General features: G+C 36.6%; 2 protein-coding genes across 7 annotated transcripts; both read right to left on the bottom strand.

The window, feature by feature from the left end:
• Window positions 1–1,850: 1,850 nt before the first annotated feature.
• Window positions 1,851–16,887, bottom strand: cdca2 (cell division cycle associated 2). 4 transcript variants are annotated; one of them, XM_042753363.1, is made up of 13 exons: window positions 16,643–16,887; window positions 16,174–16,331; window positions 15,881–16,011; window positions 14,683–14,842; window positions 13,716–13,870; window positions 13,391–13,502; window positions 8,888–9,192; window positions 8,665–8,725; window positions 8,448–8,570; window positions 6,006–6,100; window positions 5,536–5,610; window positions 5,099–5,261; window positions 1,851–3,061 (listed from the first exon to the last, which is right to left on the bottom strand). In XM_042753363.1, exons 2-13 carry the CDS (start codon window positions 16,328–16,330, stop codon window positions 2,124–2,126), a joined length of 2,475 nt encoding a protein of 824 aa, XP_042609297.1. In that variant the 5' UTR covers window position 16,331; window positions 16,643–16,887; the 3' UTR covers window positions 1,851–2,123. The 4 variants fall into 4 exon arrangements, with proteins under 4 accessions (XP_042609297.1, XP_042609294.1, XP_018923201.1 ...); XM_042753360.1 differs by having other exon boundaries at window positions 6,006–6,101; window positions 8,425–8,570; XM_019067656.2 differs by having other exon boundaries at window positions 6,006–6,104; window positions 8,425–8,570.
• Window positions 16,888–23,437: 6,550 nt separating this feature from the next.
• On the bottom strand, window positions 23,438–79,794 carry sema4c (sema domain, immunoglobulin domain (Ig), transmembrane domain (TM) and short cytoplasmic domain, (semaphorin) 4C). Of its 3 annotated transcripts, none has more exons than XM_042753370.1 (17): window positions 79,340–79,794; window positions 48,695–48,757; window positions 47,766–47,984; window positions 36,571–36,725; window positions 36,249–36,311; window positions 36,017–36,115; window positions 34,414–34,510; window positions 34,066–34,185; window positions 32,185–32,336; window positions 31,873–32,048; window positions 31,448–31,592; window positions 29,997–30,210; window positions 28,649–28,764; window positions 28,313–28,485; window positions 27,940–28,031; window positions 25,325–27,364; window positions 23,438–24,557 (listed from the first exon to the last, which is right to left on the bottom strand). In XM_042753370.1, the coding sequence occupies exons 2-16, from the start codon at window positions 48,741–48,743 to the stop codon at window positions 26,457–26,459; spliced, it is 2,778 nt and encodes a 925-aa protein (XP_042609304.1). In that variant the 5' UTR covers window positions 48,744–48,757; window positions 79,340–79,794; the 3' UTR covers window positions 23,438–24,557; window positions 25,325–26,456. The 3 variants fall into 3 exon arrangements, with proteins under 3 accessions (XP_042609304.1, XP_042609313.1, XP_042609320.1); XM_042753379.1 differs by having other exon boundaries at window positions 28,313–28,467; window positions 79,340–79,793; XM_042753386.1 differs by lacking the exon at window positions 48,695–48,757 and having other exon boundaries at window positions 79,340–79,793.
• Between the last annotated feature and the right edge of the window lie 64,385 nt (window positions 79,795–144,179).

Genomic DNA, 144,179 nt, shown 5'->3' on the forward strand with positions numbered 1-144,179 from the left:
AGGCGCTCAACACTCAGCACGGGTGTGGGCGAGAAAATAATGGGGCAGAACAAAGTGGAGAGTTCTGAAGCTCAATGGGACAGACTCCATTTTTGTTAGCCTCTCTCTCCAGCTGTCAGCTCCTACGTTGTCTCGTGGGGTGGGGGGTGGGGGGTGGGAGTTGCCACGGTGACAGGAGGCCACATGTCTTAAGGGCCTCAATTTTGTCAAAGGACCCCATTGTTCTGGTGCTAAGCTGCCTTCACTGGGACTGTAGGATGGGGGAGAGGGGCTTCCCTCCTTCACACGCCACAGAAAAAACACTTAGCACAATCATTTTAACCCCAACAGTGGCACACACGCAAACAACACTACATCATACGTGCTTAACGGCAGGAATTCAAGAGATCATGTCAACTAACAGGGTCAAAATGAGCACGTAATAATGCATTATTTGTTTAATAACTAAAATTCTGTCATTATTTACTCACCCTCATGTTGTTCCAAAAGCTGTATGGCTTTGTTTCTTCTGTGGAACATTAAAAAAAATATATTTTGAAGAATGTTGGTAACCAAACAGTTGCTGGTAGCCACTTCCAAAGTATGGAAAAAAATACAATTGAAGTCAATGGCTACCACCAACTGTTTGCTTGCCAACATTCTTCAAAATATCTTATTTTCTGTTCAACAGAAGAAAGAAAGTCATACAGTTTTGGAACAACATGAGGGTGAGTAAATGATGACAGATTGGGTGAACTATTGGGTGGTGATGAATCAAACTCATGGTGTTATCACTACACAGTCAGATAAAGTGAATCTCGTTATTTGCAAACTTGGGGAAAAATAATATTCAGTGATTAAATCATGGATCCTGACAAGTTAATTTTTTCCCCCTAGTACATTAATGAAGGCAGAAAGTGTGAATGGGCTGTATGAGCTTGTGAAGGCCTAACGTATTACCTCCACTAGATGGCAGTGTAATTACTACAATAAAACTAAAGAAAACTGCCAATCCAAAACAAAAATAAAATTCAACCACATCCAAATAAAAACAAATAACAATAAAAAAAAAAAAAAAAAAAAAAAAAATTAAGCAGAATAACGAGAATAACCCTTTGGTCATAAGCCACTGACCAGGTTCAGCACAAGTGTAAGTCAATGTTGAAATAATGCCTCTGGATCTCTGAAACTGAAACTGGAGACTGACTACAGGACATAAATATTTAAACGCTGTTGCAGTGCTATTTCTCCCATGGATACACCACAGCAACACTGCTGAAGATTGATTCACATAAAACATAATGTGCGTGCTAGTAAACAAACACAGCTGAATGGAGACTGGTGCAGATGGCTCGAGTAATTATTTCCAGGTTGTTTATAAGTATTGACAGTTTTGTGGAACACTGAAATCATAGAGTTAAAAAAATTGTAAATAAGTATTTCTTTTGAACTCCTATTGTGCTCCATTCACTCAAGACATTTCCCCTTTGAATTTTCTGTTAGCTTTAAACACAGTCGGCTCTTTTGCAGCATGAACTGCAATTACAGGTGAAACTGTGAAGAGCGGCAGATTAAACTACATTACGTTTTTTTTTTTAATGTATTAATTGCTTTAAAAAGTATTTTCTATGCAAAATATATATTTTATCCTGATGGGTTGAAATATGATCCAGGCATGTTTTCACCACATTCATCCATGTAATATTTAAAGCAGGTCCTATAACTTCTCACCTAAATGCTGTATTACACCTGTGAATGACAAATAACGCCAATGGAAAACACGATTGAAGGTTTGGATGCAAATATTGTTTTGCACTATTGAATTGCGAAGTAGGCAAATTTGAAATAAAACAAAAACCACAGTCCAAACAAACTGGGATTGCCATTTATGTAAAAGAATATGAAGTTACCACAGGAAAATCACCTTCAAACATCAATTCATTCACCCAATAGAAGATTTAATGAGTAGAAGTAATCTAACAATAATGTAATCTTCTTAATAAGAGCAGGTTTCATCCATAGCCACTAAAATAGTATTAAAAAAAGAAATGTAAAATATTACATAAGAGAAAAGAATAGTATTTTGTCAAAAGTTCACTTTGACAGTAATTAAACTGTTAATTGACACTAATGATTGAGGTTAGTTACTCTCCCAGGTTTGGTGTTAGTTCCACAGAGGCCTGAGGGACGAATGGTTCAGACACTCCACTGAGTCTGCCGCGCGTCCTCCTCCGACCCACTTTACTCAGCTCCGGAGAGGTGTGATCCACCCAGGCCAGGCCCGCAGCCTGGAGGTCCACGCTCCTCCGGTTCCTCAGGCTGCGTCGCACAGAACCTCGACTCTTTGCCACAGGTTTCAGGATGTCGTCGATGTTGAAGTCAGCCTGCTGCCAGGGGGCCAAACTAGGCTCTGTAGGTCCAGCGTTGCTCTCTGATGTGTCATCAGTAAATCGCTCTGACTGACCACTCTCAACTACTTGCTCTACCACAACATTAAGCTTCCCAGGAGGACTTTTCAATGCCTTTTGGACCAGTCCACGTTTTTTATTACTTGGTGTCTTCTGCTCTAAGCTCTCAGTGTTCATAGAGTCTTCATTTGGTACCACACAGCTTATTACAGCCTCAATTTCTTTGTTCTCAGAGCACTCAGCCACATCACGCACAGGTCTGTCAGGACTGTCTTGGTACACTGGGTTCAAACCTGCAGATTCAGTTGGCTTTTGGCTCTCAGTATCTTGTTTCCCAGTTTCTCCGCCTGATTCAGTAGAAGAGCTAATAGCTGGACTGCCAAGCTCCTTTCTTTTGGCTGCACCTGAGCTACGACGTCGGTGCACAGGCCTCCCAGAATCACGACTGGCTTTGGAAGTCTTTGACCCCGAGCTTCTTCTTCCTGTAGGACCCCGAGCGCCGACTGAGGGTTCCAGACAAGTCACACCCATATCTGATTGATTGTCAGTGGTGTCTGACACATTGGAGCTCAACGTCTGCTCGTTTTCATTGGTCCATGTACAGGCAGTTTCCATGGGACGAACTGTCTTGCTCTGGGGAACGTTCAGAGTCTGAATGCAGTCTTGCTCTCCATCTGCATCGGAAGAGAGTAAAACTTTTATATCAGATTTTCAAAACACCATCATAATATAGTTCTGTGCTACCAAGTCTAGATTGTAAAATGCATTCAGAATCTCAGTTTCAGAGACCTTAAAGGCTTAGCTCATTGAACAAAATTTTCATTCTGTTATCATTTATTTTACCCTCATGTCATTCCAAATCCATGACCTGTTCTTCCATGCAACACAAATGGAGATATTCAAAAAAATACTTTGCCATTTTCCATACAATGAAAGCATATAACACTGCTTTCAAGCTTCGAAAAGGACAGAAAGCACAATAAAATACCAATGCAACGTGCTATACTCTAAGACGTCTGAGGCCACACGATAGCCTTGTAGGAGGAATGGTCAGAAATGTAACTTGTTATTCACTGAAAACATTGCTATTTCCACTACTGTTCAAATAATCGGGGTAAGATATTATCTTTTTGAAAGAAATCTCTTATGCTCACTAAAGCTGCATTTATTTGACCAAAAAGACAGTAAAAATTGTAATATTGTGAAATATTATTATTTACAACAGTTATAACCATTTTCTATTTTAATATACATTTTAAATGCAATTGATTTCTGTGATGCAAAGCTGAACTTTCAGCAGCCATTAGTCCAGTCTTCAGTGACATGATTCTTTAGATAGCATTGTAATATGCTGATTTGTTGCTCAACAAACATTTATTATTATCAGTGTTGAAAACTATTGTGCTGCTTAATATTTTTCTGAAAACTGTGATTCTTTCTTCAGGATACTTTAATGAATAGAATAGTTTAATGAACAGCATTCATTTAAATTAGAAATCTTTTGTAAAAACGTAAAAGTCTTTACTGTTACTTTTGATCAATTTGATGCATCCTTGCTGAATAAGAGTAATAATTTCAAAAAAAAAAAAGACTGACACGCAGAACAGGGTATCTGCAGAATTTTTAAGCTCAAATTTAAGACTTTTTAAGACCTTTTTTAAGACTGGCACAAATAAAATTAATACCATGTAAATGGGGTAGGGCAATTTCTATGGTTACGTATTAAACTGTATAATGACTGTAAAAAGCATGATTTACAGTTCAGATACAGGTTATCACAAAAACAAAAAGTTTTATAAAAATACAAACTTCACATTTCAGGCTTTAAGCCATTTTTAAGAAAATGGATGAGTCAGAAGTATAAATTATATTAATTTAAATAATTATCATCAACCAATTAATATATTAATTAACATATAGGCTAAATATATTTTACTGTCTTTGTTTAGATTTTTTTTTTAATGCATTTATAATCTTCTTGTTGATCCACCCGTTCATATTTACAACTCTGCGTTTTTGCAGTGTAAAAACATGGTTTGATTTTCACACTGGTCTAAACAATAACACCAGACTGGCTAACTGTAATTATAATAAAGACTTTCTTGTACCATTTAAGACTTCTTATGGTGTTAAAATTGATAACTAAATTTAAGACTTTTTAAGGACCCGCGGAAACCCTGTAAAAACAAAAGTGGTAAGCATCAATATTAACCTGGCACAAGGCATCCTCATGGAGTAAAATATGCACATGAGATTTAAGAGCTATAGCAAAGGAGATGACTTTTTAGCAAATAATAGCTTGGAATATAGGATACTTCTTTTTCATTGTATGACAAAGACCCGTCTGAAACTGTTAAAAATACCCGTGTTCAACAGAAAAAAATCATACCAAAGACATTAAGGTGAAAAGAGGATACATTTTTTATTTTTTTTTTAAAGGCCTTTTCTGAACTTGAACCTGCAACAGTTTAAAACTGAATTTGTATGCTTCTACCACTACATCTGATTTAGCTTAATCAGTCCATTCAGACTGGTTATCATGGCGGGCAGGTCTTTATTAAAATAAATACTTCATAAGAAAGCGTGTTATAAGCAAAATTTGAGCTTCAACCGTTTTTGATTTGGCGGCCTTCAAGACCTTTTTCAAAACGCTTGATATAAATTAATCACCAAGTGGGGGAGTCATAAATGAAAGAATTGGACAATTGTACCTATTTGTTTTCCTGATTGGGCAGGTGTTGGTGTGCTGTTGAGACTGGTAGATGCTGTCTCAAATATGGGGCTGAGAAGAGGGTTTTTTGAGGCATAGTCTCTTTTCCCATACAGAGAACGATCCACCTCTTTATTGCCAAATCGTCTTTTTACTCCTGTGTTCTGGAAGCGAGAAAACAAACTGCAGTGAGGAACATGGACAGAGTTTACACACAAATGTGCTCAAAAGCTCTTTAGATGGATGAAATCACACATCATGCTATTAATATACCAAATGATAAGTCCAAGTCACATTAGTGTTATTATTTCAGGCTCAGTGTCAGTTTGATGCCAGCGTTAATAATCAGAGCTTAAAAAGCCCTCGTTCACCAAAAAACTCATCACATGTCAGACTTATAAAAGTATAAAGTATAAATCCACATCTTAGGCTTCACACCTTCATCTTTCCTGAAGCAGAAGCTGCTGCTGTACGTGAGCTTCTCCTCTTCTCAGGCTCATTCTCCCCTGGTTGCTGAAACAGAAAAACAGAACAGATCTGAATGACTGAAATTATATCTTTGACAGCCTTTTGATGCGATTCAATATAAATCCTGAAAGCACACTGGAATCTGAGATTTCTAACCTAGAAATAAAGTTTTAGGACTGTGTAAAATGTAAAAGATAAAAGTAAAATAAAGATGAAATATTAGACTCATAATACAATTTGTAAAAAAAAATAAAAAAAAAGGTACATAAGGAAGAAGGATTACATATGCATCAATATATGTATATATTTTTTGTACTAAATATTTTGAAACGTCACACAGGGTCTTTCACAGACTCCTCTGAGAGATAAAAACGATAATAGCGGAATTTGCAGTTCGATCTAATCCATCAAAACAGTGATTTGCAGATATGAGACCTCACCTTTCTTTTCCTACTGCGAGAGTGAGTTGATTCAGTGCTGGGTTTGGATGAAAGTGTCTGTTCAGAGCTGACAGAAGACTCCTGGTCAACCTTTACTGCTTACAAGGAAACATTAAGTCCGACATTATAAACTAACACATATATTTATTAACTAAATATTGACACACATTTATGTTCTGATATATATATATATATATATATATATATATATATATATATATATATATATATATATATATATATATATATACATATATATACACACACACACACACACATATTACACAAACCGCTAACAGCGTCTAACAGCTAAAGTAAAATCAGTTCAACAATACAGTTATGCTTATGAGTTTACATTCTCCATGCAGAATCTATAAGAAATTTATAATGATGATCATAAAAGTTGCATTTTGCTTTTTTAATTTAGCACTGCCTTGAGGAAGCTATTAGACTTTATGCACATTTACTTGCACTCCACAAGACAAAATAACTGAAATTACACATTTATACACTTTCTGCAAAAATTATATTTTCATAATCAACTAGAAGGTGGGTTGTCTGACTAGTTGCTCTGCTGAAGTCTTGAATACCTGGTTTCTGCAGGTTTTATAAAGGTAAATTTGAGACTTTTTAAGAGTAAAGAAAACTAAAGTAAACAAACAACAAATTGAACACAATACGACAATTTGTTCTCCAAATGAAAATGTCCAGGGAGCACGCAATGAGTTGTTGCAAAGAAATGCTGTTGTTTTAAGCATAAAATTGCTTGACTTTGGTGAATAGTTCAGAAAACAAGTCTTCTTATCTTAATTTTGCATCTTAAGTAAATGTATCTTCTTGATTTAAGGACGTTTAGATATTTGTATTGGAAAACAAGATAAAAATACTGAGGAAGTCATTTTTTCATATTTTGTAGCAATGCATGCAATATTTAATAGTGGTCAACCGATATCGGTTTTTGGACAGCTGAAGCCGATATCTTGGAAAGCAGGGTGGCCGATAGCCAATATAAAGCTGATATAATTATTATTTTTTTTTTTTATTAATATTTAAGAAATTTGAAATCTTTCGACAATGGATTAAAAAATAAATATATAAAATAAACATAATTTAGATGACAAAGTATTTTTCACAAAAAAATATTTAATAAAAATATAATTAAAAAAGGAAGTAAACACTGCAACCTACAGGGCACTCAGTATTCTGGGACGCTTGTGTGCATTGGGAATCATATTTTTCAATTAAAGCAAGGGTAACACTCATTTTACATATAGCACACAGTGAAAATTACGTGAATATGACAGTAATCAAATGCATAAAGCGCAGCATAATTTGAAATCATGAGTTTAAAGTTTAAAGCATTCAATTCAGATGGACTGACCGTCACACAGAGAACACGCGATCATGCTGGGTACACACTTCACAAGATCTCACAGCTGGATTCAACTAAGTTTGCAATGTTTGTGATATTAATTGTTCATTAGTGATTCAAAGATTTGTTTAAAACATATAAATGCGTATTTGCTTAATGCTGACGGCAAACGAGAAAGTATTATAATGTTTGCCTTTCTATTACTAATAATATAAAAGCAATCGTTATAATTCTTTTTGCATACATTAATTCTATCAAAATAAAAGCCTCAAACACATCGGCCAAGCAGAAAAACTAATCAGCCGATGCTGATATATCGGCCTTGGCGATATATAGGTCGACCACTAATATTTAATGTCATGACTTTATGAATAATGAAGACTTTCTGGTCTGATTTAAGACCCTTTCAAGGCATTGATTGGAGAAAGGGCTAATTAAGACTTTTTAAGACCCACTGAAACTTGATTTTCCATGTCCATGAAACGAAATACTGATCAGACACATTTCATGGCCTTTAAATAAAAGCAAAAAAGTATCCAACAGAATGCTATATATTTTTTTTTTAATAGGGCAAATATCTAATTGCACAAAACTATCAAAATTCACACACAGGAGCTGGCTGATTTTTGTTTAACAAAAGTAGTGTTTTGATGCCTGTAGGGAATGAATTTATCAAATTGACTTTAAATACAGTTTACCTTGTTAACAGTACGCTACAATCCTCTGAGGAGTTGAGTCTTTAAGTTCAGTTTTTGTAAAGCACCATCACTAAAAATATTAAAGAAACTGGAGAATATAGGCATAAATAAAAAATAGATAAACTTAGCTCACTAATTGACTGTTTAGTCAGTGGACAACTAGTTGACTATCCAGACTCAGTCCTCCCATTTTACAGGTCCTTGGTGCTTAAAATGTATTTTTGGAAATTTAGAAGAACACCATTGATCTCTCGTAATCTCATTTTGCTTAAAACTTTCAGCACTGAGAAATAAAATCTGATACAAATGTACTGAGGGCAAGAAAGAGTGGAAGAAAATTTAATGCATAGGAGAAAGCCAGTGGCTGATCACCATTGGGACATGGTAGTTTTTCCTCTGTCTGTGAATCTGATGGTACATCCTCTTGAAAGGCAACGTTCATAACTTCAGTGTCTTCAGCCTGGGGCTGCCCTTGGTCCTCAGCAGAGAGTACATCTACAGTTTTAGATACACAATTAGAATACAGACCGAAGAGAAACTTTTTCCTTGAAAAACCTTTCCTTGTCTTAAAAAACATTTCATAACTCACCTTTGCAGTTCTCAGATTGTTTGTATGAAGGAGGCTCGTCCTCCATATTGGGAAAACTGATCTGAGAAGATGGATAGGAGAAAGCCACAAAAACTCACCATCAATACAAAACTTTACAGAGTAATAAGCCAGTCTGTAATAATAGAATAAAACCACAAGACACGGATACATGCTTCATCTACAATCAGATAAGTTAGTTTGGAGCAGCTGGTAAGTGTCACACCTTCTCGATCTCTTCAAATACTTCATCACTGTACACTAGTCCAGCACTGCATCTGTCAATAACCAGGACAGGTGAGGCTCCATTGCTTTGAGGACTACTGAAGTCAGGTTGGGGAAGAGGATCAGACCGTTGAGGGGTCTTCAGCAGTGAGAGTTTAGGACCTGTAGATGATGGAGGACACTTTGGAGTGCCTCCTTTCTGTAGTGGGGTACTGGGAGGGAGAGTTTTGTCAAAGAACTCTGGAGAGAGCGGGGCCCCAAAACGAACACGCTTCTTCTTGCTTACAGAAGAGACCACATTCTCAACTAAAAGAAGAAAAAAAAGATTTGATGAGTTCAGGATTTGAAACAAAATGAACCATAAATAAACAAATGGTTAAAAGGGCCATATTATGTTTTTATCATCACATTTTTCTTGATAGTTTAAGGAAGAATCAAATGTACTATGAAAGAACACCAAATTTCAGAACCCAAAATTTCCAAAAAAATTTACTGGAACTAAAAAGCAACCACAGCTCATTATGAGTTAAGAATCAGGGCTCGACAATAAGGACTGACCGATGGCCTGTACGGGCAACTGCTGCGTGCGTTGTCACAAAAAGTTCATCATTTGCATCTATTTTTGTGTGTTGCTAATTAAAAATATCAAGAAATTTAAAAGCATTCGAGCAAGGCACTAAAGACAACTCCATTACTCAAGACAACTCGCGCGCTGTGTTCTGTTTGTACAGTGCAGTGTGCAGACAGACAGCTTCGTATTTGATGCCAGAGCCCCAAGTTGAGTTTCTTTCCACGTCTTTCTTGCGCTTGAATGGACAAATACAAAAATGTGTACCCGTCTTGGCGAGTAACTTTGAAGCTTTAACAATGATTAATCTATATTTAATTTATACAGTGGAGTAGGGATGCAACGATTGAAAGGGCATTTTTTTTTATTTCTGACTATCTCTGTTCTGTGCTTGCACACAAACTGCCTCGCAATTTTTTTTTCAAAATGTCATTTGTGTGAAAATATTACATTATTATATTTAGTCTGTAAATGGCCATTAACAGTGGCCAGCGAAGCTGAAGACAGACACAAAGGAGAAAATACTGTAGCACAATGAGCTAAATATACAGTCGTGGCCAAAAGTTTTGAGAATTACATAAATATTGGAAATTGGAAAAGTTGCTGCTTAAGTTTTTATAATAGCAATTTGCATATAATCCAGAATGTTATGAAGAGTGATCAGATGAATTGCATAGTCCTGCTTTGCCATGAAAATTAACTTAATCCCAAAAAAACCTTTCCACTGCATTTCATTGCTGTCATTAAAGGACCTGCTGAGATCATTTCAGTAATCATCTTGTTAACTCAGGTGAGAATGTTGACGAGCACAAGGCTGGAGATCATTATGTCAGGCTGATTGGGTTAGAATGGCAGACTTGACATGTTAAAAGGAGGGTGATGCTTGAAAACATTGTTCTTCCATTGTTAACCATGGTGACCTGCAAAGAAACGCGTGCAGCCATCATTGCGTTGCATAAAAATGGCTTCACAGGCAAGGATATTGTGGCTACTAAGATTGCACCAAAATCAACAATTTATAGGTTCATCAACAACTTCAAGGAAAGAGGTTCAATTCTTGTAAAGAAGGCTTCAGGGCGTCCAAGAAAGTCCAGCAAGCGCCAGGATCATCTCCTAAGAGGATTCAGCTGCGGGATCGGAGTGCCACCAGTGCAGAGCTTGCTCAGGAATGGCAGCAGGCAGGTGTGAGCGCATCTGCACGCACAGTGAGGCGAATGACTTTTGGAAGATGGCCTGGTGTCAAGAAGGGCAGCAAAGAAGCCACTTCTCTCCAAAAAAAACATCAGGGACAGATTGATCTTCTGCAGAAAGTATAGTGAATGGACTGCTGAGGACTGGGGCAAAGTCATATTCTCCGATGAAGCCCCTTTCCGATTGTTTGGGACATCTGGAAAAAGGCTTGTCCGGAGAAGAAAAGGTGGAGCGCTACCATCAGTCCTGTGTCATGCCAACAGTTAAAGCATCCTGACACCATTCATGTGTGGGGTTGCTTCTCATCCAAGGGAGTGGGCTCACTCACAATTCTGCCCAAAAAACACAGCCATGAATAAAGAATGGTACCAAAACACCCTCCAACAGCAACTTCTTCCAACAACCCAACAACAGTTTGGTGAAGAACAATGCATTTCCCAGCACGATGGAGCACCGTGCCATAAGGCAAAAGTGATAACTAAGTGGCTCGGGGACCAGAATGTTGAAATTTTGGGTCCATGGCCTGGAAACTCCCCAGATCTTAATCCCATTGAGAACTTGTGGTCAATCCTCAAGAGGCGGGTGGACAAACAAAAAAACCCACTAATTCTGACAAACTCCAAGAAGTTATTATGAAAGAATGGGTTGCTATCAGTCAGGATTTGGCCCAGAAGTTGATTGAGAGCATACCCAGTCGAATTGCAGAGGTCCTGAAAAAGAAGGGCCAACACTGCAAATACTGACTCTTTGCAAAAATGTCATGTAATTGTCGATAAAAGCCTTTGAAACATATGAAGTGCTTGTAATTATATTTCAGTACATCACAGAAACAACTGAAACAAAGATCTAAAAGCAGTTTAGCAGCAAACTTTTTGAAAACTAATATTTATGTAATTCTCAAAACTTTTGGCCACGACTGTAGGAAGAAAATTCTAAATATTGAATTTTATATGGATGTGTTTTGGAGGGAAACTGACTGTTTTCAGAAAAGTTTACATGTCGTTTTCTTTTCATCTTGGCTTGGTATATTGCATTTAAAGTAGTGCTAATATGACAGTGTTGCTTTGTGTACAGCAGCAACCAAGTAAACTCTGCTGCAGAGTCTTGCACGGGTCCATTTTTGGAGACCCGTCCCTGCCCGTACCCGCAAAGTTCAGCACCAGATCCGACCCGTCACCCGTGATAATATCAAAATTATATCCGCACCCGCCTAGACCCGTTAATATTTGGCCCGTTACCCGATCCGTGCCCGCGATAAATCTCACACACTAAAATCATTCTAGTCAAATCGCTTTATTTTTTTATCTCGCACCTCTCTTAACATCACAACAGCGTCATGAATGAGCTAATGAAACAGGCTAAAGTGCGCTTTATTTTGTGCCATTCAAGTTGCCTACCATCGGCACCTAAATAGGCTATGGAACCTGATAACTATATGCAAATAGACCTATTAATGAAAAAGAAAAGGACAAGAAAAACAACCTGAGCCTCTCGCTCACAAACAATAGCCTTACTAGGCTACAAGAAGCATCAACAAAAGTCGCACTGTCGCAATGGTGGTGACGTGATGGGTCAAATGTCATATCATTGTTGCGTATGTGTAATGGTAATTTAGACATACAAATATTGCACATATTTTTAATCCGCGCTACTATCCGCCCACAAAGAGTTAATTATCCGCCCGCATCCACGCCCGTGAATTTTAGGAATGTCCCAATCCACCCGTTTTAGCCACTTTTATGCGGTACCCAACCTGTTGCAGGACTCTACTCTGCTGTTCCATAAGTGCCACCTGCTGGCAGAGGATGAAATTGTTTCTCATTCAGCCCATCTGCTGTTTCGGTTTCATGCAGATGTTCTATGTAGCATAATTTCACAAAGCTAAAGTCAGACCATTCTGTTTTTGCTTCAAATTTTAAAATTAAACAGTCTACTTGAAATAAAAACATTTTTGGATCGATTCATGATTAAAAAGCAGTGGTTACCACTAATTTCAAATGGCTATGAAAAATCAAGGTGCAACATAGTGAAGAATATGGAAATGTTAATTTATATGTGATTATTCAATTTCTGTACCTGAACACCTGCAAACATAAAATCCTCAATCATTTCATTTGTATCTTTGTTCTGCATATTCAGTGGTGTTATTGTTTGTAATTTGTTCATTTGTTCTCATTTACTGACTGTTCACTTGTCTTTAATAATGATTTAACTTTTTATTTGTCAGGCTAGTAGTTTTGGCTGTTGTATCGAAATTTAAATCGAGAACTGTAAAATATAACTCATATCTAAAATATTGATGACATATAAGCTTATTTATTAGAATACAAGATAACACAAATCAAAAATAATGATAAGGGCAACTATTTATTCTTTTGTGGCAGGGCCAGTGAAAATGTTGGCAGGGCCAGTAGAAAAAATCCTTAGCGTTGAGCCCTGAGAATAGAATGATTTCTTACGGATCATGTGACACTGAAGACTGGAGTAATAGTGAAAATTGAAAATTCAGATTTGCATCACAGGAATAAATTATATTTTAAAATATAATAAAATAGAAACATTTTTTTCTTCTATTAATAAATCAAACAAATGCAGCCTTGGTGAGCATAAGTTTCTTTCAAAAACATAAAATCTTACCAACACCAAACTTTTGAATGATCATTTTTATGAGTAATATAGCCTATGTAAAAGTACAATATGGCCTTTTAAAATTTCAAAACATTTTCAAGAACTCAGTTCCCTTACCTGCTAGTTTAATTTCTGGTTTTGACAGCATGGGTAAAGACAGAAGCTCATTCTTTGCATCCGAATCCAAGTCTGAATGAGGCCTCTGGCTTTGAGACTCAAAGCATTTCAACTATAACCATAGAAAAACAAAAGAACAAAATGTTGACTACAGGAACACCACCAGGCAACTTATGTGGATCACAAAGTCTGATAGATTTACTGCAGCATCCATTGGTTGCGTTGTAAGCAATTTACCTATCTGCTACTGGCAGTTAAACAGCTGATAAACTTCAGAACCATATCAAATATCAAACATGATACCATTAAATGCTGATTTGTTTACCCCTTGCTCCTGTTGTGACGTGAAGGTGGGGTAGGGGAGTAGAGTCTCAGTTTTCTTGTCCTCGCACTCCCCCTGTGGGGCCCAGCAGCGTTTCTTAGAGGGTGGAGGCGTCATCGAAGTGGGTGGGCTTTGCATAGTCAGCGTGTTCTCATTTCCTGCAGGACAGACAGTAGCAGAAAGAGATGATGTCCCACGATGGCATTGAGAAAACATGGGTCATGCCACATAAGGATATCACGTAATTCATCTGTGCTCATTTTGAAATTGCAGTGAATCAGCAAAAGCTAATTGTTCTCAACAGTAGCTGACTAAAATGCATGAAAGCCATGCAGAGAAAACTCAAATTGCTTCTAATGATTCGAGTCCATCATTGATCATAATTAAAGCACAGCATGAAAGACAGAACCCCACAACTAACATATAAATCTAAAGAAAAACAGTTGCTTATAAGTTTAAATAAATGTTCATATTTCAGAGGGGTTTCAATGTTATTAAAAAAAGCATCCAGTCTTCCAGGTTGACATCATCAATTTTAAAAAATTAGATGTGATGTATTGAAATAACTATGCTGTTATCCCTCAAATGTCTTGTTTACACTTGAATAAATGTCAAAGCTTGAAATGATCACGGGTTATTTAGACTGGATATGCTTTTTCAATCTTTTTTATTAACACTGAATGCTCTCTGAAATGTGAACAAGTTTATTTTAAGACTCATAATCATCAGTTGATTTATTCTGCACATCATCCTGCTGCGCTATAACTAAGATCAATGGAAGAAATCAAACTGCGTCAAATTTATTATGGCGCCTGCTTATTCTGAATAAGTTCTATTAACTGGAAATGGCAAGCTATGACAGTATGACATTCTCTAAATTACTTCAATTTCATCTGGTCCTACAAGACTGCATCTAGAAGACATTCTTTTTTTGTGTTGGCAGCAGTCAACATTTCGAGGAGAGACTGACCGTTCTTAGAATCTTTAGCCAAAATGCTTTTAGCACTCTCACTCTCCTCATTTTTCTTCTGTCCATCCTTCTCTTCGTCTTCCTCCATCAGACACTGGAAAGCAGCCATCTTCTTCTTCAGAGAGTCACAGCATGAAAGAAATGGACTCCCCTGGAAAAGCTTCATGAGGACAGGGCACAAAGTTAAAACTGATTAAGAAAAATTTAAACAACCTTCATCATTATCACCACCATAATGACGATATACAATGCGTTCCACCACTTTGTATAGTTGGGTCTAGTTCATGTTAATAATAAACAAATAGCTCACCCAAAAATGACCCTCAGGCCACCCAAGATGTAAATGAGTTTTTTTTCTTCATCAGAACAGATTTGGAGTAATTTAGCATTACATCACTTACTCACCAATGGATTCCCTGCAGTGAATGGGTGCCATCAGAATGAGAGTCCAAACAGCTGATAAAAACATCACAATAAACCACAAGTAATCCACATGACTCCAGTCCATCAGTTAATGTTGTGAGTGGATGTTTATAAGAAACAAACCATCAAGACATTTTTAACTTCGAACTTTGGCTAAATAAGTCTGAAATAAATCCTCTATCCATAATATTGCTTGCTCCAGTGAAAAGTTGTCTTGTCTTAATTGGGGAGAAATATTATGCACAGATCAAGCACCTTCACAAGCAAAAATAGTCCAAAACAGTGTCAACCAAATATGATGATTATGATGTGTAAGGACAACAGGGGATGGAGTTTTTTTTAATTATTATTGATTATGAACTCCATTTAAAGTTAAAATGCCTTAATGATGGATTTGTTGTTGTTGTTTTTTAACAAACACACAGTTTTTCACTTCACAAGACATTAATTAATGAACTGGAGTTCTGTGGATTACTTGTGGATTATTGTGATTTTTTTATCAGCTGTTTGGACTCTCATTCAGATTATAAATCTATTCACTAAATGTCTCCATGTTCTGATAATGAAACAAAGTCATCTTCACCTTGGATAGGCTCAGGGTAAGGAAATGTTCTGAGAATTTTCGTTTTTGTGTGAACTTTTCCTTTCATTTTCAAATGCATCATGGTTACTTTTGTTTGACAGACACTCTGGTACTGTGTTGGGTCACCACTCGATGTCCAGTGTAAAATCTGGGTCCTGAAGCAGATACAGCTGTGTTACACCATCCATCTACCTGTGGTGTTCGTGGAGGTGTTTTCGCAGCTTGTTTGGCCCTGAAGCAGATGAGAGAGTTCGTTTCTGGAGATCCCCGGACCCCAATCGTGGATCTCCTCCTGCCCTTCAGTTGAGCAACTCTGGATTTATCTGAGAAGAAAACTCAGTATTGACAGTGCTCCTTCAGTAATAAAAAACTAACAACAAGTAAATAAAAAGTGCTTATTTACACACTGCAAGAACTCTACATGACTCGATTAATCAGTGATACATGAGGAAGAGCATTATTAAATCCAGTTTATTGTAGTTAACCTTTAATCTTGGAGGACGGTAAGAAGCTGTCTGTTGATATGCCAAACTGTGAAGGAGTGAGTTTGGAGAAATCCACATCTCCAGCTTCAGTGTTCTGTTGAGAAGGAGACAGGGCTGCCAGTGGTGTTCTGCTGTCCATGGCTTCAGTAACCTCCATTCTTGAGTACAGTACATGAGATATGAGATACAAGTAAACAAATAAACTGAAGATGAGAGACTGTCATGCTATATATATACCAGAGAGAGTAAGAACACAAGATCTTTCACTCCTTTATGCACGTCTGTTAACATCTAAAACATCAGGCCAGCGATGTGTAACATCTACTTTAAGAAAGGTTACACATCTGCATTGTTTTAACCAGCAGTGTAACTAATAACATAACTCCAACTTTGTTTAGATATAGAAATGTTTCGTTAAATATGTAAAAACAAATGTATAGCAGTGAAATGTTCAAAGTTGGCTCCTTACCGCACGTTAAAACGGCGCAAATATCCTTCCGCTGTTAAGGAACCCCAAAGCACTTGGATTATACTTAAAATAAACGACTTATTTTTACAGCCACTAATCTTGAAGACATTTAAATATATATTTACATATATGTTACTGTATATTAAATGTGTTTTGTATGTGTATATTCAGGGTATTAATGTTAAAGCACTACTGCTCCTAACGCATCTAGCTCTCCATCTGGCAACAACCCTCTGTTAATATGAATCAGCCAATCAGATTAAAGGAAATGCGTCATGTGCTTCAAAACAGCCAATCATATTCAGGCTCACCGAACCGGCCTGTTTCACTTTGTCACGTTATGTGTAGTTCTGATGAAGATGTCTTACAAGTTATTTATATCGCAAAAGGGATTTTTAGAAACATTTTCTAAATAAAATATAAATGTCCTAGACGTCATATGTAGGATGTGGCTGTAAGAACAAAATTAATACGTTAAATAAATAATCCATAAAACTCTACATTATAAAAATGTAGAATATTAAGTAGTCTAAGTTAAATACAGTCTAAACGTATTTTAGGTATTTAAAAAAAGATATTTCACCCCAAAATGAAAATCCTTTTATCATTTGATATTTTTCGAGTTGTCATTTCCTGTCTAAATAGTTTCACAGTAAGCACTAAGCAGCAATTTTCTCTGCATGCTGTCTTATTGTGCCAGTCACAGAGTGCAGTTAACTACAAAACATCTTTTAAACTGAAAAACACATTTCAACCTCTGCCATGCAACCAGAAAAGGTTTAACTCTTGGTTTCTGCTGGCACACTGCAGGTCGTGAGCTTCATCTGCGGCTGGTAGATGTCATTACTAAATTATTATGCAGGACACAAAGCATGTTCCTCCATGGATGGACATTGAAAAGTAGCCTGGCGTTCTGAAAATATAACATTTATTACTTGCAATCTAATGGCAAAACAACAACAAAAACGAACAGTACTGTTTGGTCCAATTCTTTAGAGCTCAAGACTACAGGTAGACAGCGGCCTACAACACCATTCAAGAGACTGGAGTCAGTAAGATTTGCTTTTGAAAGAAATTAATACTTCTGATGCAGCAAGGATGGTTTAAATAAATTGATTGACAGTAAAGGCATTTATATTCTGAAGGAAGATTTAGAGCTTTGCCATCAAATTATTTAAAACATGAAAAAGAAAACCACCATTTTAAATTGTAGTTATATTTCCCCAAATTACAGTTTTTATTGTATTTTTTTTCTTCTAATAAATGCAGAATTTTTGAGCATAAGAGTCTTCTGTTAAAAACAATAAAAAAATCTTACAGACCACAAACTTTTGAACAGTATGCATATGCATGTTTTAGCAGTTGCCGGTGCAGATTTGCAGTATTTAAACTCAAAACTGATAGAATGGAAAACTCAATGGAAACTGATAGAACTGAAAACCACAAACATGATCCAGACGTATGTGTCAGGGAAGCCCAGGTGGTTCAGGACATAGAGGAGGCTGCTTCTGGCTATGGTACTCTCTAACTGTCAGTTAAATGCTTCCTCATAAACTGACATTTCATATTGATGAGTTTTTGTAGTGATAAATGCAGTTAATAATGAAAATGCCTTTTTGTTTCATGTTCATTTGACCTTTTTGACTTAAAGAGTGACGTTTGTTTGTTATGCCCTGCCAACATCATTATCTGTGTGCCTTAAAACCAAAGCTAATTCTCCGCTAAAAATAAGTTGCATAAACAAATACAAGCAAAGGTCACTTGAGACATAAATGCAGTACAGAGATTTAAGAATAGCGGAGATGAATCCTTCATAGCAATATTTTAATTCCTGAAATTTATACATGTACTTAAAGTTTACTATGCCTTTTTGAATTTGGCACTGTGGCACATAGCATGTTTTTGTTCATAATACTGTAGTATGAATATGTAATACTGTATTCCATGGTAATGCTATGTTATTCTTTGAAGTGCCTTGGGGTACCAGATGAATGTGGTAATCATTCAGTACCATGGTACCACCACAGTACTTTTTGTGCAGGAAGACTAGACTTACAAATAAATGTATTTTTATTTTTCTTATTAATAAATAAATAAATAAAAAAAATACTTTTAAAATAAACAAATAAATAAACATTTTTACTTTTTTAAAATAAAAAATATACCTTTTATTTTTATAAATAAATTGCCCTTTTTAAATGGATAAATATATAAACATTTAAATATTGTTATTTAATTAAACTGCGTTAAAAAAAAATGTAAAAATAAAAAGTTACTTTTCAAATGGACAAATGAATAGACATTTAAATATTTTTTATTAAATGTAAGTAAAAAATGGGCAGTTTGAATGTCATTTCCCAGTTTATAAATTAATTTGAGTGATTAATTTAAAATAAATAAAAAATTAATTATGAAAATGATATTTGATTGCATTATTTTTTATTTTTGTTGTACACCCAGTTCTCCATTGTCTGTTGGCATTTATTATACTCTAACATAGAAAATCTGAAAACCAAGTTGATAAAATAAAGACAGCTTACCAATTTTAAACAAAAGTGTCAAAGAATATCTTGACATGACGTGTCTGAGAGTTAGTGATGTGAAAAAGGGCATTGCAGGAAGGTTTGACACATCATGTAAAGTTAGAGAATTGGTTTAGCGTCGACTTTCACCGTAAGCACCGCTGATATCCACTAATTTGGATCCAGTGACAGTTATGGCTGAGTCACTGTCTCTTTGACGTGTTCTTGCCGCGCACCCCAATTCTGTCAAATATTGTTGAGAGCTTGTATGTTTTTTCGCATTAATTCTTTGATGCCTGTGCTAGCATTAATCTGGGCTGCAGAACACTACTTTGATTTCTTATTAGCAGTTTGCCTTTAACTTTAGCACACACACACACACACACACACACACACACACACACACACACACACACACACACACACACACACACACACACACACACACACACTATATTTTATCTTGTTAGCAGGATTTTAAAGCAGAGCCGATAATCACATTATACCCTGCTTCTGTTATTTACACAGTTTGTAATTATAGTTTTCCATGTTACTCTAAAAACCTACCAAACAGTAAATTTGCATTTTGTATCTGTTTATGTGAAAGGGAATGACACAGTTTATAGGTTGCCGAGTGCAAGATCAAATGCTGCTTTAAACGAAACTGATCAGTCATAATTTATTCCTTAAGATATTCAGTCAGGCACTGCAAACAGCCTCCATCTCGAAGGAGATAAATCGTGTGATCTTGAAATATCTCGCTCTATTTGACTGGAGGTGTCTCTTTGTGACAGATTGAGCTAAGTGTGGATGTCTGAAGAAACTGTCTAGTGTCGTCTTTGATTGCACATGTTTGCTGCCTACGACTGTCACCTTCCTTTTCTTTTAGTAAGCTAATTGACTAGTGTACAGTGGTTTTTGCAGATAGGCCGGCAGGCTTGGACATGCCATTTGAAATTGCAAAGAAACTACTTTAAAAATATCAAGGTCACATATAGCTTGAATGCACTGCAAGTATAGCTTTGGACAAAAGCACCTGCCAAATGCATGAATGTAAATGCACTTCCAACGACAAGGAAAATTTGATAAGAAATAGATACAGAAGTAAAGAGCAGGTGCATATCAAAAACTGTTGCATGTGTTGCCATACAAGTACACAATGTTTTTTTCCAGTCACATGATGGAAGGAGATGTGTTAACACATATAACTGGCTACAAATATAGAAAGAAAAAAGACACTTGCATGAGTCAGTGCCTAATATTGGTTAACAGTGACACTTTTGGAAAACACACCAGATAACATTTAAACTCTTTGACTTTTTTTTCAGTGGAATGAAAAAAACGGAGAAGTGATTTTTGTGATTTAAAGACCAAATGCAAAGCTTTCCTTCTGCTGCAACTTTAAAATCTCATTATTGTTTGACACCATTGGTTCTTATGTGATCGTCTGCTGCACAGCAAGTGTGAATATGCGTTAGTGTGAATTCAGTTTGAATCTTGTACTCACAAGCAACCATATTACTTCAAAAGACTTGAATAAAGCCTCTGAATCATATGAACTATATAATGTTTCTGTCATTTTTGGAGTTTGACAGCCTGTAGTCACTTTCTGTCATTATATGCAAAACGACAGTTGGCTTGAATTTCATACAAATTCATGTAAATTTGCCACAATGTAAAATAGTTACAAATTGCAATGATGCTGTTTTGACAAAAAACAAACCAGAAACAACATTTTGCCTTCATTTTATCATAGGAATTTTGATATTTTTATGTTCATACATTCACATGAAAAAATGAATTACCTTATTTTTTTCATCACTTGGAATGATTGCAAGAACATTTTCACATTTTCACTCTTTGTTTTCACTTTAAGGCTCCTGGACTTTTGAGTGACCTGCTGGAATAAAGAATATTTATCATTCAATAATTTTCTGTTCATACTCTGTTCATTTCTTTAACAAGAACCGTGGGGCTTAAACAGATTGTACAAATTGATGCAAAATTGACACCAATATACCAACATTTCAAATAGTTACATTGTAATAAGATTGTTTGGCAAAAGAGCAGAAGCAAAATTTTGGTCTCATTTTGTTACAGGGATTTGGAAACATGAGGATAATTGCTGAAAATATTTACTTTTATTAAATTAAAATGTCATGTGCATGCATGAAAATAAACATGTTTCAAAGCTCAAATAACATGCAGGCTGTGTTTAAGACTTTGACTTGATGCATGAAAGAAATCTCTAGATTTCATTTCTGCTGCAAATAAGAGATATTGCATATATGCAAGTTAATTATTCAACTAATTTCATGCAAAATTTTTATGAGACCAGTAAGCATAGTGTTATCTTTAAAATGCATCTCTTCAGTGAAAGCCTTTGCTAGCTGTGACAGTCCTTGAAAACAATGCTGATCATCATCACTATTGTTATCCCCATCAGTAAAGATGCTGTAACGTCAAACTCAAGGCCTATAAAGTAAAACTGTCTTGTGGCAGTTGATGGTAGTTACTGCAAGATGTGTAATGGGAAACAATGAGGATTGTATTGGGAGATGGTGCATTCTGACAACAGGCCTGAAGGAAATTTCAGACCTACACTCTCTCCGGAGCGTTGGATGTCTGCAGAGCGCTTGGCAAACAGTCGTGGTGTGAGGTCAGTCTGCCTGAGCCAAGAGTTTGGCTGGATTTTCTGCAGATACACCTTGGACATCTATCAAATGATTCAACGTAACAGGACTAGAATGGGCCTGGGGAGGTTGTTAGAGGACTTTACAGGGTCACCCCAAATCAGTCTTTGTCTTTATGAGCTTTATACATTTTTGGCTGACAATTTGGCTGATTTCAAAAGAGGCCTATGGAAAAGTTGTGAAGAAAAACTGTTAAAATAGCTGGATAAATAAATATGTACAAATTGGACGAAAGCGTACAAATGAAATTGTACAAATTCACCAGTTTGCCAAAATGTAAAATTGTTAATAATTGTAATGAGACAAAAGAGCAGAGCCAACATTTTGTTCCCATTTTTGTGATATGGATTTGGAAAAATGAGGGTGAGTAAATGCTGAGAACATTTTCTTTTTTATATAATTAATGCCAGTTCTCACATTTCCTGTGAAACCTGGTCTTGTTAAATAAATGAACAGAGTACAAACAGAAAATGATTCAGCAAAAATATTCTTTATGCCAGCAAGTCACTCTTATTTATTTAAATAAATATTTAAATATTTATTTACTGAATTTTACATTATTATTTACTACATTAGTATTCATCATTCTGCTGTCTGGAGACTTGTCAAAAAAAATAAGCAATGAAAAAAAAATAGCCAAAACTTTTTTCCTCAGAAAGTTTCTCCTACACTACATTGCAAGAAGTCCCTAATGCTTCCCATTTATTTTATCAAAAATTCAGAAAAACAGTAATATTGTAAAATATTATTAAAATTTAAAATGACTCTTTTTTCCATTTTAAGATATGTAAATGTAATTCCTGTGATGGCAAAGCTGAATTTTCAGTAGTCATCTAGTCTTGGGTCTTGTCACTTGATTATTCAGAAATCATTCTGATATGCTGATTGGATGCTCAAAAACATTTCTTATTATTATCAATGTTGAATACAATTGTGCTGCTTCATTTTTTTTTTTTTTTTGTTGAACCAGTGATACAATTTTTTTTTCAGGATTCTTTGATGAATACAAAGTCCAAAAGAACAGCTTTTATTTGAAATAGAAAAACATCATAAATATCCGTACTGCAACTTTTGATTTGATTTGAAGTATCCTTGCTGAATAAAAGTATTGTCTTTTTAAAAAATAAATAAATAAAAATCCACGAAGGTGTATATATCAATGATGGATAGAAAAAAGATACAGTGTCAACTTAGAAAGCAAATCTTTTCCAGATAATGGCTCTATCTCTTCCTCTCCTCCTTTTATAGACAGCTGTGAATTGGAGGCCCAGCTGTGTAGAAAGTGATGATTCACTCAGTCCAGACTGCTGATGTCTCACACACAGCTGTGGCTTCTGCGCGTGCGGCTCGTGGCAGTCCTGTCACCTGTGAGGGTGTTCACATGCACAGTATGGTAGAGAAAAATATAGACACTAAGCAGCAGATACTGCACTTTTGGTTGTTGTCCAAAGTGCTGTGTCTGGACTCCATGAAGTTAGCAAAACATTGTAAATATTTTCAGCAGAAGCATCATGAAAAGCACTATGTAGACATTTTGCATTAAAGTCATCTGAACTCTCAAATAATCATACACATCCTACTTGCTGTGAACTGATCTCTACTTTTATTTTCTGATGATATATACATATATAAAAAATAAGGGCATATGTACAATGGTAATAAATATCAACTTTTTGTACAAGCAAAATAAGTTACTTAACAATTACCTAAAAAAAAAAAAAAACAAAAAAAAAACATTTTTAAATGATATCTTTGAATTGCAAGAAAAGGGAATTTCATAATACAAAAACTCACAAAGTAACAGCAGATTTAAAGCCATGTGGGATGAAATGAACCGAGGTGACCATATCTTTTTTTCTAATCAAGCAGGAAATACTGGTCAGTACAAAAAAAGCCATGCATGTTGCAAACAAGCATATGCAACACTTCTGGTCGCCCAGTGAAATTATGTCAGTCTAAAGTCTGACTTTAAGTCATTAGACAGGCTTATCAAAGCGATTAGTGAAATTAAGAACAGTCAAATTTCACAATTTCAAGAGAGTCAGAAGCCCACCCTGAGAAGTCCTGGCAGAAAGGATTGTGTTCTTGTTAATCTGACATTTCTCAGCATTCCTTTTAGTACAAATATCTTTTCTGACAAGTGTAAACTTCCCTCGTATGCAGTGTGGCGCACACTAGACTGTAGACTAGAAAAAAGCCAATGACAGAATGGAAAGCCGCTTGAGAAAATCTTAAAGCTCTAATGCCACAAAGAATAGCATTCCACCAAAACAAGAGTAGTAGTTACAAAGATTTCAGACAACAATTGAGTTCTGTGCCATGGACAAATTCCAGAACATAAAATAGAGAATAAAAAGAAAAGAAAAACAGGAAACAGAAGAAACATGCCTGCAGTCTGCTTTGGCTTCACCCGAGGTGAAGAGGCACAGGTACAATTTTTTTTTTTGTCTTTTTTTTGAAATACATTAGAGAGAAATTGTTTTATTGTTGAAATTATACAATATATTTTGCAGAACATCATGCAACAAAGTATGTATCCGTGATGATCATTGTAGTGCCTCTCCACCCGCAGGGTCACGAAAAATCTAAATATCCTTCATTTGTCTTCACAATCAAAGTCAACGGAATGAAATGTCCTCTGCTTTCTGTTTTTACCCTGTTTTTGTATTTAGTGTCTGTTTAAGAGTTGCAAAACCCACACTGAAACACAAAAGAGAGATACAGTCAGTAAGTTTACAGCTTTTGTATGTTATTTAAACAAAATCATGTTGGAATATGGCTAGTAACAGTGTTTTATAGATATTTAAAAATAAAAACATAAATCATTATGAAAAAAATATTGTTTTACATAAAAATATACAAAACAAAAAATATTTATAATTATACACTTCAAATCAAAGGCTTCTTTAAATATATTAAAAACAAACAAACAAAATCTTTTGGCTTGTCCTTTAAACAAAAAAACATATCAAGAATAATAAACAAACAATTTCATACACAAACAAACAAGGTTCTTTTGACCCTTTGAATATTAAATAAACAAAAAATAAACAATTTCTAAACTGTCACTTTCAAATAAAACTAAAATGGTTCTTTAGGACATTTTAAAAATATTTATTGATCACCAGATACTAAAATAATTGAAGGATTTGCTGCTGAAAATAAATATAAATTGACATAAAACATATACAAAAATAAAACATTCAAATTATAAAAATAAATTTTAAAATAACCTTTTTAACACATACTTGATCAAATAAATGCAGCCTTAATGAACATGAGTCTTCTTAATATTACTGTTTTGCTGCATTTTTGATCAAATAAATGCAGCCTTAATGAACATGAGTCTTCTTTGTGAGAAATAGGAAAAACTCCAAACGTTTGAATGGTAATGTATCATTCATCTTCATATAATTTCAAATAAAGTAAGCCTCCCAAATAAAAGGTATGATTTGGTGTAGTCTCACCTGTGTTTGATCAGCCGTAGCCTCTGCCACTCATTCTGGACTTATTTTAAAAGTCCAGTTCCTTGTAGGCTTTGAAGGATCCCTTTCATGGAGAAGAATTCGGCTTCAGAATGTGGGCGGGGTCTTCTATATCATTCCAGAAATAACGTTTCATTCCATCATGTGGCTTCATTCACCTGGTTTATCATGTAGGCAAACACTGGGGTTGTACTTCATTTGGCAGTTCAAGCCAAATATATACAATAATGCACTTGCTGTCACATCCAACACAGTCTTAGTACAACATTCTGTTCACACCTTCCTCATGCGACTTCCACTGGTATTCCTTTCACATTTCAGATGAAACTATTAATCGTAAAAAAAGAAGTCCTTTCTTTAACAGTTGCAATAAACAGATATCACAATCAATTAGTGCTGCAAGTCTCAGTACACATTCTCAGAAAAAAGGACAATTTTTTAAAAAAGTTATTGAGCTGTAAAGAAAGAAAGGCAAAGCATTTGTTCATTATTCAAGTCCTGTTTCGGTTTTACAGCACACTCAGTTGTTTTTTCCCCCTCTCTTCTCTTTAATAATTTCTCCTCTGCTTTCCTCGTGAGAAAAGAGCGTGATTGTCATCTAGCGATTTGAGTTTATGCATGTCCTTGTCTCCTCTCTCATGCGTTCCCCATAAAAGGGTGCAAAAAACGTGTCCAAACACCTGAGGCAAGCAACCTCTAGATGCCAAAAATAAGCTCTGTATCCTCCAGCTTGCCAAATGTTTCAGATCCTTTGTCAGACGTCTGCCCTTCGCAGATCAGACTGACGGCTACATTTGACTGGTTGGGTTCCTCTCAGAGATGTACCTGTGTTCGCCTGTTAGCCAAGATCAAGACAAGACCCTGTCGGTCTGGTCCTTTAAATACAGACATTTACAAAAGTTTTTCGAGTTGTGTTCAGTCTCAGTTGAGTGTTAGTAGTGTGAGAACCAGAATAGTCCAAGGGAATGTTGTGAAGCGCGGTGGCCTTATGGCACGGGAGATGTTTGCCACTGCAAAGAAGTGTTGACAGAGAAGAAATAGGTTGTGAGTAGGATGAAGAGAGTTCCCCAAGCAGGAGGGAGGTAGGTGAGGTTTTCTGTGCTTCCTGTGAGATCTACACAGAAGACTCCTCGGGATTGGCGTCGGGAAGCACGCTCCTCTGCTGCAGAGTTTTCCGAAGCTCCTCTTTGAACGGACTGGAGTAATCATTCTCTCGGCCGCCCAGCCCGAGTCCGCTCCCCATTCCAATTCCCATTCCTGCTCCCATGCTCGTTCTCTCCTCTCCGGCCGTGCTCAGATTCAGGCGGATGTATCCGTTGGTGCCTGAGTTCCGAATGTTGGTGAGGCTCAGCCTGCTTGGCGAGTGAATGGGCTGACCGGGAATGGCGCTCGGAGATGCCGAGCTTCCGGTGGAGCACATTGCATGGCCGGGCACGATTTTCAGGGAGCCGTCCGAGTAGTAGTAATTGGCCCCTGTTTCCCAGAAGCGATCCTCATCGTTCGCCATCTTGCTTGGCACAAATGACGGCCGGCTGGGAGGCTCTTTGGGTAAAGTAATGGGGTACACTAATGTGCTCTCCAGCGGCTTCATTTCCGCCCCTTTGCCCAGTGCCAACTTCAGTCTTCTACGAAGGTACAGAGACACGATTAGCAGCAACAGACACACAGCACCCAAAGTGATCACCAGGACCCAGAACAAACCCATGCTGCCATCAGGAGCGCGGGCCTCCATGAAGACGGGTGCGCTGGCTACCACCGCAACCTGGTATCTTTCCATCTGGAACTTCACGCCCTGCTCCTCCGAATAGCAGATGTAGCGGCCTGCTTGAAGGGGACCGGCTTGGGGGATAACGAGGGCACGGAGGGCTCGGTCGAATCGCGGCCCTATTGCCTCACCTTCTACCAGGGCGAGCTCACGTTCGTTGAGCTCCCAGAATGGCTGGGCCAAGTTGGAAACCAGATGGCAGGGCAATACCAGATCTGACCCAACAACCACAGTCACATTTCTCAACCTAGAATGATCTGGGGGAATAAAACAAAAACATTAATATATGATTTATTTCATTTTTAAAATAATAAAATAAATGTAATTAAATAGTACTACAGTGTCTTTTTTTTACATTTTGCTTTTTGTTTTAGTAATATTTTTTGCTCTATTGATAAAACTTTACTGTTTAGCCTCAGTCATTGATTAGGTTATTATACACTACCATTTAAAAGTTTGGGATCAGGAAGTTTTTTTATTTTTTTTTAAGAAATTAATACTTTTATTCAGCAAGGAAATATTAAATGGATAAAAAAGTATTTATTTATTTAAATTAATTTTATTTTATTATTTATTTTTGCCACCGCAGGAAATAATTATATTTTGAAGTGTATTAAAATCGAAAACTGTTATTTCAATTTGTAATAATATTTCACAATATCAATGGTTTTACTGTTTTTTTTTTGACCAAACAAATGCAGTCTTAATGAGCATAAGAGACTTCTTTAAAAAACATTGTTCTAAAAAACAACTAGTGAGTACGACTGAGATTACGACTACTAATACAAATATATATAGGGGGCCTGCAGGGGGCAGCGTAAGTCTGACGTACCAGGACTGGGGATGGAGAAAGGCTTATCAAACTTGGCTTTTCCTCGGTTGAACCTCTCCAGCATGAGGTCCTGCGAGAGTGTGGATGTGGAGCTGTGGGGGGAGCACAAACATTGATGATGTGTCAGAAGGCTGTTAGACACACTGCTATAGGGATGCAGCTTAAAAGTACAAAGAGGGACCTGTGGAGGAGAACAGAGGGGGTGGAAAGGGAAAGCCTTTGCAAAATGATGAGGAGCGAACAGTGGAGGACAGCAAGAATAGAAACGGAAAGAAAACAAAAAGGAGAGCACAACAGACATGAGAAAAGGAGTGGGTGGATGGTGGTGAAAGGATGTTAGCGGCAGAACTAACTAAAAGATAGATGAATTTACCCGCGGTGGAGGTCGATGCGGACACATGCGCGTCCCTCGCTGTCCCAGGCACAGTACGGGTCTCGGGACAGCAGGCAGTCTGGCTGTGAATGGTACCGGCTGCAGTTTGCCAAGGGCAGCTGAAGAACCTCAGAGCGGGAGCCAATGTACAAATACTGAAAGAATGGAAAGATCTGGGAATAAATGAAGGAAAATAATACAAGCAAGTAAAATTATTTTCAGTTATCAGTGCATTCTGTTTTCCTACTCGGTTTGAACAAAACCGGTTAATGCTAGTCAGGCAGGAGAGCTGGGTTCAAAGAGATTGGCTCAGCAAGAGAACAGATCAGAAATTACTTTGCTGTGCGAGATGGTGAGGCTGTCCACTGGTTGCTGCCGATCAAACAGCTGGATCTCTTCTATCACATGAGCCTCTGAACCCAATATCACAACGCGCTGGAGCCATCCATCCGCTGAACGACAAACAATGAGACCGGATGGAAAGATGGGGGGATAGATTATATGCAGAGGGAGAGAATAATGGAATGGGGACAGAGAGGGGAAAAGGCAAGAGAGGAGAGACAAATAGTCCATTAATATATCATCAACACATGGCATATTTCTCCGTCATTGGATTTTAGGAACAAGGTTACGCCGATTACCAGCAGGAAAATTGAATACACCCCAGCTGGTGCCATGACCTATCATAACTCCATATGTGTGTGTGTGTACTTTATCCCGTCCTCTCACACAGTGCTTGTCACAGATAATGTGCCACTGATCTCTCTCAGTATGGAGAAAAAATGGAGAGTGCAGAAAAGGGATAACAGAGGAGAGTGGAAGAGCTACAGGGTGTGCTTTACAAATCCACCCTGCCACTTTTGCTTATGTCAGAGTATCTATGTTCACTCTTAATCCTCAATCCAAGACTCTGATTCTCTCTGCCACACACACACACACACACACACACACACACACACACACACACACACACACACACACACACACACACACACACACACATTAACTTAGCTAAATGGGGACACTGCATAGACTTCTATTGTTTTTATATACAGACAGTTATATACTTTTTAACCTAAAATTAATGCCATAAAACTCTTTTTGCCTTCACTAGTTATTTTAAATAGTCTTGAGACATGGAAAATATTTTTAAAGTTTAAAAATATATTTTAAAGCATGTATTTTATAATAAAAATATTTTGTTAATTAACATTCATAAAGTCTCTTAATTAACATGGTGTTTAATATGATGAAGAATAATTCAGAATAATTATTAAAAAACGGCAAAATTGTTTGAAATGTCACACCACAGGACAGCTCACCTTCTTGAAAATCGTTTAATAACTAACTAGGTTAAGGCTAGGTGTTTTTGTCTTTTGTGTGCAACTGGTGCAAAACTGGACTCATTAGATGCTTTAAAGAGACACACATGGTTAAGCCTTGAGTATGAGTGTGTTTATGTGAGATTACCAAGGCCAAATACATCGTTTCAGTTTTTATTTGAAGGACTGACCGAATCGGGATGCTCTATTCACACTTGTGCAAAAAAGGACAAAAGAACAATAAAGATGATGCAGGAAAAATAACAGTCAAATAACCCTCTTGACATAGAAATACTGCTTTTATTCGCCTTTTAATGTTTTGTACATTAATCCATTTACGTGTTTCACTTTCAATAACATACCTGTGCCTATGAAGAGCATGATGTAGGATCCCTGGTCCAGTGAGCTCACTCTGTCCACAGCTAGTCGGGTGAAGTTGATCCCTTTAGTAAGCAGCAGGGGGCGAGCTTCTGCCCGGTCTTCCATTAGCGGATGCTTCTTGGCAAAGTTTAGCGTAGCGTCAGGCAGCTGTAGAGAACTGTTGTAGCCGTTTTCCCTGTCAAAGTTTGTAATGCACTGTGGAAAACAAGAACAAGAAAGAAAAGTCTCTTTAATTGATTAGGGATTTTTACTTTACTTAATACAGCACATCATTCACTCTGAAAAATAAAGGTACAAAGCCTGTCACTGGGGCGGCACCTTTCAAAAATGTACGTTTGTACCATTGTGACAGCTTTTGTACCTTTATTTCTGAGATTGTACATGACAAGTATTTTTTAAACAACATGATACAATTTAAAATACATGAACTATGAATTGAAATAAAAGGAAGAAGAAAGAATTATGGGAAATGAAGTGTTCTTCTGCCTTGGTCGATAGAAGTTATATTGTATATAAGTTAATTTGATGAGATATATAAACTAGAAAATCAAACCTTTTTAAAATTTTTAGATAAAAAAGCAATATAAATTTCTTTTTTCATTTGAAATTCATGTAAATTCAACTAAGCATCCTGATAGCAATCTCATGATTTTTTTCTCTTTCTCACCAAAGCTGCATTTATTTGATCAAATATACAGCAAAAACAGTAATATTCTAAACATTACTACAATTTAAAATAACTGTTTTCTATTTTAATATGCAGATATAGAATTTATTTAGTTAATAGCAAAGCTACATGATTTTCAGCATCATTACTCCAGTTTTCAGTGTCACATATTCCTTCAGAAATCATTATAATATGCTAATTTGCTGCTCAAGAAATATTTCTTCTTATTATCATCCATGTTTAAAACAAATGTACAGCTTAATATTTGTAGAAACCATGATACATTTTTTTTCTGGCATTTTTTTTTTCAAAAGAACAGCATTTATGTGAAAATTTATATATATATATATATATATATATATATGTGTGTGTGTGTGTGTGTGTGTGTGTGTGTTATTGTAAAAGTATGTCAAAGTCTTTACTTTTCCTTTTGATAAATTTTATGTGTTCCTGCTAAATTAAGTGTTTGTTCTAAAGTACAAAAAAAAATGTTTTTAAATATTTGGTAATGGTGAACGTCACAATACCCCTTTTCCAAAGTAACACAAAAGAGTTTTCCAAATCAAAAACTTTTTTTTTTTTTTTACATAAACTCACTCAAAATCGTTGTTAAGATATTTCTAAATTGTTATAATCCAACAGGACACTTATTAAGTTCTGATTTGCTGGGTGAAAATTGACCGTATGTACAAAAATCTATATTTAGCCAACTGCTTAGTCACGGACGCCCTCTCGGCCTCCCATCACAACTGCTGCTAAGCTCACCGCTCCAGGTCGGGGACTGGGCACGTTGCCAGTGTATCGGCCCCATCGCTGAGACGACTCCCTGTATTCCTTATACGGCCCATCGAACACATTTTTCACCTCTCCGATCTGGTACTGACACACAGCAGACACATCCACATCCCCCCTGAGAGAGAGTAAAGGATGAAGAAAAAGAGAGGAAAAAGTAGTCAGTCATTCTGAACTAAATGACTGCGCTACACTGGCTGGTTTATTACAGTAATAGCCTTACTGTCAACATAATGACAGTGCAGCATTTTCTACACTTGACGAACACGGCTGGATGTTTGGCATGGTGACACTTTTATACAAGCAGAGGACAGAGCGACTTTCACAACTATGACAGTAAGTGAAAAGAGAGAGAAATATTTATGACACGGACTGGCATGGCAGGAGGGTTCGCTCACCACTGCGCGTGGAAGATGCCGTAGAAGCTAGTGCTCCTCCAGTCCGCCCCGGGCAGAGTGAACACGGCACGCAGGTTATTGAAGGTGATGTGGCGCTCGGGGAAAGAACACATCAGCCGAGCTTTCTGGAAGGTGGTCCACTTCTTCTGTAGGGTCCGTGTGCCGCCCAGGTCTCCCTGAAAAGTGAAACAAGAAGCTATTTAACAGACATTTTATTTCAAAGCGGCTTGCAGGACACTTTATAAAGGTACATTCGCCTTAGAGCTAAATTTACTCGACAACCTTCTGGTCATATACTTTAAATGTTCTCACCTTACACACACGTGCCACCCGTGCCACTGTCAGATCGCTGTCGCAGTCCAGCTCCACTGCTCTCTCGCTAAAGAAGAAGTAGATTTTATCATCATCTCCATCTTTACTGTTGCGGCTCTCCCGGACCAACGCCGAACCCACAAAGTTTGGCTCTGTACCAGAAAACAGGGAAAGATATGGAAGGATGTGTTAGAATTGGAGACATAGTGCTTTACAGATAAGGAGCTGCTGGTTACTTGATGAACAGATTAAAGATCTTGGGTTTCCACCTTGGGACACTGTTTATTGAGCTGATTTCAGATTAACCCTGCTGGAAAGAGAGGGACCATGTTACTTGTACATTGCTTAATACTGTATTATCTGAGATAATTCGCTGTAGACCAGATATTTGAATTGTGGTACTTCCTTTCTGGCTGATTTGGTTCTTCAAACACATGGTTGGATTTGATTAGCACACCTGGAATGAGTCTTTGAGACAATATACTAAAAAAAATAGAAATATGTCAATTTCTATTTAATATATGAATCTGTGCATATATACAATATGAATACATTCACTTAAGTAATAAAGACTACCATATTTTCTCATTTATCTCTGTGATGCAAAGCTGGATTTTCAGCATCATTACTCCAGTCTTCAGTGTCACATGATCCTTCAGAAATCATTCTAATATGCTAAATGCTCAGGAACATTTATTTCTATTATCAATGTTGAAAACAGTTGTGCTCAGCTGCTTAATATTTTTGTGTGAAACAGTACTTTATTTCAAGCATTTATTTGAAAAAGAAACCTTCTGTAACAGTGTGTAACAAATTCTGAGTATGGGACACCATATTTGGCTACACATCACGTTATTATTCACTATTTTTAAAGTTTACCAGGAATTTCTGGACCTAAAAGAGCAAAGAAACACTGCCAAGGCAACTACAAGGAGAAAGAGCAGGCTAAAAGTTGAGAATTTATTAAATGTGTAAATATTTAACTGTTACATTATATTTAAATTTTTATTTCCCTTGCATTTCTACAGGTTTTATGTGTTTTTTATGTCAGTTGCTAATGCATCCAGATGAATTTAACACATAAAAGCTCTTTTTAAAAGCCGGAAATGGGGCCGGGAAACAACAAAAATCATAAATGATTTCTTATTATGTAAGACCACTAGGTACACTTCTCTAATGGCACGACAGACAGCATCTCCTGAGCTGATGAGAACACAAAGAACCAGAGACCAGAACACAATGTCTGCGCTGCCGTTCATGTACAGCTAATGTGAGGGAAATTATTACTTCACATTGAGTAAAACAGCTTTGCCTATTATTGTCAACAATATGATTATTTGACTTTAAATTAGGCTATTATTAAAAGAATTATAATAATACTACATTATTACATCCTCTGGTGATGCAGGGATGAGGCTGGGACAGACTTAAACAGCCGAAATCTAATCCTGTTTCCTTTAAACAAACTAGGTTTGAGCTTATGGACCTGTTGCTATGACAACGACTCAGAGATGAGTTTTGGAGAATGAGACGATACAGGATTGTGTCAAGTCACCAACAGTTGAATCCATACAACTCAGTAATCCATGTCCAAAGAAGCAACAAGTTTTATTCTATGAGTTAATAAATGCTGTAAAAATTTAAATTTTTAAATAATATATTATGTAGATTTTAAATATATTTAAATGTAAATTGATATATATATGCGAACAGCTGATTCCAGATAGATGTAGGATCGTATTAAGTTACCAACAACTGAATACAGAAAACTGTTCTGGTGCTGGTAAAGCTGGTCATCTATGTGCACCAGGAAAACATAAGCTGGTCTGTGCAGCAGAGGCATGACATATATTTTGTGTATGTGTGTGTTTTCAGACTCACCATTGAGCCAAGCCGGTAGGTATTCACTCTTCATGCTGTAATGTTGTTGTCCCAGGTTTCTCAGGATTACGGGCTCTGTGCCCAGAAAGTTATTGAGGGTGGCAGAGTACAACTCTTTGTCTAGGAAAGGAGAAGAACGCTTAGAGCGGGAACAGGCACATATGTACGCACTCCTGTCTACAGCCTCATGGTTATGAGATATTAAAGAGGGACTCCAGTCTCTCCCGAGTGTGGGAAGAGAGGAGGCATAAACGCATCCACAGGCTGCACTGAACACAAAAGGACACCCACACGCAAGACACAAGAATAATAATGCAGGTTTCTGCATGTCGGAAACGTGTGACTCACCCACAATGAGGCCTGTATGACCCTTGGCGGGGTCGTAGGGGCACTTTCCCTTGCCGTCCTCCAGGGTGGTGCTATCCAGAGTGAAATAATCTGCATTCTATCAGACAAAGAGAAATGGTCACATATGGATCGAGCACACACACAAAACTGAAGACCTGACGTACACGCTGCGCCATCAGCCATGTTTGCCAACTAGAGTTTAAGCAGCAGCTGAGCCCTCTTGAATCGTCCTCCTGCCCACACACAAATAAGTGTACACACACAAGGGCAATACACACAACATGCCGTCTTATCACATCAGTCCGCTCTGCGTGATAACAACCTCATTTACATTTGATTTATTTCACTTTGACACAATGGAAGCCAGTTGCTGAGTCACACACACGTACATAGATTACAAGGTCAAAAGATTGGAATAATGTTTTTGAAAGAAGTCTCTTATGCTCACCAAGACCGCAAAAAAACAAAAAAAACAAACAAAAAAACATTTCCAATAAAAATATTGAGAAATATTATTACAATTTAAAAGAGCTGTTTTCTACTTGAATACATTTTAAAATTAAATTTATTCCTGTGATGCAAAGCTGAATTTTCGACATCATTACTCCAGTCTACATTGTCACATGATTCTTCAGAAATCATTCTAATATGCTGATTTCCTATTCAAGAAACATTACTTATTATTATCAATGTTGAAAGCAGTTGTACTACCATTGAAAAGTTTATATATATATATATATGAATACTTTTCTTCAACAAAGATGCATTCAATTGATTAAAAGTGACAGTATATATATATATATATGAATACTTTTCTTCAACAAAGATGCATTCAATTGATTAAAAGTGACAGTAAAGACATAATATTATGTTATTATAATGTTACAAATGGTTTCTATTTTAAATAAATGCTGTTCTTTTGATCATTCTATTCATCAAAGAATCTTGAAAAGATGTTTCACTGTTTTCACAAAAATATTAAGCAGCAAAAACTGTTTTCAACATTGATTATAATGAGAACCATTATTTATATTTAATCACCAATCTGCATTTTAATTTCTGAAGGACCGTTAGACACTGAAAACTGTAATTAATGGCAGCTGAAAATTCAGATTTGCCATCATAGGAATAAATTACTTTTTAAGATATACTCAAATATTTATAATACATATAATAATAATAATAATAATAATAATAATAATAATAATAATAATAATAATAATAATAATAAAAAAACCTTGCTACGTGTACTGCCTTAAGCTAACTGATACTTGTTATAGCACTTGCATATCATTCCATTCTCTTTATTTGTAAGGGGCTTTGGATAAAAGCATCTGCTAAATGGCTAAATGTAAATGTAAAATGTAAATGTGTATATATATATATATATATATATATATATATATATATTACAATAATATTGATTACAACAATATTTCAATTGACTGTTTTTTCAGCATAAAACCAAAAGAGACTTCTTTCAAAAACATTTTAATATCCTAACAATTTCAACTCCACAGTTCCTCCATCATATCACAGTCCGCTGCACTTGATAATGTGGCTCAGATGGATTTCTGAGTCAAAGAGAAGAGTGCACACTCACAATATAGATGCATTTGGGCTGGAAAGCATACGTCCCACATGTGTACAGGTGTGTGTGGTTGTAGCTCTGCAGGAAGCGAATGTAGTTGAAGCACTCAGTCTGCAAAGACGGCGATGACAGAGAGAGAGACACAAAGAGAAAACAGGTGAGAGGGAGGGAGAGTAAATGCATTTCAGTGAGGCCAGACAAAGTAAAGCTGTTAAAACATAAAGGATGCAACATCAGCCGGTACCTGGTTATTCTTCCCCTTCGCTGCGCACTCTCTTTTCTTTTCCACAGGAGCAGACCACTCAATCTAATAGAGAAACAATCATGACTTTTACAAGCAAATAGCACTCTGCATGTAAAACGTGCATTCGCTATTGACTGCCGCAACTGGCAATTTACTACAAATGGCTGTGCCATTGAAAGAGTGAGTCATTTTTAAATGCTGATATTTCCGAAAGATAAAATGCTAATGCCCTTTTTGCTTGATGGCTTGTGGAATAGTATTTTTTGGGTGCATTGGGGGGTTTTCTGAATGAAATGAAATGCTTTTTCTTCACTAAACATACCTGTGGTCGAAGCTGTCTGCTGATGTTGTTGGGATCCAGGGCGAAGATGTGCTCTCTGGCGCCCACGTACAAAACCCTCTCATGCTCTGCCAGGGTCAACATGCTGTAGTTCCACACCCCAACAGCACGAAACTTCGCCATACTGTCTTGCACATCTGAAAAGTGCGAAGAAATGTGTTTTTTGGGGGTATTAAATGTGATCCAAATGTCACTGATCCAATATGACTCTTGGGCTTTAAAAAAAATCTCTCACATTTATCATGTTCACCGACGCTCCTGCTGAAAATGCCAACTTAGGCAAGCATGAATTTCCATGGATACTCATAACCTTTGCTTAAACTGGTTGGCAATGTGTTAAAAAGATTAATTCGGGCCAATATGAATTCATATGATCCAGGGTGGTTTATGCTGGTTAGTCCAGGTTTGGTGGTGGCCTTAACATTTCAAGCTGTATAAACTGGACAACATACATGAATTAACAATGAATGATATAAATGAAATCATCATATATTTATAAATACAGTTTTATTTTAACCTAGATTTAAAACTGTTCATTGTTAATGTTATATGTAAATGTTTTTTCTATATAATCATATATTTTGTAAGTATATTTTCATATATAACATCTTCATATATAACATCATATAATCATTTCATATATTTTAATCATATAAATATATAAATAAGAAATGATCACATACAGGTATATTATTGTATAAATATATTTCTATTTAAATGATATATCATACAAATCTAAATATATTTATACATTAATATTCCTGTACATCAACATTACACACACACACACACAGTGTAGTGTATATATACACACTACTAGTCACTACTAACAGGCACATGCTGCAAGCTGGCTATGAACTTGGGCTATCTGTCGCAGTCTTAAAACAAAGGGCACCATTTTCAATCTTGGTTTAAGCCAGTGAAAGTGCCAGGAGGGGACACCAGAATCCCATGCATCCCTGAACACACAAGAACACTGTGCCTGATCTGATTTAATGCTACCAAGGCAGATGGGTGCAGAGAGGAGGGAAGGTTATGATGAGCAAGTGCTCCAAGAGAAGAGGGGAGAAAAGGCATCTTGGAGAGACACGGTGAGTGGTGGTGAAGATTCTGCCAGGATGGAAGTCAGGAGAGCATGTGGTTATTAGTTGGAGAGCAGCAGCTTGTTAACGTATAAGAGGGCTGGATGATCCAAGAGGAGCGAGGAAACGAACAGACTTCCCCCAGGGAGGACGGAGAACATCTGCTTGGTTGCAAACAGCCAGGGAGATGTGACAGAGCGCACAGACACAAACATGCTCACACTTCTAAATACCTGCATAATGACTCAAATGCCTCTCAGCCAGTCACAGAGCTTCGAGTTTACTGAGCTTTGTGCTGAGCCGAGCACAGAGTAAGATTTCTAATTATTATTCAGCGAAGATGCCAATTACACACAGTGGGGAAGGATGCACTTACAGATCCTGACCAGATAGTGGCAATGTTGAGCAAACTGTCCACTGAGGGGGTTCTTTGTCTGTTTTTTACACGGAGGTCTGGTGGCTAATGGTACCATGAGAAAATATATAATCCCAAAGCCTTCACTGGTGACTATCCAGAGTTGAGACATGAAAAATTAGGGACGAATCAATGTCAAAATGCTGGTTAATATGATTAGCTGATAATTATTTTCATGTTATGGTTGAAAATGCTAAACGGCAGCTATTAAAATGTATATTATTTTGTTAAAATATTTTGTTTGTTTTGTTAAGTAAATTAAAAATAAAAAAATAAAATAAAATCAATCCTTTTGGATGCTAATGCTACATATTAATTTAGGCATCAAAACATTGTAATGTACAATATAAATATTACATTTGTACAAATATTATAATATTACATATGTTGACACTCTTTTAAAATTGAAATAAAAATAAATTAAAACTAAACTGACTAAAATTGACAAAAGCAAGACAAAACTATATTTTAACAGTTTTATCATTTTAGTTTGTTTAAAAAAAATAATTACAACGAATTAAGCCTTATATCTATAGTACTTATTTCACAAGATGCAAAACATTTATTGAATATGTTAGTAGATGTATATAATATATTTATAATATTACATTATAGTCTTACATTTATAAAACATTTACAATAAATATTGTGCATCCAATGGAAAATATATGTAGGCATCACAACAATATAATGTATATTTATAATATTACATTAAACAATGTTAAAATTATACAAGTCTTATATTCATATAATAAAAAATATTATTCATTACATGGGAAATGTAAGTAGGATCCCTCCAAAAACGAATTAAGCACCAGTAAAAAAATCTACTAATGCATTTCATATGTTGGTTTAAAAAAAAAAAAAAAAAAAAAAAGTAGATACATGGATACTTTTGAATGGCTGTCAATGGAGAAAATGCCAGATGGTGCAGTTACAGCATCTACCAGCAGGGGCTGACTGCCAATGCTAAACTTGCAAAACTTTCCCACTTGGTTTTGGATGGTTAACAGAATTTAATTAAAAAAAATAAACAAAAGATGATCAAAAACAAAAAACACACAAAGAACAAGTCGACCAAAGCCAACAGGAGCATATCTAATGGGGAGAGAGGAAGTCTCTATCTAAGTGTACGGCCTAAAAAGTGAACAAGCTAAAAATAGATGCCACTTTGAATGGAATCCAGATGTGAGCAACATAAAGGGAACAGAAGTGAACTCTCTGTGTGTGTGTGTCTTTGTCCTTCATGAGTTCTCAGCTGGGCAGAATGAGAGGGCAGTGAGCTCTGGTTGAGGGAATCGAGCCGCAGAACTGAAACGAGTCAAGTTGAAGGCTGCTGCTTTCTTCAGATGTTCCTCCACAGCTCCTTACAAAGCAGCTTTGCTATAAATACAGTCTTGCCCTGCTTATAGCTCATAACCGCAGCACTCCAAACACACACTCTGCTATTAAAGACCTATTTTAAGGCCTTTGAAGCTTTGACATGGATACCAACGAATGACTTAGAAACAAAAATGCACACACACACACACACACACACACACACACACACACACACACACACACACACACACACACACACACACACTAATTAGGAAGAGAAAAGCTCATACACGCATATACAGGCTATAAAAACACACCCATATTTGCTAGGACAAAGAACGAGAGGGAGCCACAGTCTGAGGCTGACACATAACAGCACAGTTAAAAGAGAAGAAAGGGAAAAAAACACATTAAGAAAGACGCAGGTGGCGTGTTTACACTGATACACGAACACAAACGGTGCGCTTAAGAGCGTGAGAGCGTGGGCGGGTGGGGGGATGAGGGGAAGTGCTATAATTGCAGTAGATTAGATGAAGGAGTGATGGGGCCGCTGCTGCTTTGAGAAGGGAAGAGAGGAGAACATGGCTCAGCAACAGGAAACGGTCAGAACGGATTACCACAACAATAGGCCGAAAAACTTGCAAATGCCACAAAGTGCACAGAGCAAGTGAAGGAAAGTCGACAGAAATAGAAAGAGTTGTGGTGTGGAGAAAAATCACACTCAACTCTTTCTCCTACTTAGCAATGAAATGCTTACCACATGGAGACTTCTGCTTAAAGGTGCTGTGGAATACCACACATAAATTGAGAGACATCCCAACTTCCTGACAGAAAGAAATATGTGTCATACCTGACATATGTGTCATACCTGTCTCGGTGATGGTGTAAACTGCAGAAAAGAGTCAGGGGAGCAACCCACGCCTTTCAGCCTATCCGAAAACTATCAGACATGCTCTCTGCATGTGATTCATTGTGCATGTTCATGATTGTGAACATCTGGTTTGCTAACATGTTTTAGAGGGGGCGTGACCCACTTCGAGGATTTTTTTTGTGGGAGACTGGTGGGAGCTTGCAAAATTGCTAAGAGAAATTACTTATAGCACCTTTTAAGTCTTTAAGAAAAACACCTTAATATTCTCTATAAAATCTTTTGCTAGTTGCTGGGTTTTGGAAAATAGCAGGTTATTAGTTAATGGCATCAGCTGGTTTACCAGCTACCGTGTTTCAGAAACCAGTTTAAACCTACCTTATGACAAGTTTGAACCTAGTTTGTTGCAGGTCCAAGACGGTTTAGAAGTTTGCAAGTTGCAAGTTTGTTAATTAAAACTAAAAATATTAAAAATGCTTTTGGTAATTTAAAATAAAGCTGATATAAAAACATTAATATTAGATAAAACTTTAAACTTGAATTGAACTTAAATTAGAAATATTGTATTGGCAACTAACTGAAATAAACAAGTTTCCTTAAAGGTGCTGTATGTAAGATTTTGACTCTACTAAAGCATAAAAATACCATAATATGTTTGCAGATATTTATGAAACATGGTAAGTTAACATACTTGTTCCTGTTTGTGTTGTCAATCTGGCAACCTGCATGTGCATCAAGTCTGAGGAGGAGGGACAGGGTGAAAAAAAAAACCCTCTCCAATATTTAGAATTTTGACTGCAATATACCTAGTTCAACCACTCGGTGTCAATCCTACATACAGCACCTTTAAAGCAGATTACCAAAGCGAAAACTGAAATAAAAAATAAAAGCAAATAAAAACTAACAAAAACTAATAAAAATTATAAAAGCACATATATTTATTCAAACTAAAATAAAAACTGAAAATATAAAAATAAAAGCTATTTCAAAACATTAATATATGCTACATTTGTGCTATAATATATATGAAAGTATATAAATAATACTAAAATAACACTAGCACAAGCAAATGATCAGCTCGGACTAAGTAATGACTACCTTAGAGCAGCTAGAAACCAGTTACTATTCCAAAACACAGCTACCAGGGAAAGTTTCAGAAGAGATCTCGACAATATCACAAATTATGCTCAGATTTGCCAAGATACCAAAGCCTGCAATCGATTTCATAAGATCTCAAACATTAAATCAACATAAGACTTTCACATCCATTTTACATTCATGTGACGTATTTCAGAGGAAACAACAAAAAAGTAGCACAGAATGTACTGCCATGAATTAAGCGGATTGTAAATTAAAAAAGGAAAGTAATTTCAAAAGATTATGATAACAATTCTTGCTCTGGAATGATGTTCACTGAAAAACTTTGTGCAATAAGACCAAGAACATGCATTAGTAAAGTCAATATGGTCAATTTCGATGTCATGTTGACTTTAAGTCTCCTGAGCTATGAAACAGCAACATCAGAGAAATGAAATTGTCCTCGGGGCCCAACAAGAGTGAATGCAGGAATGGCAGAGAGAGTGAAAAGGTGTGGGCGCTGAGAAAATGACAGAAATGGGAGTAAAAGAGCAAGGTGGAAATGTGTGAAAAAAATGCAAGATTGAAAGAAAATGAAAGAGAGAGCGGAAGAGACAGGATGACAGTAAAAGGGAGAGACGTGTGAAAGGTTGTTGAAAATAGGCCGCCGTTTGACAGACCAGGGGGGAGACTGCAGTCGAGAATTGAGCTCACAGCTTGTACCGAGTTTGACCTTTTCATGAAAGTGGCAAGCACACAAAAAATAGAAAGACTTTCTTTTTTTTCTGTCCCCTTTAACAAACAGCCTCCTTCTGGAGCGAACAGGTCCACAAAGAGTATGGGAGACAGATTTATTGAATGAAAAAAGAAACACACTTTTACAGACAATGAGACGTACAAGTGCCGGAGAGGGCGTCTGTTAGAGAGGATAAATCACAGACGTCTGTGTGTGGGGAGGAGTTCGGCACAGATAGACGGATAGGACTGGCTTCAGTCCACTTACATAAACATGCACACATACAGTACACACAGTGGGCCTGTCCTTTTCAGTGGAGGCCGTCATTATAGTAATTGGAGGGTAGAGAGATGTGCTAGGCAGGCAGTCCCTTTCTCTCTCCGTAGCTTTGCCATTCTCAGCGCATTGGACTTAGTATAAATGCAAAATCCCTCTAAGTCAGCTGGTGTTTCATTTGGCCTCTGGAGAAATTGGTCTTTAATTTTCTGTTTGATCTGCTCTTTATATTTTAATTTTTCATTTTAATTTTAGTTCAATGTTTTGGCAGTTTTATTATATGCTGAATAATCCTATTTAGCTTTAATTTATTTTTTATTTACTATTTTCACAACTACTAATTATAAATATAAATATATATACTGTATATACACACTATGTTAAATTAAACTTTTTTTTTCAAATTTTACATTTAATTTTCTTTCATTTTCAGTTTGATCTGATTTTTATTACAACCACACACACACACACACACACACACACACACACACACATTTATACTATTCTTTGCCCTCCTTTAGCAATTCATCTTTAATTTTTTAACATGCTCTTTGTATTTAATATTTTACATTTAGTTTAAATATGATTTTTAATGATGTTTCAATAGATTTTAAATGGCTTAAATTTTATTTTAGTAATTTTGTTACATGCTTTTGTTGTTTTTATGTTTTTTATATTTTTATTTATCTTTATTTTATATCGTTTTAGTAATTGTAGTGCATCAACCTAACCTTTTTTCACTTATTTGCCACAGCAACATTTATAATTTCATTTTGAGTTTTTAAAGTTAAGTTTATCTTCTAATATTCATTTACTTCGGCTTTATTTCAGTCACTGAAAGTGATTTGGAATAGTTTGAGTCTGTGCATTCATACTATTCATCTAAGTCAGCAGGAGTTTTCTTGGGTCTTTAATTTTCTGTTTGACCTGCTATCGTTCTCTCTCTCTCTCTGACCACGTTGTGCACTGGCCGCTCTGCTGTAGAAAGTAACGGATGGGGTTTGGAAAGGGGTAGGGCGGGGCGGGTGACTCCCCTTTGAACTCTCAGAGCTGTTTTTCAGGGCCAAGACAACAGTATAACGTCTGTCACAATAAGTCACAGCACTTTGATAATGAACAGAGGGGGAGAGATAGAAATGAAAAGACATTTAGTTGCAAGAAAGACGTGTTTACTTGTGAATCCCCAGCGTCTTTAAGATGGAGATAATTGTGGAGGAGGGGTCTTTAGAGGCTGTGGGTGTGGAAAGTAGTGGGTAAATATTATCTCTGCTGCGATCCAGCTCTCCACCTCCAACCACACACACACACACACACACTATTGGAGCTCTAAATCCCTCAGACTGCCAGTCTAAGCACTCTGCACGCTCACACATAAACATTAAAGTGCACTCCGATGCTTTGTCTGTTTTTCAGTCTTTCACCCTCCCTGAAAAGTGCATGTGTGCCGCGCAGGCATACTGTTTTTGTGGTTTAGGGCCCAAACGTAGTCACACATGACCTGAAACAGTAGTTAAACACTGCAGACACACTGTGTACTTTTCTGTTCTTTCTGGACTTTCTTTGACGTCTCCCCAACCAAACCATCTCCTGGCCACTTAACTCAACTAAACCAATCCCTGGCAATTAAAGCCCTACTTACCACCTATACTGAGGTCTCTACTGAGGGCTTAAAAGGAGATGTTATCAGTTTATTTGTGTACATATAAAATCATGCCTACTGCTTGATGTTTTCTGTAGTTGTTTATTTGATTATCAAGAGTGGTTTGGATTAAAACAGGAAAAGACTTAGGAGCAAATTTACTAAACAGTGGTGCCACTTTTGCATGCAGCTTATAATTAACCACCAGAATCTAGTCGTTAAGCATGTCATTCATGTTACATGTCTCCATTCAATGTAAACTACTGTTCAAAAGTTTAGGGTTAGTAAGATTTTAGTTTTTTTTATTTTTTATTATCCCAATCCACTCCATGAAGGCGCGCATTTCTCATTCAAACACATCTCACTAGAAACACGGCATGTCGCAATCTGTGATGAAGCAGGCGAGAGCCAATGAGAGTTCCTTTTTCCTGCCATAATGTATCTTGATGCGGCAACTTTTGAATTTATAACAAATGCGTCAGCGCAGATATTGTGGCTTACGGTCGCTATTTAGGATGGAGATGAAGATGACTGAATAAAGGCTTGAGTTTGGGACTGTTCCTCGCAGTCGTATGGATTATGAAGATTTGGATTACAGCAAACAAATAAAATGGATTCATTTTGTAATTATTAGGGGTGTAATGGTAAACGTAATTATCCTTTGTTTTTTGGTGTATAAAATGTTAACATTTTATATTAACCCTTAGGGGTTCGGAGAAAATGTCTTTTGTGTCCCACGGCAAACAAAGTTAGTATTACATGATAAGTAATGGTTAAATGATTGCAGAGAGAGATGTTATTCATTTTAAAAAAATGGTTTAAAGTGTAGTCTTGTTTAACATTATGTATTCTCACAGAACAGAACGAAATGTTAACATTTTATATTAACCCTTAGGGGTCGACAAACGCAGATATGCGTTTTGTGGCATAATCTCCTGATAAGGCCAAAAATAATTTAAATTATACTTTCAGTTTTAATTTTACAGATAAGAGCAATACATCAGTCGAATCTGTAAAGGGTCTAATTTTATTTTTATACACACATAATAACAACAAAACTTTGTGCATTTATAAAATAAAGAAAACAAACAGTTTGCGCTGTCTGCAGCCTTGGTCTGCGGTGATCTTCATTTAGAAACGCGTCATTAAAATGAACTGTAGCTCAGCAAATACTCAACACTGAGACATGAGAGAGATATCTATAGAAAGCTTGACATGTCTACTTTTAAACTAACAATCGAAAACAAATATTCTGTGATAAAGTGATCCATATGAAACCAACGCGATGTCCAGTCTTTCACGTCTCCTTCATTATATCTAATGCGACCACGCCCATGCACCGAGCGTGCTATTGATATTATAATGGTCCACGTGAAGCACACGGCGTGTAAACACCTCCATAACAGCAAACAAAGCAGCGAGTTTTTTACATTTTACTTTTTGCTTAGCGCTGAGAAGACTTGCTGTGACAAATAAAAAAGATTTTACCTCAAGAAGCTTTGGATTACCTTTGGATTATTGATGAATCGGCTTGATCAAGCAGAGATCATAAACAAGAGTAAGTCTTTTTTTTTATTATCCTACTTGTATTAGTTTTCACATAACCTGTACACATTTTACAAGTTAGACTTTTTTTTCAAACTATGATTCCTGACCAAAATGTATAATCAAGTGAAACATTACAAAGTTTCATTCACAGCATCTAAATGTCTCACCATGCCAGGATGTTTTTTTTTGTGTTCTATAACATAAACAGCACTACGATATATATATAAAAAAATGAGTTATAATGTTACTAGCCTAATGTCAGTAAGAATGGCATCATTACTCCAGTTTTACTCCAAGTGTAACAATACTCACTATACCATTTAAAAGCTTGGAGTCAGTACATAGAAAATAAAACTTTTATCTAGCACACAAGTGATGATAAAGACATTTATCATGTTACAAACAATGCCGTTCTTCTGAACTTTCGATTCATCAAAAAAAGCTGAAAAAATCTCCTCCGCTCTTTTCAAAATAATAATAATAATATATATATATATATATATATATATATATATATTTATTGTACTCAGATATATATATTTGTTTAATGCTTGATAGTTTCAGATATATTTTTATTTTGTCCTCAGATTCTTTCTTGTAACTCTTCCCTCTCAGTCACACGCTCATTATGCAGCTCGTTATGCGGGTCTTTGTCTACTCAGGTGTGAATCACAGCTTAATGCTTGATAGTTGACGCCTTCTCGCATATACCTTTCCTACACTAAAAGTGTCTTAAAAAATGTAAATCAATATATTGTTTTTTGTGAGTGAGTAATCAAGATGATTTTCACATCATTTTGAAGCAAAAACTCTAGGCTTCAAAATCTGTTCTCAAAAGTCCTGGAAACAAATGTTCTGAAAAATTAATACAATATAATAAAATGTTAATGCCGCGATTTCAATACTCATAAGGATTCATTTGTAAGTCTGTAAAGTTGTTCATACATATATCATTTACGTTTTAGGTGTTGTCAATACGTCAGTGTTGTACGTTTAGATGCTGTAAATACGTCAGTTTTGTACATTTCAGTGTCTGTGCAAATGTAATTAAATGTACATTTTGTAGAACCACATTTTACGTAAAAAACACATGAATTCTCATGAGATCATGTTGACATTCTCTATTGATCTTTACAGAAGTAATTCATCAAATGATGGAGAAGAGTGTTATAACAGGGCACACATCCAGACATGTGGTGTAGACTAGTGCACTTTCTGCATTTTAAAGAGCCGATTCAGATGTCTGGACTACAGTAGCGATGTTTTACAGTCTCAGCGTAGTATGCCAGATCACAGCACTCTGCTGAATTCTTAAAAACCTTTTATTCTGAACTGGCCTGCAACTGGCGTGCAAATTGCGATCAATGTTAATTTTGAGAATGTGCTTGCATCATTAACCTGATTTTACTGCTAAAATGAATGCAAATACACAACAAGAATCTGTCTTTTAGACAGTATTTTATCTTCCGATGCTTACAATGGCACACACTTGAGAAACAACATTGTGTAGATAAGCTTTCAGAGCATTTTAAGTCTGAAATCTAAAAGTTTTCATACCCCACTGTCAAAATTGTTTTTCTACAAACCTCACTAAATGTTGTTAGACGTATGCTAAAAATATAATAAATAAATAAATTTCCAGCGAGGAAAGGAAGGTACACATCATTCAAATTATATTATCTGAAAATAAGTCATATAATATTAAGCAATCTCGCTTCTCAAGTAAATGCATTCTTTTGAGAATGCTTAGATGTCTTTTTTTTCTTGGAAAAGACAACAAAACCGATGAAGAGTAAAAAGACTATTGCACAATTTGTTCTAAGTGAATTCCCCTTGGATAAAGCATAAGAGAAAAAAAAGAGTAAAAGATAAGAGGGGCGGCATAGAAAACTATATGAGAAAGGAAGAAGAGACACAAATGAAGTGCAAATGAATAGGGAGGTAAGCTCTTTACCATGAAGACCTATAAAACCACGCAGTAATGTGATATCTCAATGAATTCAAAGCAGAAATCACACCTCTTATCTCAAATCTGCATGGAGAATGAAGGGAGGGGTCGACTAAAGAAAAGAAGAAAGAGACGGACGAATAAAGAAAGGAGGGGTTCCATAAAAACAGTGTGAGAAATACGGGAACAGGACAGTGGGCACATTTGCTGCTCAGTTGCTGTTGGGAGTTCCGCTCACAGTTTTGTCTGGTCATTAGATACTCACCATTATATTTAACTGTCTTGCGTGGGACGGGGTTCCAACTGACGCAAATCCCCTTTTCAAAGCTGATCATGAACATCACGAGAAGAACTTTCGCACAGCCCATTTCTCCGCTCCCACTCCTTTTATTCCGCTCCACGGAATGCAGATTCTGATTGGACGAGAAACGAGGGTTCTGACTAAACGATGAGGTGTGGAGGCTCAAGATGCCCACAACGGCTCCTGTCAGGGGAGATAAAGAAAACAAAAACATAAACAAAAGTGATTACGAGATGCACACAAACCTCCCTAGAGCCTTCCTGTCCCTGTCCCGGTATAGCTGGGATGGTTTATGAAGTGACAAACATAGTCAGGACAATTTAATGACAGATTTGACACTCTTTCAGAAGGTACAACGATAAATGCATCTTGGCAGACCACCAGCAAAATTGTGGATGCTTGTCAGAGAACGACAGCATCAACACAACTCACCATCGTTTATGAAGAACATGTCGCACAAGCAAGAAGGCCTGTTTTTGACAGCCGCGGACAAACGAGAGATGCGTTTGTAATTATAATTAGAGTCTGCGTTCTCTTGAATGCATTATCATGAAGCCTGAAGCAAGGTTTCAAGGGAAAGAGTGGGGGGGGGGAGGCCTGAGTGGTCCAGTCTGTTCAGCAATTGCAGTTTTCACACGTTTGCTCTAATCATCAACTCACACCTGTTTCTCTCCATTAAAAAGGGAAATTAGGGCCTTGATAATATTTGCTGATTTGAGAGCAAACCCATTGACTTTTAAATGTGCGTCAAATGTCAAATACTGTTTAGCGGTTCAGATAACAATGTAAAGCCCTCTTTCTGCCTGCACTGTGTTTTATCATTCAGTCTGAAAAGGTTGTGTGAATTTAAACATTCGCAATGATAAGCAAAGTGTGGAGGGGCGGCCTCTTACCATCATTGGATTGAGATGTGGACCTGTGCGGGAGCAATCTCACGACCATTGATTTCTGTTTTTCTTTTTTCATTAGCATGAAAAAGAGAGAGCCAGAGAGAGCGAGTCAGATAAGAGAAGTCAGAGATGGTGGAGATTCTCTCCAAATGAGTTGTCCGTAATGTAGGGGTTGCAATATAGCAATTCGATGACTCACATCTTCACTTGCACGGCAGTTTTTTATTGGATCAATGTGCCGCTGCTTATATCTATGGTGTTGGGAAGGACTGGTATGCGTCAGACTGTTGTGACAGGCGATGTCTACTCGACTTTTAAAAACAGGTGATTGTGTTCCCCACACTTTTCTTTGCACTACCTATTATTCTATTATTCATTTTTATTATAGAAATAAAAAAGCAATATAAAAAGTATATATAAAAGTATGATAAAGTATTTTATTATACAATAAAAAAAATATTATTTTCTATATTAAGCTACACACACACACACACACACACACACACACACACACACACACACACACACACACACACACACACACACAAAAAACACACACATATATTTATATATATAAACCCTGGAATTAGGTGTTTGTTTATCAAACTTTATGGAGAAAGTATAATGAATTTAAAATTCCTGAACAAATTCAACTGATACAAACACAAATACTGACAAAAAAAAAAAAAAAAAAAAAAAAAAAAAAAAAATAATATATATATATATATATATATACTATATAATATATAAATGAATAAATAAATAAAAGTATTGTTCTTATACATGACAAACACACACACACACACACACACACACACACACACACACACACACACACACACACACACACACACACACACACACACACACACACACACACAGCCCTGTGTTGCTGCTCACTAACAGATAATCTGACTGTTACACTAAAATGCTTCATATGGTCATGTTTGACCTGCAGAGGGATTATGGGTAGAGCTCCAACAGCAGCAGAGCAGAGCGGATCTCAGTAACCTTGTGCTAAACCTCCGGAAAACTACAATTTCAACCGTCAAGAACAGAGAGTAAATCTCACTTGTCATGTGCGAAGGAACATTGCTTTTGGCAGACCATTAAATAAATGTAAAAAGCTATATTATTTTGCATAAATAAAGCTATATTTTCTACATTTTTAATATTACACAATAAATAATGCCTAAAATATCAAATTTTTAAAAAAATATTATGCAGCAAGTACAAGAAATTTCAATATACAGTATATATATAATGCAACAGGTTAACACAAATACCAACCAAAACATAAAAATTAATACATAATGTCCTTCATCCAAAGGACGTGAACTATATATATGTGAAGACGGATGTACACTCAAAGAGCATGTTTTGAAATGAACTCCTCCCTAAAGAAAACAAACTGTATTTCTTCCGCCGTTTTTCATGCCATCCGGAAAAAGGCCAAAGGTTGAGTGATGACCGGCTTTGTGAGTCTAAAGCGTTTCCCATCTCGTTCCAATCTGCTCTTGTCTTCCTGTCAATAATAAGCTCTTCTCCAGAACTAACAGCCGATCCCCATGTTCATCATCCAAACTTAAATAAGACCCTTTGAACTCTGACCTCCTGACCCCCAAGAGACAGCAGATGTCAAGGCAACAGCACAGCCGTGAGATGAAGGTGTGCTGTGAACATACGGATGCACAAGAGGAAACAACTCCACCCTTCAACATAAACACATTTTCCCAGTGTCACACTCAAGAGCTTTCCTCCTTCCTTCCATCCCTCGTTCCCTCATCATATCTCCTTAAATGAAATTCAAACAAAGGCCTTTGCATGTCAGTGGCCGGTAATTTCCCAGCATCCTATTCCTGTCACTATCTCTACACCGACGATTCCAGAAACTGACCACTCAACACCAGCTGCTCAACACTATCAACAAATCCTCAAAAAAAACAAAAAAAAAAAAACACCCAGACTGTCTCTAAAAGTACACAGCATAAACAGAATGAGCTGAATAAAAGCGGAAATCTGCCTTCAGCATATGATCTATTTATTTCAGTATAAGATCAGATGGCCCTAGTCAAAACACGGCAGCATGCTTTCATCCCCCAGAGTAACAGGCGGGGATCTTTTATAGCCACAGAAGCAGGGCAGTAGGTGGTTAGAGGAGCCACCAACCCCCTCAAGGTCTCTGTCCTGCCACTTAAGTCTTGTTTATGCTTGACGCATTCAGTCTGGCATGAAGCACCGCAGACACGTGCATCTCACCGGCACAGAGAGCTGTTTACTCCATACATTTTCCATTTTATTATTTTCCAAAACCACAGGTGACAATGTAGAGAAAATATCAGGTGAACCAGCAGGAAGCATCAGTAAGCAGTAGCAGTTTATATTTAACCTACTCAAGTAAAGAGTTAGTCATATATAAGAGGCAGACAAAACTACAAAGCACTTAAGTTTACATTTTAGTCTTAAGATTTTACTTTTACTTCAAGTCTTTATACCCCCCACCCACCACCAAACCATTAAAAAAGTATTTCTCTGGCCAACATTTAAAGTTTAAACAAAATTTATTTAAACTTTAATTGATTTTAATTTGAATTCCTTACATTCAAATTTGAATTTAAAAGGCACTAAATTCAATTCCGAATGGCACACAACCCTGAAACAAACACCTCTAAAAATGAACTTCCATTTTCCATCTGCTTTCTGCAGGTGATAATAGCACAATGTTAATAGCGCCAGGCAAAGAGTTTTGTGAATTAGGCACAATCTATAATAAGCCTAATTTACATAGAAAAGAGCCGTGTTTGCACTGAAAAGAATGACAATGACTTAATTTAAATAGCACGGCACAGCAGCTGCATTTCACCTAGTTAAACGGCACTGCGTATGTGAAATAAGACATTTTGCACTGAATTGTCGCACAATGCTTTAGTGAACTCCACCCCTCAGACTTCCAGAAAGAGTCTCAAGACTACAGAGAGACTCTCAAGTCTGCAGTCTTGTGCTGATGAAAGTATTGAGCTGAAGGTTTAATGCTGTTTGCTCTTTGTTTATGCCTTCGAGACAGCGTCTGCAGCTGGCATGCATGTATTATGTGTGTTTTTTTCATAGAAGAAAGTGTGAATGTTGTTTCGGTCGGACTGCATGCTGTAAGTGTGACAGATGATGTTAGAAGTGGGAGTGTGTGAACGAGTGGGAGGCTGACAGCTCGTGTGTGTGTTGAATGATTGAGTGCGTGTGTCTGTTCTCGGACATCAACAACCTGGGTGATGTTTCATTAGTGAATGAGCCTAGATGAAAGTCTTAATAATCAAATGGAGTTTGATCAGCTGCAGGCGCATCCCACTTCCTGTTCCCTTCCCTTCCTGTCACCAGGCCCCCCAACAAGCCCATCTTTGAGTCTGGAAAAAGAGTTAAACTACAGTTTAAACCACTTAATTTTCAACCCAAATGAAAAACAGAAAGAAGGAGTGTTAAAATGCCCCTCAGGATCATCTGCTTTATTATTAACTTTGTATCACCCACTCTCTTACTTCATTCAAAAAAGCCCCTCAGGATCATCTGCTCTCTTACTTTATCAGTCTACACTTCAATAATACAACAATCACATCTCTTCACTTTTTGTTTTCATTCATTGGTGTTACTTCAACTTGTACTGTATATGTCCCATGGGTTAATATTTTTAATAAAAAATAACTAGCTTTCCCTTTTGTTATATGGAAGTCATATGAAACAGTCTTTGAAAGCTAGAAAACTATATCTCTAAAACTACTTTTCAAATGTATTTACATATTTATAGATAGCTTTGTATAACCCTTGTCCAAGACCCAGAAGTTCAATCTTAAATTATAAAATGCATCATAAAAATCATATGAATTGACACCTTATGATCATATGAAAAAAAACTTCTATATAATTTTTTAAAACATCAATTTACTTTGAGAATGATTAATATATAATTTTTTAAAACATCAAGTTTAATTTTCTATCTTGGACATACATGCTGCTCACATATTATTATGCCTAGTTTACTGTGAGAATGATTAATACCGGCCCCCACTATTATTCCCATAATAAAGTAAAATATAATTTACATAACTATTATTCCCATAATAAAGTAAAATATAATTTACATAACTATTATTTTCACTACAGAATGCTATAAAACACAAATGTAATCTGATAATGACATAAAAAGGCATAATTCTCATGTATGAGTCATTCAAAGCAGACAAGTTAATTCAAATGCACAAGTTTGTCTAAAGGAGTGTTTTTCTAAAAGTCTACAGTGACAAAGGTGGTTATAATGGAAGAAACACCCATGTACTATAAAACCATCTCTTTTCTCCTCTCTGAAATACCACATCTCTCCCTCTCTCTCTCTTTCATCATCCCTCTATAAACCTCTTTCTGAATGTAGTCCATCTCTCTCTGACCTTGCTCTGTCAGTTACTCTAATGATGAGGTTTAAGCACAAACTGTTGAGTGAGTGTGTGTTTGGGGCGTATGTGAGGGAGAGACAGAAATTGGCAACACTCACGTGTTTCCATGCCTCCCCTGCTCTGTCCCATGCCCTCAGAAGCAGAGGACACTGGGCTAGCCTCTCTGACCTGCCGTTAATGCTGCATATGTTCCCAATTCAATCAGCTTAATTAACGACAACTGCGACAACTTCATTACCCAGCTGCTTTTACATGTGTGTGTGTGTGCACATCCATAGGTTGATTCCCCACCTCACACGATTGCCGCGTTCAGCAGAACAACAGCAATTAGCAGACAATGCAACGGTAACCACATTGTGTGCATACAGTCCCACAGGGGCCTTTAGAAGAGAGACATGCCTGCTGCGTTTCTGTTAAAGACACCGGCGATCAGCGCAGGAAATAGCTATGCGATAGGATTGGCTTTAACATTATGCAATAACGATTATGGTTATGTTCTACTTTTAGGATTTCGGCAATGACTGCTGGAGCGCATAATCATTTCAGCAGAGAACTGTAGCATGTTTAGAGAGCTGGCTTGGAGCCTGGAAGGAGATTTCAGTATTTTGTGTACAATATCTTATAGGGACATGCTTGCATTAGTTCCTGTTATTGTGCAGGGGTATAATATTTCTATACATATTTAAATACGCACAAATCCTACGCCACCACATTCAATGCAACATGACTTGCAAAACATGACAGAACGCAACTGGTGGGTGTGGAGAGAAACATCATACTAATTTAATATGTCATTGGCTTTTTTTTTAATGGGATAGCTAGACAGACAGACAGATAGACAGATGATCAACAGAATGAAATTAAACTAAAACAACAAGAATAGAATGACAGACCAATAAGACAATGCTAAGAATGATAGAATGCTATCTATCTACATATACTGTACCTATCTATCTAGACAGACAAACGACAGATAGATAAAATGATAGTATGTCTGAACGACAGAATGACAGAACGAATGCATGAACAAATAGATAGATAGATAGATAGATAGATAGATAGATAGATAGATAGATGCAAATCAATAAGTAGAACTAATGTGTATCTCTCTCACTCACTCTCTCTCTCTGTGAGTGTGTGTGTGTGTAAATCCTCTTGATCCATTGCTATAGCTGTTTTACTCAGGTTGACTACTTTTGTATGCTAATAGGCTGGAAGTGCAGGACGCCCACTGTTCTCCCTCGGGGGTTAATTGTCCAGCAGGCCATACTTTTTCCCTCCATCGTTCTCCCTCCACCCTGCAGTTCCTGACAGCCGGAGCTACTGGGGCCAGAGGTGGAGAGGCTATATGTGTCCTCTCTCATTGACGTCTAAGTCTTTCAGCTAAAATAAGTGAAAGCCAAGAGAGAAGGGGTGGAGAAGAGGCCACGACACACCTCTGCAACCCTCTAGTCTTTCCTGTTAGCGGAGTTAATGGGAAGTCATGCGGTCCTGCTCTGCAATTGTCTGTACGATGCAAAACTGACACCTTCATTCCGCACAACACCCATCCCACTATTCAATAGGGAGAGAGAGAGAGAGAGAGAGAGAGAGAGAGAGAGAGAGAGAGAGAGAGAGAGAGAGAGAGAGAGAGCTAGAAACAGAGAAAGAGGAAAAGCGTTTTAGCAAACGATAAGATGAGAGATCAATGGGAGATCTGGTGGGATGTAAACAGGAAGGATCTCAGTGACGGAAGGAGGACAGATCGGGTTTAATCAACATCCAGTGCGCGTCTATAGGAACGTTGGGTTGTATTTATGCTGATTCGCAAGTATCTGATGTACTCGCATGTCATGTTGGGACGAATTTGGTTGTTTTTCTTTTATTTTGCTGAGAAGGCACTGAGGTGTCTATTCCAAAACGCTCTAACCCATCTGTCTCTGCACTTGTCTCTGGATATCTGTAGCATTTGTGGCTTCGAAATGCATGTCTTTACTGTCATGATATGCTGTTTCGCTTCTTTTCAAATCCCTCGCCAGCCCAGACTTCCCTCTTTATCCTCCTGTTTCCTTTCTTCTCTCTTCCCCGCATCCTGCTTTTATCATCTTCCTTCCCCCGGTCTCCTCCTTCCCAGCATGCGAGAGGGGGATTTAGACGACATAAAGCTATTTATGATCATCAACCAATGGCCACATTCAATCCATTCACTTCCTGTACGCAAATGAGAGCTTGAGAGATAAGGTGAGATAAGCAGAAACAGAGAGACTGAAGGAGGGGATCGCTGTGGGTTATTTTTACTCTTTCTGTTGATTGAGTGCAAGCCCCTCTTTTGTGTGTGAATTCGGGAGACGGCGGGAATACAAACGACTCGCCTTGTTTTCGCGACACTGTTATCTCAGGCAATTTGCAAAAGTCTGAGGTCTTCAATTTAACTGAATGCTTATTCTATCGCAACAATTGCCTCACACAACTATAATTTGTCTCTGATTTCTCCCGCACACCCCACTACCCCAATCTCACCCAAATCATCCCTCCATCTCTCGTTCGCCATTTCTATCTCTCTGTTTTGTTCCTCGCCTCACGGACCTATTTGTTTCACCGCCATGCTGCGGACAGAAGAGAGAAAGCTATCTAAGGAATAAATCACTTCTTCTCTTTGACTATTTTCTCAAATACCTGTAATTTTCATCTCATTTGCGACCCCCTCTCGGTTCTATTCTGAAATGCTTATTCACATCTTTCTTCTCAGATCTTCTTTTACTCGAGAAGTATCTAAGACTAGATTTCTATCTATAAAAAGTCATTTTTCACGATTCCCATTTCAGAAAACTACCTAATGCAGTTCATTACAACCAACTCTTTCAACAAAAGCTCAACAAGTTAGATCAAGCTCATCTGTTGGGGTTTCATGGTGAATTACAAAGGGTCTTTAAAAAAAAAACATAATTACAAAATTACGCTGATTATATATCAAAAACTTGGAAACAAGATTACCATTGGAAACAAAAGCTCTCACAAATACTAGGGAACTGCTTTGCTGTTTACTTCCTTCATTTAACACAACATGCTACTGTAAGAGAAAAGAAAAACCTTAAAAGTGACTGATTTGGAACACTCTTCATAGGCAGCAACTCAACATACGCGAAGTGAACAGGAAACAATAGATTCCAATGGAGTATGATGTAAGAAAGTTGCTAAGCTAACATGATAGTCTAGAAAGCACAGCACACACAAATATTAAACACTTTTTTATCATTATTAAAGGGATAGTTCAATTAAAAAAAATCATTTACTCACCCTCACATCGTCCCAAACCAGTATGACTTTTTTTTTTTTTTTTTTTTGTGGAACACAAAGGAAGATATTTTGAAGACTGCTGGTAACTAAACGGAATTGGTGACCACTGACTTCCATTGTATGAAACAAACAAACAAACAAACAAAAACTCAAACTATTTCCTTTTGTGTGACACAGAAAAAATAAAGTCAACCGGTTTGGAATTAAATGATGACAGCATTTTAATTTCTGGGTGAGTCTGGATTTATTATTATTTTTTTAAATTATATTTTTTATCAACTATAATTATAATATATTTATAGTCAATATATTACAATCAATATATTAAAAATATATTTATAATCAATATTCAAAAAATTGTATGTAATCACAATATATTGACATTATTTTTAACAGAATTCAAACAAAAAAAGTTAGGTATGAATTACATTTAGGCTTTTTTTTGATAACTGAGTCACTTGAATACTTTACACATTAAAGATACACTATATATTTAATATTACATAGGATTTAATTTAATTAGATTTAATATTATTTCATTGGAAACTAAACGTCAAAATAAAACTCACATTATATAAAATTATATAACAAAAATATTATGTATAAATTACATAACCAAAGAGTAATGAATATTTGATAACTATGTAAATATTTAACAAATTAAAGGTCCATAGATTTAATAATTTTATTTTTTATTTGCATTTCATTTCAATGTATTATTATTTTTATTGTACATGTGACTACACATTATTTAAATTTTATATTAATCCACTGTCAGAAGATCAAAATGCAAAAACAATTTAACAAATAAAGCACTACAAACCCTATACCTTGATGACTTACAATTTTCGGGGGTGGGGTGTGGTTACCTAAACACTGGAACAAATATGGGCCTACAGACTCTATGCCATTCATCCACTTTTATTTATTTATTTATTGATTTATTATTATTATTATCATTATTACTACTTTATTATTTTACATGATCTTTATTCAGTTGTTTATTTTTCTGATGATCTTTGGCCATGTTTCATAGCCTTTCACATCCGGTAAACTGGACAGCCTGAGGCAGGTATAAGGTGCTTAATTTTCTTCTTCATTTACTTACAGATTTGTTCACTTTAATATTTAATTTTCTAATCGTTATACCAACATATGTACCTTATACCCTATATATGTACGTTGCAGCTACACATTTGTTTGTTGTGTTGAAGATAGTATCTGTTGTCTTTGAACTCTTACCTATTTGTTTCTGCTATTAAAACTGCACAAAGGGGGACACTGGCGAATATTCTGGGATGTTTATGTTTCTTTTTGATGCAACTATTATTATTAGTTTTTTCCCTCATAATAGAATTGCCTATAAATATTTAAAAAAATCTATATTAATCCATTAAGTTGGGCCTGCACAAAAAAACAACATTGTGTCTACATTGGATGCAAGTGACTCTAGCATTCCAGTTGCTCTAGACATGCAGCAAGCAAAAGCAAGATCAAGGGTTTGATTCCCAGGGAATGCATAAGCCACTGAAAAATGATTACCTTAAATGCATTGCAAATCACTTTGGATAAAACCACCTGCCAAATGCATAAAATACTAGACACATCAAAATCTGAAATTACTGCTTTTATAATCAACAAAGCTGTCCAAAGTGCCTATCTGTGAAAGTTTGCAGAATATAATTTTCGGCTCTGTGTCAGATGTTTTACAGTAAATAGGGCCAGGCTGTATAAAAGGTATAGCAAAATCTCTACCGGTTAACATAGTTCTAGCATCACGTTGTAGAGTATATATAATCATACCGCCCATCCCTAGCCTCTCATGATCACTCCCCTGCTGTGATCTGCAGTCTACTGGCCTCAAAATGTACAGCCATCTTTTCTCTGGCTCTTTCTTATCTAGAGTCTTTCATTTGTTTCTCACTGAAAGTACCAGAGGACCCTTTTTTCACTCAAGCTCCTACGGGATTGTAAGATACACACACAGACAAGTGACTGAAGGTCACGCTTTTTCGGGGGGTGAGGGGTGGGCGCTTTCAATCAGGTTAATGTCCTTCTCTAGAGTGTGATCTCCCGCTCTCTCTCTCTCTCTCTCTATCTGAGAAAGAAACACAGCCACATGAAAAGGGATGAAGAGATGAAGCCAGTGGGTCTGAAATACTCTATAATGGAAAAGACAGTCAGCTGTCACACAGATGCATATAATACATGAAAGAATCCATACTGTAATGAGAATAAAGCGCAAAAAGATGAGACATATTAGAGACAGAGTGACGAACAAAACAGGAGGGGAATTTTAAACAGATTAGGTTTCTGAAGAGTTCACCCTTTCCCCCTGTGATCGATTAAAAGATATAGTTACACATGCTATAATAAAGCAGTCACGTTGAATCACTAAGAAAAAAAAGGGACGCTGTCTATTTGAGGACGTTAAAAGTTTTGCACAGACGCACATTAAAATTAAGTTCTACGAATATCTCATATCAGATTACTTTAATCAAATGACCTGCAGACTCAATTTGGGCCATAATTAGAAGCACGGCCCATCTGGGAGAGCTATTGTGTGTGTGTGTTTCTGCAGAAACGTGGCTGTTAAAACGTTTAACCCCTAAAGGAGAGTCCCTCAGCTTAGAGTTGAACCTTCCGCACCAGTCAAAGAAAAAAAAAAAAATTCCCAATGACTTTACGATCTGTTTGGAAAAATCTAGGACACGTCGGGAATGAATGCACACTTCTTAGAGGCAAAGAAATGTTAAATGAATGGTGGTTAACTGTATGGAAAATACATAGACACGCATGCGCAAACACACTAGTGTCTGCTGGCACAATTTGCTACTGTGCTCAGTGTTGATTTTCCAAAATAAACATTTCCATTGCTTCCTCACCTTTTTCTGTACAGAAAGAGCTACAACACACAGGTTCAAGATATAAACACTCCAAACCGACCCAGTAGTGGGGTTCAGTGTTTTTCAATTTCAATGCGGGATTTGAAAAACACATGCGCCCTAAAACTTGGACAAACTAGTTTTAAGCTTCTCAGAACACACACAATCATTTCCGAGTAGCAATCTAAAAATGCTATCTTAACGTTAGTTTGATATAAAGTTAAAGTATTAAAAGCTAACCTTAACTTATTGAATCTAATCTAACTATTGCAGTAAAAATTTAACTGCTGAGTTTTAAGCTTCTCAAAATGCAAAAACATTTACATAATATAGCTGTCTAAAAGCTAGCTTAATGCCTATAACTACCAAAAACTAGTAGTCGACCGATACATCGGCTGATATTTGGCATTTTTCAAATATTGGCATCGGCCGATAAGGTTTTCTGTTTTTCTTTTTTCTTTTGACAGTGCTGAGAGCTCACATTCTCCCTTTTGTTCGCTGCCGTCGTTAACAGCTCTGTCTAATACGGATAGAAGTCTGTCTAATAATCAGATAGCACTGTTAAACATAATAATTAAAATGTATACAAAAATTATTATTAAAGTAAATGATTGCTTTTATATTATTAGTAATAGAAAGGTAAACATTATAATACTTTCTTGTTTGCCGTAAGCATGCAGCATTTACATAATTTAAACAAATCTTTGAATGGCTAATGAAAATTTTATTTCACAAACATTGCAAACTTAGTTGAATCCAGTTGTGAGATCTTGTGAAGTGTGCATGTGACCTGCATGATCGCGTGTTCTCTGTGTGACTTTCGGTCCATGCAAATTGAACAATTTAAACATTAAATTTGTGATTTCAAATTATGCTGCATTTATGCATTTGCCCACTGTCATATTAATGTCATTTTCACTGTGTGCTGTATGTAAAATGAGTGTTACCTTGGCTTTATTTGAAAAAATATGATTCCCAATGCACACAAACTTCCCAGAATACTGAGTGCCCTGTTGGTTACAGTTTACTTCCTTTTTAATTATATTTTTATTAAATATTTATTTGTGGAAAATACTTTGTAATCTAAAGTTTAAGTATGTTTATTTTACTAATTTATTTTTCATTTTAAATATTAATTAAAATAAATACAACTATATCGGTTTTATATCGGCCATCGGCCACCCTGCTTTCCAAGATATCAGCATCGTCTGTCAAAAAAAAGCAATATCGGTCGACTACTACTAAAAACTAACCTTAACTTTCTGAGTCAAATCTAACTATTGCAGTAAAAAATTAACTGCTGAGTTTTAAGCTTCTCAAAATGCAAAAACATTCACATAATTCTCACTAAAGCTTCTCAGAACACACAAACATCTAAATGCTAGCTGGATACAAAGTTAATTGTAACTGCTAAAAATGGATTATATATTTATGAACCAGTTTTTCCCTTGATAAAATACTTTTTGCTCAAATTCAGCTAACTTCTCAAAACTATTTTCATCTAATTTGCCTCCAAACTTTCGGTGTCACTCAGAAACCCCTTCAACACCCTCATGAATTAGACATGTGTAGCCCAGGATGCTGTTTAAAACCTCTCGTTTTAATAGCAAATCGACCATGGGCCACTGTAAATGAGTTTCTGAAACAGTCCTGTTGTAAAAGCCTTGGCCATGAATAAATTCAAACCAATCTGACCACCTTCTCACCTATGGCGAAACACACAGAGAGCAGTCAGAGCTAAATTAAAACATCCCTTTATTAAACCCCTGAACTCAAGCGTGACAGCGGCATAATACGGATGATTCATTAGCTGACATTGCTAACGCTAATCACAGCCATGCAGAGCGGAGGGGAGACACTGCTGAGTCATAAGCTCTCCAATGCTTATCTGAGGCTGCTTTTGCGGTTTTGGCTTGGGTTTGGTGAAGACACTGGTGCTAGCAGTGCTAATTGCGAGAGCATTGGCTTAGCTTTTACTGCATTAGTTTTGTATTGGACGTCATTCATGCAACTGTGGTTTTGGCTTTGGCTTCTCTGGAACACTGATCTAAGTGTATAAGTCTTGTTTTGTCTCCCAATTTGCATATTCCCCACCCTAATTAGCATGTCCTAAATCATAGCATGTTAAAAATAGTATTCCAAAAGTGTGGTGTACTTTTTCTTCAATGAATACTTCCCATAATCCTTTGCAGAACAAAAGAGGGAATCTCACAAATGCTGTGCACATTTTTAAAGTTGACTAGTTAGACATTTAAAAAAAATTCAAACCATCACCTTGAATCAGTCAAATGTTCAAAAAAAAAAAAAACGTATTTTTTTCCATATCGACCAGCGATTGAGCGAAACTACCTTAGTATGTAAACAGCATCTAGATATTAGCATGCTTGTAAACACTAGTATTGATGAAAGTGTTGTATTGTGTCCTTCGCTTCTACAAGTGTCCATTTGCAAGGTCATTCGTTAGGCCATTAAATTCTGTCCACACATAAGAGAAGCAGTGTTGGTCAGTGATGCAGAGGTGCCAGCACGCGTGTGTGCCCACTTTGTTGAGTGACTGCACTTTTGCACTGACCTTTGACCCCCAGAAGCCAATTATTCATGGGGTCATGATGGCCAACCTTCACTTTAAATTAGCCTGCTGTCACACTGACCCTCACCCTCCGTTCACCAAAAATAGAAAGAAAGGAAGAAAAAGAAGGAAAAAAGCAGTGGTTGTGACAAATATGAATATTTAGTCGCACAGTCACACAGCTCGAGCAGTATTCATTAGAGTGGGCTTTGGCTGTGGTGTGTTTGAGCCGATAAAAGCTTGTCTGAGAAAATGCCGTGGGTTGCTTTTGTTATTTCTTTAACTATGACTGTGTGGGGAAAGAACCATGTAATACCCTCTACCTGCTGCTGGGCCTGGCAAGAAATTAGCAACCTGCCAACAAGGCCAGCGTGGAGACGCTCAAACACACACACGCACACGCACACACACACTAATACACACACACAAACACGCTCTATGACTAGACAGTGTGTGGGAGGACGGCCTTTCTGAGATGGTTGAGAAACTGTCTAGAGAATCTTCTGTGCTAAAATAGTTTCACACATGTGGTACCTTTTAAGAGCTCCATGACCTTGGAAGAACTTGGTGAAATGTCTAATAAGTTCACTGAAGCACATAGTGTTTGGTGCAAGTGTGTTTTATTCAAGCTTTAAACAGTAAGTGTGAGGTGTATCCCATGGGGACAATAAATAAATCTATAACAAAATAAAATAGATAAAAACATATATATATATATATATATATATATATATATATAATTATGTTATGTTACAAAATAAGTTATGTTACGGTCTTGCAAGGAGCAAGAAAATACATTTCACATTTACAAATACATATTTTGTGAAAAAAAGTATTATAAAATATTTATTTAATATATTTATGTTTATAAAGATATTTAGATTTAAAATCCTTTTTAAAATGAGGAAATGTAAAAATTATATTGTAATATCATTATGTAAAATTGTAAAATATTTTTAATTATATTAGCAATATATGTTTGGACATGTTTTGAATTATATCTAAAACTAATTAAAAATATATCTAAAAATATTAGGTTACACATTATGTAACGATGCACCATGAGCCAGTTGAAAATCGATACAATATGTGATGATTTAAATCGGTTGAGATATTAAACAAGTCACATTAAGTTGTGGGTAGGAGTTCATATGAATGTGTCTCTGAGGGGAACTGACTGGCTTTAGAAAAATTTAGATGATATTTTCTTTTTATCTTGACCGCTTCGTTTACAGCGGTAACCAAGGAAATACTACATCGCTGCTGTTCCATAAGCGCCACCTGCTGTCAGAGAGTGAAATTGTGTCTCATTCAGACTCATAATTTCACAAATCTAAATCAAAACCATTATGTATCATAATTTCACAAACTTAAAATAAAACCAAATTCATATTTCTTGAAATTTCAAAATTATACAGAATTTTTTTTTGGATCATGATTAAAATCCAGTGGTTGCCTTTAAATTAATGGAAAGAGCAAAGGCAAAGCCTTAGTTTGTTTATATGTAGAGATGTCTTTTATTTGTATTGTTTATTTATTTAATTTGGGGTTTGTTTTAAAATTTCATATTTCAGTTTCACAAAGAAATGTTCAGCATTTTGTCCAAGCAATAATAAAAGGACATCTTTTAATTTATAATTTGTCTCAAATATCATTTTGTAAAAAAAAAAAAAAAAAAAAAAAAAAAAAAAAAAAAAAAAAGTTACATATATTTAATATATTTTAGGGAGTGTGTTTTAATCAAACTGTATACACCAATAAGTGTTTAGTGTCTTTATAATTTATGCTGATACTTCATAAAGTATGTGAGAGGATCTGTGTGGGTAGAGAGATTTTAGGTGCCTTTGCTTAGTGTGTGTGTTGTGTTTATATAAGTGGGAGGATCACAAAGTAATGCTCTGGCTTCATTTCAAGCCTTTTCACAACAAACCCCAGGGCTGTGTCAGATTTATCTAAAAATTTTCTCATAAAAACGTACAAACCAAACAAATCCCATGTTAGGAGACGCCCACTGATATAAACTGCTGCTCTCAAGCCCTGGATTCAAACCTGCCCCCACCAAACTCTCTTGCTTTTTTTGGTCTACCGGGTATATAATTAAGTGCTCCTGTACATCTAGCTCTGCTGTGGGTGAAGCAAATCTCGTAATATCACAATATAAAACTAGTTGTCTCATTAGTGGACATTTCATCGGGATAAACTTTGCCATTCAAAATTATAACATTATTCTCAAAGACCTTTCTCACAATGGCCGTAATTATATTGTGCAGTATAATGCAAAGAGAGTGAGCGCGACAGATGGTGACTTTGTATGGTGCATGAAAAACAACATTAAGTAATTTGGTTTACTTTCAATTGTTTAAAAATCAGCTGGTCTTGCTTTCCGCATTAGTTTAGCTCTGCTATTAAACAATCTGCTCTCTCATTTTTCTGTTTTCAACAGTAGAATAAATAATAATCTCTTAATGATGTTTCAGTTTTCAACAGTGTTTGTGAGACCTATGGAGGCCTACAGATGTCCATGTGGGGTGAGAAAGGAGAGTGTGTGGGTCAGTTTTCTAAAGGTTCAATGAGACTGGAGAAGCCAGAACATTTTAGCTGAGTTTTATTCATGAGGTATGAATAATAGAAAAATGCACATATCTATTTCAAATAAGTGCATACTGACATGCTTTACTGACCGTTAAGAATACGATGGCTCACCTTTGCGCACATTCAAGCACAGAGGTGAGGTAAGGTTGAGGTGAGCTCATATGTTTACCCCCAGACTCCGTCCCAAAGGAAACAGTAGAGCTGCTACACGTTATAATGAGGAAATACTATGGTATCCAGCTGATTACTGCAGTCTCAAATGCATCCCAATACACCTTTTCACACTGTATAAAACATCACATCATAAAAGAAACATCATTGGCTCTAATTACGATGTGATGACATCAAGCCTTTGGGATAAGCCTCACATGCTGGTTCTAATTGCAATAATTCTCACATATGGCTGGTGTTCTACAATGAATCAATGTTTCTATTTAAACATCAGGTAAATAGTTTGATGGCAGTCTGTCAGTGTAAATTAGCTAATGCATTCAGTGAATGTTAATTTAAAGTAGACCAGCTGCCAGTTGTTTATCACTAAAATAAATGAGGTACAAGCTATCTTAAGGTTAATTATGACACATCGCAATCCGAAACATTCATAGACACACAGCTGGAATTAAAAAAATAAAAAAATAAAAATACATGCAGAGTGAATCATTCATTCACAAAACGTGTCATGAACATGTCCGTGTCATATTTCACTGCAAAATCAAAAGAAAGAAATAAGAAATGTTATTTATACATCCTTAAAGAGTTTTTGCATTGTTTTGCAATGTGATATTACCTACAGACAAAAACTACATAAATAGTATTTTTTTTTTGTCAGGTGCAATCTTGAAAATGAACACCATTAGCAACTTGTCTCCCTGTATTCTCATTATTTATTACATAATAATTACATAATACAATATTACATAATTAAAATATTACCTAAAGATAATTAAAATATTTTTGTTAATATTTTAATGTTTTAAAGTTAAATATTTTTTTTAGCAATACAGAAATGAGGTATATATTCTGAGATATGTATTCTGTTTTGTCATTATTTTAATATTTTGTATAGGTGTTTTGCTTTTGAGTTTAATGCAAAATTTACTTTCATTTGTATGTGTGTGTGTGTGTGTATGTGTGTGAAATAAATTCTAAATTATCATAAAATATATTCTAGAATATAATCTAATGTTCATTATTTTTTTTATTTTTTTTTCATTTTAAATAACATAATTAAAAGTATTATTTAAAATGAAATATATCAAAAAAATTAACTTCAATCAAAATAAACTAAACAAATTTAACTGAACTTAACACTTTTTGTGTTCTCACACACACACACACAGGCACGTGCACAGGTAACACACACACACACACACACACACACACACACACACACACACACACACACACACACACACACACACACACACACACACACACACACACACAGAATATAAGAGTACAGTTGAGGATGTGAGAGCCAGAGAGTGACAAGGAGCAGACATGAAAGAGAGACACAGACTACTATAGTAAAGAAAAAACAGAGGGAGGGCAGATGGATGACACACTGAAAAAAAAAAACAGCAGAGAAAACAGAACAAGAACAGAGAAAAGGTGAGAGACAGAGTGTGAGGGGAAGGCAAGATTTAAAAGAGATGCAGAAAGATGTATTGCATTGAGGCGGGGGTGGGGGGTGGGGGGTGTTGAGAACAGCGCGAGTGAAGAAAGAAGCGAAAAGCAAATGAAGTCCACAGAGTGAGAGCCGGGGAGGGAGAGGAAGTTCTCTACGGACACAGATGAGGTCATATTTATTAATAACACCCTTACTAATACTAACAGGCAGACGGGGACAATTTTAATGGGACAATATGCACATGTAAGCATGTGTGAGTGCCTGCATTCCCCATTTTATTTTAGAATATAATTTAGTATAACACGCACCAAGGCTGATCTGTCAGAGAACACTGCATAGAGAGTGAACGAGACAGAGAGAGAGAGACAAGGGCCATGGTGGTGTGGGGCTGGGGATACGCTGTGAGAACAGCGGCGAGAGAAGAGAAAGAAGGCGAAAAGCAAATGAAGTCCACAGTAGAGAGGAAGTTCTCTACGGACACAGATGAGGTCATATTTATTAATAACACACTAATACTAACAGGCAGACAAAATTTTAATGGACAGATGCACATGTTAAGCAGCTGTGAGAGCACCCCTGTTTTCTGTCAGACAAAACTGACGTAGTAGGGCTGATCTGTCAGAGAACACTGCATAGAGAACAAAATGAACGAAAGACAGAGAGAGAGACACAGAAAATAGAGGTTACACAGGGCCATGGTGGTGGTTGGGAGCTTGGATGGATTAGAGGCACATCTGTCAAAAGCTAACAGAAATCGAGAGAGAGGGAGAGGGAGAGGGAGAGAGAGAGAGAGAGAGAGAGAGAGTAACTAATTTACTATGGTCTTACTGCCAACTGCACATTTTACTGCTGTGATAAGTGATGTCAAAAGTACTGTAACGGTTCTTTGGTACCAAGTAAATATTAAAATAAAACAAGATATCATTTCTAGTTCAGTTTCTGTTGTACCCCATAATTTCAAACACTCACTTGCTAGCATGCTCTGGGAAAGCACTCGACCCATATGAAATATATATATACGTATACATGAAATTACCTGTAGATCTATACAGGTGGAGCTGGGGAAGGTGGAGGATGTATATATATATATATATATATATATATATATATATGCAGGGGTTAAATATGATTTATTCTGCAGCAATATTCTTTTTAGTTTTCTATCAGATGTGACCTATAAATCTGCATGTTTTTTATATTTAATCCAAGGCCATTTTTTACCTTTGTAGAGGGCATTTTCCCCCTAACCTCATTAATACTTCATCACTCATTTCAGATTATTACATTTAATCTATAAATTCAATTATAATAGTGTGATTATTGTTATCTATACGTTAGGTAGGGTTATCATATACAAACTGCATTGATAATAATGTTATGAGTTGTTTTAAATATAAATATATTTTTTTCAGATTCATCAGAAGTTTTCCCCCCAAATTAAAACTAAATTAAAATGCCAGTAGGTGCCAGTAGTGAGCGTTTGAGTGAGTTACTGAGTTGTTCATTCAAATGATTCGTTCAAACGGCAGATTCATCAGAAGTTTTCCCCCTGCTGTACCGAAATCATAACGAAACGTGATGTTAAAACCGGGGTACGTACCGGATCGTCATATTTGTGTATCGTTACACCCCTAATAAACAAACACACACACAAATAATATGTTGCATAATATATTAAAAATATTAAAAATATTATCTAGTACATATTTTAAAAAGAATCTAAGATTGTACAATTATTTTCATTGTCCCTTGAAGTACATTTTGTAATATATTTTGATCTTTCAAGCTTTGAACAAAGTACATATTCATTTTGAGAAATATATTTCAATAATTAAAAAACTCAAATGAAATTGTAAATAAAATATGATATGATATATACAAATGATGATGATACTGTATTGTTCCTTTCAGGGGAAATCTGTTTTGTTTAATACATAATATTAAACTGAATAACAAAATACACCATTTAAAAAAATATGAGGAAATATAATTTAAATAAACTTATTGCAAATATATTTTAACATCTATATTAGCAATGTATTTTGGCCATTTAATGTTGTAGGATGTAATGTTAGAACATAATGTGAAAAACATAATTATTTAATGAAATGAGTGAAATGACTTTTTTTGCAAGCAACAAATAAATCAAATATATTTCATTATACTTCAGTAGCTGTTTTGTCAGTGTCCAGTTGTATTATTTTATAATCATTTAATTTTTTAATGGACTTTAAATTACAGCTTTTACATCACAGCTCAAAAAGTCGCTAATTGCTGAAGCGTGTCCATTAAGTCCACAAGAACGCAATGTCCATGCAAAGTGTACTTTCTCTGGTATTGATAACTGGTGTATTGTTGGTTGTCATGATACCAAAATTTCAGATTTCCAGCAAGTTTCAAATTGTTTCAAGTCAAGTTACTCAAAGTCATCAGACTGACCACTAAACCAATCTAACTTACAGCTAAAGGCTGTGTATCACTGCCTTTTTCTTTTCAAAATGCTCTCTGTAGATAAAGATTGAAACCCTATCTCTCTGTTCTATAGGGCCTCTAGTCCTTCCTTCTCTTTGGTAATGCATCTCTAATAGGTAAAGAGCTGAGAAAGAGGAAGCAGAAGCCCCGTTTCTGTTTAACTCAGCAAATCCTATGCAGACGCTCTCAAACCCTCTCTGGCCTTGGTCTAAATTCATTTAGAACCACTTTCGGTCAACGGCCAGCTAATAAACTGCTGGTAAATGTTGCTAAGTTTAAAAGCCACTATTAAAAATCCGCAACGGACCCAGAGCCAATCAATGACTGTGAAATCTTTCAGTGCAGCTAGCTCACGTCTCACTTCTCGCGCATCTTTAAATTGATATGTTCAAGGTGTGAAGTGATTCGGTTACAGGCGAGTCGGCCCTTTCAAATGAGAATATATTTTCTGTTAAGAGGCAGAATAAAAATGAAAATTCAGACGGCCATGAAGACACAAAAGTGAGATGAGAGAGAAGGGAAAGATGGGAAGGAGAATGCCACCTGGCTGGCCTGGGGTCAGCGCCTTGTAGTAAAAAACAAAAGAAATAGAAAAAGCAGCAGAGAGGTGGAGAGCACATCAGGTCTCCTCCTGAGAGGATGCAGGCCACCTGTGCAGCATCCTTGATTACACGAGTATCAAGTGAAGCCAGAAATACACACACAAGCTCAAACCAACATCCAAAATGAGTCATTCTCCAAACTAAATCTCTGACAAGACAAATGATACAAGTTTTTCTAAACCGAAAAAAAGGTGACGCATCAAATATTATTATTAGTAGTAAACTTCAAATTTGTCAAATGAGTCCCAGGATACCAGTTTTTCTACACTGAAAAAAGGTGACGCATCAATTTTCACAATTACTATTAAATGTCAAAAATTCAGTGGGTTATGGCATGTAACATGATTGAATTAAACATGAAATGTTGAAGTAGAAAGGCTAAAATAGTATTTTCTTATAAAACATTCACCAATAATTTAATACAAAACATGAAAAATAATTTCATACTGTACACAGTTGTACTAATTGTCTTTTGTATCATGCCACATTCAGTTTATTTTCATATAAATAACTCAAATCAAATAAGTACATTTAAATGTTAAATATTTAAATGTAGGCTAAACATTATAAATGAGATAAGCAGCCGTCCATTATTAGAACAATTAACCATTTAAAACAACATAACAAAAATAACTCACAAGAATGCAATGTAACAGAACTGTTTGAAAGAAATTAATACTTTAATTCAGCAAAGACACATTAAATTGATAAGAAGTGGCTGTAAATACATTTACAATGTTACAAAAGATTTCTATTTCAAATAAATAAATGTATCACATTTTCAAATATTTAAAAGTTATTATTAAGATATTTTAATATCACGCTATTTTTACTGTATTTTTGATCAAATAAATGCATGGCTTGATGAGCATAAGAGACTTCATTCAAAAGCATCCGACCACAAACTTTTGAATGGTAATTTATCTTTCAGATGTCGACCAGCTTCTATAGGTTAACCAATTTATTGCACATCCCTTAAAATAGTAGCATCCCTACAGAAACACCGGCAGTTACATTCCATCAATACTCTAGGACACATGATCCGAACGATCAATGCACATCATATATATGATATACAATCCAGCACTAATATGTAAGCCAATCCTGAATCTCCAGGTACAGACTAATGGAATGAAGCGCTGCAAATTACCCATGACAGCCCTAAGCACAGCTTAACCCACCACAATAACCACGCACACAATAATGCTTTGTTAATGCAGGGAGGGGAACCCCACCAAGACAACAATACAAATGCACACACAGCGTCACACAGCAATCACAACCACAACAGCCATGAGACTCACTCTGTCAGACACACACCTACACACACAACAAGTGTTTTAATGGTAAGCCTGCGTTATTAATTAAATAAAAGCTCCCCGAGGGAGAGGAGTGGGTGTGTGGATTGTGTGAATTTAATCGGCACACATTCAATAACAGCATCAGAATGCTGGATGGGCAGACAGAGAGAGAGAAAGACAGAGAGGTAATGTCATGCTGTGTTGCCGTAGCGCACTCTTTCAGCATGTGGCATGATGCGACGCAACAAAACTCACATTATAATCAAGTGAGTGGGGGAAAACTAGATCGCATTATAATAAATGACACAGTCTACACTGCAAGCAAGCAAAACAAAACTAGACCGCAATCCATTATAAGTAGAGCTCTCTATACAGGTGAGGGTTGATTAAAATAAAAATAAATCACTAAAATCTAAAATCAGTCCCTTTAAATAAAAAAAAAATTTGGCATCACAATATTATAATGTACTATATATATCTATATATATTTCATGAGCGTGCCACCTTGTGTCCAATTCTCACAGCATCTTTTAGACATCCTGCATGCATATGCCAAGTTTACAACAGCTGGAGGTTGGAGACCAGCTGAGCAACTGCCACTGAGATGCATGGGAATGCAAACGGATAGGAATTACAGATGTTCTTGACACCGCTTGTATTGTGACACAACAAATATAATGCTCCCATTATAATGAACAAGAGACCTTCACCGCAAACACACATTCGTGATGTAGCAATGGCAGTGATGCAGTTTTGTTGCTTTGTGTCGCTCGTTCACAACATGGATGGTGTGGAATGGAGGAAAAAGAGAAAGGGCAGAAAGGTATCCATGGGACCAGGTCTGTTTCTCCACCCCGTCTTTCTCCATTATACGTCAACCTCTTTTAAAGGGATGCTTTATTGATTTTTTTATGCGTGGAGCCACGGTTTACCAGGGGTTTTTTCTCTGCCTCTGTTTCCCTTTCTCAATTTCTTCGTCTGTTTTGCATTGCTGCTATACAATCATAATAAAAAGAGTTTTTCTCTCTATGGCTGCCTTTTTTTTGTAAGAAGAAACTTCGCTTAATAGGCGCAAAAAATAAGCTCCCAGAAAAACTGTTCCATGTGTGCTGGAGAGGTGAGAGAGAGAGAGAGTGAGAGTAAGAGCAAGGCAAAGGAAAAGTGAGGAGGAGCAGGCAGCACGTGGAAAGGGTCTATTACAAACACACAGGAGCACTCGGCATGAGGATCCAGGAGAAAAAAGACTCACTGGAGGGAAAAGAGATGGAGAGAGGAGCAGAAAGAGAAGGAGTGACTGAGGAGATTGATGCTGTATTTGCTGTCTGCTGGTTGGCCGTTATCTCTGTTTCTCAGGTCCAGTGTTTATGGTGCTCCCATGCTTTGCTCCTCTATCTTCCCTTCTCTCTTGCCTCTTCTGGAAAGAAAATCTCTCTTTCTCAATTTCCATTTAAAGTACTTTACATACTATATTACCAAAGCATCAATATGAAAAAGAGGGAGGAAAATTTTTAATAATAAAATAAAAACATAAGAAAAATAAAATATTAGAAAAACAAAACATTGCATTAATAAAGGAATAGTTCACCCAAAAATAAAAATTATCATAAAAAATAAAATAAAATTTACTTTAACAGCCATATTGCTATAGCTTCAATATGAAAAATAGGGAGAAAAATTATATTATATTTTATAAAAATAAACAATATAAATTATAACAATAAAAGCATTAACAAAATTAAATTTTAAAATAAGATATTAGAGAAACAAACAAAAAATAAATAAATAAAACATTCTAAAATCTAATAAAATAAATAAAACAAGACAGAATTAAATAAAGCAATAGTTCACCCAAAAATAAAAATCATGTCATCATTTACTCATTCTCATATCATTCCAAACACAACACATGACTTTATGATCAATATCCTGGCCACTCTTTTCCATACAGTTATTTTGAATAAGGACCGGGGCCTGTCAAACTCCAAAATGAAAAAAGCACTATAAAAGTATTCTGTTCCATCAAAGAATAAAGTCATACAAGTCTGGAACAACATGAGGGTGAATAAATAATGACAGATTTGGTTCATTTCTGGCTGAACTATTGCTTTAAGAATCCTCTACTGCACAGACAACTTATGTGAATATGATTATCGAAATGGTTTCTGAGGGTGTGCGGCTCAAATATGAATTTTGCAGATGCATTACTACTGTCCATCAGTAGCATTTGCATTTGATCTCTTTTTCTTGGTATTTTATATGAGCTCTCTGCTCTCTCTGTCTGCATTAGTCTCTGTCTTTCTGAGTGACAGAGCTAGTGTAGCAGCGTGTAAGAGGCGCAGCAGGAGGTGTGCAGCATGTAGCGAACAAGGGTTAAAGGTTGTCCAGCAGAAGATGGGGGAGGGTGAGGGGCTAAGCGTTCGCACACACTGCCTCGCCAGGGTCTCATGGTCCAACAGCCTCGCTATTGTTACTCCATCCTGTAGGTCTTGCACATCTGGGGGGATCTGCTTTGGGGATAAAGCTGTAGAAACGGGCACAGAAATCTGCCTTACACCAGGAGGGAGTGGTGTTGGGGTGGTCCGGGCCTGTGTGGGGAGGTTTATGCAGACATATCTCCCAAGGGAAGGGGGGAGGGTTAAGGGAAGGGGGCCGAGCCCAGCTGTGGAGCCTTTCCCTGGCTGTGTTTCTGCCCAAATGGCAACACACAGCCACTTTTATTGTGTGTGTGAAAGCTGGAGTGCTTGAATGTTTGTTCCTCTGGTGTTTCCTGCTGCTAATGGTTCAATCTTTAAGTCACACGGGAAGGCATTATAGGCGACACAATGCCAAAATGAGTTAGACTGCCAGTTTTTCTGAAGAAATTTTAAGTGGTGCTTGCCCAAAACATTCATCGGCGATACAACACGAATCGCTTGTGTGTGGTTGAAAGCTGCAACTGCTAAGACATTCTGATAGGATGCTAGGGTGTTGTTTTGTGGTTTCTTACGGTCAAGAGTCAAAAAAGGGGATGTATCCCCTTGAAGTCCCTTATTCAATATAAGTTTACAAAGAAATCTAATTTAATTGCTTGAACGAAACAACATTGGACTCCACTGACTTACTATACAGACAGAAAACACTGATATGTCCCTCAATGACATGAGGGTGAGTAAATGATTCAATTCACATTTTTGGGTAATCTATCCCTTTAAAAAGTACATCTCAAGGCACATCATTCATGTCTGTTACAGCTGCACAATATAGCCAATAATCTTTCGCAATTTTTGCAATTTGCAAAATGTGCCATTTTTCAGATTAAATTTCATCAATTGTGAAATTGGTTTAAAAAAAATAAAACAAGTTTGGTGTGCTTAGCCAAAATCTTGTGATAATATATATACATATATAAGAAACCCTTAAAAATTCTTTTTTGTTGATAACTGCTGCTCATTACACATGGGAAGATGGTTGGTGCATGTTGTGTTCCCAGATGCACATTAAAGCGATAATACTCAGTGCAGATGTAGAGATGTAGTTCATGTTGAGCAGCATTTATTGTGAATCGAGCCGCTGCAAACACCAGGAGATAACGAGCTGCTCGTGTAAGACAGTGCTATACTTCAGACTGAAACATGCAGCACATGTATTTTATAATCACAGTCTTCGCTTTAATAATCGCACTAAGCCGTATCTCAATTTTGGTTTTATTTTGATTAATCGTGCAGCCCTAATGTCCGTATAGCACGAATGGTGTGGCACAAGTTACGCACTTAAGTTTACTGCTTAGGCTTACAGGTTTGTACAAATCCTAGAATCACTAATAACACAAACATAAAGCTTGAACACCCCCTCAACTGCTTATTGGTGCAGATGGGCTTTAAATATTGCAATGCTCACATTACAGCCCAAGCTGAAATCAGTGCCAAAGACTCCCTTAAACAGGCCTGAGATTTCACCGTTCCAACTCCATTGTGTGCAAAAATACACTTAAGCAAATACATTTGGCTTTTGGGGAGAAAAAACACCCATTTATTTTGGACAAAGGGAGATATGAAGCACCCAAATCAGATGTGAGATCAGTAAACAGCCTGAGCCCGAGATGCATTAGGGCAAACATCTGTTAGGAACACACGAGCAGAAGAGCACGAAAGACAGAAAAGAGCAGCAAGGGAGGAGGAAAGCTGCACTTGCTCAAAGCAAAAAAGCACAGACATGTGATTGCACTTCTAAATAACATTTCTGTAAACACACTTTCCAAAAGGACATTTGGAAATGGCTCACACAATAGGAAATCATTGACCGGCACTTTTAATGCAATTCAGCTCCTACCTGTGGCTGCCAAGCTTTGAATTGCGAAAAACAGAGATCTGACCCTAATTTTAGGAAGGACTAGATGAAAAGCCACACAAATACAAATGCATAAAGTTGCATTCATACATATACAACAAATGCACAGCTTGAAAAAATCACTGGCAGAGCCTGCAGGGAAGGACACTGAAATAGCAGATGGTCGATACTGGTCATTTGCTAGCAAACGAGAGGGCCTACACTCTCCACCTTTCCCCTCTGCGAGGCCTCCACATGGAGCTCGTAAAAGATACGCAAAACTGGCCTGATGGATCCATCTCAGCACCAAGAAAATGAGCTCCAGGGGCGGAGGAAGCAAAACGAGGTGAGGGAATGCTACCGAAAACACCATTCATGGCCGAGTAAGCTACATTATATGTATTAAAGAAATAGCTCATAAAAAATTATAATTCTGCCATCATATATTAACTCTAATGCCAGTCCAAACCTGTGTGGATACAAACAAAGATGTTTTGAAGACTGTTTCTGTCTGTACAATGGAAGTCAATGGGGTCCAAAACATCACTGGACCCCATTGACTTCCATTGTATGGACAAAAAAATATTTTACTGGTCTGCAGCTTAAAAATCATTATGAAAAAGTATATGTGTGTGTTAAAAACCTAAATAAAATAAGCATTTTTTCTGAAACTGTCAAAAGAAAAAACAAAATTAAAAATAAAAAAATAATTAAAAAACAAAATAATACAATATAAAAAAACTAACAAAAAAAACACTTTCCTTTCTAAAAAAGTAGGTTTTACAGGTTTGAAATTACATGAAAAAGTAAACAATAACAGAATTAAATTTTTTGGCTGAACTATCCTTTTAAATGTGTTTATCTTTTGAAATGTGATTTTTCTGAAACTGGCAAGTCTGTATCACTTTCACAGCTCTGTGCGGACGTGTTTTTCCACCTCTGGCCCACAGCTGCGCACACACCGTCAAACACACACACACACACAAGCAGCATCACATCGTTCCAATTTGTGTAAACACACTGGGGGATGGTGGAAAAAAGCACTACCCTTAACACAAATGCACACAAGCTGCCCTTCCATCTACACACACACTCACAAACACACATGCAATCTCTTCTCTATTTGTAGTGCTGCTCTTAAAACACTCTTCCCCATCCCCTTATCTAAACATCACCCATGTCCATCCCCAGCCCCTGCTGTTTTAACTCATCCATCTCAGCAGACGAACCGTCCGCCTGCGTCCACTCCAGACCACGGACTCGCCTTGACTGCATGACCCCCCTCCACTTTTACACATCTCTCCCGAGACCCACACACTCTTGGAGTACCATTGCGCTCATTACTAATATGGGTGGAAGCCAGAAAACAGAGAGACTAGCCTAACTAGAGGCAGAGAGGAAATGGCATATAGGAGCACACACTGATAGAGAATAATGAGGGTTCTAGTCGAAGGGGTCGCGGTCAATACGCACGGCCACCACACATCAACTCCCAGCAGAGAAAGGACGACAAATAACCCTTGTACGGGCTTCACTAGGGAACAAACTTTACAATAAACCAGAGGACGGAAGGTGTTACGCAAGGCGCGGCATCCCGTTCGCCAATTGATTTCTATTCATTCGGCGTAGAAGCGGTTCAGGGACACGTCACGTTGGTTAGCTGCATGTGCTAATTGTGCAACAGTGTCCGCAAAACCGCACGATAACAAGACCCAAGGCCAGAACATTTGCTTCGTGATGTCAGGGATGTAATCCTATAATTCATTCATGTGATATGAGTTCCTGCAGGGGTTGATAGAGAACGCTCAGGACGGCTTAGAAAAGAGGATTTCGAATTCCTTACAGGTACTTCTGATTGCTCTGTGCACATGCTGTTGACATTATAATACATTTTTGAACTGGGAATTATGAGAGCGGTTCCAATGATCCAATTAATATGGATGGTTTATACCTGACATTTTACCATGAATGTATCTTTACAGCTGCATAAAAAGTAAAATTGTGGCTTGGATCTAGTCAAACAGCTTTTAAAGCTGAAGGATAGCACTCATTTTGGAATATAAACACTATAAAAGTGAACATGTGCAGCTGAAAAGACATATTTCTACCTGATTTGAGCCTTTAAATTCTCACATTTGAGTAACCTGGTTTATTCAGTTGTGTATAATCATTTCTTTGAACTGAATCAAATGGGTTAATTTAGGTGTTACCCCATGAAGAACGTTTTTACATTAACTGACCTCTCTTTAAAGAGTCTGATAAAAAAATCTTTCAGTTTTTCAGACATTTCAGATTAAACACTGGATGATAAGACTACAAACAGCTTTCCCTGTCCTTGTGAATCTCTCATGTTAATGTACTACGGCTTTAAAGGGAATCTGTGTCTGTGAGTGTGTGTGTGTGACTGAGTTTTAGGTACTATATTGACTAAGGAAGGATGTAAGTCCATTGTGGTACAACAATGAGAAGATCTTCCCTCCAGGAGCCCAATTTGACTCTCAATGGGTTTGAGGAACATCTGGGCTGAAGGGGTGTTATGGGCCCCCAGCAAGCTATTCCCTGCCAACTGCATTTAATGCGGTAACACAGTCCAGGACAGGCTGGAAACAAACATGAATGGAGCACGAATATACAGTTACCGCTCTCTTCTGCCTCCACTGTTCATTACAGACAATGACGAGAGCGTATGACAGCCCCACGTCACAATAATAAGGAGCTTTGTTAGAAGCTTACAGTCTCCTCTATGCTTACAGACATTGCATGAATCACTATATTATAATGGCCAATCGATTGTTCTTGGATGTGATGATACACACTTACCTCACTATTTCACACACACACACACACACACACACACACACACACACACACACACACACACACACACACACACACACACAAGCTATAAAATCCTATTTGCATACATTTTTTCAACCTGTATATACACTTTTTGTTATTTTAGGGTTTTTATTAAGATAAAAATTGATTTGGACCAATTATGAATATACAATATACGATCCCTCACAAAATCAGCAAACACAATTCACCTTAAAACTCTGTATGTTTTAGGGATAGTTCACCCCAAAATTTATATTTTGTAATCATTTACTCACCATAAATCCAAACCTCTACAAATGATGTGTTCATGCAATAATAAATGGTAAGTAAAGAGGTAAAGCCCCAAGAAGAACACAAAATCACCACAAAAGTATCACAAAAGTTGTCCTTTCAAAGTCTTCTGAACAACACAATAGCTTTATCTGACCAATGGGACAAATTTTAAGCTTAAAAAAGTTCTTACATCCATCCTAATGCTCTTTGACATGTACACAAAAGAGCTAGCTATGACCGGTTCATGAATAAATCATTTATTTAAGTTTGACTCAGCTCACAAACTTGATCTAAATGATTTGTTTACAAATCAGATCTGATTCTCAAGTTCCACTAACCAAACCAAACAACCAACCTGCTGTTAACAACTCAAGAGAGGGTAAGATCACTGAATAACAACTTCAATTTTTGTTAAGGTACTGTACAACTTCTATCAATAATCAAGACATTCTCCAAAATGTCTCCTTTTGAGCTCCACAGATTAAAAAAACATGTAAAAACCCGTAAACAAAACATTCTCCAAAATGTCTCCTTTTGAGCTCCACAGTGGAAAGTAAGCTGTAAATGCTTGGAAAGACATGAAGGTGAGAAAATAATGACAGTATTTTTTTTTATTCTTAGGTTAACTGTCCCTTTGACAATTTCTCTTCCTGAACGAGCGCCCAGCCTTTAAACACCAGTGTCCACTCCATGCTGTAATTACTGTAATCTCCAGTATGCAGTGCGCACTTATTCCATTATAGACGACCAGTCACAAGAAGGAAAAGATGGAAAACGCGCTCTGCTTGTGTCACAGCACAAAAACATCTGCTGGTGGTAAATCTCCAGCATGACTGTATGATTTTGAACATCACTTTCACGTATAATTTCAGCAGAATACGTTCGTCACATAGTAGGCTACTATCACTGTTCATCAGTGTGATTTTTTTCAGTCAATATTCCCTCAGAGATAACCGTTTTATTGTCCTGTGAACGTGGCAGGAACGATGTAATTGCTCTAAGAAAAAAGTGCTGATGTTGTGCTTCAAATATATAAAATCCCATAACTTACACAATACACCGTCAGCGTTATTCACTCACTCAATCTGGCACATAAAGATTTTAGTGTCTAATTTGATTGCACGTTGCGATGTGAGTGCAATTAAAACCGCACTGCGTTTGCGTCAAGTTATATTAGCCAAAGTGACACAAACTCCCATTTACATTTATTCCAGTCGTCTTTAGTTAGGATTTTAAACTTATCTAAACAATATGGCAACAGTTGGAGCTCCGCCGACTGAATGACTGACTGACGGTATCAAATATCCTTTCCACCCCCATCGCTTTTACAATAAACGGCATTTTAAAAAACACTAATTATCCTATGTTACGTTGTGACGTCACTTTATAACAGAACATATAAAGACATGCAATAATATAACACTGCAATAATCCAGTTGTGTTTGTATTGGAGGCGTCAAACTTACCTCAGGCGAGTCAGTGCGTAACGCTCACAGGCTGACAGCGCGTCCAAAAACGCATGAAAACGCACACAGCGCTTAGTCTTATAAGAGCACCATTTCAACACGAGGCCAAAAAATCCCACATTTTCCAAAGAAAGACTCAGCTCCTTGTGTTTTCCCGCATGCTTTCCTTCTTGACGGCTAGGAGCGAGCGAGCGGCGCGATCGTCGGTGTCGGTTTACGCAGCGGAACTCTCTCCGTTCACTCCCTTTGTAAGTTCTAGAGAGGGAGGGTGTGTTAAACCCGTCCAGATTCACTTCTTCAAAGCGGTTCCCTTCCGTCTCAGCAACTTGAACCCCGCGCACCCTGTTAATGTGAAGCTCTGTGAGAGAGACAAAGGTGCTCAGCTTCAGTACGCCACACACACTGCACTGGAGGATATACTGCCTCCTGATGGGAATCGGTAAAGCGATGAGGCGGACCGGTGGCTCACAAAAGCAGTTAAAACAGGTCTCCGCCCCAACCTCCCCTGTCCTGTATGGGAACGGGGCCGGAATATCATAATCAGACTGAGTGAAGCATTTCTCATTCTCTAATGGACTTATGTGCTGTAGCCTACTACATTATTTTGATGACTTTTTCTAACACTTTAAAGTGAGACACATTACCGAATGCATGTTGTTACCATTCACACGGGATGCTACAAATACAGTAAAGGTAAAAAAAAAAGTACACAATTAAGTACACAACTATTTTTTGCCAGAAAGCAAAAAACAGTGTATATGTTTTTAATTTAAACTGAAAATGTAAAGTGATGTAAAGATGCGTGTTACCTTACCATTAGATACATAAAATTATATTCAATTTAACAGGATAATACATTTAATTTTACAATCAAACACTTTTGGAAGTAAAAAGAGTGAATAATTTACATTTAAAATCTATAATATCTTCAATAAGTAAAATATAGTATGTGCATCACATAATAATAATACATAACATTTTTGTTTCTTTTTTGTTATTAGTTGAAATTTATGGTTTTATATATGTGAGATAAATGGTTTATTAAAAAATATGAAGTTATCAACTGAAAAATATAGGCATTAAATTGCAGACAGAGAGAGACAGACAGATGGATAGATTAATAATAATATAATAATGATATTAATAATATTATATTTAAATCGTTTCATTTTTGCTATCATTTGAAATATATGTGAAATAAATGGTTTATTAAGAAATATAAAGTTATGAATTTAAATTTACAGGCAATAAAATGCCTGACAGACAGATAGACAGATATGCATGTATTAGGTTATGATTAAAACATTAGAGTTGCACCAGCAGGAAGTAAAACAACAACCCTCAGATAATCCTGTATATTCTAATTTCAGTAGATTCAATGGATTACGGTCGTCTCTGCATTTTAACACTTAAATGGATCTGTCTGTCTGCATCCTCATCTTAAAATACTCCGTCACGAAATATATGTAGAGATAAGCATCTTGCCTTTGCCAAAGCCGAAGGATTAACCTAATTTAAAAGAAAAGGGTATTTTAACCTGTTTGTGACACCTCTTTCTAAATAATTCTTTAGAAAAGCACATAACCAATTATACTTCATCTTAAACCGTATCGGTGGACCCTGCATGTAGTACAGTAAACTGCAGCAGATCTGAATGAGGAGGGGCCTTTCTAGAATGTTTAGAGCAACTTCAGTTAAGTACGGAGCCTTTCATACCTCTTAAACTAAACATGCAACTGCAATTGTGACACTCAATTATGGGCAGTGCTTCCTCTCATGTAATCATAATGAAAATCTTCATTATAGTTCTGAGTGGCACAGGCTACTTAAATAAAAGCCTCTTGCCCCAGAGGCCCCTCAGATTCACAAATAAAAGCCTTGAGTGCAGGCACTGGGAACAGAGGAAGCATAGATATCATTTAGAATCTGTTTGGATGAGGATTTACTCTGGGAGGCGAATCGAATGGATAATGGACACCAGTCCACAGCAGGACCCAGGAGACCACATAGAGACGAATCTACAAAACCCTTCATATTATAACAAAAACAATCTCCATCATGCCAAGCCGCATGGTGAAGCATGCAATTTCCACGGCATATGGAGCACCTTTAAAGGTTAATTTGACACAATAAGCAGGTTTTGATTTGTATTTCTGCACTGTCACGTTTCAATCGGTTATCGGCTGGGAATACTGAGTATTTATGGAGATCACACCTATTAGTAGTAGAGCCTATGATTCCTACGATGTGGAAAACGAAGACAGACTCAAAGAATTTAGCACATTTTGGATATCAAAAGGGCTGTACTTTTAATCAAATCATGAAAACAACGCAAAATGCAAGCAAAAAACGTGCTATTGAAAAATGAAGCCTGCATGCTCTTAAAATTATTAAATTGTTAATGATTTATGTCTTCATTTTTGATAAAAAAATCTAAATTAAATCATAAATCCAAAAATAATATAAGAAAAGCACAGAATTTCTGAAAAACAAAACATTTCACAGGGTCAGGTATTATAAAACTTGTAATAAATCAACTTGTTTTAAAAGTGTTAAAAATCCAATTGATTAGACATTAAAATGTAATTAAACAGGAAAACATGGAATTTGTGAAAAATAAAATGGAATTTGAGGGGAAAGAATTCATAGGGTCCTAAAAATGTAATCTTTGTTGAACTTTTAATTAATTGCTATTCATTTGTATAAAAATCATAATTTCAATAGATTAGAATTGATTTTTGGTCACAAAATTTTCATTTGAGAGAGTTTAAAAATATCATTTTAATAAATATACAATTTTAAAGATAATATTTAATTTTGGCTGTGAGATTGGGGGCAAGAGTAACATAAAAAATAATTAATTAGACATGCTTTTTAATCTCTAAATTTTAATTTAACCATTAAAACAGAATCCAGAAACACACACACACACACACACACATACACACACACACACACACACACACACACACACACACACACACACACACACACACACACACACACACAAATAGAATAAAACTAATAAATAAATAAAAAATAACTCTTAAAAAAAAAGGAATTTGTGGAAAATTTCCTGATTGCCATTTCAATGCTGCACTTTTTAAAATAATAATAATAAAAAAGATTACATAAATAGCATTTATCGTTACATATAGAAAGAAATAGCCCGGTTACTTGCATCACTTCATAGGATTTACGTGCAAACCTTGTGTGGAGGTTCTGCCCTTGATGGAATGTCTACCAGGGGTTATTCTCAATTAAAATTAAGATATGGAAGAGGGTGAGTCTTATTGATAAACGCAGAACCTTGAGGATATGCTGCCTTTTGAGTGAAACACCTTTCAGCACTCTACCAAAATGCAGTCGACTTTGTCTCTATTCACATTTCCTGTTTCAGCAAGGTTGCATTAGTCATGTGGAACAAGCACAGCTTGGAATATAGCACACAAAGCAGACAAATGTGGAAACTAGGCCAGGACAAAGAGGTAAGGTGTACACTCATTAGGATGAGGTACAGAGGTCCAATCCCCAAAGCTTCAACTACAGATATATTACTACTGCTCATATGCTCTTATTTAGGCCCAAACCGAAGTGCTGAAAGCATGAACAGTCATGACAGTGAAAATACAGTATAGTATGACTACACAACTTCACTAACAAGGTTAGATTTACTCTTTCTGTAGGTGAATGCTTAAAAACGCACATGCAAAGTCAGTTAATTTAAATCAGATTAAAATCATGCAAGATTTTATTTTGGCTATAAAACTGGAGGCAACTGTAAAATTAAAATAAACTGTATGGCAATAGAAAATTTTAAACTTAATTTAAGTTAAAATTAAAATACACAATGAGCATTATTTAGTCAATGTATCTAATCAAGTGCTGTGTTCACTGCATCAGCTAAAATATATATTTTATATTTCAAATAACATAGGTCCCACTTAGTCTTTAGACTTTAAAATCATATCCTTCTTGGCATCTAATAGAATTAGTACCATATAAATGTAAAACAATGTTTATAGTAGTTTTTTTTGTTGTTGTTGTAATGTGCTGTTATGTGAGTTAAAGTGGCCTAATATCAGTTACTTTTGACACACACACACACACACACACACACACACACACACACACACACACACACACACACACACACACACACACACACATATATATATACAAATATGTATATTTATACCAAGAGATGTCATGTTGGCTTGAAGTAGCCTGTGAGTTAAGGAAAATGATAAATATAATATAATATAATATAATATAATATAATATAATATAATATAATATAATATAATATAATATAATATAATATAATATAATATAATATAATATAATATAATATAATTAGGGCTGTCAAATGATTAATCACGATTAATCACATCCAAAATAAAAGTTTTGCTTACATAATATATGTATGTGTACAGGGTATATTTATTATGTATATATAAATACACACACATAAATTATGTATTTAGAAAATATTTACATGTATATACATTTATATATTTATATTCTTATATTTTATATTATATATTTAATATATTTAATATATAAACATAACATATTCTTCTTAATATATACATGCATGTGTGTGTATTTATATATACATAATAAATATACACAGTATACACACATATATTATGTAAACAAAACTTTTATTTTGGATGTGATTAATCGTGATTAATCATTTGACAGCCCTAAATATAATATAATATAATATAAAATAAAAAAAGAAAAAAAATATATATTTTAAAGTTTATAAACACTTTTCTCTCACTTCTGCTAACTGTCATATGTGCGAACCATTCCGGAATATAATATAATAATAATATAATATAATATAATATAATATAATATAATATAATATAATATAATATAATATAATATAATATAATATAATATAATATAATATAATATAATGCCCTTTAAAATTTGTTATAAACACCGGCTCTTTTAAAATATGAGGCTTATTATAGGCTTATAAAAATGTAATAAATAAATAAATAAAATATAATATACCATAGTAAATTTAAAATATGAACCTCATATTGTTTTTTTGGGCATAATATTAAACTAAATTATCATCTATTGGCATCTACCAAGTTTTAACTTCGTCCAAACAGCAAAAAAATCTAGAGCGATCAGCATTTCCATAGCGGCCTGACTCTCAGGAGTGATGTGGATAGCCTAGCCATGTCTGTCGTCTAACTCTATTTACCTGCAGCGGAAAGAGAAACGCTGCCAGGTTCAGCTACAGTTCAGGGAGAGAGCCAACATGCTCAGTTCTGGATGACAGGCCTGGAATTGACTTGCACTAGTGCACAGCAGGAAGATGATAGCAGAGCTATTGCAAGCCTTGCTATAAACTAATCTAGAGCAATTAAATGAAAACAATGAGAAAATAACAAGCCAGCTTCAATATATAGTTGGGTGTAAAAATGCTCAGCGCTGCAGAATTAGATGGAAATGGGGAAAAACAAGAAGATCAAGCACCGCGTAGCACTGCAGGACATAAGGAAGCTAAATCCTATTGCGGGTTTAATATGTTACCATTGAAGAGTTGCTGCAGATTTTTGGCGTCTTACTGATGCAGAGAGACACTTTCAAAGGGAATGAATGCTGATGAGAACTTGTTTTAGTCGTCGGGTTTAGGTAAACAGTGAGTATCTGGCACAGCATGTAGAGGCCTAATTAAGCCTTGCTTATTCACACAACTCTGTGGCCAATGCTGAAATCACCAAGCCACTCATTTCGTATGCAAAGCATTTAAGAAAGAACGTGTTTCAAAGAGAATTTCACTATCACTAATGCATCATCTGAAAGCCGGGAGGTTTCACAGGATACGGATGCATTGGACAGCTGTGGTAATTCCTTCTGCCTAGCACTAAACTTACTGCCAAAGCGGTGATGAATTCATTGAATGCTTGAATAAGTTCTGATATGAAAGGAACCGCCTGAGATGTTCTGGCAACTTTTCATCCTGCACCAAAAACTAGTTCAGATCTTTCAGTGTACATGGAACCCTGCCCAACTTTTGAAGATTCATGCACAAAGTGCATTGGCACCATGTCATCCATAATCTCAGGACGAAGAGTGCCGTGAGGGCTTTCCAAGAAAGACAAATCTGGCGCTAGTTCCTTCCATATCCCATCTAAAGATACGGCCATCCAGAAGGGTAATTTAAAATGAAGCACGATAGCATCTTTGCTAAAGGCGGCGTGGTATTCGCAGAACAGGGGAGTTCATATAACCTCAAACACTTTCAGTGAAAGATTGGACAGAAGGGAGTGGATGGATTCTGTTTCACAAAACAGCTTGTTTTTATTTGATTTAACACCTTAAAAACACCTAAAAAACAGTGAACGCTGACTCTAAGGGCCAATATCCCAAGATGGCATGTCAAATATCCGATGTGTTTTTCTTTTCTTCTCCTCCTCTTTATCTTTCCCTCTCAGTTGATAGTTGTGCACTGCGATGCTAGGAGTGCAGAAAAAATAACTTGATGGATTGCAAAGCATCTACAGTCGCCAGCCAACAGCATCTAATCATGTCCGAGCTACGCAACCCTTTAATGAGGTCCTTGGATCAAATAAGGACAAACTACTCAATCTTAGCTCTTAAAGGTGAAATGACTCATTTTTTGGAACATGCATTAGCAAAGTGAACTGCGAAAATAGTGACAGGCTCATTTCCCACCATCTACCACTGGTCGGTCAAACAAACTCTCCCACCTCAAACTTGTGCTAATCACGTCAGGATGCTAAAACAAACAGATCAATATTTTGATAGTGCCTCAGTGTTTACTCTTTATTGCTTATACTTGTCACTGCATATTAAGCTGGGATAGGACAAAGTATTTTAATATCCAGAACGCACATCAGCTAGTCGATCAGACAGTAATAACATCAGTGAGCAGACTACTAAAGAACAAAACATAACATTTACTGAGGTCGATTTTTAAAGTAATTTTAAAACAGCACTTAAAGGGCGATCTGTGTTAGTTTAGATTTACCTTGAAGTGACATATGTTTCTTGTTATCATGAGGCACCAAGTGTAACCTAACTAATTTTGTGGGTTGATCAGAGCCATATTTTTGTACACAGTGCTTTGACAAATTGTCTTATGGGCCCGTCCTGATCTCGTTCTCCTCTCTCCTCTCCAATAATTTCCTTCTCTTCTCAAACTGTCCTATATATCAAAAGTTTGGGGTCGGTAATATTTTTAGGCAACACTTTACAAGTCTCATTTGTTAACATTAGTTAATGCATTATCTAACATGAACTAACAATATATATTTACAGCATTTATTAATCTGTTAATGTTAGTTAATAAAATGTTCATGTTAGTTCACAGTACATTAAATAATGTTTACAGATACAGCTTAAAATTTAAATAATGTATTAGTAAGTTTTCAACTTAATATTAAAGTGCCCCGCCACCTATTATGCCTTTTTTAAGGTTCCCTAATATTGTTATAAGAGTCTCCTACAATAGGTTTACTTGCATGCAAGGTCAAAAAACGCTTTCTTTTTCTCAAAATATGCATTTAATATCACCTCATTTTCCAATGATTCTCAAACGATTCGTTCAAAGCAGTTCTAAGATTCAGTCTCTCTAAAAACCCTCCTTTCCGTGAGCCTACTCTGTTAACATCATACAGATTGCCCAAAAATTTTTGATTGAGCCATCTTTCAAAAGCAAGCATTGAGTGAATCCCGCGTTGAACTCCCCAAGATTTTTTTTCAACTCCCCGAGATTAGAGAAGTAGTCGATAGTAAAATGACGTGTTTGAGGGCGGGGTCAAGTTGTTCGCTGCTGGCCAATGTAGAAGACAGGTGGGAATTATACAAATGTGTTACCAGTGACGTGTAGCAGTGTTAGTCAGTGTTACAGATTTTCAGAAATGTTTTTGAAATAAGTCACCAATACTCACCAAGCCTGCATTTATATTTCCAAAAATACAGTAAAAACAATTTTGTCAAATATTTTTACAATTTTAAATAACTGTTTTTCCCTCTTTTTATTTATTTTGTTTTCAATATGCATTTTATTCCTGCGATGCAAAGCTAAATTTTCAACAGCCATTACTCCAGTGTCACACGATCCTTCAAAAACAATTTTAATATGCTGATTTGGTGCTTGAGTAACATTTCTTAGTATCAATGGTGAACACAGTTAATATTTTTGAGGAAACCATAATACTTTTTTTTTTATTATTATTATTTATTCTTATTTAGAAGTATTTCCATTTATTTGAAATGAAAATCTTTTGTAATATTATTCTTTACTGTCACATTTGATCAGTTTAATGCATCCTTGCTGAATAAAAGTATTCATTTCTTTTAAAAAATCTTGATGACTCTAAACTTGAACAAAACTGTATAACTTAAAAAAAGGTGACACAAAATGCAGAATTCCATAATAAAATGCATTTATACTTTTTATTCTCTTCATAAAAGCAAGATAAAAGCCACTTGTGTTTCATCAACAAAAATGTAAAGTCAGCATTTTATAGACTGTATACACATATTGGTTTCGAAATGTAAATTCTGTAGGTAACACAGTGCTGACTTTACATTCCCATTGACAAACTCCAGTTGGCTTTTGCATTTCTGTGTAACAAATGCATTAAAATGGCATACCGTCATAAAACATCACAATTCATGTCAGTTCGAAAAATTAGTCAGGTTACACCTGACACCCCATAGTTTTTAGGCCTATTTTAGAACGTCTGAAAGGAAATACTGAACCCCAACCGGCTTAGTAATGGTTTTGTGTAAGAGATCTAACAGACTTAACCTCTCTCCTGTCATCTTGACATACAGCACCTGTGAATAGGTCATCTGACACAGGAGACACCCTGGATGAATCTTTGAAGAGATGTAACAAGGAGATAAATAAAAGGTTTATTTATTTATTTTGTTCCTTCCTGCCCTTTCTCATTAACCCTGCGAGACATCTTGATGAATGGCTCGGTAGTGTTTCACAGGTGTCCAATTTACTCTCTGTTTTTGCAGCAGCATTTTGAAGTGTCATTTTGGATTAGTTCATCACTCATTCATGCACCAAAACACCAGACTCGCACTCCATCAGTACTCGCAATTAATAAAACACAAGAGAAATGTTCAATCTACAGCACGTTTAGAATATACAATTAACAGTTATAGCGTCGCCAATGAACCATGTAAGAAGTTATGAGCAGCGAGATGAAATTGTGAAGTTTGGAGTTGCGTACAGATAGAGCTTCACGCTCGTCTGAGAGTTTTTAGCGCTACATTGGCTGTCTGACAGGAACCCAGGTCTCCCAAAATGACGAGCTGTCACTTGGCATTACATAACCGGTTGAAGTGTAGTGATTTTTTCATGCGGGTACGCAGGAAGGGGCCTGATATATTTGAGACGTGGGTGGTATTTTTCAATATTGGCAGAAAGTACCGAAACTCATTAACATCTGAGAAAGGCATTAAAAGATGTCGGAAGGAGATGAGTTACACACTTCTCTGTGGCTCTAGCAGGAAATTACATGCTGGCGCTACACGGTTTCTTGTGAGTGGCACATCCATTGGATGCTTTCTTTCTTTTTTTTTCTTTTTTTTTTTAAAAAAGGAGGACTTTTTCACTTTAAAGTCACTTTCGCAGCAAATTTTTTAAAATAAACTTACAAATGCACAGCTGGTTGGCCGCTCCCTGACGATTCAGAGAAGAAAGGATAGAATTAAGAGGCTCAAAGGGGAAGAATGTGTTTAGAATTCATTTGCACAATTACAAATTGATGAGAGCATGTTAATTCCATCTGATAATGTTTAATTAGATTTGAATATGCAAGGATGCTGTTAAATATTGTACAGGGGTGCAGTCAGTCATTCCCAGATAAAAACATAAATCCGCACCATGTGTGCCATTTCTCATTCTTTGGAACGGCTCGGATGGAGTCGCTTGGGATGGATTATTCGCTCATCACAGAAAACAAGGAGACGTATTACAGATTCGCAACTGAGAATTTGTGTTTTCGACAACAACCAAGGCCAACACTGCTGAAGCCACATTATTGCGTTGTGCTATGCAAATATCTTGTGGGACGTAACTAAGAAAGTTGTGAGCACATTTGGACTGTGTTTGAGACTTATTGGGTTGAATCCCCTCTGGCTGCTCCATTGTGCAGCACAGTGAAAAGTGCTGAGGGAGGCATGTTGGGCAGACTCAGGGGACTATACCGACTCTCTGTTCCTCCCTAGCCAGCCTATCTCTGGCTGTCTGCTCACTTTAATGAGTGCACACACACACACGGTTGCCTCACATAACAGAGCACTCTGATGATAACACAATCCATTAGAATTCAGCTAAGCCCGTAAGTTCTGTTAGAACTTCAATTGAGCTTCAAAGAGGAAATGTGGTTACTCCAGGACTCTCCCCGTGTTCCGAGATAGAGGGGACCCTTGATGTCAGACCAGATGAAATTTCACCTGTGAGCCTGATGTGTGCTAATGAAAATGTAAATGTAAATGCAATCATCAATTACTCACTTGTGTAATGATATTTCTTCAGCAAATCATAAAAGGTAAACTTTCTAAACAATATCCTGGTCAATCGTTTCAACATAAATGAACATGAATGAGGAATTAAGAATTCTTCATAGCGATGTGAACAAATCATGAATCATTTAATCAATTGATGCAGTTCACAAACTGGTTTGAATGATTCACTCACAAATCCAACTGATCCGGATCAACTCTGTGCCGGTTCAACCAGTTTAAGAAATTGGCTGCATCCAAAATCATATGCTCTCTAAGTAGATCCTTGTGTTGAAGAAGTAATTTCTTAGCAATTGTAAAAAGGTATGTTCTATATAGTATGAATTTGAGTAAAGTGATAAAAAGTACAAAAAGAGTAAAGTGCCCAGTGGATGCACACTTCAGAATCTTGTAGCAATTAGTAGGTTATATACTGAATACTCTCATTCAAACATACTACACTTTTTATATGTGGTTTATCGCCTACTATAATTAGGGAAGTATGCAATTTCAAATGGAATCATTGTTCTCTGGAGTTGGGTCTTTTCACGGAACCAGTTGATCCAGTTCTGAATGTTCCAGTTATTTATAATTTCTTTAGTTCAGTTTCTTATGTTCAACTCATTGATTCAATGATTTGGTCAGAGCTAATAACACTTTGTGTTGCTGGAAGTTCGCTTTGAGTGCGCGGGAACTATTCACGTGGTGGAGTCCACGGCATTTTTTGTAACTTTCCGCATAGCTCCGCATCCGAACATGCACGAGTTCAGGGCAATTCTAGCTGAACATGCACGCGTTCAGGGCGATTCTAGCCGAACATGCACGTCTGTTCTGGCGTTTGTGTGAAACAGAAGCAGTTTAATGTGAAGTGCAAACTCCATCAGAAATTTTTTTTTTTTTTTGCATAGTTTGTCCAAGGCTTCTTATTTGAAGTACGTTTTATTTTTATTGTATAAAATAGAATTACAATTCATTTAGATATTAATTATACACTATTTGCTTAAAGTTGTCTTGTGTTTGATGCGTAATACAGCCAGTAGTTTAAGATTGTTTTAAGTTTGTACATAAAGAAATTATTAATTCATCAACTCAATAATCACAATACCAAAACACTCAAACTAACTCTTCACACCGGATTACCAACGGTTTTAGAGGACAATTACTCCTTTTCTCTCCCCTGTCATTTCAAATAGTAGACAATGGTGAACGTGACAAGTATAAAAGCCTCGTCTGTTTCAGAAGGAGCTCTCGCAGTCAGCGGAGCCAGGCGAAAGTATAAATCCCGCGTAACTTTGTTGTCGTCTTCTAAATGCCGGGAGTGGGACTCGAGGAAGCGATGTCAGTCGCGTGTGCGTAGTGAGACACAGGAAACAGAAATACTGCAAAATAATAATGACTAAACGAGACGAAATAACGTTAAAACATCTCGTTTCGTCTCTTTTTGGTCAACGAAAATGAAGAGACATTTTAGCATAGTTTTTATTTTGTAAACCACATTTAGTCTCGTTTTTATTCGTCATATTGCATTATACATTTAATTATAGTCATCGTCACATGACCAGCATTTACGTTGCATCTCGTCTCGGTTTCGTTACATGATAAAGGTTCGTTGACGATGATATTTAGTAATAATTTTCGTTGACGAAAGCAACACTAGTTGAGATCAAATGCTGGCCTGGTCAGACATCCAAATTATGCTAAAGCTGACATTTTGCCTCTGGTCCCAACTGTGAAATATACAGAGGTTTGGCTTCATAGCACATTGCTTAGTAACCATACTGATATGAACCAATTACTCTCGTCTCTAAAGTTAGATCTGAGAAATGCATATATTGTGTAGGTGCACAAGCCCAAGGATCTGACATTTTTTCAGAACTTTTATAAAGAGATAATAAAACAAACGCTCTTGATTTGCAGAAATGGAGGAGCAAATTTAGAAATGCGCTTTATAAATAGCTTTTCCTCAGGTTTGATGTTTTACAGTACATATGAGGATTATATACTGTACAGTATTTTACTGGTCTGAGATATTACAAACACTATTTTTGTACAATCACCTGGCAACAAGCACTTTGAACAATTGCCACCCCTCCCACTGTTCTGAATCAGCTAATTTAATCAAAATCACGGCACTCTCATAATGCGTCTGCTTTAATGTGATTTAATCAATTACCCGCTTCATATCTGTTGCCCCAGACACACTTGTGGCTTTTAAGGCAACTGATATCATGTGCTCAGAGCAAACATAATGCAAGCAAATGTGCTTAAAGGATGCCAGCAGATGCCAGCCCTTCACATGGCACCAGCTGTTCAAAACATGCAAGGAACTTCTCAAAAAAGTTGTTGTTGTAGCCCTGGCCTTTGTTAACCCCACCAAGATTGTCAATGCCCACCACTGCCCTTTCATATCAATACTACTCTGTTCTGCTGTGCATTCAGGGTCTGCTGGAGTCCATAGGCATGCACATAGTCCTAAAGGGCAAATTACTCTTTTCTTGAAAGTTCAGCCAGTAGTCATCTGTCTGCTAAATACCCATTGGCCTGAGAGTCATTTCTGGCCTCCGCTACCGCCAAACATCATTCAGAGAGGCAATGGTTTCGGAGTGGCTATTTAATTTCATCTGAGAAGAGAAGCAAACAGTTATTTTAATTTCATCATACGGGGTTCTTCTTAAAGATTCATTTTCTTTTTATTAATCTTCCCACATGTGCTTTTTAGCTTCAGATTTGTGTGGTCTTTAAACTCTGTTGGAATTAAAAACGTAATTGATATTCACATGGTGCAATGGACCTCTGTCTTCAATAGCAGCCAGACTATTTGCAATACAACTCACTGGTTAAATTTGGATTAGAACCTGAGTGATTGTACGATGTGATTTTGCCAGACAATTTCCTTGGATCAACATTTTTTTTTTTGGTTTCTCTGGAACAATATTCCTATCAAACCAATTATGGCTAATAAAAGTGATACCCAAAACCCTAACTTTGACCATTAACTAACCCTAAAATTAGATGGAAACAATAAGTTATTACAAATGTTGTCTAAGAATGCAAGTCTAACTTTAACCCTAAAATCTGATTGGTTGATCCAAGAAAACAAAAATGATAAATTATATCATTAACAATTCTTAACTGATGATCCCAAAAAGTTGTAAGCGAGCAATATTAAGAAATGAAGTATTAGTAAATATAAAATAAAAATGATTATATGAGAATTATTATATTTTTATAATAATACATATATAATATTAATATTACATAAAATATTAATTGTATAAAAAATAAAATAAAATAACTACCCCTAAAATTTGAATAATTTATTAGATTGTTCAAATGTCATTCAAGCACCAATTCAATCCTAAAATCTTATTGGCTGATCCAAGAAAATTAGTAAATAATATAGTCATTTATGTTATATAATTTCATTATTTTATATGATAAATTGCAATAAATAAATGGGTTAAATTTATGAACCTAAAAATGGAGAAAACAAGCAAAATTTAAAAAATAAGATATTAAGAAATATAAATGAAATTAGAATTTTATAAGTATATTAATATATATATATATATATATATATATATATATATATATATATATATATATATATATATATATATATATATATATATATATAAATACATTATTAAAATATTAAACAATAAATCCATTGTGTAAAATAAAAGAAAATAATCATAGATTATGCTTAAAATTAGAAGAAAATAGTAGATTGATAAATTAATAGATTCATTCATTCATACTATTGTTCAAGTACCAACTCAACCCTATCCCTGAAACCTGATTGGTTGATTTATGGATGCTGATCCATGAGCATGCTCTATTCTTGGCTAAATCACAACACAATTTGTCTGAGAATATTTTTAGTTGGAGAGAAAATGAAAACAGAAAATCCAGATCAACTGTGAATAAGTTATACAAACACCAGCAGGTCATAAAGACCCCCCACTCATATATTCACAAAACGGTTCTCCTGACTGAAAACACACACACACGCATACGTGCCCTCTCATATGCCATGTACTGTGTACATTACACAACCACAACCACTTTTCCAGTAGCATGTGTGTCTGGCAGTCAGAAACAGACAGTACAGTATCACTGAGCACAGTTCAGCTTTTGTGTGAACATGAATTGTGCATTTATGACTACAGATCACACACCCCTCGCTACTCCCACTAATAAAAGCAGGATTATTACAAAAAATCATCATGTACGATGGCAAAGGCTGTTGACTTTACAAGCTCCCCCTTGTAATACTCTAATAATAAAGTTTTGTGTACCTCGAAGGAGCAATTTCCTAGAGCGTCAATGAGCGTCTTTCTACCGGGAGGGAAATAAAAGAAACCCACAGGAATATTTCCTGTTTTCATCAGTTTTTTTAGACGTTTTCTAATGCCGCTTACTTCATATTTCATGTGCTTTGGCCGATTTAAAGGCCTCTCGCAGGTTATGCCTACTGATCAAAAATTCATCACAGTGGGAGAGAGTTGCAGTCAGACTGTTTGTTCTGTGGCAGATTCGGCCTGTTACGATTGGTGAAAAAGGAAATACAAATGCTAAATCTGCCCAAAGAAAGAAAGAGAAAACGAAAAGCGTTTGTTCTTTGAGTTAGAACAAACAGCCAGTTCAGGAAACCGAACCATAACGAGGTGGCGGCCGTTTCGTGACTGTCTGAAATTTGGGGTCCTGAGGGAAAGAGTGGGGGATGGTAGGATGTGGCACTGCTGCATCAGCATGTGTGCAGTAATGCGATAGCAGGACTCCGCCACACAAAGAAAACACGCCTGCTCGAACACTCCCATCTCTGGTCCCTGGGGGGCTCTGTAGTAATTACCGCACTAAACCTGCCCTAAACCGGGCCCTGTATACAGAGGTGAAGGGAGCATGCTGGCAAAGTTTTCTACCATATTCACTGCAGCTGGGCTAGGCTGAAAGGATTCAGCTTCACTCCAGATGTGTCTGAACTGGCAGCGCCCTTCATGTTTTGAGGAAACTGGGCCTCAGCCATATACTACAAGACTGGAGATACTTTCAGCCTACTTTGCATTATAAAATGTGGCAAAAAGTCTATAAAATATTTGATTTGTTCTCATACCATTGAAATTAAGCCTACAACTGGCCTGGGTCAGAGAGCATGAATAGGTGCATAAACTTTTATAAATTATTATTAAGTTATTTATAGGTCAAAAATCAATCACCTTAAATTACCATGTTAAGTGGAAACAAATCCTGGAAATAGCAGTAGACAAATGGAGAAAGCACATAAAATAAAAACTAAGAAAGCAGAAATCTATAATATATATATATAAATATAATATATATATATATATTAAAATCAATCCAAAGCCTTTGTCAACAAAATAATGACTTTGTTCTCCAATTCCTTTGTCAACAGTCTCCTCTGTGTCTCTCCATATCACCGTATGCTGCGTATGCTGTGCTGTTTCTATGTGTATTTAGCTTTGATTTGAAAGAAATCAGTGCATCCTTGAGGCACAGCGATATGGAGAAACACAGAGGAGACTGTTGACAAAGGAATTGTTGAATAAAGTGGTTATTTTTGTTTTCTTCGCTTACAAAAAATGTTCCCGTCGCTTCATATAACCCAGATTGCACGTCTGATGGCAGATGGAATATTCTGACGACGACTTTGATACCTTTTATTGACCTTGACATTGCTATTTACTTGCCAGTCTATGGGACAGTCACAGGCCTCCCGGTTTTCATCCAAAATATCTTAAATTGTGGTCCGAAGATGAACGGAGCATTTACGGGTTTGGAACGACATGAGGGTAAGTGATTAATGACAAAATTTTCATTTTGGGGTGGAGTATCCCTTTAACATGAATGAAAATTGTGTAAACAAAGGCAAAGCAGTCCAGATGTAGTTCTGGTCTTAGGCCCCAGTGAAGGCTCGCATGTCACAAACACACAACTAAACTAACTGTTTTCATCCATAGTCTCTAAAGGGGAAGAAGGGGAAAGAGGGAGGTCTGCTATCTAATCTATTCCATATGGGACAGATTCAGTGTACATGTGACATACGCAGGTCACATGACTTCACCAGCAGTGCTTTTCTTCTGCTCAGTGGAAAAACAAGAAAACAAGGTTTAATCAGATCTGAGGCACCTCACGTTATCGCTTCAAAAAAGTTCTGTTCCTTTACTTCAAACGGTCATGCTCTGTTTTTCAATAAAAATGTTTGAAGATAAATGTATGAACAGGTGTCTTTGTGTGAGTTCTGCTGTGTCAAATCTGGAACTTTATAATACCGCTGCTCCAAGCCAGTTGCGATAAACCCCTTAAGCAAAGAATACACTAAATGTATAATTGCGTCACAATTGGGTTTTCTTACCTTAAAGGAACAGTCCATCCAAAAATGAAAATGCTGCAATCATTTACTCACCCTCATTTTGTTCCAAACCTGTATTACTCTTTTTCTTTCTTTCTGTGGAACACAAAAGAAAGTATTTTAAAATGTTTGTAAACAAATAATTTTTGGTTCCCACTGACTTCCATTACATGGACAAAAACACAATGCAAGTCAATGGGAAATGAAACTCTTTGGCTACCAAGATTCTTCAAAATATCTTCTTTTGAGTTCCACGGAAGAACGTGTTTGGAACGACATGATGGTAACTAAATGATGACAGAATTTTTTATTTGTGGGACAGAATTTTCATGAATTTGTTTATTACAAACACAGCTTTTCACTTCACAAGACGTTAATTGATGGACAGGAGTCATTTGGATTACTTGTGAATTACTGTGGTGTTTTTATCAACTGTTTGGACTCTCATTCTGATGGCACCGCTTCACTGCAAAGGATCCACTTGTGAGCAAGTGATGCAGTGTTAAATTTCTCCAAATCTGTGTTGATGAATAAAATCTCAACTATATTTTGAATGGCCTGAGGGTTACTCATTTTTTAGCAAATTTTAAATTGTGGGTGAACTATTCCATTAAAGGCATAGTGTACCCGAAAATGACAATTCTGTCACCAGTTACAGTACTCACCCCACTGAGTTTCAAAATGAATGAATGGCTGATTGACTGACTAAAAGCACTTTATATTAGTTGTGCATAACCTAACTGATGTTACAACAAACATGTCTGTGTACCCCCTCATATGCTCAAACTTTCCTCACTATTTTTTAAAACGAAGTGACAGTGATGGCCAGGAGGAAGAGCACATGTTCAAAAGTGCGTTTAGAGTGATGTGATGGTGCAAAAAAGAGGTTACAGAGTAAAAAGCAAAAAATATAATAAAAAAAAGAGAGGAAAAGAGACAGAGCAGGAGAGAGAGAAAAGAGAGGAGAGAGAAGAGAAGAGGGAGAGAAGAGAGAGAGAGAGAGAGAGAGAGAGAGAGAGAGAGAGAGAGAGAGAGAGAGAGAAAGAGACTGCTGCGCTGGCTGCTGGTCTGCAAGCACTGCAGAGGAAGAAACACTGGGCTAATTGTTGCAATCCTGCAGCAGCAGACTTGTGACTGAGGCTTAACTGTGTTTTCATTTGAACTGAGCACATCTGGGCCTGGCAGCTCTCTGAAACATCACGGCACTATGCTAGCAATCGTCCAAAACAACAAACTTAGACGAGAAACACAGACATTTGTTATCTAATAGCTTGTAGATGACTTTAGGGTGATTAGGGCTTTATGCATGTTCTGTTTTCATTTTCCCTCTCATGCCCTCTTTCTTAATAAGGTTGTTGTTGTTCTGAAGATCATGTGAAAACTCGTATGACCGGTTGCTGGACGCCTGTGATGTGAGCCTGGAAATTGTGCGTGTGCTTTTCTGTAAGAGAGAGACATTTTATTATGTTAAACACTTTATAAATATTTTATTTATAGAATATTATTAAGTGCTGAATTATGGGAGGAAGAGAATTTACAGAATCACAAAAAAAATAAATAAAAAAAAATCTAAATGACATGCCAGGCAAACTCAAAGGCTACAGTATGTTATAATTAGCAAATATCCATAGTACTAGTACTTCTTTTACATAGTATGCAGTTATGTATACTGTTCATGCATTCTGTGAATTTGCTGTATTTCATGCTGAATGCAACACACCTAATGGGTGTTGCTAGGCACAACAAACTGAGATAATTTCTTTTAAGAAAATGTAAAAATATTAAAGCGATAGTTTAAGATAATTTAAAGAACATTCAGATCCAAATAACACTGACAACATTTGTATGGAAAATAAAATAATAAAAGAATAAAAGAACATGCATACAGGTTCAGAACAATATGAGGGTAAGTAAATGGGTGAATAATGCATTAATTAATGCATCTCTGCATTAAACAACAACAGAAGACAATTCTGTGTAAGATATATAGTGTCTTGAGAGTGGAATACTGTATTCCATAATGCAGCGTGATTGAACTTCACTTTGCCATAAATTAAGACATCTTTACAGAAACTAGCATTAAAATCCAATGTAAACACTAATTTCGGTTAGAACTGAATGCACGTTGACTGAAATATGCAACATAATTATGTCAAAAACAATGTGGGATATAACTGCATAATGGGGCAAAAAGTACTCAATGTAAACTGTGCACTATGCAGAGAACAGTAGTTTCCAACTTCAAGACCAAGGTTTTGCATGAGACATCAAGTGGAAACCCACAATTTGCAGCAAAATATCAAACAGCCTGATTGAATTTAGGGCCTTGATGATAACAACAAAAGATATGGGATGCTTTAAAAAGCTAATAAGCCTAACGATGCATGATTATATAGTTAGTTGCATTTTATTATCAGCATTTAGCATTGTTTTTCCCTGCCATCCACGATACTCAATACAGACTTTAATACCATTTTTGGGCCATGACCCAACTATTACACTAGTATTTCATTCCCGAACACAGCCAGGCTCATGTTGTTTGCAATTTGGAGGATGTGCACTAACCGCTAGGCCGTGACTTGGGCGTAATTAGCATCTGCAGGCATTTTAAGCAATTCCTGATACACAATAGCAGTAAAACCCCAACTAAAAGCAAACTTCTGCTGTGAAAAAGAAGAGATCTGAGAGGTTGACATGAAATAGGAGCCTGGGGAAGAGGTGCTGAGATAACTTTAACAACTATTACTGTATCCGTGCCAAGTCTGATAGGACAGCTGAACACAGATTAATTCTCAGGAGGTGTGTGTGCGTGAGTGTGTGTGAGCTTAAGTTTGTCTTAAGATGGCCAGAGGCACACTTCCTCTCCATCTCATCTCTCCTGCTCTCAGCTCTGATAGGACCTCAGCCAGCATTCAGATGGTTATATATGCCTGGCGGTTTAACAGATAAAACGCTCCGCTCAGTAGGGCAGCCTGCCAGGCTTTTTTCTTTTCTTTTTTTTTTAAATAATACAACCTAACGTGGGGAAAGAAGGGAAAAGGACTCTAACAATGGAAACGAGAGAAAGCCAGACAACAAAGCAGACACAGAGGGGAAGAGGGATGTAAATATTTAATGGGCTTATTGCTGCATCAGTGTCCTACATAAAATGGGGGTAAAACTTAGGGTTTGATAAGCATTTTCTCTCAGATGCAAATATACTATACATATATCTACTAAAAAAAGCGGGAAGCGGATCAGAGAAAAATTCTTGCTCAGTCAGAGCATTAACAGACTTGATGAAATTCTCAGTTACAGAAATAGAAATTGGCACAAATGATACAACTATTGACATATAAGATTACAGACGTTATGCTCTGGTATTGGAAGTTCGGAGTTTGATGAAAAATATTTGAATTTATATTGAAATTGGCAAATTTGAGCATAGTTTGAGACATTATCGCTGTCTCTTCTAAAAGTATACAGCAGGGAGGTACTTGGCAAGATCCTGATTTTACTTTGTTCAGTAAAAAAAATTATTACAACTTAGGCACTGAAAATACAATAATTAAAATTGATGATTTTTTTTTTTTTGTAATTGCTTTAACACATTGAGTTACTAAGAAAATAAAAAATAATGATGAGGCTGATTTCTCTGACAGAGCTCTTTACCCATTTACCTTACACCTCTCCAAAACACAGCAATTTCCCTAATTTTTTATCCCATTAAATGTCTCAGTTCACACCAATTTCAAAGTAAATGCAATTATAAAATAACAGATTCTACAACTTCTCAAATTAGTGCACTCATGGCCGTAGCCAGGCTTTGAAAATTAGTGAGGTCCAGGGGGGTTCATAATAGCCCCCTCTTTATAGAATTTTGCTATAATAGCCCCTATAAATACAATTAATTATATACACTACTAACATTTTAAAAGAGACAGAAATTATAGATGTTTGTGAAAGATGTTTTCTCTGTTTTGGAGGGATGATCATTTTTAAATCATACCCTATTTACTGCATCAAAATTTGTTAATACTTTACTATATTTATGGGGTGGATACCATACATATTGCTGTTATAGTTTTTATTTATAACCATTATATAGCTAATAACTTCGTCTAGTGCTCTTATGAATGTTTATAGCATGATTTGTGAAAATTTAACTACTATACTGAATGACTTAGCGTAGACTTCTTCATGGTTAGTGTTTGCGTATTTCATTCCATTCTGTAACCTACTTGTTCTACAGATCTCTGCACTAGTGTTAAATGCTACAGAATTTGACAGCGTTGATAATGTTTCTGACAGATAATATTATGATTTATTTATGTTTCCCTTACTGAATGTTGTATCTTGTCAGCATAACCTGTCCGTGGACTTTTTTGATTACTGCCAGTTTAAGTCCCGGCGATGCAAAGTTGCCAAATATTGCTATTAAATAAACGAAAAACCTATAAATAAATAAAATAAACCGAAATTATTTCAAATCTTTTGCAAATTAGATAAGATAAAAATATTGCTGACCCTAAACCGCAACTTCGTACTTTATTAACTTTCTAAAGTGTCAAATTAAGTGTAAAAGACTAGTCCAAAAATGCTTATAACAGCTGGATCTAGTAGGCTGTGACCGCGTCCTCATTCACAACTCTCTCAAGCCTTGTTCACTCCGCCAGTGTCTCACAGCGATCACTTTTATACCATGGACACTAAACATTCTGAATTAAACTGCATTATACATGCAGACATTCATATGAGGAGTTTAACAGCAAATTATTCATTCAGAGAACAAATTTTATATTTGAACATGAAAAATGTACCAAGGTCCAGACCTCGGTGACCTTATAGCTGGCTACGGGCCTGAGTGCACTTAAACTTTAGGAGGAAGATATACTACCGTTCAAAAGTTTTGTTTGTGGTCAGTAAGTTTTTTCTTTTAAAGGAGTTAAAACTTTTGTTTAGTAAGAACACATTACACTAATCAAAAATGACAGTAAATAAACTTATAGGCCTAATGTTACAAAAGATTTCTACTTCAAATAAATGCTGGTCTCTTGAACTTTATTTATATTATATAAAAATGTATGGTTTCCATAAAATCATTAAGCAGCACAACTGTTTTCAATTGATAACGTTTCTTAAGCACCAAATCAGCATATTAGAATGGTTTCTGAAGGATCATGTGACACTGAAAACTTTTGTCATCACAGTAATAAATTACATTACAATTACATATTTAAAATATTATTTTTAATTATAATATTTTACAAAATTGCCGATTTTTAAATCAAACTAATGAAGCCTTGGTGAGCATGGAAACTTTTCACTAACATAAAAAAATCATACCAACCCAAAATTGTAGTTATGATTAAGTTTAAAAGTGAACCACTGTACAAATGACCTTTCAATAATGTTACGGCTAATGCAAAATGAAATGCTGAAAACATTTCAGACTGAAGGAAGTATTTCAGCCTTTCAGCCAAATTTGCCTTTCAGTATTTCAGCCTTTTAGCCTAATTTGCTCTCCATTAATCTCAATGCTGCGTGGGAGAAACAACTGAATTATTAAAGCTCTCATTTGTGATATTTCTTTCCTGTTGGAAAGAAGTATGAAGGGATGAGGAAAACTTTGAGATTAGATGCCTGTCATGTGTGGTGAAGGAATTGAGATCTTGTTACCAGTTGCAGCATCATTCATCCCGTCAATCCCCTTTTTAAGCCCTGAGCAGAGACTGGTACAGTCTACCTCTCTCTCTCTTTTCTTCTTCCCCACCCTTATGTTTCTTTTCTTTTCTGTCTCTGTCTTTCTCTCTCTCCCTCTGTTGTTCAATGTCCAGACAAAGTCTGGTGTGGACAGACAAGGGCCAGCTGTCCACCGCAGCCACCCCCCACCCCCACCCCACCCACCAAACCCACCCTCCCCCCCCACCAAACCCACCCTAACCAGCCTCCAGTAACATCTGCTGCTTCCACTCACAATATCACACAAATGAATGGACGGACATTTATGGAGAGAGAAGCCAAACTGATGTGGATGCAAATCTAACATGACTTCCTGTGCCCCTGCGGTTTCAGCAGTGGGACGGCGGGTGAATGAGCCTCTGTTCTGTAAAAGCTGTTGTCCAATTCCCCCTCCTGCTCTCTACCGCTGTTTCTCCCACACCTGATGCCCACTGCTGTTCTCTGACATGCCAGTACACATAAACACAGAATAAAGGTCAATTCAACCCAAGCACAGATTAACGGCACTCTTTGCTGCGACAAGCCTTTAAAATCTAAAACAATGAATCACTAAGAACTCCTTCACACTTCCTGTGACGAAGCATTTTTATTTTTATTTTTGCTGTGTATGTTCATTTTTCTGTTCATTCAGCCGAAAAATAAAAATAAAATAATAATACTAAAAAAAAAAAAAAAAAAAAAAAAAAAAAAAAAAAACACTGACCTGACACTGACAAGTTTTTAGGTCATGTGTCTGGAACTGGCATTCCAGATAGCCTACTTCTCAAAAATAAATAAATAATAAATAAATAAAATGCACTGTAAGAGCATTTTTATAGTATTGTATATTCAATAATTTCTTGCAAATGTATTACCTTAAGAAGTCTTTATAGTGAAATGATTCAATAATAAAATCAAATGATTCAATAATAAAAATCCCACCCCATTAAAAAACAAGCAAACAAACAAACAAACAAACAACCAAATAAATAAATAAATAATAAATAAAAATGCAAAATAAATTCATATGATTCATACAGAAATGTATCATTTTTAGAAAAAAATAAGCATGAAAGTCCACCCCTAAACCTAACCATCTATGAATGCGATTGTACAAATTCAAACTAATTAACTACCAATTCACCAAAATGTAATAGTTGCAAACTGTCTTGAAAGTGAGTTGCATTGTTCTACCAATAAAACCCTATCCACATCACAATTAGAATGAAGCGACTTAAATTACAGACAAAAACTGTCAACAAAATTAGCATATAAATGATTTACACTGATCCCAATACAAACTTTCATCTCTGAAGGCACCAGTCTAAAGGCCTATAGACTATTAGCAAGAATTTCTAGTTCAAATTTTCCCGCATGACAAAACTTTCAATCAAAACAATGCATCCTTGTGTGAGATTTCTTCCTAAGTTAAAATGACTTATTTTTTCATAAATGTGGCCTTTTTTCTTAAGGTGAAATGAACTCACCAACTATTAAGATATAAGCTTTTGGATCATGTGGGCATTTCAGCTAAACATCAAGCAGTTAATGTCATAAGGCCTAGATTTTTTTTTCAATTGAATGAATGTATGAAGGATGCATTTATATAGTGCTTTATTGTGTATTGCTGTACACCCAAAGCACTTTAAAGCATATGGGGGGGTCTCTCCTCTGACAAAAATTTTCACCTGAAAATGCTTTAAAATCAAAACGATGTATGAAATAATATGCCTAGTTGCAAGTAAAGAGCCATTCATACCATGAACTATACAACAAGTGGCTCAAATTGCAGAGGAAAATGTTTTAACAAAATTTGCATCAAAACACCATTTTTCCCTATTTATACCCCCCCCCCCACACCACAATTTTCCCCATTATAAGACTTTAAATCGAAACAATGCATCCCTATGACACCCCTTTACACTACATGCAAGAAATAACTTTACATCAAAGTGCGCTTTCTCCATGTTGCCAAATTTTTTTAATGTTCAATAGGTAAATAATCTCATGAACCAATAAGATTTAAGACTTGAGTCATGTGAGAATTCACTGAGTAAATGCCTATTCCCACCAACAGCAACATGACAAAATGACTCTAATAGCTTGATGAAAACTGCCAGCAAAATTTGCATCAAAAGTACTCACACCGAGTGAGATGCTAATTTCTGTCTGAGACTAGCACATACTGTAAACACAAACCTCCAAAGGAATCAATCTGAGAGATGCAAAAAAGCACACAATTCAAACTAACACATACACATAGAAATACACACAATCCCACCATCTGACCTCCAGACTTTGACCTCACTTTGCACTAGAATCTCAGCGGCTCACACACGCCATTCCAACACACTGCTCTGATTCACAGCCACTTGAATTCTGTAGGAAGAAAATAACTCATGTATCAGCATTCAAGTCCCAGCACTGTCGCCAGCCCGCCGCTTCTCCCTGTCCTCTCTACGTTTTTCCCTTCTTTCTCCTGTGTGTGTGCTTGTGTTTATCTTGTGTGTTATCAGGCTCACAGCTGAACTACTGGAGCCGCTGATGTTGTGCCGCTGGGGAGTTCAGGAAGGGCAGGGCTCCTGTCACAGTGGCCCCTGTTTTAAACACCTCACCTCTCCAGGGAGCATCGGGTCCCTCTCTGTAGGCACTCTTGCGGAGCCAAGGTACGGCCCACTGGCTTCTGGCTGGAGCAAAACATGGGTGCACACACACACACTGTGCACACTCACACAAACATCCATCAGAGTTGCTAATCTTCCATTCACACTTTCATCACAACAGAATTCCTCTGTGCACACTCACACATAGAGGCTGACACACACACACACACACACACTTTGTTCTCATGTCTGGCAGTCTTAAATCTGATGGCATCAAGGAGAGGCTGATGTTGTGTGAGTGTATAAACTGCCTCAGGTGACCAACACATAACAGTGAAGGAGAAACTAAAGAGGACAGAGAGTCTGCTGCCCCCCCCCCCCCCACCACACACCACACACCACACACCACACACCACACACACGCAGACAGATACGAACGTCACACAATGCAGCTCTGCTGTTTCATGGAGAAAGTTTGCTACCAAGAGAATTAAACCAAAAGTCCCTGTTCCAAACGGTGCCCTCAGCTGTTGCAATCCTTCCATGAAAATACACTTTAGTGATGTAGTGCCGCATAGACTGTTGGGTAGTTAAGCTGTCTCTTCATAGCAGAAAAAATGTTGCATTGAGAGAAAAATGTGGACACAAGGATTGTAAGCACCCTTCTGAAATACAAAATGACCAATATGACACCCTCTAGTCCAGGTTTGTGCAAAATTCAGAATCGACTCCCTTTTAATTAATGAATGTAATTTTGAATTGAACTGGCCACACCCCACAGGGAGTTGAATTGGAATGAAAGAAACATAAATCATATATCCATCCATCCATATACATATATAACAAACCCATCCATCCATCCATCCATCTGTTCTCTATCTATCCATCCATACACCAACAAATCAACCTAAATACATATCTATCTATCTATCCTTCAGTCGTAAATCTATCCATCCATACTCCACCAATTTATCGTAAATTCATCCATCGATCCATCGTAAATCTATCCGTCAATCTATCCACCCATCCATCCATTCATCCACCAATCCATCTATCAATTTTTTTTTTTCAAACCTTTCAAACCTTTAAAAAAACAAATTTATCTTGACAGGCATTTCAAGTGAAAACTTTATGTCACATGAATTTATTCTACTTCCTTATATTCAAATTTAAAATGCAATTCTGCATCCTGTTTGCTATCTCAAATCTAATTCAGAGACTGTTAGAGAAAGGCATTCTACATTCATTTCTGTAAGGCACACAAACTTGTTTAGAGCTGCTGACATGTTGATTGTTGCATTTTCTCACATCCATTTTTAAATGTGTTCTGTATGAATGTGTGTACTGCATGCATGTTTAAGTGTTTTGTTGTGTGCTGTGCTTGTTTGGAACTGTGAGGAAATCAGGAGTATGTCTCGCACATTTTGGAAGCATGTGAATGACTGACAAAACTGTGTGTCTTGTCAAACTGCAGGCGGTCACTGCAGCAGGAGAGTGAGGTGTGTTTGCGCAGAAGAAAGAAAATACTGAAAGGTTTGAGGGAGGATCAGCATGTGTTTGCATAATTCTGTGAGGAATCCACTCTCCCTCACTCTCTGAAGTATGTCACTGCACAAGAGAGAACAGAAGATCGACAAAGAAAAGAGGAACAAAGTTCAGGGGAGATGAGACAAGTACAGTACAGGTCCTTCTCAAAAAATTAGCATATTGTGATAAAAGTTCATTATTTTCCATAATGTAATGATAAAAATTAAACTTTCATAATATTTTAGATTCATTGCACACCAACTGAAATATTTCAGGTCTTTTATTGTTTTAATACTGATGATTTTGGCATACAGCAAATGAAAACCCAAAATTCCTATCTCAAAAAATTAGCATATTTCATCCGACCAATAAAAGAAAAGTGTTTTTAATACAAAAAAAGTCAACCTTCAAATAATTATGTTCAGTTATGCACTCAATACTTGGTCGGGAATCCTTTAGCAGAAATGACTGCTTCAATGCGGCGTGGCATGGAGGGCAATCAGCCTGTGGCACTGCTGAGGTGTGTTATGGAGGCCAGGATGCTTCGATAGCGGCCTTAAGCTCATCCTTAAGCTCAATCAGCCTGTGGCACTGCTGAGGTGTTATGGAGGCCCAGGATGCTTCGATAGCGGCCTTAAGCTCATCCAGAGTGTTGGGTCTTGCGTCTCTCAACTTTCTCTTCACAATATCCCACAGATTCTCTATGGGGTTCAGGTCAGAGAGAGTTGGCAGGCCAATTGAGCACAGTAATACCATGGTCAGTAAACCATTTACCAGTGGTTTTGGCACTGTGAGCAGGTGCCAGGTCGTGCTGAAAAATGAAATCTTCATCTCCATAAAGCTTTTCAGCAGATGGAAGCATGAAGTGCTCCAAAATCTCCTGATAGCTAGCTGCATTGACCCTGCTCTTGATAAAACACAGTGGACCAACACCAGCAGCTGACATGGCACCCCAGAGGTGATTCTCACGAAATCGTAGTACACTAATGGACTTCAGGCATTTTGGCATTTCCTTCTCCCCAGTCTTCCTCCAGACTCTGGCACCCTTGATTTCCGAATGACATGCAAAATTTGCTTTCATCCGAAAAAAAAAAAAAAAAAAAGTTTTGGACCACTGAGCAACAGTCCAGTGCTGCTTCTCTGTAGCCCAGGTCAGGCGCTTCTGCCGCTGTTTCTGGTTCAAAAAGCACACGCCTGTGCACGGTGGCTCTGGATGTTTCTACTCCAGACTCAGTCCACTGCTTCCGCAGGTTCCCCAAGGTCTGGAATCGGTCCTTCTCCACAATCTTCCTCAGGGTCCGGTCACCTCTTCTCGTTGTGCAGTGTTTTTTTTGCCACACTTTTCCTTCCCACAGACTTCCCACTGAGGTGCCTTGATACAGCACTCTGGGAACAGCCTATTCGTTCAGAAATTTCTTTCTGTGTCGTTACACTCTCGCGCTTTGAGGGTGTCAATGATGGCCTTCTGGACAGCAGTCAGGTCGGCAGTCTTACCCATGATTGCGGTTTTGAGTAATGAACCAGGCTGGGAGTTTTTAAAAGCCTCAGGAATCTTTTGCAGGTGTTTAGAGTTAATTAGTTGATTCAGATGATTAGGTTAATAGCTCGTTTAGAGAACCTTTTCATGATATGCTAATTTTTTTGAGATAGGAATTTTGGGGTTTTCATGAGCTGTATGCCAAAATCATCAGTATTAAAACAATTAAAAGACCTGAAATATTTTCAGTGGTGTGCAATGAATCTAAAATATATGAAAGTTTAATTTTTATCATTACATTATGGAAAATAATGAACTTTTATCACAATATGCTAATTTTTTGAGAAGGACCTGTAGTAGAAGTCATAGGAGAGGAGAAGATGGAAGATCAACTTATAGCAGAGGAGAGGAGATCAAAGGAGCAGTGTTGGGAATTAACTTACCAAAAGCACTAATAACTTTGTTCAATAATTTGGGGTCTGTGAGATTTTTTTTTATTTGTATTTTTTTTATTATTGAAACAAGTTTCTTATTCTCACCAACACTGCTTCTATTTAATCAAAAATACAGTAAAAGAAGCATTTTTTAAAATATATTATCAAAATTTAAAACAACAGTTTTGTTGTATTTAGTATAAATTTACCTGTTCAAGTTTGATATAACTGAGATTCATTCAAACCCAAATGGCAAGAAATGGCCACCTCTGTACAAATATATTTGAAATATATGCTAAATATATGTTGGAAACAGTGGCTTAATATTATTAGTTTCAACCTTCATATACCAAAATATATTTCTAAATGTATTTCAGCAGCAAAATTCATTTACAGTCCTACAGAAGCCTACATTTAGGATAAATACAAAAGTGGATGGCCTACTAGAGTTCAAAAGTAGATTTATAATGATTTAATGATGCTTAATACTTTTATAATATTGCAATATTGCCTTTTTTGGAGCATTTTAAATTACGTGTTTCTTGCTGAAGTTTATTCAATATTCACATGTTCACACGTGTTACAGACAACAAATTTTCTTCAAATGTGACATGTGAATGCATTTACTTGGACTGAAATATATAGAGGGCAAAATATACCTTTTATAAATGTTTTCAAAAATGTAAAATATACTTTTAAAAATAGACAAAAAATACATTGATAAAAAATATATTTATGTAAATATATTTTGAAACATATTTTAGAAAATGTATTTCTTGTCCATTTATTTTATGTATATATATTAAAATATATTTTCAAAAAGACACAAAAAAGGGCAAAAAATGGCAAAAAAAAAAAAAAAAAAACTTTTTGGAGAAATTATATTTCCTGTAAATATATTTTTGAAACATATTGCACAAATATTTTTTTGGCCATTTTTTGTACATTTTGAAATATATTTAAAAATATATTTGAAAAAAAAGAAGAGAGAAGAGATCAACATAATGTAGAAGAAAGCAACACAACTGAGACAAATGAGATCAACGTACTGTAGGAGGAGAAGAAGAAATGAGATCAAGGGAGAGAAGCAGAGATCAACACAGAGGAGAGAAGATCAAGGGAGATAAGAGGATCGGTGGGGAGATCAGTAAGAGAGGAGCGGAGCGAAAGGCCTTAACGTGTCCTACTCACAGAAGAGAGGGATTAGAACACAGCAAAGTAGGTTGAAGGAAAAGGGCTGAATTAGAACAGGACCCTTGAGAAGCTGATCAAGAAGAGGACGGGGGTAGAGCGAGGGAGCGGTTCGGAGGAGAGATAGGAGGACAGAAAAGAGCTGAAATGGAGACAGGAAACATGTTAAGAGGAGAAGCAGAAGCAGGGAGAGGAGGAAGAGAGAGAGGGACACATAAGGCACAACAGTAGCCTGGAGCCAGAGAGGGAAAGCAGTGTGCCTGTTTGCCTACTCGTCTCTGTGTGAGATAGTGTGTGTACATGTGTGCACAAGCATACGGAAGCACTTCTCCTCCCCACTTGATGGTCTAATCCTTACCGAACCATTTTTCTACATCATGAACGATGCCCTTCGCACCATTATCTCAGAGGTAATGACAAGGTCAGATTTAAATGCATCGCAACAACTGTGAAGTACATCAATGCATGTATTAGAATGTGTATTCGAGTGTGATTCTGTGAGTGTCATAATGGGAGGCTGGAGCCCTAATGTGCTCCAGGAATATTACTGTCGATTGACCTAGAATTGTGATTCACATGCTTCTCGTTCTCAAGATCAACTCCAGGATTTGGCCCTGAAGCCCTTCGACTGATGCACATACATTGCTACACACTCAGCATGGTAAAACTCCTAGTAAAAGTTACGGTAGATTTGATTTCACAGATACATGATTGATAACCGAGGGCTCTTCAGAGTTCAAAAACCTCTCCGTCATTTTTATGTTAATAAGATATGTGGGATTTCATCTGGAGATCTTTTTCTTTTTATGTTAATATCTTTGCGGTAGCAAGAAATTCAGAAATGTCTTTCTTGACGATTCGGACTCTTCATTCCTGTCATCGCATCTTTCGTGATGACAGCTGGGAAGCGAGGCAATCTCACGGTGGAATTGAACGGATTGGGCTCTGATTGGTTCCTTTGAAGTGTCAGGATAACGTTCGAGCAGGCAGCACTTTCGCTCTGTAATGTCTATTCATAGATTTTAGGATTTTTTTGCCTGCGCAGTCATTTGGTGCAGTCAAATGGCAGAGTTGCTTTTCAAATCATCACTCGTCTCGCGAGGAATGGTGAACTTATGTTTTGAGCTTTTAAAGTGGAAACTGTGAATTAGAGCATCGGTGCGCTTTTATGTTCCTCTGTCAGTTTTACATAATGCAGACCTCTGAGAAGTACTCTCAAGCTCAGACGGCACGCCCATGGACCATTCACATAGCCTCTCATGTCTACTGCACACAAAATGAAAAGAGATTTCTTGACACGGCGAGCTCCGATTGGACTGGCTGGCTTTACGGTAGTTTCAGAATCATAGTGCAAAGGATTTTACAGTGTGAAGAAAAAGTAAGTCATGTCAGTTCACAGAAGAAAGACTGCCATTTGATTTACCACTTCTTCTAAACTCTTCCCCCACCAGCATTTTTCATGATTTTCACAAAAGTTTAATGCCCCCCAGAATATTTTGTTGTATGAATATCTGAACATGCAATATGTCAAAAGAAAGAACAAAAACAAAAAAAACAAATAAAAATTAAAAAATTTCTATCAAACAACAACAACAGCAACAACAAAAAAAACAAATAAAAATTAAAAAATTGCTACATGCAATCTTTGTTTATCAACACTTGAATGCGAGTAAGTTTCATAAAAAGTGCTACATTTTAATCAAAATGCTGAGATTTATTTTTTTTTTTTGTAAAAGACTACATCTAGATCAGATTCAGAATGATGATCAAAACATAGATGGAATAGATCACTTCCATCAACACATCCAAAGCTTGCACCATCCTATATCACTTCCTGAATCAACATTTCATTCTGCAATGTTAGGCAGTTTTGATTTATATGCTGTTCAATGCTTGATGATCGTATTACTTTGCATATGCATCTGCTTACATACGTGATCACTTGTTTCTGCTTCTTCGCCATGTTTTGATCCAGACGTCCAATACTCTTTCAGAAGATAGGGTCTCCTACCGTACACCAGTGAAAACATGGAAAGCCGGAACAATCTGTCAGTGGCAGGAAAAGAGTTAAAAAAAGGTTCATAGAGGATATACAGTGGCTTTTAAAACTTTGGAAACACCCCAGGTTTTGGACATTTCAGCATAAAATCATTTTTGGCCAAACATCAAGGAAACTAATAAAAATGATTTTCTTTTTTGCGTTCATAGTTCATGTTGTCACTTATCAATGCAAAGTCATCACAAATAAATAAGTATAAGTAAAAACTTTTTTTGAGTGTGTCCAAACTTTTTGAAGGGACTGTATGTACACACACAAATAAACAAACACACGCACAAAATATATACACTACCTATATATATATATATATATACAGTAGATACTTTAACAAAAGATTTTTTTTTTTAAGAAGAGACCATGAATTTTATTCAGAAAAGAATGCAAAAGTGACAGTAGATACTTTTACAAAAGATTTTAATTTCAAATAAATGCTTTTGAAAAATAGAAATAGTTCATTTAATAGAAAATAGTTAATTTAATTGTAATAATATTTCACAATATTACTATTTTTGATCAAATAAATGCAAAAACATTTTAAAAACATTTAAATTGACCAATTTACTTACCCACCTAGTCTTAATAAGTGGGATAATGTAACATCAACATTATTATCCTTTACATACCATATTTATTAATCCCTAAACATCACAGAAAAAAATATGCAAACTGCAGTTCACATTTCAGACAGACAGCTTTTTCTTGTCTAATACGGTCGTTGTTGTCTAGAATAATGTGGACCAGATATTATGCTGATAGTTAAAAGTCTGGCTTCGTCAGAGTATAGTGGGTGTTTAATGAGTAGGGTGCATTTATTCAGTCTTGGATTAGCTCAATGTCAAAAGGCTTTGCGAGCATATACACACATTACCACACTGAAATTAGCTTTGAATTAGTGTGATGTGTTAATGATTCATTGAGATGCAGACTGCTAGTTCGAGAGGATACTCTTCATAAGGCACGGCTTCCGACGCCTACTCCCCGCACAAGAGCGGGACCTGGTGGGCGTACGGTGGGGAGAAGCAGCATGCATTTAACGAAGACAAAAGGTTCACGTTCAGTGGGGGGTATTTACTGATCCCGGGATCAGTCTGGCTTGGGAGAGACTGCGACAGCAGGAGTGTCAGCGGATGATTACACACCTCTAAGCCAATTGAGGAGCAGGACCCAGGACAGACAGTGAGAGAGAGAGAGAGACAGAGACAGATGGGAAGAGAGATGAGATACTAATACACAAATACAGAGGGGGAGGGAACAATAGGACAGAGAAATAAAATAATCTCTCATTGTATTGCATGTTGACAAATGCTCACAATTATCCACACAAAGAACCAATGATTTCACACAACCACATAGAAGACAGGAACTTAGATACAAGCCAGTGGAGAAAATGAAATGCTGAAATAACCACCGGAGCTTCAGATAGGTTCTTGTGTTTGCTTTTTTGTGTTGCCTGGATGCACAAATTCATCAATGTCATAAACCTCTGCTGCACACATTTATTTATTTATTTAATTAATTTTTGAGGGGAAATTCATGGAACATTTCAAACATTTCATGGATTATTATGCAACATTTCCAGTTCTCTAATCTGATTGGACAAGCAGCATTTTAAACAGGGCTGTTTGCCATTCAGAATTAAGTTAAAATGCCTTTTTAAATTTCAAATGAAAGGACGTAGAATGATTTGAAATTCCAAAGAAATCTAAAAATAATAAATAAATAACTTTTAACTCAATAATAGACAGATAAGCTAAGTGATGATAGATAGATAGATAGATAGATAGATAGATAGATAGATAATAGATAGATAGATACTGTAGATAGATAGATAGACCACTAGACAGATAGAACGCTATGCAGATATACATATAGAACAATAAATAGAATGACACACTGATAGACAGATGGGCAGGTATGAAATAAATTAATATTTAGCATATTTGATTCAATTCATTAAAATTAATTCATTTATATTTCACAAATTCACATTCCAGTTCAGCCTTGTGTGTTATGTGGCTAATTCAATTCAAATTCACTTTCATGACTAGAAAGCCAATTCTTCGATTCTGAATTTTGCACATCCCTCGGTTGTAAGAATGCACTGGCTAGATTCACTGTCTGCATCGCTCCAGTTTTCTGTATTCCAAACATGCTGTCAGTCTCTGTGATGCTCTACAACACAATAGTTAATTCTGCTTTGGCTTTTTTTGGAACTATTTTCATTGCCAGAGGGCAACAAATAACTGCCCATAGTGTTTCTAAAATGCAAGTTACTCAGAATTAACTTGCTGATGGAACTGTTGTATAAAAGCCTGCAGCCTCAAGCCTATGGCCAAATCACAGCGGCACTGATCTTCAATACAACAGTTCATGTGCTAGTATTTAAATACCAAAAGAAAACAAACACATTAGGTAAATTAATTAGATGTTCAGAATTAAATAGTCACAATGTTTCCTGACAAATCTGTTATTTCTGCTCTGTGTAAAAGAAAATAAGCTGCCATATATTCCCTGCATGTGTCTTATCTCAGTGTGCTTGCATCCTGGCTACTCTTAACACAACCAACGGAGCTTCAGATAAATTTTTATGAATGATTTATGTAGACTAGAAAATATAATTTCAGCCATTCTTACAGGAAAGAACAATAACAAAATAAATCTCCTCTTTAAAATATCAGTTGTTTCTCCTAGACAGAAATGAAATTAAATAGACTTTTACACAAGTCTCCAGCCTCTCAAGTTTTCTAGATCCTCTAGAGCAAAGATGTGACCTTTGATTTGGCCTGCCATGCCATATCACAAAAGGAGAGGGAAAAAACAAACAAAAACATGCAATTGAAGCACATTTTAACTTCTAATTTATATTGCTGTTTTAATGTTATTTATTTTGCACTGCAATATATATATATATATATATATATATGCATATATATATATATATATATATATATATATATATATATATATAAGTAAAACACACTTTGGTGTCTCTCTTTAAGTTAGACAGATAAACTCTTTCGAACATGTAAACTTGTGGGAGAATGGCGCTTTATTCCACTCCACACTGAGTATGTTGAAACAGAGTTAAACTACAGAAAGGAGAAGTATAGTGAAGCTATAAAAACTTACAGACAATGCTTTCTACAGATGATCAAAAGATGAATGGCTGCTACAAGCTTGTTGTGTGAAGTTCTAGACAGAAAACAACTAACTGAATTTAACTGTCTTAGAATGTTACCATGGCAACTATAATTTAAAGAATGTTACATGACTATTAGCTATCAGAATTATGATCACTACAGACATTAAAATTTCAGATGATCCAGAACAAATTTATTTTCAAAAATGTAATATTCAATGTAATACATATACTTTAATTAATTATACACACATATATATATATATATATATATATATATATATATATATATATATAATGCATTTTAATATAATACTGTATAGTTGGATATAATGCAACATTTATTTTTGGTCCACCGACCTCTATCAAGTTTGGCACTTCATGTTAAAAAAGTTAGGGCACCTCTGCTCTAAAGTCTACAAAATATCTCAATAATGCCTCATACTTGGCTCAGATTTGCCATCACAAGATTTCAATATAAACTCTCTCATCATTTTTTAATAGATCTACCCAAACTCTGTAAACAACAGTCTTATTTTTTTCATTTTTTCTTTCTTGTAAAGTATTTTAACTTTAATAAGCGACAAGTCTTTGAAATCTCCTGAACAATGAAGAGCAACCTTTGAACAAATTTTTCTCTGGGTTTCTGTATTCCTCACTCTTGACTTTTGCTGCATCTTCTTTCAAAGAATAAAACATTCCACATTGCTAACTTATTTTCTGTCCTCTGCCTGTCTGACAGTAACAGCTGAACCACTTAATCAGTGTTTTTTAAATGCTTTAACTAAAGCTTCTCTAGGTTGCAGCCAGTTGAGCTCGCTGTGAAACAGAACGTGAGTGTTGACCGAAACAAAAGCATAAAAAGCGAGCAAGCTGGCACTGGGCGGAAGGCTGCTTGCCAGCGACAGACAGACTGTGCCATTTCAAAAGGTTACAGCAGACTGCGAGGCACTTACGTTGGGAGACAGAAAATTGTGAAGTAACAAACACACTTGTGCATAAGCACACACATGCATTACAAATGGGAAAAGTGCAACTGGTGGCGTGTCTTTGGGAGGTGGCCTACTCTGACCCTTTACAGTCCAGTTTCTTCTAGTTTCTCTCTCCGGCATAGCAGGACCCTCCCTGCGTGGTCCCTAATGGACAGATGATTGTCCTGACCTTCAGTTCAGTTTAGAGACAGACAGAGCGGCCGCATCAGGAAAGGGTGGGGGGCCTGAAAGTGATGGAACGCAATGTTGAGAAAGTCAAGCTGGGCGAGTGAGATATCAGAGGAACGACATTAAACAACCGCAGAGGGGTGAGTGAGGGAGAAAAAAAAAATCACAAAATAAAAGTTTTAAAGGGATAGATTGGACCAAAACAGGGTTATTATAGTTAACTAAAACTGTAACTAAAACCCAAAAATTGTGACTTGAAAAAAGAAAAGAAAAAACTTAAAATAAATAAATAAATAAATTAGCTAGGTGCCAAGGCCAAACTTTCATTTTAATTTAGTTTACCCGATGAACTAAAATAATTGAAACTAAAACCGAAATAAAAAATTAAAGGGGTTATATGATGAGATTTGATGTTTTCCTTTGTCTTTGGAGTGTTAAAAGCTGTTTGTGCATACAGAAGATCCATATAGTCACAAAGATCAAAATCTCAAATCCAAACAGATATTCTTTATAAAAGTGAATGCTCAGCCACGCCTTTCTAAAACGCCTCATTCAAACGTGTCCCCACATGTCTACATCACTGTGTGGGAAGATCTGCATAAGACCACCCAAATGTATACGCAAAGAAGGCATACATTTTATTCTCGCTGTATTATTGTTGAGGCTGCGTGTTTCGTTGTGTTGTGAAAGCCAAACTACTTTGTTTTGCCTATGGTTAGGTTTTATTTACAACACCATTCCAGAACAGTACAACCCAAATATTCAAATGTATGCAACTAATGAAAGTCGTGAAAGTCCTGACATTTGCCAAGTATGGTAACCCATACTCGGAATTGGTGCTCTGCATTTAACCCATCCATGTGCACACACACAGCAGTGAGAAGTGAACACACCCCCGGAGCAGTGGGCAGCTATATATCCAGCGCCCGGGGAGTAACTGGGGGTTCAGTGCCTTGCTCAAGGGCACTTCAGCCATGGGTATTAAGGGTGGAAGAGAGCACTGTTCATTCACTCCACCCCACCTACAACTCCTGCCAGCACCGAGACTCGAACGTGCAACCTTCCGGTTCCAAGTCCAACTCTCTAACCATTAGGCCACAGCTGCCCCCTAATTTTACGGAGGAAAGTTTCCTGGACCTGCTAAGGTGTGTAACAGTTCCGTCACATGCTTGAGGTATTCTGCCAATCACAATGCACTGGATAGCTGGCCAATCAGAGCACACCGCACTTTTCTGAACGATGAGATTTTTAATACTCAACACGTTTCAGAAAGGCGGGGATAGAGGAGAAACAATAATGTACAGTATGTGGAAAATAATATGTTTTTCAACCGTAATTCATGTAAACACATTGCATTACACCAAATACACAAAATAATGTTCTTTTTTAGCAACATCATATGACCCCTTTAATAAAAACTACAATATATGTTAAAAAAATGATAAAAACACACAACATAATAACTAAAACTAAAACTTTAACTAAAATTAAAATGAAAAAAATAACAATAAAATTTATTCAAAATACTAAAAAAAATGATTTAATATAAACTCAATTATAGCAAAATAACACTGGGCCAAAAATAAAATCAAAGGTTTTGTTTGATAATTCTGTTGCAAATTCACAAAATGAACAAAGTGCATGGACGATACACGCCATACACGGCCTACTACTTCTGCGGCCATTAAAATAGTTCAATTTAATTTTTTTAGTGGCAAAGTGGTTATATTTCTTTTAGTTTCTTTATTAAATTAATTAAGAATTTTTTTGCCGCATTTATTGTTTGTTAAATTCAAGGTTTTGTTTTTTAAAGTAACGACCAACGGCTGCCAGTGAGTTGAAACCATTTTTGATTAATTTAGCCTCTCAAATCAACACTAGACTTATCCATAGAAATCCAAAGATGTAAAACACTTCAAGCATGTAAAAATGTTAATTTAAATGTTTAACCAAGACAAATGTGTGCTGTTAGGTGCATATTCAAGTGTTTGTGTGGAGTGTGGAAGCTAAAGCACGCTTAATGCATGGAGGTGAGGGTGCAATCACTTGCATTTTTTCCCCTGGTAACAACTTAAAATACACCATCATTTTTGCTCAGATAAAAGTAATACATCATTCACCACCCTGCAAAGGGTCTACTTTTGTTTGCGTACACTCACAATATCAACAAAACGTGCTTTAATAAAATAAAGAAAACAACCAAAATGTGGTTTCTGTCGCCTCAGCGCATAAGTTACTTCCCTCATATGAGAAATATATCTATAGAAAGCTTGAAATGTTTACTTTAAAATGAAACAATTCCAATCGAAATCTAATACTCTCTGATTATATAATCTGTAGGAAAGGTGCATTTCTCTCTAAAGGCGCATCCACTGTACTGTGGAGATGGCGAAATTAGAACTGTCAACTTCATCTTTGCAGCTGACACTGACTTTATTACAACACTAGTTTATTAATAAATAATAAAAAATATCTCCTTGCTATTTTTACTGCCACATTCATAGTCATTAATTCTTTTGCCAGTGCTTTGTGGCAAGCTAATGGTTGAGTATAGTTATGTGATTTATTAGTACTTTACTTTTATTTCACATGTTGCATGTTCATAGTTTCTTTTGCGCTTTAGTGAAATGATATACAGTGTGCGCCGCCACATTTGCGCGTGCAATTGAAGAGTGCATGCTATGAGCACAGTATAACATCTGACAGGACAGGATAGTTAATTTTTCTGAAGTAAGAGACTTTTTATTTCATAAGTTACAAAAATAACTGACATTTATCCTGACAACAACTCATCTGACTGTAGATACTGAATCGGGCAGCACGTTTTTTTCTCAGGCAGTCTTTACTTAAACTGCAAAAAAAGTGTCAACAGCTTTCATGCACATCTTTTAAAATAAAAGTCTTGCATCAGAAAAACATTTTGAATTACTTTTTTTTGTTGTTTTTTTGACTGTACACTCTGTGACGCACTCAGAATGGTCTTGCGATCCATTTTTTGGGTTGCGGCCCAACAGTTGAGAAACACTGGTTTAGTATATATTTAAGTAATAAAATAAATTTTAACGTGCGATCAGTCGAATAATGGCTTAATTGAATGACTACAAACATCTTTAGTCAGGGCTATCTATAACTTTTCCATTTGTGTTGAAGGCATGCTCGCTGCTACTGCTGCTGGCGGGAACTCTATATGCAAGCCAGTCTTGGCAGTCATGGTAGCACGTTCTCCTGTTGTTTCCACCAGCGCAGCACATCTTTTCCATCACCTTAATTGATGGATGTCTAAAATATAAAAAGAAGGAGAAGCCTAAAAAAGGCCCTGAAACCCGGCCCGATTTGTGAGCTGATGTGAAAATTGGCCCAAAGTCCTGCCCTAGTGGCATAAATAAGTCGGGCCCCGTCGGGCTCGGGCTAAAATGTAGGGCTCTAACCTGTTAAGGGATTGTTTCTCTGATATGTTATGTGATTGATGGATACTAAACCATCTGACTTTCCTATTGGTTATTCGTAAGTTTGAATCTTGTTTTGGTTGTATTTGAATGGGCTTCTTGTATTTGTAATTTTTTCCGATGATGAAGACCTGTGCACCGAAACCTGTTGGCAAAATAAACAGTCTTGCTGGTGGTACTTTTTTAAAAATACCAGAATTAAAAACACCATTTACTCACCCTCATATCCTTCCAAACTCATACAGATCCAGATATCCGTTTGCATGTCACACAAAGCTATGGAATGGCTTCTGAATACTTGCAATATATTGTGTTTTTTTGTCCTTGACAGCTCCATTTCTCATTCCCTTTCGTCATATGAAAAAGATCAGCCAGTGTATTCTTCAAAAGTCAAGTTCTGTGCCTGGGTTTGGAATAACATGAAGGTAAGCAAATAACGGAAATTTCATTTTTGGGTGAACTATTCCTTTCATATGCTGATATGAGAACATATCGTATTCCTGAGGGAAAGAAGAGCCCGCCGGATGGGCTGCGGAGATGTACAGTACCGCTGACATTCACATGGTAAAGATAATGCACCAAAAATGAGATGATGTGGTATAAAAAAACAATAATATCAAGCAGCCTGTAAATATAGAAGCAATCACCTGAGGCTGGGGCAGACAGAAGAGGAAACAGAAGGAGAAGGAAGGAGAAATATGCACAACTTTATTTAATGAAACATTTCACAGCAGGGAGCTTATCACAATATTTGTGAAACCTCACACACACACACACACACACACACACACACACACACACACACACACACACACACACACAGAGCGAGAGAGCAGGACTAAAAGAAAAACGATGGAGATGGAGAAAGAGAGAAAGTAAAAGCAATCAGTGTTGGAGAACCTCATCATGGTGACTGAGAGCAGAAATCAGCAGAGGAGATGCAGTCCTGAGTGGAATTGGAGCAGACATTTACCTAATGTAATGAAATTCAATTTGCAAGTGTGCCTCAGGTGATCAGCCATTCCACAAGAAACTGTTTTGATCATTGCAAGCAAAAAAAAAAGGTTTTCTACACAGAGGAACACATTTGATTCTTCAAACTGAAACTACAAATTGACAAACCTCACTAACAAAAGTTATGGGTGAATTAAATTTAATGGAATCTAATAAATCATTACATTTTGACAGACAGAATTATTATACTATATTAATTTTTAACCAGCTTCATGACATGCATTCTGGGATGCATTTAAACAGTATTAAAAGAGTTTTTAAACAGCATTGAAGGAGTTACAATGCAAATTACGACCTTACTAAACAGCGTAATTCTTCCATTTAAAAAATTGATGTAGGCCATAAAACTATAGTATTAAACTATAAAATACTGTGAAACACTAAAAACACCCACCCACACCCACCCACGCATACACACGCACACACACACACACACACACACACACACACACACACACACACACACACACACACACACACACACACACACACATATTTAATAAAGGATAAATATAGGGTCTGTTTATATTTGCTTTCTATGCTAATTTCAAGTATTTAAGCATGAGAGTTTAGATCACGTCTTATAAATAATTAGAAACATATACAGTATTTGGTCAACTGTGTCCAATCCACTGACTGAACCTTTTAACAATTTGCCTGGACAAGAGTGTGTCATCCTTGAAGTCCCATCATCTAGTCTCAAGTTAATAAAAGTGAAGTGTCTGTGTGAGGGGAAAAAAAGAAAGAGCAGTGAGGGAAATGGAGAGAGGAGAGATAGATAAAGCATGCTCTTTCTTGCTGAACGGAGGAGGATCACAGAGGAAGAGAGCAGGGGGAATGTGAGGGTAAGAGAAAGAAGGGAAAAAAAAACAAGGAGAGAGGAAGAGGGGGAGGAAAGATGGAGAAGGGAGGTCTCATGGAGTAAAATGACTAATGGTCAACACAGCACTTGGTTCTGCCTGTTAAACAGTTCTGTCATGGAGGCTTGGATTAGGGTACAAATTTGTGAAGGAAACAGAGAGAGAAGAGGAGAGAGAGAACAGAAGGGTTGTTATACATTTTTCATTAAGTATCCAGGCCCAAGACCACATCAAAGAGTTTAGAAGAGAGAGAGAGGAGGAGGGAAGGGGGTTAGAGCGATAGAGAGAATGATGGCAGGAAGTGGGTACAGTATGTTCTGCTTAACCTCAGAGTCATATGCTAGCCTTGTGGATGTGTGTGTGTTTGTCCACTGTGTGTTTGCCTTGCCAACTGTCTGTAGCTTGTAAAATCAGCACACTCAACTAAAAATATTTCTTATTATCTTAAGTTTTTTTAGTTTTTAGTATGAAAATGATTGCCTTATATTTATCTATAAAATAGTGTGTTCCAAAACACCGACAAAAGTAGCATTTAGAAGACATAAGCATTCAAAACTCACAGTCTCTCACTTCCGCCAGTTCAGATCAACGAATCTGATGACATCACCCTGCACTTCAGCTTCTCGTTAAACATACTGTCCAATCAAATGCTCTCTAGAATCGGAAGCCTCCCGCCCACTATAAATAGAACCTGAAGCTGCAGCTGAAATCGGTCACTTGTTCACAGAATTAGTATTTTTTTGTATGTTGAATAACACGTAGTGCACTATATAGGGGATAGGGAATGATTCAGACAGTGTAAATATGCTTTCGATTGGGGTGTATGACATCTGGTTTCACATTGTGTCACACAAACTGCCGCAGTGCACACACAGTCCAGAGACACGATAGCACAGAGCAGATCACATTCATGAATCAGTTCAAACCATAAAACGTATTGGACACATTTAAATTCTACACAGAATGCTATATTTAATAGCGATATGGATGAGATTAGGAGAAACAATTTGAGAGACTTGATATTAGAAACAGCACTGACGAGTAGAAGAGATAACAACGGTGCCATTCACCAATATATTAGGCTACACAGTTTTCAAACTACACGTCCTCAGCATGATTATGATCATTGTTTTGCTTTAGTAACAGTTTCATATTGAAAGGGGTAATCTATTAGACTGTGGCTGTGATAAGCTTTGACAATACTTCACTGAGCTCAACAGCTCTGGCAGGGGCTGATATAAACAAAAAACTATTGGCTATTTAAAAAAGGGGGTGGAGCCACTTCATATGTCCTGTCCTGTCCTATCTTCCTGTTTCAGTTGAAATTAAGTCACCACCACTGATCTGTAATAGAGATTAGAGCACTGATCTATAATATCATATAGAGTGGATTCGAGTCATTATATAGATCAGTGGTCACCACTAGAGGTCTCTTCGGGTCCTAAAATCTGTGCCCGACCCAAATCAACCCGAATCACTTCTTACCCGAACCCGACATGCATAAATACAATAATTTTTTTTAAAAAAGAGAAACCTGACAGACCCAATGAAAGTAGAGCCAAGTCCGACCCGACGGCATTCATTTTCGAACCCGACTAGACCCGAACGTAAATGGCATTGATGTGTGCACAGCCTGCTGCCCTGCAGTCAGTAAAGAAAAATCCTGGTGTCCTGCTGACTGATTTGGCCACTTCTCCATTACTTTGATTTATTTAACATTTATTTAATTTATTGTTTATTGCCTGGCTGATGGGTACAAGTTATTTCTGAGTTTGGCTTTCAATTGTGACCAGTGGATTTGAAAAATAAATGTGATAGTTTGATAAAAATTAAAACGATAGCAATTGTCTGTAACCTACTCTCCAGCGAAAGGCTTTTGCACACAAAAAGAAAAGCCCTGCATGAACTTGCAGCATAATGAAGCGAGTGGATTTTCCTGATAGATCTCATTTCTACTATATAAGATGATTTCTGTGTGCAAGGTTACAAACGTATTGTATGCTCCTTTTCTATGTGAGTTCCTCACTTAACATGAACATGCGAGTACACATCCGGGATAGTTTAAAAGAATTTGGGTCTTATCGAGTCAACATTCAATTTAAATTACCCAAGACCAGAGGCTGCTAATACTGAACCCGACCCCTGTCCAAGCATTCGCAGAAGTTTTGACCTGAACCCGCCCAGGTCTTGGGTCAGACGTTGGGTTTTCGGATCCAAGTGAACCCGTGAAGACCTCTAGTCACAACACAGAATAATGCTGAGCGTTTCAAGGCACTTCATTTTAATCTAAAAAAATAATCAAAAACACTGTTACCCCTAACTTAACCATTAACAATAGTTTATTCTACATATTAATTGCAAACAAACATTCATGCTGGTTTCATCTGTCCAGAGGAGAACTGCCCCCCTGACTGAGCCTGGTTCTCCTAAGGTTTTTTCTCCATTTCTGTCACCGATGGAGTTTTGGTTCCTTGCTACTGTTGCCTTTGGCTTGCTTAGTTGAGGACGCTTGACTGATTGCACAGACACTATTGAAAGAGAGCTGAACTAGATGATGACATCACCGAATCGTCAATGAACTGACTTTAGCTGGAAAAATCACTCTTACTGAATGTAATAACATATTAAATGTTATTGTGTTCTTGCATTATTGACAAACTATTTTCCTGTTTGACAAATAACAAATAAAGGTATACATTTCCTGTATACAAATAAAGGTGCCCTGACTTAACTTGACTTGACTTATAATATTAATAATAAAAATTATAAATATCAAAAATAAAATTACGATAAGAATTATAATTAAACTATTTTATAAACAAAGATATATTAATAATTTATAATTAATAAAAATGTCATTATATATATATATATATATATATATATATATATATATATATATATATATATATATATATATATAGACACTTTACTGTATATGTACCAATAATGCTTACAAGAAACATCTGTATTAGTGAAGCATGAAGATTTTTATGTTTATTTTACTCTCTCTCTCTCTATAATTAATTTTGTTACATAATTCAGTTTGTTTTTCATTATCATAGAAATCTTTGAAGAACTATGTATGAATTTATTTTATTTATAGATGAGTTGAAAGAAAAATCAGCCAGCAAATGTCCATCATAAAGTACATGTTAACCCATTAAATACTGTTTGAAAAGCATTCCAGAAACCTCATGAAGTTGATTAAAACAACACCGAGAATCTAGACAAAGAAGCTCAGATATTAAAATAGTTTGATTTGCTTAACATTTTTTGCTCACTGCATAATTCCCATACTTACATTTATTTCATTTTGCAACTTGAATCTTTTGAGAGAGAGAGAGGCAAAGTGTGGCAAGCTGCTGAAAGAAAACTTTAAACAACCAGTCATTGCTCTCTCTCGCAATCTTTCTTTCCCTCTCCCTGTGAGTCAACAGGAAGTGGCATTCCCTCCTCACAGTAGTGGCATAGCCGTTGGACCGAGTCATACTATCATCCTCTAAACCACTCAATGACTTAGTGTTGATCTTACACAGACTGTTCTGTGTGTGTAACATGTCAGGCCAGTGAATCAGTGCCGTCTTTAATCTGTATCCAGTGACCAGCCCTCTGTATACTTTAACATCCTGACTTTAACATAGACAGCATCCAAAATCTTCTCCGCACTCAGAAAACAAGCCTCAATTTGTGTTCACACGTTTAATTTCTGCTTGGTTTATATAATCAGTTAGCATAATGTGTGTTGACGGAGCAATGAATCATTTGGTTAGCAGTCTTGGCTTGGAGTTTGTGCTCGAGAGAGCATTAGTGAGAGCTTGTCCAAGCTCAATGAGACGCCCCTCTGAATCCGACAGAGAGTCGGATTTTTACCAAGAAATTGGTAAAAAGGAAAACATTTAGGGAAGAGGGAGGTCTCTTAAGAACTATGCACTGAGATGACCCCCCAAAAGTAACTTTGTTGAGGAATCTAACAGCACGAATTCTGAGCTTCTTCCTACCAAGTGCATTAAACTTAAAGCTCCAACTGTGAGAGTGCAGCACTAAAGGATCTGTGGATCTCTCAGGGGTTAGCAGTGAAATGTTAAAGAGATACATTTAACCTTGACCCTGCAGTTGGTCTTGTGGTTATTGCTATGGATAAAAGTATTGCTGAAATGGAATATTACCATTTATGACCAACGTGTAACGACTTCATGTTACTGTGTGATGCTACATACTGTACTACAGGCAATCTCATGATATACTTTTACATAATAATGCATAAAACATGATGCTGAGATAATACAGAATTGATGAGATAAATCACCTTTTTTTTTTTTTTTTACTAGGATTAACATTTCTATGTTGTAAATGGTTAAAACTGTGTAATTTCTGCTTTGATGGATGGATTAAATGATAGAAAGAATGACAGATAAGTAGAACGACAGGTGGATGGAAGGATGGATGGATGGATGGATGGATGGATAGGAAGACAGAACGTTAGGAAAAACAATAGGTAGAATGATGGATGATGGATGAATAGACAGACAGATAGAGAGAGAGAGATTGATATATCAATGGATAGAACAACGGACATAAGAAAAGAATGATAGAACGATGATAGAACAATAGATAGAATGAATGAATGGATAGACAGATGGATTAAATGATAGACCGATAGATTTACATTTATGCATTTAGCAGACATTTATCCAAAGCGACTAACAGTGCATTCAGGCTATACATTCTTTACCTAACATGTGTTCCCTGGGAATCAAACCCACAACCTTTTGCGCTGCTAATGCAATGCTCTACCACTAAGCCACAGGACTTACAGATAGACCGATAGAACGATAGATAGAACGATAGATAGAATGATAGAACAACAGAACGATAGATAGATAGATAGATAGATAGATAGATAGATAGATAGATAGATAGATAGATAGATAGATAGATAGATAGATAGATAGATAGATAGATAGATAGATAGATAGAACAATAAGTAGAACAATAGGTGGATGGATGAATGGAAAGATAGAACGTTAGGAGGAACAATAGGTACAATGATGGATGGATGGATGGATGGACAGACAGAGAGATTAAATGATAGAAAGAATGATAGATAGACCACTTGGAAGAACATTAGAACAATAAGTGGATGGATGGATGGATGGATGGACAGAATAGACAGATAGAGATATTGATGCATCAATGGACTGAACAATAGAAGGAAAGAATGACAGAACAATAGATAGAGCAACAGAATGATAGAATAATAGATATAGATAGAGCCACAGTATTGACGTTCTTCAAAAAGTCAACCTACAGATGTCTTACTCGGCTGTCTCTGCATATTAAACCGGGATGGGAGACATTTATTTTGACATTTAACAAAATTGCACACATCAGCTTTAAAAGAAAGTCTATTTACAACACTAAGTACTTGGAATTTGTTTTCTAAAACAGTTACAAAAAGCTTAAAAGAGTGTCATTGTTGACGGAGCAGAACATAACAGTGCACGATTCATTAAGCGGTGCTAAATTCTTTAAGGCAATACACTAGGGAATCTTGCCACAAAATGCTCGAATAAGTATTTCACACAGGAAACATTTCTTTAAATGTGCTCCAGATCTTGTGTATTCTGGAAAGGTTGTAGGGTTTAAATGACACAGACATGAGGTGCCATTCAGTGAGCTGAGGCAAAAGAAGATTCAGGCCAGGCTGGGGAAGCAAAAACCACGGTGTGGTCTAAAAACGTCAATGAAACAAGGACACATCGTTTGGTCAATAAGATGTCAGATCACTGAGCTCAGAAAGAGAAAAACTGTGGCCAACAACTACTGACCATTCAGCTCGACTGCACTGGAAAGATCTTGCAGACTATTTGGGCACTAGCCAGGACTTTAATGGAGTTACACTTCCCTAGTGATTATGTGCGGCCCTTCTTGTTAATGAGCCTATTCATAAGACTAGAGTTTAAAAAACAGCAGATCCACCATCATGTGGTCATGCTGCACTGGTCTAATTTACGTAACTGTAGGTCAAGACTCATGAGCTATTCCATCTTTGGTTACTGTTTATCTGCTGGCATTAGTGGTTCTATCATATGACATGCAGCAAGTTATTGCATCATCACAAATACTGCATAAAACATCAGCAAGTGCAACAAAATCACATGCAGTTAAACCCGCTCCAAACCATGCCTAGTTATTAACTGTTCATCTTGCTCAGTGCACGCTGTTTGCTTTCATACTGGATTCGATGCAAATGTACATAGAGAAGAAGAAGAGTCAACATCCATCAAAGGACAGCGACTACACTCACTTTAATCTTGGATTTCTATTTCTGCTTGAGGACCTGCTCTCATTAGGTGCCGTGCTGCACGCTGAGGGAAGCGTGTTTTGATTGAAAGTAGTCTGTACCTAAAGAACTGTCTGCCTGGAAAGTAGCACAAGAGATAACAAAGAATCACACACACTTTATATTTAAACACACACATATAAAAATGTGCACATAATCAGGAGTGTAGGAATGTTCTGAAAAGTGCAAGGGAATGATCTCAAAAGCTTGGCTCATGAATATTAATAAGGTGAAGTTTGGCTAGTTGGTAAAATGCAGGTAAGTGGTCACTAGCCATAATAGGATATGATCGTTTGTATGTTCGTTCAGCCCATTGCCGATTCTACTGGTTGGCAGAGACATCTGCTCAATGTTAAAGGAATAGTTCACACAGAAATGAAAATTTGCTGAAAATGTACTTTTCAATTACTATTTAACTGAATGTAAATGCATAATTTATAATTATAAATAAAACATTTTGGCAAAATAATCATATTTTTAAAGTGCAGGATTGGGATAAAACTGATTTTTAAGTCAGCTACGTTAAACGATGACTTTAAAGAAGTCGTTCACCCCCCTCCCCCAACCCCCAAAAAGGCTGCAAATTTACTCCCCCTCTGCAGGCCATCCAAAATGTAGATGAGTTTGTTTGTTCATGGGAACAGATTTGGAGAAATTTAGCATTACAGTACATCTCTTGCTTTGGTTTTTATCAGCTGTTTGGACTCTCATTCTGACGGCCCCCATCCATCCATCCATCCATCCATCCATCCATCCATCCATCCATCCATCCATCTATCTATCTATCTATCTATCTCCATCCATCCATTCATCCATCCATCCGTCTGTCCATCCTTTTAAGTCACCTTTTTATGCAGCTGGCTAAAAATTCAGTTTTATCCCAAATAATTATATTATATATTATTATATGATTTACATTATAAATGTATATTAAATCAAATTTAAAATATAAGTATAAATAAAAAATACATTCTAAATTACACATGAAAGCCTGCATATTGATTGCCTAAATCAACACGTAAATAGCTATGTTAACATTAACAAACAAAAAAGTTAACAGCTGCTAGGCAAATAGTACACTAATTTAGTTTTTTAGATCTTTAGTATGGTAGACAAGTGGTGGTGGTAGGGAAAACAGACAGATAGAATTTATTCTCTTTTATACAAAATAAAGACACTATTATGCTAATGATGTCATCTAAAATGTAATTTCACTCTTTAATGTTGACTATCCTCATTTTCATTCAGTTTTTTCCCTAGGCCTTTCCTATCTCTTCCATACACACACAAAAATGCAAAAGCCACACATGCACTCACACACTCTAAATAAATGTGATGACTCACTCTGTTTCTAACTCTTGGCATTGGTTGTTAAAAAGGATTTGAAAAAAACAAACAAACAAACAAACAAACAAAAAAACAAACAATGAATTAAAAACATTTTATCTACGCGAGAGTGCAAGGACCAAGGACAGCTGTATCTATCATGCTTTCAAAACCCCAAAGAATGACTCTCTCGACCACAATACAAAGATGCTCGTAGTGGTTTTCAGTTATTCAGTTAGATTTTTTTTCAACTGAAGATGTTTAGTTCTTTCTGAATATATATGAGACTTTTTAAAGTCAACATGACACAGTATTCACAACCATTTCTGAGTGAAACATGAGTGAAGAAGAGGAAAAAAATGCATTTGGACTTGCATTTCATGGCAGAATGCAGCAAGAACTGAATGGGAGTTTGCAGTGAATTGTGGATGCCTTCTCTTATTCTAAGGCTCTGCTGACACCTAAAATTAAACATATAAGGAAACTGTTTGACCAGAATGTGGAAGCTGAAGGTCAAATTTACCCTCAAGACATTTTTTCATTTACTCACCCCCATATTGTTCCAAACATTACATTATGTACATTATGTTCTTTCTTCTGTTAAAACACAAAAGTAGTCATTTACAAGAAGATTTAGGGTGAAAACTAAAATTTGGACTGCACTGATTTTCATTGTATGAGAACCGAAATCATTTGTGTTCAACAGAAGAAGGAACGTCAGACAGGTTTGGACATAATCATGAAGAAATTATGATAGTTTTCATTTTTGGGTGATCTATCATTTACCAGCTACCAAATTACAATAAAGTCTTTGTATGCTATTGTGCCTTAAAGACTACATGTAAATGTCACCGTTATTGTCTAACCTCTCTGTACAGCATTTGCGGTTTGTATTGCTAACAAACATGCAGACACACTGATATGCTTGATAATTGTGGATTGAGTTTTTAATCTCATCCACAGAGTCTGTGTCTATTACAAACTTCTCACTTACCACTTCCCATAACACCCAATGTACTTGCTACATCATTAGAAGAATGGCATCTACGCTAATATTAGTCTGTTTCTCTCTTATTCCAAGGTCACCGTAGCCACCAGATCCAGTCAGATCAGATGGTCACTGCAGTCACCCGGATCCATTACGTATCCAGACCAGATGGTGGATCAGCACCTAGAAAGGACCCTGAAAGAAAGCGGAGACCAGGAGAACTAAATGAGCCCAAAATAAACATCCCATTCAAATACATTGTCTCAGACGACCACCGGGACAAGACCACAGGAACCAGTTGAGTCCTCTGCACAATGTGACTTTGCTGCAGCCTGGAATTGAACTGTTGGTTTCATCTACCCCCACTGAGCCTGGTTTCTCTCAAGGTTTTTTCTCCATTCTGTCACCAATAGAGTTTTGGTTCCTTGCCGCTGTCACCTCTGGCTTGGTATTTGGGGACACTTCATTTCCAACGATATCATTGACTTGATTGCAAATGATTGCAAAGATACTATTTAAACTGAACTGAGCTGGAGGATGACATCACTGAATTCAGTGATGAACTGCCTTTAACTGTCATTTTGCATTATTGACACACTCTTTTCCTAATTAATGTTGTTCAGTTGCTTTGACACAATCTGTTTTGTTAAAAGCGCTATAAAAATAAAGGTGACTTGACTTGACAAACAATACTGATGTTAGAATCTAGTGGGCATGCTTTTCTAACAGCACAAAATCAATGTGATTCAAAGTTAATTTCACTTTTCTGTCAGCACAAGGTACTGTTAAACCATTGTTTTGTACAGACTAATGTGATATTTGGATATCAGTATGTTGTTTATACTTATATTTATTGGAAACACAATTTTTTGATTTCAAGTGAAACACAAAATCATTTCCCACACAGAATGTCACAAAATCTAAAATTTAGTCAATACCATCACCAGTCAAAATGTCACGATTTTTTTATGCCTGCAGCAAAATTAATTTGGTATTGAACGTCCTGTTTTATTAAGTTAAATATTATGAAAATGAGAAATGATAAAATGAAACTATAGCCTTCAAGCATTTCTCAATTAAATAAACATTGCTTCATATTTTTCAAGCAATTATTCAAGTAAACAATCAGTGATAATGAACAATAAAACAAATTAAGAGCAGTAAGTGTTTTTCTCAATTTCTTGCCAATATTGTTGTTTAATTAATACTCATTATATAATAGACCTCAGCAAATCTATCAGGCAGCATTTGCACTGCAAGGCCCTACATTTTCTTATAATAACTTTGTTATTTTTGTTATCTTCAACATCTTTACTATGTGCACACAGTATAATACAGTGCATACAGTTCAAAATTTGGGGGTCAGTAAGATTTTTGTTTTATTAATTATTTTTTCCCCCCAGCAAGGTTACATTAAATTGATCAAAAGTAACAGAAAATACATTTGTAATGTAACAAATAATTCCTCTTTTAAACAATCCTGAAATGATAAATAAATAAAAAATGCATGGCTTACACAACTTCTCAACACTGACAAAAATAATAATGTTTTATTTATTTTTTTGAGTACCAAATCAGCATATTAGAATGATTTCTGATGGATCGTGTAAAAGACTGGAGTAATGATGTTGAAAATTCAGCTTTGCACCAAAGGAATAAATGACATTTTATAATCTATTCAAATAGAAAACATTTCTTTTTAATTGTAATAATAGTTCAAAATATTACTATGTTGACTGCATTTCTGACCAATGAAATGCAGCCTCGTGAGCATTAGAGCTATGTTTTGTTTGTTTGTTTGTTTGTTTTTTACCGAGCCCAACATTTTGGTAGTGTATCAAGCAAGCAGCCGCATCACTTGCAAATACACTTGTGAGCTTTCAAAACCAGCTGCCTGTCAAGCTTGCTTCAGACTTCAGTGAACTTAAGCACTTTAGTATTGACTTCACGGTACTTTTGATGCCCACCATGATATTTGTGATTATATTTGACATTCAAAACCCTGATTCTCTGATGCTGGTTTAAGAAAATAATCCCTTTAAGTGAACAGAAATAAAATCAATTTAAACACTTGGCCAAGAAAATAAGGATGGAATATGTTTATCTCTCTCACCCAATGGCATTTGATCCTGTGTAGGACTCATCTATCTTGCACTTCTTTGTTCCTACTGCAGTGAATCCTTCGCTGTAATTTCACTTTCCTTCATTTCATATGGAGCTCTTTCTGTGCCTTATCTTGGTGTTTCTACCTCTCCCATTCTCTCTCCTTCCTCGCTCTCCCCCCGTCGCCGTCATCAAATATCTGAAGTGGAGAAAAGGCTGTCTGACTTCAAACACACACACTCCCTATTCTTTATTCTTCTTCTCCCTGTCTCAGCTGTGAGGCACGCTTGGTCCTTCTTTTCTTGAGGAGAGCTTTCTCTCTCTCTGTGTTTCATTCTCTCTCTTTTCATTTGGCTCAGGGAGCATTTGATGTGATCGTAGGCTGTTCTGCCCATGTCTGCACATAATCTTATTACAGAATGAAAGCGAGAACCTCTGTCTATTATGCATGAAGACCATTTTGCTTGAACCATTTAGCTCGCAGGTACAGTGTGTCCTACGGCTCTCTTAAACAAGTCTAAATTATGACCGTGGATGGCATGCAAAGAACTAGCAATTATTTCTTTTTCCTTTTTGGAAGCCTTTGATAAAATGAGTGAAAAGTCCGCGTCAAAGTAGCAGCAAGCACGTTCAGCCTGGAAACAAGGAGTTGACTGAATTTATGATAATATTATGGTGTTTTTTAAAGCTTGAAAGCCTCAGATCTTTGGGAAACTGGGAAAGTCATTGCATTCATTGTCTTACAGATTTTAAACTACATGAGGGTGACCACATGACACAAATTCTCATGTTTTGGGTGTAGAAATCTTTGGGGTTCTCACAGACGTTGATTTGAAGCAACTAAGTAGTTTTTAGCGACATGAGCCAAAGGTTGACAGCAACCGTTGGCAATGCAACAAAGCTGATCAGAATACAACTTAATAACTCAGCTACTGATACAGCTGGATACTGGAGTAGTGGGAATGCCTTCTGGCAACTCAGTGTCAATGTGAAACCCCTTTAGATGGATCAGGATAGAGAGATGTTACACTTCAGAGCGTTGAACTGCAGAGATTTGGACTGATGCAACATCGCAAACTTTAGTGACATAGAGATGCAGTCACCTCAGAAGACCTGCAGAACGAGGCTCTGAGATCTGAGCGAGGAGCTGTGAGAAAACTTTTGTCCACCTCTTCTGCTGGAGGGAGAAGCAGGTGGTTATGAAAGCAGCGTAAACCCTGTAATGCTAATCACCACCATGACCACGGCTCCACTTCAAAAAGAGAGAGAAGGAGAGAGCAGCTTCGCTATCCTTGAAGGGACGAGCAGTGGGGAGATTAGCCTGCAGCTGGTTTTGTGCTAGAACAGAGAGAGTGAGAAGTTTATCACCGGGGATGCCAGGTTTGTGTAACAGAGACATGCCCAAAGGCAGTCTGTCAGAGGAGGCGAGGGAGGTCGAGCCTGTTCAAAAACTAAAGTGATAAAATTAACTGTCATGTTAATCAATAGACCGATTTGTGCAAAGCTCAGATGACAATAATGTTACATTGTTTATATGTTTTTCTTTGATGCAGTGGTACCCCAACTGAGCTTTAATCGCTGCCAAAGGAGGCTGACAGGATAAATGCTCCTGCCATCAGTAAACCCTAATTAGAACCCCTTTTATGCGATTTTGGATTTCCCTTTATTTGTAGGTAGATTTTATAATGTACACTATTGTTCAAATATTTGTGGATTCTTTAATGTTTTTGAAAGTCTTTTATGATCACCAACGCTGCATTTATTTGATCCAAAACTAATAATACTGTATTATATTATGATAATTTAGAATAACTGTTTTCTAGTTTAATATACTGTAAAACGTAGTTTATTCCTGAATTTTCAGCATCATTACTCCAGTCTTCAGTGTCACGTGATCCTTCAGAAATCATTTTAATAAGCTGATTTCCTGCTCAAGAAACATTTACTATTATTTTCAATCTTGAAAACTGTTGTGCTGGTTCATATTTTTCTGGAAACTGTGATATGTTTGTTTTAAGATTATTCAACGAATAGAAAGTTCAAAAGAACAGCATTTATTTGAAACAAATCTTTTGTGACATTACAAATGTCTTCACTGTCACTGTTGATCAATTTAACTCCCTTGATAAATAAAAGTATTGATGTCTTTCAAAAATACAGTATATAGTAGTGATCCCAAACTTTTGAATGCTAGTTTAAGTAGTGACCAATTAAAATAGATTAAAAAAGGCACATTCTCAACCAATAAAAAACCTTTCCTGACCAAATCCATACAATCACTTAAAAGATCTAGTGTATTATTTACAAAGTAACAAAATTCAATGCATGGGGAAATAGGGGGTTATCTGGAAAATGTAAATACATACAGCACCCTGCTGCTTTTAGCTGTAAGCCTATTACCCTTAATTGCCTTATTTCTGCTGACACACTAGCTCTGTTTCAAAATCAAGTGTTCTGCCTTTCTGTCTACTGCTCCCTCATTAACTATCTCCCTTCTAAGGAACCTATGGGTAGCCTTATAGTCATATGCAAAATGACCTTATAAAAATGACAATGACTTTTACAACACTCTACATAGGTAGCACACCAGTTTTAACAAATAAATATTGGCTACAGTAATATGCCTATTCTAATTGAAATAATAAATACCAAATAACACAATAAACATATAATGTATAGTACAAATAAATATTGCCCTCTTGGCTACAGTAATATGCCTATGCTTAATTATATTGATTTTTTTATCAATCCATTCCAGTTGCCTACTGAATGAAAAAGCATTCTAGAATTGCCCTCTAAGCGATATGGAAAATATATCATATAAAATATATCATATAATTTTTTTTATAAATTCACAGAAATTCACGATTCACAATTTTATCAGGATTCTTTGTCATGTTGGTTTTACTATTTTGCATGTTGTCTGAGCATTACAGCCAAACTAATTTCCCCATTATTAAGACAAAGGTAACAAAAAAAAAAGAAAAAATTATTATTATTAATGGCTGATATTTAGGCCAAAGTGGGACTACCTTCCCAAAAAAACTCGAAGATAAAATCTTTGTTCTTATTTTTTTCCATAACAAAGATAAAAAATATTTATACAATAATTTACGGAAGGTCTCAGCAGCACAAATTACCCAGATACACATTACAACTACACATTATATACAAATAAAACAATAGTGCTTTGTCTTGTCCATTTCTCAGGTCTGTAAGCCCCGCCTTGTTCACAATTGACAGGGCGGGAGGGGGCGGAGACGTGAGGCTGTATTTAGCAGGCTAGCATTCAATGAAATTGAATGAATGCAAAGAAAAATAAAATTTAATAAAACACTATAATCATTTCTGTAATACATTTTCATCATTTTGGCAACTTATAAAGCATAAAAAAGCATTTTACTGTATTCAAATGAAAATTATGTAATTTAATTTTCATCTTCAGTCAAGAGCAAATGTAAATGTAGAAATGCATTTTTCTTTTTGTGTTTTGTTACTTTTAATTAAAGTTCCAAAGGAACAGTTCACCCAAAATGAAAAAATTCATAGGTAGCAACTAACAGTCAGTTCTGTTAGCATGTCCATTGTGTCATAGTTTTTTATTTTTATTTTTTACCACCATTTACTCCCTCAGTGACAGTAGAAATTCACGATACATAGTTTTTTTTGGTTTTTACTATCAAATTCAATGTGGACCAGCAACTGTTTGGGTTAATATTTAGCCCACATTCTTCAAAATATCTTCTTTTGTGTTCAGCACAAGAAAAGAAATGAATACAGGTTTGGACACCGTGACAGTGAGTAAATAATGACAAACGAAATTTTAGGGTGATCTATTCCTTTAATGACAGTCGGCTGCATGTTTAATAGTCTTACTGTCCCTTTAAGACCTGCACGCATCTAATAAACAGGCCCGTATACGTTTTTCTCTCAACTGTTTACTTTAATTTTAAACATAACCAACTGCGTCTACATGTAAACCTTGTGTGTTTTGACAGTATTAGCACAAAAGATAACTTAGTTCAATAATCAGGCGCTGTTTGACAGGCTTTAGCGCACGCGCTTCGGGTGTATGCGGCGTTCAGAAAAAGCACAGGTCAGACCAGTGTGCGAATTAAACATTTAAAAGCACATCCAAATAATGAGAGAGTAACTCCTGTGAGAGTAACTCTACCGCTAAGTCAACACTGATGTGAATGCATGTGGCGTTGTACAGTATATGACAGAGGCGCCAGAACTGCAGCTGATAGAATGTGCACTGTAGCACTACACTACGATATTTCTTCAAAAGCAGATTGTGGAGACATTTTTATCGTCCACGATCAAAAATCGTCATATCGCACACCCCTACCTCTAATCAAAGACACATGCAATGCTGCCTTAGAACTTAGCTAAAAGAATGTACTGCAGTCAAATCCACAGTTATCACACCCTGTTATCATCATACTATTCATCTTAATACTATCTCATATAAATATTTAGATGTAGCACAAAATTGCTGTTAAATTGCAGACATGGCAACCCTGTTTATCGCCATCATTCTAATGTATATCAAGTCAAAGCTGGAACGCATTAGTACAGCGGGGCACAGACACCCACACAGACACTTCACAGCTAGACACTGTGACATTGAACACCTGTATACTCAATACACATACGGTGAACACAATCACGGTGAGTGAACATATGCCGAAAACAAGACAGGTCTGAAGATGCAATCCTCCAAAGACTTTCACATCACTGTACATACGGATCCGTATGGTAACAGTTTTAAAACTCAGAATTCAATGAAATTAACTGATATATGCAGAACATTTAAAGATTATTATATTTGCAGAATGTATAAATGGATCTTGCATTGGTTTTAATCAAATTACTTACAGTCACACACAAACTTGTGCACAAACACAAGCAGTATAGGTTTGGTTTTAAGACATTTTCCAGGTTCAATACAACTTTTAATCAACGATATATGTAGAATGCATAATCACGAATAAAACCTGAATATGTATATATATATATATATATATATATATATATATATATATATATATATATAAGTGAAGTGCACGTACAGCATAACAAGGACACACACACACTGCTGTTTATCTAAGTGTGTCGGTGATGGTATAGTGTGTTGGTGTGTTTCTTAAAGCCCAAAGCTCCAAATCCATACAGCTCTATTCAGCTAGCTGTCTGTTACAAACAGAATTATCTAGCACATTTAGACCCTTATGCAGAGCCAGCACCAGGGCACCTCCATCAGGGGGGCATTTAAATTTCTGTTGGGGGAGGGGGGCCCAAATCATGCTGAGCGGAGGTGGTGGGGGGCAATCTGCGATCGCAAGCAGTTGCTGACACTCACGAAAATGTGGAATTGCTTTCAAACAAGCACTGTTTTTTTTTGTTTTTTTGTTTTTTAACGGCGACGGCACTGCCCTTACACTTACTGTGGAAAATCTTATCACAAAAGTCTGTCTGCTGCCAAAACACATCTTCAGCTTCCAGAAACACACACACACACACACACACACACACACACACACACACACACACACACACACACACACACACACACACACACACACACACACACACACACACACACAATACACAACACTTTTGCAAATAAATACTACTACATAAAACATGGGCATATGGCATTATCTCTTTTTTTCAGGGCTAGAGAGACGTTAGAAATCTCCATTTCAGTAGAGTGGTTGCTTTTCTATTCTGAAAAAGCAGCATTTTGAAAAAGACTCCTGAGGCTATTCAGAGGTTTTTCCATGTAAATTATAAAATGCATTCATTTTTCTGTTCGCAGTGTCATGGTACAATTCTTAATGACAGCATATGGCAGTGTTGCTGTCTAACGCTGTAATTTACAGGTTTATGAAGCAAATATTTTGTCAGTGTGCAGCTAAACAAGTGTTGAAAGAGGAAGGTTTATGGGGGAACTGCAGGAGGAGAAGAGATTAATTTGCTTTGTGTAAGGGCTTATGTGCAGAGAGCAGCTCATCTGTCTATGTACTCCAGTTATTTCTGTTCGACTCAGCACACATTACAGCATTAGAACAGGTGACCTGCTTGAGCTCACTGTTGAGGAAGCTGCTTTGAAACTGTGGCCTGTCAACAAACTCATGATATACAGTGCGTCAAATATGGTCAAGATACACTTGTGAAAGAGTATTTTGCACAACAAGGTTCTATTAACATAACTATATTAAAGCTAAAGAAGTGAACGTGTTCTTATAAATCTAGCAGATGTAGCCACAATTAGTGTCGTCACAATTCCAAAATATCAGAAGTTGTTACCAAAACCAGTAATCAGTAACAATTTTGGTACCACAGTAAAAACTATTGCAATTATTTAATTTTTTACAATTTTCATTTAAGTATTTTAAAGAAAAAAAATTAATTGTTAAAGATATAAATAATTATAAGTAAATAATACGTTAAAATGTTAGCTTGTAGACTTTGTATATTCTTTAATTAAGTGGCAGGTCTATTGCATTTACACTGCACGACTTAATGGCCAGATTTTTTTATTTTTTTTTTGTATCATCCATTGTTATGTTTATCACTACATCAAACATTGCAATTTCTGATTAAGTTCTGCATTTTATTACGGTGTGTGCTTTTTAAATTATTTAAATTATGAATGGGTTATATACACGCGAACAAAGTTATATACAGAGCTATAAAAGTTATATGAAGAGCTTCAATTCAGCCACAGTGCAAGATCACTGATGTTATAATAATAATAATAATAAATAATCCATCTGCAAAGTGAATCTTATATTTTCATTCTGTTTAATTCAATGGTTATAGCAAATTGATTTGTGAGTGTGCAGAGCTCACGCTGAAGAAACTACTTTGCTCATATTTTGCTGACTAACTTCTGACTAACTTCTGATTGGCCAACGTTCAGGCACTCAGTAAACATGCCTGTGATTGGCTAAATAGAAACCTTTGCCGCTCTTTATCAACAGGTACTGAATTGACCCGGTATTCAGTAATACAGGAAGGCTGGCATCGTCACATTTTTTTAATTTAAATATCGCCATGGTACTAAAGTACCAGTATTTTGACAACACTAGTCAGAACAATTATTGGCATCTCAAGCAGTACTTGTGGTAAACAACATCTGAACAAATACATTTACTGTATAAATCATTACTGAAAAAATTATAATAAATATTATACATGATGGAGGACACATGAAACATATGGATACTGTTGAAAAAGAAAAAGTAAAATGTCAGGCAGGGGTCAGTGATCAAACCAAATGAAAACATGAATTGTTTGTTGAGCACAGTTCAACAACATTGCTCAGACTTCCAAAAGCTTCAAATGAGACAGTCAACATTTAAAGGAAACACATTTAATAATTTCCTTTGCTTGCCTGTAAAGCTGTGTGCACAATGCAACGACAAAATAGCAATCATTTTCTCTCACTTAGGTTGTTGCTGAAGTACCTTTTCTGTTCTATAAAAAAACACAATAGAAAGAGAAGGAAGGAAAGTTGAATGCATGGATAATGTAATACAAGAATGGCCGCTTAATGGTTTTACTGCTGTGCTTTTATAAACAGTCATTTATAATGTTACAGTTTCAATAGTCCAGTCTACAATTTGTTGATGCATTCTAGTGCAGACCTGCAGGGCACTAGTCAGCAAGCCCATGAGAGTGCATGAATAACGTTTTTAAAATCAACAAAATCACATTCAGGTCACTGACAACTTAAATGACTATATTTAAAACTCACACTTGAAAATATAATAGGCTAAAACTGTTAGGATAGGGACAGGATGTCAAATAGAGTCAATAGGGGCCACAATAAAGCACCCTTTTAAAGCATAAAAGCTCTTCAGATCTGACTCTGGAAGTCCAATAGCTGCATCTAAAATTAAAGTTTATTAATCAAAAAGCATGTCTTGTAATCATGAAACTTACAATTTGATAGCAGTTTATTAAAAGTTTAACAAACATTTTTAGGGCCCTATGAACCAAGTTTTATTTTACTTTTCCCCCTTTTTTTCTGGTAATCAAATGAAGGCATAAAAAGTTTTTTATTGCAATCCAGTGGAAATTCAACCTTTTCGCTTTATTTTTTTTTTTCGGGGTTGTGGGGTGGGGGGGGCGTACTGTTAAAACATGGAAGGAAAATTGTGTGATCATTCCTTCAAAAAACAAAGTTTCAATAATAAATTTATTAGTAGTGGTATCAGCAGTATTACATTAAAGAGCAGGTCATATGGGTTGTTAAAAATATCTCTTTTGCAGTTTGTAAGGTAGCTATCGTTCAATGTAAACAGTCTGCAAAGTTGTTAATCAAAAATGCATTATAAATAAAGATATTGTCTCTCTCTCTCAAAAAAAAAGAGTCAACTCAGAATCACCTTAACGATTCGTTTTATTTTATATTTATACAAGTATACATCACTGGGTAACACATTAGCATAATCCCCGCCTGGTAAAAAAAACCTGGTTAATTCACATTCCAGTGCCTAAATATGATGTTACTGGGGTCACTACAACCCGTGACATCAAAAACAACCACGGACTTGGCAACTGTCATGTGTTGGTGTCTATTTAGTTCCTGTTTGTCCTTATTTGGTTCTGTTCCAGTTCTCATTTAGTTATCATCGTTTATTTTGTTCACCTGTTTTGATAGATTACTCTTCACCTGTTTCTGTTCTACCTAATTATGTTCGATGTGTTTATGTGTTATTGGATGTGTTGCTGAGAAGAGCCAGAGCCCCGGCCCCCATCATGTGCACCTTCTACAGAGGCACCATAGAGATCATTCTGACGAGCTGCATCACTGTGTGTATGGCACCTGCAATGCATCCTACCGCAAGTCACTTCAACGCATAGTGAAAGCAGCTGAAAAGATCGTTGGTCTCTCTCTCCCCTCCCTCAAGGACATTTATGGAACCCGTCTCACCCGCAAAGCCCTCTGCATTGCAGGTGATCCCACCTACCCGACACACAGCTTCTTCAGGCTGCTGCCATCAGGGAGGAGACTGTGGAGTCTCCAGGCCAGGACCAGCAGACTGAAGGACAGCTTCATTCATCAGGCAGTCAGGAAGCGGAACTCCCTCCCGACCTTGCCCCCCCTCCCCTCTTTTGCCCCATGCACCACTGAGCTCTGACCCTCAGACCCCTTCCCGCAGCTCCCACATCCCCAGGTCCTTCTTACTCCCCCCTCCCACTTACACACTGTGACCTGCACCAGTCAATTTGTGCAGCATTGGTCTGCTCACTACCTCATTCAACACTGAACTGACCTCATTCAAAAGCCTCTTCTGTCAATTAAATGAACTGCTCTCTGAGCTTTTTGTCATTTTAATCAGACTGAATAAGCTCTTTTGCACTACAGTCATTATATCTGCACTGTTTGTTTACTTCACTGGTTTGCACTCTATCTGCTAGGTGCCTTGTGCTGCTTACTTTTCTTTTTTTTTACATGACCTTATTTGTATATTTGTATAGTTGTATTTATGTTTAACCTGTATCTATCTGTATTTTAGGTTCTACTGTTAGTGTTATCTATATTCACCAAGGGTCTGAGAGTAACGCAGTTTCAATTCTCTGTATGTCTGCCCTGTACATGTGGAAGAACTGACAATAAAGCAGACTTTGACTTGACTTTGATATACCCTGTGTTTTCCTCAGTTCCTTTGTCTTGCGTTGCTAACTTTGTGGTGCTTTACCCTTCTGTTCTTCTATGTTTAACTCTCTTGGACTAGATACTCTCGCTCCGTGTGCTTCATCCGCACCACACCTCACTGCACTGCACCGTGACAGCAACACAGATGGTAGCGCTCGCTAACTTGCTTAAGCGCTCCTCTTTGTGCCAATCATAACAGGTTTGGCCAGCTGACCAATCAGAGCAGAGTAGGCTTATGGAAGGGAGGTGTTAACAGACATTTTACTCAAAACTGAATCGAACGAACCATTTCGAAATCATGGACAAATGACTCTATGTATTAATGTATATTCTGGGAAAATTAGTGTTTTCTGACCTTAGATGCATTTAAACCTGTTGTAGGGGACTCCAACACAATATTAGGACACTTTAAAAACCATATGACCTGCTCTTTAAGACATACATTCTACTGTACAAATATAATATATTTCTGTCACAATTTCTTCAAGTTTAACCAGATATGTATTTTGGCAGGTTGCCCTTAAGAGTTTTGTTTGTGTGTATATGATATAACGACAGTTTTTCTAAAATGAAACGGTCAAATGCTCATGAAATGACTCTCAGAACAGCTCTGGAGATGTTGTTCCATGTATTTATGTCCTCATTTAGTGAGAGGGCAGATGCTGAAAACACTGAGCATCACGTGCGCTTCGGTATGTGAAGTAAACAAAACCACACGTCAAAATATGCAGGATTCATATTTAAAAGTCTTTTTGTGGCTTAATACAGACACTAGCCAATTTCACGATCTGATTTAAGTAAACTGACCTACTTTTGATGTATTCATCCAAAATTTGGAAAATTCCATGACATTCCGTACTATACAGTAAAATCCATTTTTTATGACTGGATTCTACAATTAAGTCCACATTTTCCACATCGCGGAAATCATAGGGCCATAAATTAGGTAAAAATTTGGAAAAAATGAGCATAAAGCTACATTGTTCCGCATTCTGACTGCCAACTGCAACTTTAAGGCACTGTTTCTTGCTATCAGTCTATCACAGGCAGAGAAGGATACATTTATACTGCCTTAGGCATCTCAGTAGACTGGTTGTGTAGATTTTTAATGAACTTTAATGTAGAATATGTTCTTACAAACAAATCTAGCAGATAGTCAGAACACTAATTACCTGCCAAAGATGAGAATTAAAAAAATTTTAATAAACATAATACTATATACCATTGTGCATATTGCTAGCTGCAAAAAGGCAAGTAAGGGGTCAGTGATCAGACCAAATTAATTGAACAAAGTGGTTCACCAACATCAATCTCAATCACACTTCCAAATGCTTCATACGACAGAGTCAACATTTAAAAGCCTTGGCTGTAGAGCTGTTTGCACAAAACAATGTGACAAAAATGGCATTCATTTTGTCTTGTTTTAGGTTGTTAATGAAACATTTATCATAGGATAACTGTTGATCCTACCTCCATAGGTAGCATTTTTCATTTTTCAGACACAGCCACTTTCCTGCAGATTTTAGCTCCAACAATGATCTTCAGGATTACTAGAGATTCCTGTCAGATGAGTTTGATCAGGGATTCAGGGTTGGAGCTAAACTCTTCAGGACAGTGGTCCTCTGTGAATAGGCATGATGGAAAAGCACAAGAATGATAGCACGTCATTGCAAAGTCATTTATTTCCAGTGTTCAAAATCCCAAAGTGCACAAATTTTCTGAAAGTGAAAGTGACGTGACGTGTGGCCAAGTATGGCGTCCCATATAGGGAATTTGTGCTCTGCATTTAACCCATCCAAGTGCACACACACAGAAGTGAGTAGTGAACAAACACACATACACACACACACAACGTGAACACACACCCGGAGCAGTGGGCAGCCATTTATTGCTGCTGCGCCTGGGGAATAGTTGAGGGTTCAGTGTCTTGCTCAAGGGTCTCAGGGTCCTCAGTCGTGGTTTTGAAGGTGGAAGAGAACACCGCACATTAAAGTCAGTGTATACCTCTGTCACATCCTCCAAGGTCTAATCTGAAGAACCCTAACCTAAGACCTTATGAACAGTGGTGCAAAATAAAGACTACAAGACTCAGAGTTCATATCAAGTGCAGAATTTGGGATTAGATTGGAAATCCATGATTTTTATTAATCTCTCTAAAGAGATGATGAAATAGTAGGCAGAGAAACTGCAAGTGAGCAGTTACCTCAAATCAAATATGACTAACCCTACATCTAAGAACACTAATGATGCTGTGTGTTCTTATACAGGCTGATCCATTACTAGTGAACAAACCCACAAATGAATCAACTGGTACAGCAGGTGTATCAGTAAGTGATAATGTACAGTCATAGGATCTTCTATCACACTAAAGGGTTTCTTTTGGCATAATGACCGTCACACTGTACATTATCTCACTTACTACACCAGTACTTGCACAATAAATGAAATATTGATTCAAGGTGAAATTACTATGTGAGAACAAAGAGAGTGTGTAGTGCTGTCAGGGAAAATTGCAGTGTAAATCAGTAGTTGCCAAGGACAACGCTTAATTATACAGTTTAACGGTCATTATACAACAATATTTGACTGCAGAATGCTGCAATCAGAGTCAAGTATTCCAGAGATAGATGGATACATGGGAAGCCTAGTAGACCACTATGACACCAGCACAAGATCCATAAAAGAGCTTCATAGACACCACTACTTACCAGAGCAGTCACTAGAACATACAGAATGGGGGGCATTATTTTGGACATTCACCACCACATAACAACCTGTATTTACTATAACTAAAACGGAACAAGTTCTACATTCAAACAGAACAATATGCTACACCCAAATCGCATATTGTAATTTTAATAAACAAAAAGCCTCAGCATCCATCTAAAAAGCTC

Source organism: Cyprinus carpio, chromosome A5 (genome assembly GCF_018340385.1).
Source record: "Cyprinus carpio isolate SPL01 chromosome A5, ASM1834038v1, whole genome shotgun sequence".
In the NCBI taxonomy this organism is placed as follows: Eukaryota; Metazoa; Chordata; class Actinopteri; order Cypriniformes; family Cyprinidae; genus Cyprinus; species Cyprinus carpio.

What these genes read in the sequence shown, in the direction of transcription:
- sema4c (XM_042753370.1), bottom strand. Translation starts at nt 48,743, where the DNA reads ATGGTCGTGAGATTGCTCCCGCACAGGTCCACATCTCAATCCAATGAT. An exon ending in CGAAGGGGAAGAATAACCAG is followed by an intron (nt 36,116 to 36,248) that starts GTACCGGCTGAT and finishes CCGTCTTTGCAG; the next exon opens with ACTGAGTGCTTCAACTACAT. An exon ending in CCTACCGGCTTGGCTCAATG is followed by an intron (nt 32,337 to 34,065) that starts GTGAGTCTGAAA and finishes TTTCTGGTACAG; the next exon opens with AGCCAAACTTTGTGGGTTCG.
- cdca2 (XM_019067656.2), bottom strand. Translation starts at nt 16,330, where the DNA reads ATGGAGGTTACTGAAGCCATGGACAGCAGAACACCACTGGCAGCCCTG. An exon ending in GGCTAAAGATTCTAAGAACG is followed by an intron (nt 13,871 to 14,682) that starts GTCAGTCTCTCC and finishes TCTGTCCTGCAG; the next exon opens with GAAATGAGAACACGCTGACT. An exon ending in CTCGCAGTAGGAAAAGAAAG is followed by an intron (nt 5,611 to 6,005) that starts GTGAGGTCTCAT and finishes TTTCTGTTTCAG; the next exon opens with CAACCAGGGGAGAATGAGCC.